Source organism: Pelophylax lessonae, assembly GCF_965119305.1.
Source record: "Pelophylax lessonae genome assembly, chromosome: 12".
In the NCBI taxonomy this organism is placed as follows: Eukaryota; Metazoa; Chordata; class Amphibia; order Anura; family Ranidae; genus Pelophylax; species Pelophylax lessonae.
The window spans coordinates 150,887,738-151,031,916 of record NC_138779.1 but is presented as its reverse complement, the minus strand read 5'-3'; the positions used below and the strand labels follow the sequence as shown (position 1 = coordinate 151,031,916).

Sequence of the window (144,179 nt, the reverse complement as noted above, 5' to 3'; positions counted from 1 at the left end):
CCACAACATCAAACACAAGTTGACCGCACCTTACCACCCGGCTACAAATGGTCAAGCAGAAAGGTTTGTACAGACCTTCAAACGCTATTTCAAAGCTACTGTGGCTACAAGTAAACAACAGTCCCTGTCACCCCAGCAGCTGGACTCCTTCCTTTCTGCTTACAGAACCACACCACATGCAACCACTGGGAAAACTCCAGCTGAACTTCTTTTGGGTCGGCAGCCATGGACTGTTTTGGATATGCTCCGCCCTCAAACGGTCCAGGAACATGTACGGCAGTCCCAAGACAAGAGGGTCGAACACGACGAGATTCCCCGGTTTACAGCCCAGCAAAAGGTATGGGCCCGATCTTATGGCGCTTCCAACACTCGTTGGCTTCCTGCTATCGTCGCAGAGACTTTGGGACCCAAAATGTATCGGGTCTGCCTGGAAGATGGTTCCATTTGCAGAAGGCATGTGGACCAATTGCGTTCTCGTTCTCAGCTGCCCGAATCCCTGACATCGGCTGCACCTCCAGTGTCTCAAGGATCTGCTCCTACCGGATCAGGAGGCATTGAGACTGATGCTTGGGGAGACTCTGAACTTTTGAACTCAGCTCCAACAGAGCCCTCCAGCCCTGGTCCAGAGGTCTGCTCACCCTCTGAGCTAGGGAATCCCCTCTTGGCCCCGCCGGTGTCCATTCCGGCCAGCCCTGCTTCCTCCAGCCCCGAGTCGCTGGGTGCCCGTCCTCAACGACACTGTCGCCCTCCTGACCGGTTTCAAATGCAAGACCGGTTACGAGACTTTCGACGGGCCCGCCGAAAGTGATCCGCTGCCATTTTCCCCCCGGAGCTTCCCTGGAAGTTGTTCTCACATCCGGACGTGGAAGAAACCATGTAAATCTCCTGAGTTGGAGGACTGTATTGGACAATTATGAGTTACTGTTTTATGCCTGTTCTCGTTTTGTTGTTTTTTTTTTGTTTTTTTGTTTTTTTTTTAGGTATGGATGGAAGGTGTTATACCTGAAGGGTTTCACATGTACTGTCACTTTAAGGCTGGCTCCACCCAGGAGTGATGACAAGGGTCAAGGGGCAGAGTGGCCATCTTTAGACACATGTAGAGATGTATTGATATGCAGAGCTGTCCTGTAATGCTGTACAGTGAGTCCTGAATAAACATCCGTTGTTCCAGACCAGAGTCCTGTGTCTCTCACAACACGGAGAATATAACACTACATCCACACTGATCCCATCATATACACCACACATTACATCCACACTGATCCCATCATATACACCACACATTACATCCACACTGATCCCATCATATACACCACACACTACATCCACACTGATCCCATCATATACACCACACACTACATCCACTCTGATCTCATCATATACACCACACATTACATCCACTCTGATCCCATCATATACACCACACATTACATCCACTCTGATCCCATCATATACACCACACATTACATCCACACTGATCCCATCATATGCATCACACACTACATCCACTCTGATCTCATCATATACACCACACACTACATCCACTCTGAACCCATCATATACACCACACATTACATCCACACTGATCCCATCATATACACCACACATTACATCCACACTGATCCCATCATATACACCACACACTACATCCACACTGATCCCATCATATACACCACACATTACATCCACACTGATCCCATCATATACACCACACACTACATCCACACTGATCCCATCATATACACCACACATTACATCCACACTGATCTCATCATATACACCACACACTACATCCACACTGATCCCATCATATACACCACACACTACATCCACACTGATCCCATCATATACATCACACACTACATCCACACTGATCTCATCATATACACCACACACTACATCCACACTGATCCCATCATATACACCACACACTACATCCACACTGATCCCATCATATACACCACACACTACATCCACACTGATCTCATCATATACACCACACACTACATCCACACTGATCCCATCATATACACCACACACTACATCCACACTGATCCCATCATATACACCACACACTACATCCACACCGATCCCATCATATACACCACACACTACATCCACACTGATCCCATCATATACATCACACACTACATCCACACTGATCTCATCATATACACCACACACTACATCCACACTGATCCCATCATATACACCACACACTACATCCACACTGATCCCATCATATACACCACACACTACATCCACACCGATCCCATCATATACACCACACACTACATCCACACTGATCCCATCATATACACCACACACTACATCCACACTGATCCCATCATATACACCACACACTACATCCACACCGATCCCATCATATACACCACACACTACATCCACACTGATCCCATCATATACATCACACACTACATCCACACTGATCCCATCATATACACCACACACTACATCCACACTGATCCCATCATATACACCACACACTACATCCACTCTGATCTCATCATATACACCACACATTACATCCACTCTGATCCCATCATATACACCACACATTACATCCACACTGATCCCATCATATACACCTCACACTACATCCACACTGATCCCATCATATACACCACACATTACATCCACACTGATCTCATCATATACACCACACACTACATCCACACTGATCCCATCATATACACCACACATTACATCCACACTGATCCCATCATATACACCACACACTACATCCACACTGATCCCATCATATACACCACACACTACATCCACACTGATCCCATCATATACACCACACAGTACATCCACTCTGATCCCATCATATACACCACACATTACATCCACACTGATCCCATCATATACACCTCACACTACATCCACACTGATCCCATCATATACACCACACATTACATCCACACTGATCTCATCATATAAACCACACACTACATCCACACTGATCCCATCATATACACCACACACTACATCCACACTGATCCCATCATATACACCACACACTACATCCACACTGATCCCATCATATACACCACACATTACATCCACACTGATCCCATCATATACACCACACACTACATCCACACTGATCCCATCATATACACCACACACTACATCCACTCTGATCCCATCATATACACCACACACTACATCCACACTGATCCCATTATATACACCACACACTACATCCACACTGATCCCATCATATACACCACACATTACATCCACACTGATCCCATCATATACACCACACACTACATCCACACTGATCCCATCATATACACCACACACTACATCCACACTGATCCCATCATATACACCACACACTACATCCACTCTGATCCCATCATATACACCACACATTACATCCACACTGATCCCATCATATACACCACACATTACATCCACACTGATCCCATCATATACACCACACACTACATCCACACTGATCCCATCATATACACCACACACTACATCCACTCTGATCCCATCATATACACCACACACTACATCCACACTGATCCCATCATATACACCACACACTACATCCACACTGATCCCATCATATACACCACACATTACATCCACACTGATCCCATCATATACACCACACACTACATCCACACTGATCCCATCATATAAACCACACACTACATCCACACTGATCCCATCATATACACCACACACTACATCCACACTGATCCCATCATATACACCACACACTACATCCACTCTGATCCCATCATATACACCACACACTACATCCACACTGATCCCATCATATACACCACACACTACATCCACTCTGATCCCATCATATACACCACACACTACATCCACACTGATCCCATCATATACACCACACACTACATCCACACTGATCTCATCATATACACCTCACACTACATCCACACTGATCTCATCATATACACCACACATTACATCCACACTGATCCCATCATATACACCACACATTACATCCACTCTGATCCCATCATATACACCACACATTACATCCACACTGATCTCATCATATACACCACACACTACATCCACACTGATCCCATCATATACACCACACACTACATCCACACTGATCCCATCATATACACCACACACTACATCCACACTGATCCCATCATATACACCACACACTACATCCACACTGATCCCATCATATACACCACACACTACATCCACTCTGATCCCATCATATACACCACACACTACATCCACACTGATCCCATCATATACACCACACACTACATCCACACTGATCCCATCATATACACCACACACTACATCCACACTGATCCCATCATATACACCACACATTATATCCACACTGATCCCATCATATACACCACACATTACATCCACACTGATCCCATTATATACACCACACACTACATCCACAATGATCCCATCATATACACCACACACTACATCCACACTGATCCCATCATATACACCACACACTACATCCACACTGATCCCATCATATACACCACACATTACATCCACTCTGATCCCATCATATACACCACACACTACATCCACACTGATCCCATCATATACACCACACACTACATCCACACTGATCCCATCATATACACCACACACTACATCCACACTGATCCCATCATATACATCACACACTACATCCACACTGATCTCATCATATACACCACACACTACATCCACACTGATCCCATTATATACACCACACACTACATCCACACTGATCCCATCATATACACCACACATTACATCCACACTGATCCCATCATATACATCACACACTACATCCACACTGATCCCATCATATACACCACACATTACATCCACACTGATCCCATCATATACACCACACACTACATCCACACTGATCCCATCATATACACCACACACTACATCCACTCTGATCTCATCATATACACCACACACTACATCCACTCTGATCCCATCATATACACCACACATTACATCCACACTGATCCCATCATATACACCACACACTACATCCACACTGATCCCATCATATACACCACACACTACATCCACACTGATCCCATCATATACACCACACATTACATCCACTCTGATCCCATCATATACACCACACACTACATCCACACTGATCCCATCATATACACCACACACTACATCCACACTGATCCCATCATATACACCACACACTACATCCACACTGATCCCATCATATACACCACACATTACATCCACACTGATCCCATCATATACACCACACACTACATCCACACTGATCCCATCATATACACCACACATTACATCCACACTGATCCCATCATATACACCACACATTACATCCACACTGATCCCATCATATACACCACACATTACATCCACACTGATCCCATCATATACACCACACACTACATCCACACTGATCCTATCATATACACCACACACTACATCCACACTGATCCCATCATATACACTACACATTACATCCACACTGATCCCATCATATACACCACACACTACATCCACTCTGATCCCATCATATACACCACACACTACATCCACACTGATCCCATCATATACACCACACACTACATCCACTCTGATCCCATCATATACACCACACACTACATCCACACTGATCCCATCATATACACCACACACTACATCCACACTGATCCCATTATATACACCACACATTACATCCACACTGATCCCATCATATACACCACACACTACATCCACACTGATCCCATCATATACCCCACACACTACATCCACACTGATCCCATCATATACACCACACACTACATCCACACTGATCCCATCATATACACCACACACTACATCCACACTGATCCCATCATATACACCACACACTACATCCACACTGATCCCATCATATACACCACACATTACATCCACTCTGATCTCATCATATACACCACACACTACATCCACTCTGATCCCATCATATACACCACACATTACATCCACACTGATCCCATCATATACACCACACACTACATCCACACTGATCCCATCATATACACCACACACTACATCCACACTGATCCCATCATATACACCTCACACTACATCCACACTGATCTCATCATATACACCACACACTACATCCACACTGATCCCATCATATACACCACACACTACATCCACACTGATCTCATCATATACACCACACACTACATCCACACTGATCCCATCATATACACCACACACTACATCCACACCGATCCCATCATATACACCACACACTACATCCACACTGATCCCATCATATACATCACACACTACATCCACACTGATCCCATCATATACACCACACACTACATCCACTCTGATCTCATCATATACACCACACATTACATCCACTCTGATCCCATCATATACACCACACATTACATCCACACTGATCCCATCATATACACCTCACACTACATCCACACTGATCCCATCATATACACCACACATTACATCCACACTGATCTCATCATATACACCACACACTACATCCACACTGATCCCATCATATACACCACACACTACATCCACACTGATCCCATCATATACACCACACACTACATCCACACTGATCCCATCATATACACCACACAGTACATCCACTCTGATCCCATCATATACACCTCACACTACATCCACTCTGATCCCATCATATACACCACACATTACATCCACACTGATCTCATCATATACACCACACACTACATCCACACTGATCCCATCATATACACCACACATTACATCCACACTGATCTCATCATATAAACCACACACTACATCCACACTGATCCCATCATATACACCACACACTACATCCACACTGATCCCATCATATACACCACACACTACATCCACACTGATCCCATCATATACACCACACATTACATCCACACTGATCCCATCATATACACCACACACTACATCCACACTGATCCCATCATATACACCACACACTACATCCACTCTGATCCCATCATATACACCACACACTACATCCACACTGATCCCATTATATACACCACACACTACATCCACACTGATCCCATCATATACACCACACATTACATCCACACTGATCCCATCATATACACCACACACTACATCCACACTGATCCCATCATATACACCACACACTACATCCACACTGATCCCATCATATACACCACACACTACATCCACTCTGATCCCATCATATACACCACACATTACATCCACACTGATCCCATCATATACACCACACATTACATCCACACTGATCCCATCATATACACCACACACTACATCCACACTGATCCCATCATATACACCACACACTACATCCACACTGATCCCATCATATACACCACACACTACATCCACTCTGATCCCATCATATACACCACACATTACATCCACACTGATCCCATCATATACACCACACACTACATCCACACTGATCCCATCATATACACCACACACTACATCCACACTGATCCCATTATATACACCACACATTACATCCACACTGATCCCATCATATACACCACACACTACATCCACACTGATCCCATCATATACCCCACACACTACATCCACACTGATCCCATCATATACACCACACACTACATCCACACTGATCCCATCATATACACCACACACTACATCCACACTGATCCCATCATATACACCACACACTACATCCACACTGATCCCATCATATACACCACACATTACATCCACTCTGATCTCATCATATACACCACACACTACATCCACTCTGATCCCATCATATACACCACACATTACATCCACACTGATCCCATCATATACACCACACACTACATCCACACTGATCCCATCATATACACCACACACTACATCCACACTGATCCCATCATATACACCTCACACTACATCCACACTGATCTCATCATATACACCACACACTACATCCACACTGATCCCATCATATACACCACACACTACATCCACACTGATCTCATCATATACACCACACACTACATCCACACTGATCCCATCATATACACCACACACTACATCCACACCGATCCCATCATATACACCACACACTACATCCACACTGATCCCATCATATACATCACACACTACATCCACACTGATCCCATCATATACACCACACACTACATCCACTCTGATCTCATCATATACACCACACATTACATCCACTCTGATCCCATCATATACACCACACATTACATCCACACTGATCCCATCATATACACCTCACACTACATCCACACTGATCCCATCATATACACCACACATTACATCCACACTGATCTCATCATATACACCACACACTACATCCACACTGATCCCATCATATACACCACACACTACATCCACACTGATCCCATCATATACACCACACACTACATCCACACTGATCCCATCATATACACCACACAGTACATCCACTCTGATCCCATCATATACACCTCACACTACATCCACTCTGATCCCATCATATACACCACACATTACATCCACACTGATCTCATCATATACACCACACACTACATCCACACTGATCCCATCATATACACCACACATTACATCCACACTGATCTCATCATATAAACCACACACTACATCCACACTGATCCCATCATATACACCACACACTACATCCACACTGATCCCATCATATACACCACACACTACATCCACACTGATCCCATCATATACACCACACATTACATCCACACTGATCCCATCATATACACCACACACTACATCCACACTGATCCCATCATATACACCACACACTACATCCACTCTGATCCCATCATATACACCACACACTACATCCACACTGATCCCATTATATACACCACACACTACATCCACACTGATCCCATCATATACACCACACATTACATCCACACTGATCCCATCATATACACCACACACTACATCCACACTGATCCCATCATATACACCACACACTACATCCACACTGATCCCATCATATACACCACACACTACATCCACTCTGATCCCATCATATACACCACACATTACATCCACACTGATCCCATCATATACACCACACATTACATCCACACTGATCCCATCATATACACCACACACTACATCCACACTGATCCCATCATATACACCACACACTACATCCACTCTGATCCCATCATATACACCACACACTACATCCACACTGATCCCATTATATACACCACACACTACATCCACACTGATCCCATCATATACACCACACATTACATCCACACTGATCCCATCATATACACCACACACTACATCCACACTGATCCCATCATATAAACCACACACTACATCCACACTGATCCCATCATATACACCACACACTACATCCACACTGATCCCATCATATACACCACACACTACATCCACTCTGATCCCATCATATACACCACACACTACATCCACACTGATCCCATCATATACACCACACACTACATCCACTCTGATCCCATCATATACACCACACACTACATCCACACTGATCCCATCATATACACCACACACTACATCCACACTGATCTCATCATATACACCTCACACTACATCCACACTGATCTCATCATATACACCACACATTACATCCACACTGATCCCATCATATACACCACACATTACATCCACTCTGATCCCATCATATACACCACACATTACATCCACACTGATCTCATCATATACACCACACACTACATCCACACTGATCCCATCATATACACCACACACTACATCCACACTGATCCCATCATATACACCACACACTACATCCACACTGATCCCATCATATACACCACACACTACATCCACACTGATCCCATCATATACACCACACACTACATCCACTCTGATCCCATCATATACACCACACACTACATCCACACTGATCCCATCATATACACCACACACTACATCCACACTGATCCCATCATATACACCACACACTACATCCACACTGATCCCATCATATACACCTCACACTACATCCACACTGATCCCATCATATACACCACACACTACATCCACACTGATCCCATCATATACACCACACATTATATCCACACTGATCCCATCATATACACCACACATTACATCCACACTGATCCCATTATATACACCACACACTACATCCACAATGATCCCATCATATACACCACACACTACATCCACACTGATCCCATCATATACACCACACACTACATCCACACTGATCCCATCATATACACCACACATTACATCCACTCTGATCCCATCATATACACCACACACTACATCCACACTGATCCCATCATATACACCACACACTACATCCACACTGATCCCATCATATACACCACACACTACATCCACACTGATCCCATCATATACATCACACACTACATCCACACTGATCCCATCATATACATCACACACTACATCCACACTGATCCCATCATATACACCACACATTACATCCACACTGATCCCATCATATACACCACACACTACATCCACACTGATCCCATCATATACACCACACACTACATCCACTCTGATCTCATCATATACACCACACACTACATCCACTCTGATCCCATCATATACACCACACATTACATCCACACTGATCCCATCATATACACCACACACTACATCCACACTGATCCCATCATATACACCACACACTACATCCACTCTGATCCCATCATATACACCTCACACTACATCCACACTGATCCCATCATATACACCACACACTACATCCACACTGATCCCATCATATACACCACACATTACATCCACTCTGATCCCATCATATACACCACACACTACATCCACACTGATCCCATCATATACACCACACACTACATCCACACTGATCCCATCATATACACCACACACTACATCCACACTGATCCCATCATATACACCACACATTACATCCACACTGATCCCATCATATACACCACACACTACATCCACACTGATCCCATCATATACACCACACATTACATCCACACTGATCCCATCATATACACCACACATTACATCCACACTGATCCCATCATATACACCACACATTACATCCACACTGATCCCATCATATACACCACACACTACATCCACACTGATCCTATCATATACACCACACACTACATCCACACTGATCCCATCATATACACTACACATTACATCCACACTGATCCCATCATATACACCACACACTACATCCACTCTGATCCCATCATATACACCACACACTACATCCACACTGATCCCATCATATACACCACACACTACATCCACTCTGATCCCATCATATACACCACACATTACATCCACACTGATCCCATCATATACACCACACACTACATCCACACTGATCCCATCATATACACCACACACTACATCCACACTGATCCCATTATATACACCACACATTACATCCACACTGATCCCATCATATACACCACACACTACATCCACACTGATCCCATCATATACCCCACACACTACATCCACACTGATCCCATCATATACACCACACACTACATCCACACTGATCCCATCATATACACCACACACTACATCCACACTGATCCCATCATATACACCACACACTACATCCACACTGATCCCATCATATACACCACACATTACATCCACTCTGATCTCATCATATACACCACACACTACATCCACTCTGATCCCATCATATACACCACACATTACATCCACACTGATCCCATCATATACACCACACACTACATCCACACTGATCCCATCATATACACCACACACTACATCCACACTGATCCCATCATATACACCACACATTACATCCACTCTGATCCCATCATATACACCACACACTACATCCACACTGATCCCATCATATACACCACACACTACATCCACACTGATCCCATCATATACACCACACACTACATCCACACTGATCCCATCATATACACCACACATTACATCCACACTGATCCCATCATATACACCACACACTACATCCACACTGATCCCATCATATACACCACACATTACATCCACACTGATCCCATCATATACACCACACATTACATCCACACTGATCCCATCATATACACCACACATTACATCCACACTGATCCCATCATATACACCACACACTACATCCACACTGATCCTATCATATACACCACACACTACATCCACACTGATCCCATCATATACACCACACACTACATCCACACTGATCCCATCATATACACCACACACTACATCCACTCTGATCCCATCATATACACCACACACTACATCCACACTGATCCCATTATATACACCACACACTACATCCACACTGATCCCATCATATACACCACACATTACATCCACACTGATCCCATCATATACACCACACACTACATCCACTCTGATCCCATCATATACACCACACACTACATCCACACTGATCCCATCATATACACCACACACTACATCCACACTGATCCCATCATATACACCTCACACTACATCCACACTGATCCCATCATATACACCACACACTACATCCACACTGATCCCATCATATACACCACACATTATATCCACACTGATCCCATCATATACACCACACATTACATCCACACTGATCCCATTATATACACCACACACTACATCCACAATGATCCCATCATATACACCACACACTACATCCACACTGATCCCATCATATACACCACACACTACATCCACACTGATCCCATCATATACACCACACATTACATCCACTCTGATCCCATCATATACACCACACACTACATCCACACTGATCCCATCATATACACCACACACTACATCCACACTGATCCCATCATATACACCACACACTACATCCACACTGATCCCATCATATACATCACACACTACATCCACACTGATCCCATCATATACATCACACACTACATCCACACTGATCCCATCATATACACCACACATTACATCCACACTGATCCCATCATATACACCACACACTACATCCACACTGATCCCATCATATACACCACACACTACATCCACTCTGATCTCATCATATACACCACACATTACATCCACTCTGATCCCATCATATACACCACACATTACATCCACACTGATCCCATCATATACACCTCACACTACATCCACACTGATCCCATCATATACACCACACACTACATCCACACTGATCTCATCATATACACCACACACTACATCCACACTGATCCCATCATATACACCACACACTACATCCACACTGATCCCATCATATACACCACACACTACATCCACACTGATCCCATCATATACACCACACATTACATCCACACTGATCCCATCATATACACCACACACTACATCCACACTGATCCCATCATATACACCACACACTACATCCACTCTGATCCCATCATATACACCACACACTACATCCACACTGATCCCATTATATACACCACACACTACATCCACACTGATCCCATCATATACACCACACATTACATCCACACTGATCCCATCATATACACCACACACTACATCCACACTGATCCCATCATATACACCACACACTACATCCACACTGATCCCATCATATACACCACACACTACATCCACACTGATCCCATCATATACACCACACACTACATCCACACTGATCCCATCATATAAACCACACACTACATCCACACTGATCCCATCATATACACCACACACTACATCCACACTGATCCCATCATATACACCACACACTACATCCACTCTGATCCCATCATATACACCACACACTACATCCACACTGATCCCATCATATACACCACACACTACATCCACTCTGATCCCATCATATACACCACACACTACATCCACACTGATCCCATCATATACACCACACACTACATCCACACTGATCTCATCATATACACCTCACACTACATCCACACTGATCTCATCATATACACCACACATTACATCCACACTGATCCCATCATATACACCACACATTACATCCACTCTGATCCCATCATATACACCACACATTACATCCACACTGATCTCATCATATACACCACACACTACATCCACACTGATCCCATCATATACACCACACACTACATCCACACTGATCCCATCATATACACCACACACTACATCCACACTGATCCCATCATATACACCACACACTACATCCACTCTGATCCCATCATATACACCACACACTACATCCACACTGATCCCATCATATACACCACACACTACATCCACACTGATCCCATCATATACACCACACACTACATCCACACTGATCCCATCATATACACCACACACTACATCCACACTGATCCCATCATATACACCACACATTACATCCACACTGATCCCATCATATACACCACACATTACATCCACACTGATCCCATTATATACACCACACACTACATCCACAATGATCCCATCATATACACCACACACTACATCCACACTGATCCCATCATATACACCACACACTACATCCACACTGATCCCATCATATACACCACACATTACATCCACTCTGATCCCATCATATACACCACACACTACATCCACACTGATCCCATCATATACACCACACACTACATCCACACTGATCCCATCATATACACCACACACTACATCCACACTGATCCCATCATATACATCACACACTACATCCACACTGATCCCATCATATACATCACACACTACATCCACACTGATCCCATCATATACACCACACACTACATCCACACTGATCCCATCATATACACCACACACTACATCCACACTGATCCCATCATATACACCACACATTACATCCACACTGATCCCATCATATACACCACACACTACATCCACACTGATCCCATCATATACACCACACACTACATCCACACTGATCCCATCATATACACCACACACTACATCCACACTGATCCCATCATATACACCACACACTACATCCACTCTGATCTCATCATATACACCACACATTACATCCACTCTGATCCCATCATATACACCACACACTACATCCACACTGATCCCATCATATACACCACACACTACATCCACACTGATCCCATCATATACACCTCACACTACATCCACACTGATCCCATCATATACACCACACACTACATCCACACTGATCCCATCATATACACCACACACTACATCCACACTGATCCCATCATATACACCACACATTACATCCACACTGATCCCATCATATACACCACACATTACATCCACACTGATCCCATTATATACACCACACACTACATCCACAATGATCCCATCATATACACCACACACTACATCCACACTGATCCCATCATATACACCACACACTACATCCACACTGATCCCATCATATACACCACACATTACATCCACTCTGATCCCATCATATACACCACACACTACATCCACACTGATCCCATCATATACACCACACACTACATCCACACTGATCCCATCATATACACCACACACTACATCCACACTGATCCCATCATATACATCACACACTACATCCACACTGATCCCATCATATACATCACACACTACATCCACACTGATCCCATCATATACACCACACACTACATCCACACTGATCCCATCATATACACCACACACTACATCCACACTGATCCCATCATATACACCACACATTACATCCACACTGATCCCATCATATACACCACACACTACATCCACACTGATCCCATCATATACACCACACACTACATCCACACTGATCCCATCATATACACCACACACTACATCCACTCTGATCTCATCATATACACCACACATTACATCCACTCTGATCCCATCATATACACCACACACTACATCCACACTGATCCCATCATATACACCACACATTACATCCACACTGATCCCATCATATACACCTCACACTACATCCACACTGATCCCATCATATACACCACACATTACATCCACACTGATCTCATCATATACACCACACACTACATCCACACTGATCCCATCATATACACCACACACTACATCCACTCTGATCCCATCATATACACCACACACTACATCCACACTGATCCCATCATATACACCACACACTACATCCACACTGATCCCATCATATACACCACACATTACATCCACACTGATCCCATCATATACACCTCACACTACATCCACTCTGATGCCATCATATACACCACACACTACATCCACACTGATCCCATCATATACACCACACACTACATCCACACTGATCCCATCATATGCACCACACATTACATCCACACTGATCCCATCATATGCACCACACACTACATCCACACTGATCCCATCATATACACCACACACTACATCCACACTGATCCCATCATATACACCACACATTACATCCACACTGATCCCATTATATACACCACACACTACATCCACAATGATCCCATCATATACACCACACACTACATCCACACTGATCCCATCATATACACCACACATTACATCCACTCTGATCCCATCATATACACCACACATTACATCCACACTGATCCCATCATATACACCACACACTACATCCACACTGATCCCATCATATACACCACACACTACATCCACACTGATCCCATCATATACACCACACACTACATCCACACTGATCCCATCATATACACCACACACTACATCCACACTGATCCCATCATATACACCACACACTACATCCACTCTGATCCCATCATATACACCACACATTACATCCACACTGATCCCATCATATACACCTCACACTACATCCACACTGATCCCATCATATACACCACACATTACATCCACTCTGATCCCATCATATACACCACACATTACATCCACACTGATCCCATCATATACACCACACACTACATCCACACTGATCCCATCATATACACCACACACTACATCCACACTGATCCCATCATATACACCACACACTACATCCACTCTGATCCCATCATATACACCACACACTACATCCACACTGATCCCATCATATACACCACACACTACATCCACACTGATCCCATCATATACACCACACATTACATCCACACTGATCCCATCATATACACCTCACACTACATCCACACTGATCCCATCATATACACCACACATTACATCCACACTGATCTCATCATATACACCACACACTACATCCACACTGATCCCATCATATACACCACACACTACATCCACACTGATCCCATCATATACACCACACACTACATCCACACTGATCCCATCATATACACCACACATTACATCCACACTGATCCCATCATATACATCACACATTACATCCACACTGATCCCATCATATACACCACACACTACATCCACACTGATCCCATCATATACACCACACACTACATCCACTCTGATCCCATCATATACACCACACACTACATCCACACTGATCCCATCATATACACCACACACTACATCCACACTGATCCCATCATATACACCACACACTACATCCACTCTGATCCCATCATATACACCACACACTACATCCACACTGATCCCATCATATACACCACACACTACATCCACACTGATCCCATCATATACACCACACATTACATCCACACTGATCCCATCATATACACCTCACACTACATCCACACTGATCCCATCATATACACCACACATTACATCCACACTGATCCCATCATATACATCACACACTACATCCACTCTGATCCCATCATATACACCTCACACTACATCCACTCTGATCCCATCATATACATCACACACTACATCCACACTGATCCCATCATATACACCACACACTACATCCACACTGATCCCATCATATACACCACACACTACATCCACACTGATCCCATCATATACACCACACATTACATCCACACTGATCCCATCATATACACCACACACTACATCCACACTGATCCCATCATATACACCACACACTACATCCACACTGATCCCATCATATACACCACACACTACATCCACTCTGATCTCATCATATACACCACACATTACATCCACTCTGATCCCATCATATACACCACACACTACATCCACACTGATCCCATCATATACACCACACATTACATCCACACTGATCCCATCATATACACCTCACACTACATCCACACTGATCCCATCATATACACCACACATTACATCCACACTGATCTCATCATATACACCACACACTACATCCACACTGATCCCATCATATACACCACACACTACATCCACTCTGATCCCATCATATACACCACACACTACATCCACACTGATCCCATCATATACACCACACACTACATCCACACTGATCCCATCATATACACCACACATTACATCCACACTGATCCCATCATATACACCTCACACTACATCCACTCTGATGCCATCATATACACCACACACTACATCCACACTGATCCCATCATATACACCACACACTACATCCACACTGATCCCATCATATACACCACACATTACATCCACACTGATCCCATCATATGCACCACACACTACATCCACACTGATCCCATCATATACACCACACACTACATCCACACTGATCCCATCATATACACCACACATTACATCCACACTGATCCCATTATATACACCACACACTACATCCACAATGATCCCATCATATACACCACACACTACATCCACACTGATCCCATCATATACACCACACATTACATCCACTCTGATCCCATCATATACACCACACATTACATCCACACTGATCCCATCATATACACCACACACTACATCCACACTGATCCCATCATATACACCACACACTACATCCACACTGATCCCATCATATACACCACACACTACATCCACACTGATCCCATCATATACACCACACACTACATCCACACTGATCCCATCATATACACCACACACTACATCCACTCTGATCCCATCATATACACCACACATTACATCCACACTGATCCCATCATATACACCTCACACTACATCCACACTGATCCCATCATATACACCACACATTACATCCACTCTGATCCCATCATATACACCACACATTACATCCACACTGATCCCATCATATACACCACACACTACATCCACACTGATCCCATCATATACACCACACACTACATCCACACTGATCCCATCATATACACCACACACTACATCCACTCTGATCCCATCATATACACCACACACTACATCCACACTGATCCCATCATATACACCACACACTACATCCACACTGATCCCATCATATACACCACACATTACATCCACACTGATCCCATCATATACACCTCACACTACATCCACACTGATCCCATCATATACACCACACATTACATCCACACTGATCTCATCATATACACCACACACTACATCCACACTGATCCCATCATATACACCACACACTACATCCACACTGATCCCATCATATACACCACACACTACATCCACACTGATCCCATCATATACACCACACATTACATCCACACTGATCCCATCATATACATCACACATTACATCCACACTGATCCCATCATATACACCACACACTACATCCACACTGATCCCATCATATACACCACACACTACATCCACTCTGATCCCATCATATACACCACACACTACATCCACACTGATCCCATCATATACACCACACACTACATCCACACTGATCCCATCATATACACCACACACTACATCCACTCTGATCCCATCATATACACCACACACTACATCCACACTGATCCCATCATATACACCACACACTACATCCACACTGATCCCATCATATACACCACACATTACATCCACACTGATCCCATCATATACACCACACATTACATCCACACTGATCCCATCATATACATCACACATTACATCCACACTGATCCCATCATATACACCACACACTACATCCACACTGATCCCATCATATACACCACACACTACATCCACTCTGATCCCATCATATACACCACACACTACATCCACACTGATCCCATCATATACACCACACACTACATCCACACTGATCCCATCATATACACCACACACTACATCCACTCTGATCCCATCATATACACCACACACTACATCCACACTGATCCCATCATATACACCACACACTACATCCACACTGATCCCATCATATACACCACACATTACATCCACACTGATCCCATCATATACACCTCACACTACATCCACACTGATCCCATCATATACACCACACATTACATCCACACTGATCCCATCATATACATCACACACTACATCCACTCTGATCCCATCATATACACCTCACACTACATCCACTCTGATCCCATCATATACACCACACACTACATCCACACTGATCCCATCATATGCACCACACATTACATCCACACTAATCCCCCCCCCCCCAAAAAAAAGCAGTGTAAATAAAAACAAGAGCCGGTTTTTGACAAGTCCTTTATTAAAAATGAATAAAGTCCCCTGTCGTAGCTCCAACTTGTCTTCTTCCCCTGGTTCTTCTTCCTCTGGTTCTTCTGCCAGTTCTTCTCCCTCCGCTGCTGATGTCTTCTCCCTTTGCTAGCTCCCACAGTTGGGTCAGCTCCGTTCTCTGCCGGTTCTTCAATAGCCGTGTGGCGTGGCCATCCGGTGACATCACTTGTAGACCCTGCCCTTTGTGACATCACTGCTAAATCAATCAACAGGCGGGGACATCACAAGGGGTGGGTCTTTGCCTGTAGTCACCGGATGGTCTATATAAGAACCAGCAGAGAATGGAGCTGGCACAACTGTGGGAGCTAGCGATGGGAGAAGACATCAGCAGCAGAAGGAGAAAAACCGTCAGAAGAACCAGAGGAAGAAGACATCAGCAGTGGAGGAAGAAGAATCGGCAGATGAACCGGCAGAAGAACCAGAGGAAGAAGACATCAGCAGCGGAGGGAGAAGAACCAGAGAAAGAAGACATTAGCAGCGGAGGGAGAAGAACCGGCAGAAGAACCAGAGGAAGAAGACAGCAGCGGAGGGAGAAGAACCAGAGAAAGAAGACATTAGCAGCGGAGGGAGAAGAACCGGCAGAAGAACCAGAGAAAGAAGACATTAGCAGCGGAGGGAGAAGAACCAGAGGAAGAAGACATCAGCAGCAGAGGGAGAAGAACCGGCAGAAGAACCAGAGAAAGAACACATTAGCAGTGGAGGGAGAAGAACCAGAGGAAGAAGGCATCAGGAGAGGGAGAAGAACTGGAGAAAGAAAACACGATACAACAGGAGACATTTATTTTTAATAAGGGACTTGTCAAAAACCGGCTCTTGTTTTAATTTACACTGCTTTTTTGGGGGGGGTCAATTGGTAGGGGTTCAATGTATCCCATACTCATTCACATGGGGGGGCAAGGGATCTGGCTGGGGCCCCCTTGTTAAAGGTGGCTTCCAGATTCTGATAAGCCCCCTGCCTGCAGACCCCCATAATCGCCACCCAGTAGCTATCCACAGCCCCCGCCCCAAAGCACCCACCAATGTTGAGGGCGCTCGTTTGTCCCCCCCTTTCCTGACCTGCAGGGCTGCATGCTTGGATAAGTGTCTGGTATGGATCATATGGGTGTCCCCACACTGTTTTTTTTTTTTTTTTTGGCGTGGGGTTTTCCCTCAAAATCATTCAGTCCTCACAGTGTGGGTATAAGACAATCAGACAGTATTACCATGGTATGCTCACAATGCGCGCCTCAACATGATGACAGATTGGCCCCTCCACATTACACCAAAGGGTCACATGGCTATATCCCCCCCCCCCCAAGGGAGCCACGTAACCACCTGTGGCGTAATGCATAGGGGAGGGGCCAATCTGTTGTCTCGCTGAGGCGGCCATTGTGAGCATACAGTGGTAATACTTTCTGATTGGCTTATACCCACACTGAAGACTAAATGCTTTTTACAGTTTGGTGCACTCTAAGCATCAGAAAAATGTGAGTGTTTTTATATTTTGTGTTTAATAAACTGTTTGTTTTAAAAGATAAAGCACTATATCTATCTTTCTCTCTTTATGATTTGGGTGTATGGAGAGAATTGTAAGAGAAGGAGGATTCTAATCTCAAGATTGCCAGCAAAGGAGTAAAACAGCATAAAACAGATCCCCAGGGAAGGAAAAAATACCTTTACTTTCCTTAATATGACAGGATCATTCAGATGTAAGGCTTGTCACTTTATGTGCCATAACAAAAAATCTATTATAAGAGGGGATGGATGGGAATTCTTGATCAAGCAGTTCATCTGTTGCAGTATGCAATTTGTGGTTTATGGCCTGGGGTGCCCTTGTGCTTTATACTATAATTAGGCGGACGGTGCGCACAAGGTTTGGGGAACACAGGCGTGTTATTGAGCAAAAACGTAACAATCACAGTGTTCCCTGACACTTTGTCTAAGCACACAATGGTAGCACTCAGGGCCTTGAACACTTCGGGATTGAGGCTATCCCCATGTCCATCCCAGAGGGAGAGAGGTTCTCAAGATTGTGTGCCCGGGAGACTTTTTGGATATTCACTTTGAATACCATGTTTCCTGGAGGGTTATATGAGGAGTTGAAAATCAACACACTCATTTAAGATATGCCATAGGCTTTGTTGGATCCATCTTGTGGCTTCTTTGGGCGACATGTGCAGCCAAGATGATGAACCAAGTGGTACAATATATAATAGAAAATAACTGTATTATTATTTATTTAGCTTATCAAACGTTATGGGTCCCACTCGGGTGTCAGGAGACTTGCCAAAGGAGAGTTGCCCGTAGGTTTGGCATTGCGGCCAATTTCCAATATGACTGCACTCGCACAAATGCCCTCATGCAAAGACGTGTGTGTGCTGGCTCACGCAATGCTGGTCAGATCCTGGCGCCCTCTGGCCTTTAAAAGAGAGACTGCAGCACATGGACATTGCTGACTGGTCTTTAGCTTCCTGTTCCTGTGTGTGTGCTTATGCTTCTGATCATCTGTTACCGACCTGGCCTGCCTTTGTATACCTCTTGTCTCTGCTTCTCTGGGCTTTGCGTTCCCTGTTTCCACCTTCATGGACACCGAGCACCTAGACGCAAGGAGAGCCCTCTCAGCATTTCGGCTTCAGGGCCAGGTACATGACATCAGGGAAGTAGAGAGGGTATAGGTAGTGGGGTACCTATATAGTTATTTGGGATGCTAAGTATCAGTTCCCATTCTTCATCCTATGTGTAAATAATGTGTATTACCCCCCCCCCCCCTTTTTTTTAGTTTATCCATACTGATGACAGATGATAGTCTGTAGTTATTCAATATAATATATTTTTTTATTTATTAAGTGAATTTTAATTTATTTTAATTCTATTCTCACACTTATCTTAATTGATTAGTAATGGCATATGAATTTCATGTTTTACATGCTATTGTTTTATATGTAGTTGTGCTGTATTTGAAGAGGGTTGCCAGTGTCCTACCTAATGATATTGTAAAACCGCTACTCCCAAGCATGGCCGATTTAAGCTTCAGGTTGGGGGTGGAGTTGGTTAGGCTCTATATAAACATTGTTTGCTGGGGTGGGCATGACTTGATAAAGGAGGCCACGCCTCCAAAACCCATTGTCATGGCAACAGGACATGCCTCTGCATCCCCTCCCTCCTCCCTTTTGTATGGCCTTCTTCTTACCGAGCACGACGCTGGCTGGTCCAGGCGCATTCGCAGTGGCATTGGCACACAGAGGACCATTGTCTTGGCATTCAGCTGTCTGCAGACTTTACTGAAGAGCTCCATTACATCCGGACTTTACGGCAGCCATCAAGGAGAGTTGTGGTCACGGGAGACATGTACAGACCTGCTCACGGATATAGAAATACGGGGCAACTTAGGAAACAGTGACCATAGGTCAATTACATTCAGTATTTATCATAGTAATAGGAAACACAAGGGTAATATAAGGACACTGAATTTCAAAAGAGACAATTTCCCAAAACTGCGCTCTCTGGTAGAAAATATCAAATGGGATAGAACCCTGGGAACAAAGAACATGGAGGAAAAATGGGAGTGCTTCAAGAGCATACTCAACAAAGGGATTGGCCAGTGCATTCCAAAGGGAAATACATTTAAAAGAGCAAAACTAAACCCTGGGTGGCTAAACTCCAAAATAAAAATGCATATCAATACTAAAGAAAAGGCCTTCAAAAAATACAAGGCTGAGGGGTCATTGGCAGCATTCAAGCATTACAAAGAGTGTAATAAGAAATGTAAAGACAAAATCAAGGCAGGTAAAATAGAACACGAGAGACATATAGCGGAAGAGAGTAAAAAGAACCCCAAGAAGTTCTTTAAGTATATAAACAGTAAGAAAGCGAGGCCAGAACACATTGGCCCCATAAAAGACGACAAGGGAAATATGGCCGCAGAGGACAGAGAAAAGGCGGACGTGTTAAATAATTTCTTCTCTTCAGTCTTCACAAAAGAATCGGGGGGCTACACGAACCCAGCTTGTAAGGCTAAACCAAATAATACACCGCAGGAAGTACCACCATGGCTAACAGAAGATAGACTTAGAACTAAACTAGAAAAAATTAACATAAATAAATCACCGGGACCGGATGGCTTGCACCCGAGGGTTCTTAAAGAGCTCAGCCAAGTGATTGCCAAACCAATCTATTAACCTTCTACGATGAAGTGAGCTGCCACCTAGATAAAGGTAAGCCTGTGGATGTGGTGTATCTGGACTTTGCAAAGGCCTTTGACACCATTCCCCACAAACACTTACTGTACAAACTAAGGTATGTAGGTATGGACCATAGGGTGAGTACCTGGATAGAGAACTGGCTCCAGGGGAGAGTCCAGAGGGTGGTGATAAATGGGGAGTACTCGGATTGGGCAGGTGTGCAAAGTGGGGTCCCCGAAGGTTCTGTCCTGGGACCAATCTTGTTTAATTTATTCATAAATGATCTAGAGGAGGGGATATCTAGCACAATCTCAGTATTTGCGGATGATACTAAACTAAGCGTGCCACTATCTTCTATGCAGGATGTGGAAATCTTACAAGCGGACCTGAACAAAATAATGGGGTGGGCAACTACATGGCAGATGAGGTTTCATGTTAAAAAATGTAAAGTAATGCACTTGGGCATCAGAAACACAAAAGCAAGCTACTCACTAGGGGGAAACCTCTGGGTTAATCTAAGATGGAAAAGGACCTGGGGGTCCTAGTGGACAACAGGCTTGGCAGTGGCATGCAATGCCAAGCCGCTGCAAGCAAAGCCAACAGAATACTGGCATGTATAAAAAAAGAGGATTCACTCCAGAAATAAAGAGATTATTCTCCCACTCTACAAGACTCTGGTTTGGCCACATCTGGAGTATGCTGTCCAGTTCTGGGCGCCGGTCCTCAGGAAGGATGTGCCTATAACTGGAGAGAGTCCAGAGAAGGGCAACAAAAATAATTAGGGGAATGGAGGGCATCAGCTATGAGGAAAGACTATAAGCATTGAACTTATTCTCTCTGGAGAAGAGACGCTTGAGGGGGGATATGATATCAATGTACAAATACTGTACTGGTGAGGTCCCTAGCATAAGGAACAAACTTTTTAGAGAAAGGGAATACAATAAGACACGTGGCCACTCACTAAAACTAGAGGAAAAACGGTTTAACATTAAAATACGTAAGGGGTTCTTCACTGTCAGAGCAGCAAGGATGTGGAATTCGCTTCCACAAGCAGTCGTATCAGCAGGGAGCATCGATAGTTTAAAAAAACTATTAGATGGGCACCTTAAAGACCACAACATACAGGGGTATACAATGTACTAACACACACACATCATAGGTTGAACTGGATGGACTGATTTTTTTCAACCTCACAAACTATGTAACATGCCAGTTTTAAACGCTACCATGTCAGTACATAGTTAGTGAGTATCACGTACCTGGTGAAGACTGGAATGTTGTGGAGGCCTCTCTTGCTCCTCCTGTCTGACACTCCTGAAGGTGGGAACAGAGAGTGTAAGGCAAGGAGTGGCACGAGTGCCGTAGCAGCTAGCTGGTGGTGTTCACTCCGTAGGTGGGTACAGCTGGTAGTTGCAGTCCTTGGAACAGGGCGCAGTGGCAGCTTGGCACCAAAGCGTGGGAGCAGTAGCCAGCAGAAACCTGGCAGTGAGGTACAGAATCAGCAAGCAAGCAAGTCCAGAAGATAAGCCAAGGTCGATAACAGCCGGGCAGCGCGGTACAAGGTAAGCAGGCAGATCAGATCCGTTTAAGCAAGCCAAGGTCAGGATAGTAAGCAACAGAGCAGGAGCACGGGCAGAGGCAAAGTCCAAAGGCAGGCCGGGTCATACACAGGTGAGAAGTAACAACAGATCAGGTCTCAGAACCACGGGAACAAGCTGAAGACCATTCAGCAACTGCTCACAGTATTAGAGCAGTTTAAATAGGCCACTGGGAGCCAAATGCTAATTGGTGAGTGCAGGTGTGCAATGTGCACGGGTGTGAGCGAAAGTCCGTACTGGCCTTCTGGTGGAGGAAATCCGGTTTACCTTACATTGCCCCCCCCTAATGGGCAGCCTCCGGATGCCCATCTGAGACATCTTCGCAGGATGAGCTTGGAAAAAGTTTTTCACCAGTCTTGGGGCATGAACATTAGCTTCAGGCTCCCACGAGTTTTCCTCAGGACCATAACCTTTCCACTTGATTAAATATTGGGTACCTCCTCTCCCTCTCCTACAATCCACAATGGCCTCAATTTCATACTCCTCTTCATCGTCAATCATGATTGGTGCTGGAGGGTCCGGATTACGGGCAGGAAAGGGATCTGGTACAGCAGGCTTTAGCAGGGACACATGAAAAACTGGGTGAATCTTGTACTTCTCAGGTAGAAAAAGTTCATAAGCTGTCGGATTTATCATTCTTTTTACAGCAAATGGACCGATGTACTTGGGGGCCAATTTCTTGGAAGGACAGGCCATCTTCAAATTAGTGGTTGATAACCAAACCCTGTCCCCTGGCTTGAGATCCAGATCACCCCTTCTCTTTTTATCAAAGTATTTCTTGTTGTCTTGTTGAGCCTTGGCAATAGCTTCCTGCAGAAGTTTATTGTTGCTTTGTAGAAACCTCAGTCGCTCCTGAACCGCTGGAACAGGTGAATCAAAGACAGCATCAGGTAAAAAAGAAGGATTGAATCCGAAGTTCGCAAAGAATGGAGTTTGACCAGTAGCCGAGTGGACAGAATCATTGTAAGCGAACTCTGCTAGAGGAAGGAGCGAAGCCCAATCATCCTGTGAGAAAGAAGAAAAACACCGAAGGTATTGCTCTAGGGTCTGGTTGGTTCGTTCCGTCTGACCATTCGTCTGGGGATGATATGCTGAAGAAAACCATGTCTCAATCTTAAGTGCCTTACAAAGTTCCTTCCAGAATTTGGACGTAAACTGGACTCCTCGGTCAGACGTTATGCTCCGAGGAACCCCATGCAACCGCACTATTTCTTTGACAAATGCTTTTGCAGTCTCTGGAGCAGATGGTGTTCCAATCATTGGTACAAAGTGTGCCATCTTTGATAGCCTATCAATGATCACAAAAATAGAAGTAAAGTTTTCAGATACTGGGAGCTCGACAATAAAGTCCATATTAATCATTTCCCAGGGCTTGGTAGGAATGGGCAAAGGCCTTAATAGGCCCCAAGCTTTAGTCTTGTCTCCTTTGCTTCGGATACAGGTTTCACAAGTCTTCACATAATCCTGGCAATCTGCCCTCAGGCTAGGCCACCAAAAGGACCGTTGTAAAAGTTCCAGAGTCTTGCGCATCCCAAAATGCCCTGCCAAAGGGTGGTCATGGCACAAATTTAAGACTGACTGGCGAAGACTTGAAGGTACAAAAACTTGTTGCTCATGGATGAACAATCCATCCCGTTCTTGCAATTGTGAATCACATGGTGGACCTTCCTCCTCTGATGCTTGTTTGAGCTGTGACACAAAATCTCCTTGCAGTAACAGAAAATTTTGCGAGGATAGGATGGTGTCAGGTTGAGTAGCTTCCTTTTCTTCCAGAAACATACGTGACAGGGCGTCAGGTTTTCCATTCTTAGAACCAGGTCTGTAGGTTATGTGAAATGAGAATCTTGAAAAAAATAAGGCCCACCTGGCCTGACGGGGTCTTAGACGCTTAGCTGTACGGAGATACTCTAAATTTTTGTGATCCGTGAAAATCAGGATTGGATGACTTGCTCCCTCAAGCAGATAACGCCATTCCTCCAGAGCGGACTTGATGGCGAGTAACTCACGGTCTCCCACATCATAATTTCTCTCTGATGGACTGAGTTTTCTTGAGAAGAAAGCCACGGGATGTAGAAGAGACTTAGCGCCTTGTCGCTGAGATACGATAGCACCAACTGCATTTTCCGAGGCATCGACTTCCAGGACATAAGGTAATGCAGGATCAGGATGTTGCAGAATTGGTGCTGATGTAAATAGAGCTTTTAATTTATCAAAGGCAAGTTGCGCTGCTGGAGTCCACTGAAATCGGGTGTTTTGTTTAGTAAGCTGTGTGATGGGGCTGATGATAGCTGAGAAGTTCTTGATAAATTTACGATAAAAGTTAGCAAATCCAACAAATCTCTGGACTCCTTTTCGATCTGCTGGCACTGGCCACTCAAGAATGGCACTAACTTTTTGTGGGTCCATTGCAATGCCTGATGTTGCGATAATAAGCCCCAGAAACTGGATTGTTTCTTTCTCAAATTCACACTTCTCAGCCTTTGCGTATAACCGATGTTCCCGGAGACGGTTGAGGATCTTTTTAACGTGCAGCCGGTGTTCTTCAATGGAAGGGGAGAATATGAGTATGTCATCAAGGTACACAATCATAAAAAGGTCAAGGAAGTCCCTAAAGATATCATTGACGAAATGCTGGAACGTTGCTGGGGCATTACACAGTCCAAAGGGCATGACTAAATACTCAAAATGCCCAAAGCGGGACCGGAAAGCTGTTTTCCATTCATCCCCCTTCCGGATCCTTACTAGGTTATATGCACCTCGAAGGTCAAGCTTTGTGAACACTTTCGCTGTTCTGAACCGCTGAAAAAGTTCTGGAACAAGAGGAAGAGGATATCTGTTTTTAATTGTTATTTTGTTTAGCTCTCTATAGTCCACACAGGGTCTCAGGGTGTGATCCTTCTTTTCAACAAAAAATATTCCAGCCCCTGCAGGGGATGTGGATGGACGGATGAATCCCCTTTCTAGGTTCTCATTAATGTATAGGCGCAATGTCTCAAGCTCAAGTTCTGATAGGGGAAAAATACGTCCAAATGGAATCTCGGCCCCGGGTAACAGTTCAATTGGGCAATCGTACGCCCGATGGGGCGGTAAGGTCTCAGCATTCTTCCTATCAAAAACATCTAAGAAATCATGGTAAGTTAATGGAACATATTGTGAAACTGAAGTCTCTGGTTGCAGTTCCATAAGGGGGGCCGAGGTGGTGACCGTATTAGGAAAACAGTGTTGCTGGCAGTAGGTGGTAGGGAATGAAACAGCTCCAGACTCCCAGTTTATTTGGGGATTGTGTGCCTGCAACCACGGAATGCCCAGGATGATGGGGAACAAAGGTGATGGGATAATGTCCAGGGTTAGGTATTCTGAATGATTAGAGGAGGTTACTGCCAGTAGCGGACACGTTTCTTGTGTGATAGGACCTGACTTGAGATTCGAGCCATCCGCCAAATTAATCTTCAGATGCTGCATTTTAGCTTGCAGTGGAACCTTGTATTGTTCAGCAAATGAATAGTCCATAAAACAACTGCAGGCCCCGGAGTCAATAATGGCTTGAGTTTGGATGCTCCCTCCAGGTAGCTGCAGGGAGAGAGTCAGCGAAAGGTGAGAGGAGATGCTCTTCAGAGGATATCTGGGAGTATCAGAAACAAGGACAGTCTTACGTGGTCTTATCAGGCAGTCACGCAGAAAGTGATCAATGCCCCCACAGTAAAGGCATAAATTGTTCTGCTTGCGTCTAAGTCTTTCCTTGGCTGACAGAGGTGGACGAGAAAGTCCCAACTGAACAGACTCAACCTTGAAAGAGGATGGTGGCGGAGCTGGGGATACAGGTGCTGCTGGTGTCCATGTAGGTGGAATGTTGCCTGATTTTTCTGCCCTCCTCTCTCGGATTCTGCGATCAAGCTGAATAGCAAGCTGGATCAAGTTTGAGAGCGTAGTTGGTGGATCTAGTCTGGCAAGTTCATCTTTAAGAGCCTCTGAAAGACCCAAACGAAACTGGTACTGCAAGGCTGCATCATTCCAGGCAGTGTCAGAACTCCATTTGCGGAACTTAACAACATAGTCCTCCACAGGCTGAAGCCCTTGCTGGAGTTTATGTAGAATAGCTTCTGCTGTGGAGGTCCGTTGGGGATCATCATAGATCTGGGCCATGGCTTCAAAGAAGGAAGAGACTGATGCAAGAACTGGGCTGGCCTTTTCCAGAAGCTGATGAGCCCATGACTGTGGTTCCTCACGCAAGAGAGAAATGACAAAGCCCACTTTAGTAAATTCAAGGGAGAAAGTTCGTGGTTGTAACTCGAAATACAACTGGCAGGCATGACGGAAGGCCCGAAACTTATAGTGATTTCCTGAAAAGCGTTCTGGGGTAGGTACCCGAGGCTCTGGAGGAGGAACCATTACTGTAGATGCAGTAGCTGGAGCAGGAACAGTAGCTGAAGTGCCAGGTACAGAAGCTTGAGATACAACGGGCAGGGAGCGTAAATGACCTTCAATCCGGAAGTAATTCTCCTGGAGTCCGGTCACCACTTGGATTAAGGCCGTGATTTGTTGGCACACCGCTTCAAGCAGAGAGGAGCCTCCTCCAGTCTCAGTCATGGCTGAATGGTACTATCACGTACCTGGTGAAGACTGGAATGTTGTGGAGGCCTCTCTTGCTCCTCCTGTCTGACACTCCTGAAGGTGGGAACAGAGAGTGTAAGGCAAGGAGTGGCACGAGTGCCGTAGCAGCTAGCTGGTGGTGTTCACTCCGTAGGTGGGTACAGCTGGTAGTTGCAGTCCTTGGAACAGGGCGCAGTGGCAGCTTGGCACCAAAGCGTGGGAGCAGTAGCCAGCAGAAACCTGGCAGTGAGGTACAGAATCAGCAAGCAAGCAAGTCCAGAAGATAAGCCAAGGTCGATAACAGCCGGGCAGCGCGGTACAAGGTAAGCAGGCAGATCAGATCCGTTTAAGCAAGCCAAGGTCAGGATAGTAAGCAACAGAGCAGGTGCACGGGCAGAGGCAAAGTCCAAAGGCAGGCCGGGTCATACACAGGTGAGAAGTAACAACAGATCAGGTCTCAGAACCACGGGAACAAGCTGAAGACCATTCAGCAACTGCTCACAGTATTAGAGCAGTTTAAATAGGCCACTGGGAGCCAAATGCTAATTGGTGAGTGCAGGTGTGCAATGTGCACGGGTGTGAGCGAAAGTCCGTACTGGCCTTCTGGTGGAGGAAATCCGGTTTACCTTACAGTGAGGTTGAAAAAAGACATCAGTCCATCCAGTTCAACCTATGATGTGTGTGTGTGTTTGCTTTTAACCGTACATTGTATACCCCTGTATGTTGTGGTCTTTAAGGTGCCCATCTAATAGTTTTTTGAAACTATCAATGCTCCCTGCTGATACGACTGCTTGTGGAAGAGAATTCCACATCCTTACCGCCCTTACAGTGAAGAACCCCTTACGCATTTTAAGGTTAAACCGCCTTTCCTCTAGTTTTGGTGAGTGGCCAAGTGTCTTATTGTATTTCCTTACTCTGAATAGTTTGTTCCTTATGCTAGGGTCGCCAGTACAGTATTTGTACATTGATATCATATCCCCCCTCAAACGTCTCTTCTCTAGAGAGAATAGGTTCAGTGCTTGTAGTCTTTCCTCATAGCTGATGTCCTCCATTCCCCTAATTATTTTTGTTGCCCTTCTCTGGACTCTTTCCAATTCCAGCACATCTTTCCTGAGGACCGGTGCCCAGAACTGGACAGCATACTCCAGATGTGGCCGGACCAGAGTCTTGTAGAGCGGGAGAATAATCTCTTTATTTCTGGAGTGAATCCCCTTTTTTATACATCCCAATATTCTGTTGGCTTTGCTTGCAGCTGCTTGGCATTGCATGCCACTGCCAAGCCTGCTGTCAACCAGTACCCCCAAGTCTTTTTCCATCCTAGACTCCCCCAGAGGTTCCCCCCCTAGTGAGTAGCTTGCTTTCTGGTTTCTGGCCCCCAAGTACATTACTTTACATTTATCAACATTAAACCTCATCTGCCATGTAGTTGCCCACCCCGTTATTTTGTTCAGGTCCGCTTGTAAGGTTTCCACATCCTGCATAGAAGATATTGGCATGCTTAGTTTAGTATCATCCGCAAATACTGAGATTGTACTAGATATCCCCTCCTCTAGATCATTTATGAATAAATTAAACAGGATTGGTCTGGTTCTGTTACTTTGGGATAATCCTTATAATAAATTGGATTATACTAGGGCAGTCGTGCGCTCTCTTTTTTGTTTTGTTTCAGTGTCTATCCATTGCCCGGGGATTACTGGACAGCAGCAACGCTATCTAGTGTTACCAGTTCCAAGAACAAAGAACTTTCTTTATCATACATAACAGGAGACACAGAGCCACATTTGTTACCAAATGGGTTATACGTTATATCTATAGGTGAATGGACACTGGCAACCAATCAGACAGGAAGTCCCTCTATATAACCTCTCCTACACAGGAAGTACCCCAGTTTTTTCGCCAGTGTCTTGGTGATGGTCACAGTGGAGAAGCTCTTCACATTTTTTTATGTTTTTTCAAAGAAGAAAAAAAGATTATGCTAAAATCCCCAATCAAAGATCTCTGAATCTAAGTAGTTAGCACTCAGATCCATTCAAAAGTGTCAAAGACTAAAAGGATGGTACCTGAGCCTCGGGAAAGGAGATACAAGGTTTTGCCTGTAATGTTGTCCTTTTTTAGGCACTGGACCCTGGGATCTAGACCCTTTGTAAAACCAACGCCAAGGGTGCTCCGGCAGGGTGCTCTACAGGTCCAAGGGAGTGGCCCCTCAAAAATAAGGGAACCCAGTCCTTGAAGGTTGGCAAGTGACAGAAACTTACAATGATGGGTGAAGATTGGATTCTTGTTTCAAGACAGAATCCTTCAGCGGGACTGGTAAGTCCACTTTAAAAATATCTGTAAAAATATTTTTAATGCACTGTTCCCGTTAAAAGATAACAGATACAGTGTGCCATGTTGGTCTCTATAAAGAGACAAAAGGTGCATCAGCTGTGTCAAAGCACACCTTGTTTGTTTAAACAATTTTTGCTCTACCTGTGCAAAACAGTAGATGTATCAGCTATGTTAAAGCACACCTTGTTTGTGTAAACATATTGTTTTCACCCTGTGCTGTTCACCTGTAAGGTGTATCAGCTGTAAAAAAAATGCAATTGGTTTGCTTAATCTGCTCTCATCCCATTTAGTTTGGTGTACAGATTTTCGCCTTGGCGCGAAAGCGCCCGCACATTCGTTTCCTTGGAAAACCCCCCGGCAATGAAACTCCTTTAGTGGCGAGTCTGTGGTGAAGGATCATCTGCGCGGGTGCGAGAATATTCGCCATTTAAGCACAAACGTACGCTTGAAGCCAGGAGGGGCGTGTCATGACATGATTGGCGTGTATGTGGATGTCACGTAGCACGCCGTGCATGCGCAGTACAAGTGCAAACAACGCAATTTCTTAAGGAAGTGTTTCCAGCGCGCAAGCCTCTGTCGGAGGCTGGAGGGGACACAGAGCAGCAGCCTGGTTGCGTGAGTCACTGTGAGTGCATGTTTACAGGAACGGTCTGGTTCTGTTACTTTGGGATAATCAGTGCTGTGTGTGAGGAGTGGGGGGGGGGGGGTGGCACAGCTGGAAGGGGCACTGTGGTGCCAACAGGACTTGAAGATCCTATTCATGCTTCCTTACGCTTGTCAGGCATAGTAGCCACATCCAGTGCTTCTGCCGCAGCATACGTCTCCAAGGACGATTTGGCATCGGAGTTGGCCAGCCTTGAGGGTAAGATTGCTGGTATGATTGCAGCATCGCAAGGAGGGAGGAAATGTGATAGATCCCCCCCTAAGTCATTTCAGGATTGGACAGGCGATGCGGAAGAAGTAGCTGTAAATGAGCCTGTAGAAGGTCAAGCTGAGGTTTCCATTTCTGGGGAGTCAGGACCTGAGGAGTCATAATCTGCCTCTCAATCCCAGCGATTATTGATTCAGTCTCTCACTGAAATGGTCTGGGTTGGATACAAATGACCTCCCTTAGAGATGTCTAAAATCTCTTTTTCCTCTCTAGGCTCATTGTGCCCTCCTCATAGCTTTTCCCTTGCATCTGCTCTTGGAGCAGGTAATGTATGCTGATTGGGATCATCCTGATAGGATTTTTGTTCCTCCCAAAAGGTTTTCACTATTGTATCCTAAGAAGGAAAAATTCATGAGAAAATGGAGTATACCTTCTGTGGATGCTGCCATTTCTTCTGTTAGCAAAAGTTTAACTTGTCCTGTGGATAATGCCCAGGTTTTTAAAGAACCAGCTGATAAGAAGTCTGAATCTTTGCTAAAAGCCTGCTTTGCTTTTGCAGGGTCTGTGATACAACCAGCAGTAGCAGCTATAGGTGTTTGTCAGTCTTTAAAAGACCGTATTAAGCAAGTTTCCAGAACGGTTCCTTCTCAAGGAGAGTCTGTGGAAGATTTGAAAGATCTACCTTGCACTTTATGTTTTGCAGTGGATGCTCTTAAGGACTCCATACAACAAATGTCACGGTTTGCTCTTTTTACAGTGCATATATGCAGAATCCTATGGCTAAAATGCTGGTCTGCAGAACTACCACGTAAAAAGTTGCTTCATTGAGTACACGTATTTGATGATGATCTGGATAAATATATCCAAAATATTTTGGGGGGGGGGGAAAGAGTGCGTTGCTGCCTGTTAAAGAGGAAAAGCAAACGTCCTTCTTTTAAGATTACCAGTACTCAGACTCCCAGTGCTTTTAATCCCAGGCAGTTGTGACGGCCCCAGCTGTCTGGATCTAGAGCCAAGCCTTCAAGGGAAGGGCAGAAGAAACCCTGGGCCCAGAGATCTGTCAAGTCTACCTCTAAGCCTACCTTGTGAAGGGGCGCTTCCACTCAATTGGGTGGGGGGAAGGCTGCTATGGTTCTCGAAGGTCTGGGTAGAAATAAGTCAGGACAACTGGGTTATTGCCACTATCTTGCAGAGATACAAACTGAAATTTCAGATGTTCCCGCATCCTCGGTTTGTAAAATCAAACATACCTGCAGATCCTCTAAAAAGAAGATCTCTTTTTCCGGCTCTGGACCATTTAAGGTCCCAAAGAATGATTACAGAGGTTCGGGAGGGCAAAAGATTCATTTTTTTTTACTCAAACCTTTTCGTAGTCCCCAAGCCAAACGGAGACGTGAGACCTATTCTGGATCTCAAAGCTCTGAACCGTTTCTAAACATTCGTACTTTCCGAATGTAGTCAATTCGCTCAGTCATGGCCTCCCTGCAGGGAGAGGAATTTCTAGCATCCATAGACGCCAAGGATGCATACCTTCACGTGCCTATTTTTCAGGTTCCTCAAAGGTTTTTACGCTTTGCTAAAACTGGAGCACACAGAATCTGGTGCAGCTGTGCATAGTAACCAGTCAGATTACAGGTTGTATTGTCAAAGCTTCATTGAACAAGCTGGTTAGAAGCTGATTGGTTACTATGCACAGCTGCACCAGATTCTGTGTGCACCCGCTTTTGTAAATCTCTCCAAATGTTTTGAGGTTTTAAATGCCATTTTATGTAAAATGTTTCATGTTCTTTTTTGCGCGTATGCGCAAGACAAAAAAAAAATGCTGTGGCAGCAAAAGGGTTAAAGTACAACTATAGGCAAAAATTGGGTTTTTGTCTTACCGTAAAATTCTTTTCTCTGATATTCATTGACAGACACAGCTCCAGAATCTTTTTGACCATTGGGTTATGCTGCCCCCTACAGAAGTAGGACACTAGGCAGGAAAAAACTTTACCATGCCTATGGGGCAGTCCCAGGGGGTATACTCCCACTTCCTGCTATAGGCATTCAGTTTAGTTGCAAGCAGTGTCAGAAGAAAAATAACCCAACTCAACAGTAGTGGGTGCTATGTCCGTCAATGAATATCAGAGAAATTAATTTTACGGTAAGACAAAAATCCAATTTTCTCTTTCGTTCATTGACTGAGACAGCTCCAGAATCTTCTTGACCATTGGGACGTCCCAAAGCAGTGTCAAACATGAGGGTGGGAATAAACACAGCAGAAAAGATTCTCAAAAAGCTAAACCTAGCCAACCAGGTAACATGGAGCTCAACCAGGAACAACTGGAGCTCACCTGAAAAAACACCCTCAAAGAGGACTAATCCTCTTAAACAGCAGCCAAAAGCAGCATCCGCAGATGCCAGCACATCTATTGTATAAAATTTTGTGAAAGTGTGCACAAACGACCAAGTGGCCACCTTGCCAACCTGCACCTCTGACGCCTGATGGCAGAAGGCCCAGGAGGCACTAAGCACGAGAATGGAGGAACCTGAACCTTGATGGAATAAGCCTGCACCACCGGCTGTCTTGTCCATTCGGAAATGGTCGCAGCAGACGCGATCAACCCTTTGCAAAATCCATCCGTAAAGACAAATACAGTGCCTTGCGAAAGTATTCGGCCCCCTTGAACTTTGCGACCTTTTGCCACATTTCAGGCTTCAAACATAAAGATATAAAACTGTAATTTTTTTGTGAAGAATCAACAACAAGTGGGACACAATCATAAAGCGGAACTAAATTTATTGGATATTTCAAACTTTAACAAATAAAAAACTGAAAAATTGGGCGTGCAAAATTATTCAGCCCCTTTACTTTCAGTGCAGCAAACTCTCTCCAGAAGTTCAGTGAGGATCTCTGAATGATCCAATGTTGACCTAAATGACTAATGATGATAAATAGAATCCACCTGTGTGTAATCAAGTCTCCGTATAAATGCACCTGCACTGTGATAGTCTCAGAGGTCCGTTTAAAGTGCAGAGTGCATCATGAAGAACAAGGAACACACCAGGCAGGTCCGAGATACTGTTGTGGAGAAGTTTAAAGCCGGATTTGGATACAAAAAGATTTCCCAAGCTTTAAACATCCCAAGGAGCACTGTGCAAGCGATAATGTTGAAATGGAAGGAGTATCAGACCACTGCAAATCTACAAAGACCTGGCCGTCCCTCTAAACTTTCAGCTTATACAAGGAGAAGACTGATCAGAGATGCAGCCAAGAGGCCCATGATCACTCTGGATGAACTGCAGAGATCTACAGCTGAGGTGGGAGACTCTGTCCATAGGACAACAATCAGTGGTATACTGCACAAATCTGGCCTTTATGGAAGAGTGGCAAGAAGAAAGCTATTTCTTAAAGACATCCATAAAAAGTGTTGTTTAAAGTTTGCCACAAGCCACCTGGGAGACACACCAAACATGTGGAAGAAGGTGCTCTGGTCAGATGAAACCAAAATCGAACTTTTTGGCAACAAGGCAAAACGTTATGTTTGGCGTAAAAGCAACACAGCTCATCACCCTGAACACACCATCCCCACTGTCAAACATGGTGGTGGCAGCATCATGGTTTGGGCCTGCTTTTCTTCAGCAGGGACAGGGAAGATGGTTAAAATTGATGGGAAGATGGATGGAGCCAAATACAGGACCATTCTGGAAGAAAACCTGATGGAGTCTGCAAAAGACCTGAGACTGGGACGGAGATTTGTCTTCCAACAAGACAATGATCCAAAACATAAAGCAAAATCTACAATAGAATGGTTCACAAATAAACATATCCAGGTGTTAGAATGGCCAAGTCAAAGTCCAGACCTGAATCCAATCGAGAATCTGTGGAAAGAACTGAAAACTGCTGTTCACAAACGCTCTCCATCCAACCTCACTGAGCTCGAGCTGTTTTGCATGGAGGAATGGGCAAAAATGTCACTCTCTCAATGTGCAAAACTGATAGAGACATACCCCAAGCGACTTACAGCTGTAATCGCAGCAAAAGGTGGCGCTACAAAGTATTAACATAAGGGGGCTGAATACTTTTGCACGCCCAATTTTTCAGTTTTTTATTTGTTAAAAAAAGTTTGAAATATCCAATAAATTTCGTTTCACTTCATGATTGTGTCCCACTTGTTGATTCTTCACAAAAAATTACAGTTTTATATCTTTATGTTTGAAGCCTGAAATGTGGCAAAAGTTCAAGGGGGCCGAATACTTTCGCAAGGCACTGTAGTACGGCTGATTTCCTAAACGACTTGGTTGCCGCAAGGTATACCCTGATCGCCCGACCCACTTCCAGAGAGTACAAGGCAATCTTCTTAGGATGTTCAGGCTTTGGACAAAGGGGAGGCAATTCAGATGGAAACCAGACCCAACTTTAGGAAGGAACGACTGAAAAGGATGATGCACCACTTTATCTCTGTGAACCACCAGTTAAGGTGAATGACAAGACAACACCCTGTGTGCAGCAGTAATAGCCACCAAGAAGGCTACCTTCTTGGACAATGTAAGCAGAAGAAGCTTGCAAATATTTTCGAAAAGCGGGTACTGGAGAACCGACAGCACCATATTGAGATTCCACAGAGGCAACGGAGACTGTACTGTGGAAAACCCCCTAAATAAAGGTGCGAACCAAAGAAAGCGTAGCCAAAGCACGGTAAAAGAAGACAACCAAGGTCAAAAACCTGGCCCTTGATGGTACCCAAGGCCAGGCGCTGCTCAATACCTCGCTGGAAGAATGCCAAAATCCAAGCCACCGAAAGGGAACAGGGATGAACCCCAAGAGACTCAAACCATGCAATGTACGACTTCCAAGCGCCATGGTAAAATCTTCCTAGAGGTAGATTTTCTAGCCTTTTACAACGTGGGAATCACCCCCCCCCAGCCTTCAACATCTGGCTATCAACAGCCAAGCTGTTAAAGCTAGCGACTGTAAAGCAGGATGATTGGCCCTTGGACCAATAAATCTTCTCTGATAGGAAGTCTCCAAGGGGCATCGGCGACTAGCCGTACCATATTGGCGTACCAAGACCAGAAAGGCCAGTCTGGGGCCACTAGGATGACCGGATCCCTTCTGCCTTGATCCTTCGCAGAAGGGATCTGGTCATCCTCGGCAGAAGTTTTAGCGTGGGAAAGGTGTATATCAGAAGATACTGGCCCCGAGGAGACACCAGTGCGTCTGTAACGTCAGTCAGAGGATCCCGAGACCTTGCCATAATTCTTTGTACTTCCTGTTGAGACGAACGGCCAACAGGTCCACCTTCGGGAGTTCCCCACCGGAGACACAGCTGAACCTCAGACTGCCAGCTACCTCCCGAGTCACCAGGACACTTCTTGTGCCCCGTTGGTGATTGACATACGCCACAGCCGTCTGCAGGCCTGGAGGAACCCGCTCTCTGTGACGCGACACAAAAGCCAGCTCACAACCTGAGGAGTAGGGCAAACCTGGGGGTCCTATCGTCCCAGGAAGGGGCCAATGTCCACCACAAAACCCTCAGGGGAGAGGGGGGATAACTACTTACCATGCCGTGGAACCTGGTGGGCACCGCTCCAGACAGATCACCTCACCACCGGAATAGGAGTGCTGTCAGCCAGGAGAAGTGCTGCAACTCAAGCCATGACCAGGTCATATGTGTCCTAGCGAGGCGTTAAACTCGCAGGCCAGCCCCCGTCCAGTGGGGCTATGCCGCGGTCGACCTAGCACGGAGCTGAGGCCTGTGCACGTGTGCTGGCTGGACTGGGGAGACCTTAAGAATCTAGAATATCGAGTTTGTCGCCCAGTCCAGCAGCAGTTGATTGTAGTTCTCACAGGAACGGAAAATAATAAAAGAGCAAAAAAGTTCCATTTAAAAAGGAAAAGATGCTAAAACCAGAGATCCCAACAAGGAACTAGGTCCTTACTCCTGACTAGGCAGAAAAAAACTGAATGCCTATAGCAGGAAGTGGGAGTATACCCCCTGGGACTGTCCCATAGGCATGGTAAAGCTTTTTCCTGCCTAGTGTCCTACTCCTGTAGGGGGCAGCATAACCCAATGGTCAAGATGATTCTGGAGTTGTGTCCATCAACGAACTAAAGAGAAACTTTTTTTCTGACTGAAAACTGAGGGGGTCTAACCCCTATCCACTCCATCCAAAACAGAAAAAAACATTCTGCCTTTAGTTATACTTGAAGCTTACCAGTGAATGTGTTAGGGTTTGCATACACAAGAGTCTTCACCTATTTTCAGAGAAAAGTATTTTCTTAACAAAAAGACAGAGACAAGGGTACCACTGATATTTTTATAACTTCTCTCCATACACACATAACAATGAGGAGGAACGATCCAATTCATTATGCTATATGTAGAAGCAAAAGCTCTGAAGATGCAAAATCTACAACTGAGTCCTAAACCTGTACAGATCCGAGAGGCACAGAGAGCGCTCAATACACTACAAGATAACCTATCTGCAGCTTTTATTGGCCCTTAATCTTCCACCAACCACACCCTTTATTGTTGAGTCATGGCTACATATTGCTGAATGCTTCGGTACTAAACCACTTAGTAACCCATAATGCCCAGCTTCCCAGATGATGATCTGAATTTTCAGGACAGATTAATTTCAGTAACTTCTGCTTTGGTCCCTGACCACAACACATTTTATCAATAAAGGATTCATACAAGCAATACAATTATATTCACGTACATTTCCAAGACTGCTTATGCACTGCGCAATAAGAGGACAGTTACAGAACAAAACTTACCAGATAATAAAATAAACTAGGGGTATTTTCAATTTGGTACAGGCTGCACTTGCAATGACATGATTGAATTGCAGACATTCCCACTTTTACAAGTGACACTTAATGCTAGATTTTCTTTATTAAATCTTTCCACTTCTAGTTTTGTGTATTAGCACCCCTTTCACACCAGGGTTGTCTGCCATACAACCTTTACCTATGTAAACCTTTGCAGGCACCTGAAAGGTGTAATTGTCATAAAAGAGAAACCTATTGAATTGAATAGGGAGTTTGCTGATTCAGGAGGGGAATCCTGAACATCAGCATAATTGTAAACACTACACAAAGGCTTCACAATGGCTGCACAGCCAAATTTGGAAGGGAGTTTTCTCTCTTCCCTAGATTAGCCATGGATATATACAGCCTACATCACTCTATGATTTTTGGTATCCCACCACTGCCAACGTCAAAAATCCATATTCCAATTCTGCAACTCTGACTCCACAGGGGAGGCTTCAATGATGTTAGGTGATCAATAATACAGGAGACAATAAAGGGGGTTTGCAGAGGTTGGATTTGAGCAGGTGTATATACATTGAGCATGTAGATGTACAGCTGAGGCAATTGTAGTTAGCGAGGAGGAGGGGGGGCAGCCAATGATGTAACACTGACAACAGGATGAATGACATGGTGATCAGGCTAGAGTGACTTGTTTTTCTTCCGGGGTTTCCTCCAGCAGTTGCATAATCAGTTCATGAAGTGGCCTGCAGACCTTAGCATAGCCAGTAGCCGTGAGGTGGAGAAAATCGAACATGTCGCTTCTAGAGATAGTGCCATCTGAGTGAACAAAGCCAAAATCTACGTCCAGCAGTTGCACTCCAGGAAGACGTGGGAGCCATGAGCGCAAGAGCTGGTTGACACGTGCATTCTTCTCTCGCAGTGGATTTAGCTTCTCTCCACGTGGCAGTAGTCCCTGTAAGGTAAAAACAAAGGGTCAGGCACAAAGTATTTTGAAAATGTAAAAAAAATATTTTTAATCCATACTTACCTGTAAAATCCATTTCTTGAAGTACATCATGGGACACAAAGCCATAAATCATAACATATGGGTTATATAGCCACCTAGAGGGGAAGGACACTGGCAACCAATCAGAATTGATGACCTACTATATAACCCCTCCCATACAGGAAGTACCTTAGTTTTGTAGAAAGCAATAAAAGACCCCATAGAAGAGGGGAGGGACCTCTGTGTCCAGTGATGTACTTCAAGAAATGGATTTTACAGGTAAGTATGAGTTAAAAATCAATTTTTCTTGAAGTACGTGATGTACACAGAGGGGGGACACAGAGCCATAAATCATAACATATGGGACATCCCAAAGCAATGCAACTTAGGGGAGGGGGACACCAAAGAAAATACCGCCATCTGACCCTTAACAGAAGGATTGCACCGCCGCCCGCAGAACACTGCGGCCAAAAGCAAACTCCTCCTGGGTCCCAACATCCACTCTATAGAAACGAGTGAACGTATGCACCGACGACCAGGTCGCGGCCTTGCAAATCTGAGCCATAGAGGCCTGATAGCGATGAGCCCAAGAGGCACCTACTCCTCTGGTAGAATGTCCCTTTACAGGAAAAGGTGGAACCTTTCCTACTAAACCATACGCCTGGGTAATAACCTGGTTAATCCAACAAGAAATCGTAGATTTAGATGCTGCCAATCCCTTTCTGGGGCCTTCTGGCAGTAGGGAGGGTGGGGGGGCGCTCCTTTTTTTTTTGGCATCACAGTATGTCAGTGGAAGTATCTTTGAGAGGTTTTGACGATTATGAGAGGAGGGTTCTCTTTGTTGTAATGTTTTTTGTGGGGTCCTATTCCCCCCCCCCTTTTTTTTTTCTTTTTTTTGGGAGCTCCTTAGAGGTATAGGGGAGCATCAAAAGGGGAACGTGAGTCACCACGTATCTTTCACAACATAAGAATGGATTTGAATTTATTAAACACCAAACACTAAGAAACTTGTATATACAGGTTAAGGGTAACTTGGGGCTAGAATACCCCACTTAGAGGGGACTGATTGGGTAAGGGGGATTTGTGTTTAGGACAGCACTATTGTAGATACTTTAGGACTAATGGCAAACATTCACATTATTCACAGGACTGGAGGGGGGGGGGGTTCCTTTTTTTTTTTTTTTTTATGTGTTCCCTCCACTTTTCTCTCCCCGCGCGGACTCTTGGTCTGTGACGGGAGGGGTAATTGAGTCAGGAGCTGTGGAAGAAGGAATGAATTCACTATTAAAGTATATTTTTTATTTATGTTTGCTTCGTGGCACTAAGGTGGGCGGTACTGGGAAACTGAAGATGGAGTTTGATATGTTGAACTGTCGTTGATTGGATGTGGTGTAGGGGGGTGGGGTTTTTTTTTTTCTCTTCACCTTCCTCTCCCCCGTAGACTTTGGGTTTGTTATGGGAGAGCTAATTGAGCTGGGGAATGTGGTTTAGGGTTTGAATTCACTATTAAAGCATATTTGTTTATGGTTTTTTTTATATTTTATTTTAGTGCTTCGTTTATTTTGTGGGGCGGGGGGGGGGGAATGAAGGAGGTGGGTGTCGTGTAGATTTCTAAGAATAATGTATATATGTATATAATATGTAATGTATTGAAAAAAACAATAAAAACGTTAATTACAAAAAAAAAAAAAAAAGAAGATGCTGCCAATCCCTTTCTGGGGCCTTCTGGCAGTACAAACAAGCTCTCAGTCTTACGAATCTGAGCTGTTTCCTGTAAATAAAAGTAAGTTCACGCATTACATCAAGAGAATGCAATAACCTTTCCTCCTCTGAGTGAGGATCTGGAAAAAAGAAGGTAGTACAATGTCCTAAATCAAATGAAAGGCGGACACTACCTTAGGCAAAAAATCCGGGTGAGGACGTAAAATCACCCTATCTTGATAAAATATCAAGAATGGCTCTTTACAAGAAAGAGCTGCTGATTCAGATACCCTTCTAGCCGAAGGTATCGCAATCAAAAATACCAGTTTCTTGGTCAAAGAAAACAGGGGAACCTGCTCTAGAGGTTCAAAAGGCTGTTTTTGCAAAACTGCCAACACCAAATTTAAGTCCCAAGGACACAAAGGTGGCTTCACTGGTGGAAGCAAACGCAATATTCCCCCGGATGAAAGTTTGAACCAACGAATGGGAATCGATCGGTTCCCCAAAAAAAAAAAAAACAATAAAGCTGAAAAATGCCCTTTAATCGTGCTCAGGGCTAATTTCATATCTACCCCTGCTTGCAGGAAGGATAGAATTCCCCCGATAATATATGTTCGGGGATGCCATTTCCTGGATCACACCAGGCAATGTAGGATTTCCAGACCCTGTAATAAATATTTCTAGAGACTGGCTTCCTGGTGTTTATCAGGGCCAAATACACCCTGCTCTTCCAAGATTAAGGCTTCAATAGCCAAGCCCTCAAATTTACAGACTGTACAACAGGGGGGAATATCGGACCTTGAGAGAGCAAGTCCGGACACAGTGGAAGAACCCAGGGCCTCGTCACTCCCAACCTCTGGAATTGTGCATACCAAATCCTCCTCGGCCAAGCCAGAGCTACCAGAATTACTGGTTTCCACTCTAGCTGGATCCTGCTATCTTCTGTACCGGAGGAAAGGCATATATCAGGGAATACTACTCCCAAGGAGTCACCAAGGCATCCACTCCGACTGTGAGTGGATCCCTGGTCCTGGACACAAATCTCTCCAATTTTTTGCTGAACCTGGATGCCAACAGATCTACGTCTGGGACCCCCCAGTGTAGACAGATCATCTGAAAATCAAAGGGGTAGGAAAATCCACGCTTATGGAATAAATTAAGGCTGCAGCCTACCTCAAAATACAACCCAAAGGGTTGTATTCAATATATAAATAAGGGGGTAGTGAGGTGAGTGGTGCTGCCTTTCAATAGGTAAGTAAGGGCACTATACACAAACATAATAAGCAGGGTAATCCAAAGCACTTGCGATCGTATTGCTGCCTCCAACACCACAATGAATATATTCAATACATATAAATTAATAAATATTGAAAAGTGCAAACAGTGCAACAAAGTGTTGATTTGTGGTGTGAGCAGTAAATAAATTATTAAAAAAACAAATTGAAAAGGATTAAGAGAGGTGCATGGAAGCCAGCCAGCCCCCAGTCTGATGTACTCACCCTCCAGTCTGCCACCAACCAAGTAGATATGTCTCATGATATAAATACAGAACAGGGGTTTAGTTGACACGCATTTGCAAATGCACGTGTAAGCTGCAGGGCCACTACACGGAACCCTGTTTTACCTGCAGTCCTAACACTTTTAATTTGAGTGTCTCCACACTGGGAGCACATGGCTGCTAATGGATGGATAGGAGGCAGATGGGAGGGAGCAGTATAATTATAATAAATTATAATAAAATATGACGCAGAAAAAAAATATATATAATATAAATATAAAGTGCTCAGTGGGAGGTGACAAACTTGAATAATTAACCACTTAAGCCCCGGAGGATTTTCCTGCTAAAAGACCAGGGGGTATTTTGCGATTCGGCACTGCGTGACTTTAATGGACAATTGCGTGGTCGTGCGACGCTGTACCTTAACGAATTTGACGTCCTTTTTTTCCCACAAACAGAGCTTTCTTTTGGTGGTATTTGATCACCTGTGCGATTTTTTGATCATGCGCTATAAACAAAAAAAGAGCGACAATTTTGCAAAAATAGCAATATTTTTCACATTTTTTTATATGAAATTCCCCAAAAAAAAATGTAAAAATCAAAATTTTTTAACATTTTTGGCCAATTTGTTTTATCCTACCTATGTTTGGTAAAAAAAAAAAATCGCAAAAAGCGTATTTTGATTGGTTTGCGCAAAAGTTATTGCGTTTACTAACAAAGGGAAAGATTTTTGTCATTTTTGTTGTTTTTTTTTTTAACGCGTAATGGCGGCGATCTGCGATTTTTTTTGCGGTACTGCGACATTGCGGCGGACAGATCGGACCCTTGACTGACATTTTTGACACTTTTGGGGTTACCAGTGACATTTCTACAGTAATCAGTGCTATACATATGCACTGTTACTGTAAAAATACACTGGCAGTGAAGGGGTTAACTTTATTTGGGAGGGAGGGGCTGTGTGTGTCCCTAGGGGCATGATTCTTACTGTGATTGGCTGTGGCTCTAGCTGTAAGGACACTGATCAACGGATCTACATAGTAGATCCATGTGATCAGTGTCTTTACAGCGAGGAGAATGACAGGCAGCTTGTTTACACAAGCTGCCTGACATTCTCCCTCTCCCCCGACGATCGCCGAGTGGCCGGCGGACATCGGGTCCGCTGGTCACACGCGCGGGGGGGGGGGTCCGTGACCGCGCGGGAGCGGGAGCGCGCCTCCACGGGCGCACGCTCGCTCCCCAGACCCTCCCAGGCTAGTGACGTTAATTAACGTCACTCTGCCTGGCAGGGGCTGACCGCCGCAGTAAATCTACTTGCAGCGGTCGGCAAGCGGTTAATAATATCCAAAGTGCATCAACAAGTGGTCAATAAATATACCAGCTGATAAGGAAAAAAAAAATCACTGTATGTGAGTGAGCACATACGGAACGGCAAGTTCCAGATCAACCTCCTGATGTGATCTACACTCCGAGCCGCCAGCCAGCCACCGATCCAATGCTACACAGGAAGACAAACTACAAGGTCCATCATGCCTTGCGGAAACGTTTCCGCAAGGCATGATGGACCTTGTAGGTCGATCTGGAACTTGCCCTAAACAAATGATGGGATGCGGATATCACATGAGGCTGTATCGATTATACTGAGTATACTATGTATATGGGAGAGATGATCCATTAGAACCACTGTCTGGCAGAGGGAACCCCTTATTACATCACGCTGGTTACCCATGTAGGGGTATTGAGCTCTAGTGAGTGCGGGCAGAATTGAGAGGGGAGCACTAGTTTCCTCACCTGGCACGCTCCATTTGGATCACCCCGAGATTCCCCCATCAACTTTTTTTGGAATTTACTTCACCAACCAATTACCTTATTGACTTATGCTGTTAACCATATTCATATATTTTTAGTCACTTCATCTCACTCCATTGGCTGCCCCATATTGCAAGTTCTTTGCATATATATATCGGGTTAGGCCGCACTAAGTCACTTTAGATTTAGTTTTCTTTATTTTTGCATTTCATGTAAAGTCATATATTGGATCAATTAGCACTACGTCACTTTATTACATATTTATTGGACACATTCATTTCGTTTAATTCACACGTTTTGTGCTCACCCACATACAGTGATTTTTTTCCTTATCAGCTGGTATATTTATTGACCACTTGTTGATGCACTTTGAATATTATTAATTATTCAAGTTTGTCACCTCCCACTGAGCACTTTATATTTATATTATTTTTTTTTTTTTACTGCGTCATATTTTATAATAATTTATTTACTGCTCACACCACGAATCAACACTTTGTTGCACTGTTTGCACTTTTCAATATTTATTTATTTATAAGTATTGATTATATTCATTGTGGTGTTAGAGGCAGCAATAAGATCACATTACTTTTGTGTATAGTGCCCTTACTTACCTATTGAAAGGCAACGCCACTCACCTCACTACCCCCTTATTTAGATCATCTGAAAAATCCCAGGATGTAAAGACCATTCCCCCGGAAACATCGGTTGACGGCTCAAGAAATCTGCCTGACAGTTCAGGTATGGCGCAACTTCTCTGCCCAAGACAGGATAATATCCACCTCTTTCTGGGCTGATCGACTCCTTGTGCCACCTTGATGGTTGATATAAGCCACGGCCTTGGCGTCCAGAATTTCAGAGCCCGACTGACTGCACAAATTTCCAAAATGTTGATGGGGAGACGACTCTCTACCCATTTTCTCTGGACAGTGGCTTCCTCCAGAACCGCTCCCCAGCCAGAGAGACTGGTATCTGTAGTCACCACTTTCCAGGTCACTGGAAGAAAGGATTTTCCCATCTCCAGATTTCTGGTTAACAACCACCAAATCAAACTATGACATACTCTTGGTAGCAGAGATACGGACCGGTCCAAGGACTGAAATTTTCCGTTCCATTCAGACAAAACGTTGTTCTGCAAGGGTCTGGCATGGAATTGAGCATAGGGAATTGCCTCGAATGTGGACACCATCTTCCCCAGTAACATCACGAAAAAAAGACATATAGACGGATATCTCAGTCCTACTATAAACGAACCTGACCCTTCAGGTCTGAGATCCTTCTTGCTGGCAAGAATATCTTTGCCTGTACCATGTCGACAAGAAGCCCCAGATATTCCAGACGCTGGACTGGCTGTAATGCTGACTTTGCTAAGTTCAGTATCCAACTCAGACGCTTCAAAAAATGTACAGTCTGAAGGATATTTTGGCTTAGAGCCGACGCCAATCGATCTATTAGTAATAGATCATCCAAATATCCTATTCTTGATATCCCTCAGACCTTAGAACAGCCAATACTGGTGCTAAGATCTTTGTGAACACTCTTGGTGCTGTGGCCAACCCGAAGGGCAGGGCCACAAACCGGAAATTATGGTTTTCAATAGCAAAATGAAGGAACCTTGGATGGGTCTGAAATATAAGCACATGAAGATATGCATCCTTGATGTCTATGGATGCTAGAAATTCCTCTCCCTGCAGGGAGGCTACGACTGAACTAATTGATTCCATGTGGAAAGAACGAAAGTTCAGAAACTGATTTAGCGCCTTAAAATCCAAAATAGGTCTCACATCCCCGTTTGGTTTGGGGATTATGAATAGGTTTGAGTAAAAACCCCTAAACCTTTCGTTTTCTGGAACCTCGGTTATCACCCTCTGAGCTCTCAGCTGGTCCAATGCCTGAAAGAGAGATCTTTCTTTTAGGGGATCTGTTGGTATACTTGACCTCACAAACCGAGGATGTTGGAACACCCGAAATTTCAGCTTGTATCCCTGTGAAATGGTGGAGACAACCCAGTTGTCTTGAATTAACTCCACCCATGCCCCTGAGAACTGCAGGAGCCTTCCCCCCACCCAGGCGAGTGGGGGCACCTCTTCACTGAGAAGGCTTAGAGGAAGACTTAGCTGATCTCTGGGCCCAGGGCTTTTTCTGACCTTGCCCCGAAGGCTTGGGTCTGGATGCAGAATGTCTAGGCCATTGCCAATGCCTGGAACTGGAAGCACTGGTATCATGTGTGCTGGGGATCTTAAAGGAAGGACGCCTGCTCTTACTCTTTACAGGTAGCAATGTACTCCCCTCCGAGATCTTTTGGATATACTTATCCAATCATCACCAAAAAGGCATTCTCCCTGAAAGGGGAAGCTAGCCAGTAATTTTTTACATGGTAATTCCGCAGACCAGCTCTTTAAGCAAAGGATTCTGCGCATATGCACTGTCATCAGAGCAAACCGTGAAATTTGCCTTATGGAGTCCGTGAGAGCATCTACTGCGAAACACAAAGTGCGAGGTAGATCTGACAGATCTTCCACAGACTTTCCGTGAGAAGGAACTGTCTTGGCCACTCGTTTTATGCGGTCTTTCAAAGACTGACACACTCCTATGGCTGATACTGCTGGTTGTACTGCAGAGCCTGCAACCGCAAAACAGGCTTTCAATACAGATTCCAACTTTTTATCCGCTGGATCTTTAAAAACCTGGGCATTATCCACAGGAAAGGTTAAATTCTTGTTAACCGAAGAAATGGCTGCATCCACAGTGGGGAATTTTCCATCTCTTAGAAAACTTATCCTCCATAGGATATAACAATGAAAACCTTTTAGGAGGAACAAACATCCTATCCAGATAATCCCAGTAATTATACACTTCTTGCTCCAAGAGTGGATGCATGGGAAATGACCGAGGACTCTGAGCCTAGGGAGGAAAAAGAGGTTTCAGTAGTCTCTAAGGGCGGGAGTTAAAACTCAGCCTGGACCATCCAGCAAGAGACTGAATAAACAATCTCTGGGATTGAGAGGCTGATAGAGATTCCTCTGAATCTGACTCCCCGGAAGTGGAACTTTCAGCTTGACCTTCTATAGGGTCACCCTCAGCTACATCTTCCACATCCTCTGCCCAATCCTGAACTGATTCAGGGGGCGGCTCAGGAGAGGGGGATATAACCAGCTTCTTTCCTCCATGTGGTGCTGCAATCATGTCAGCAATCCTACCCTATAGGTCTGGCTAATGCTGATGCCAAATCATCCTTTGTAACATAGGCTGTGGCAGAAGTACACAAAGTAGCTACTGTGCATGACAATTGTAATGACTAAGATTAGCTAATTGCCTCTGGCTTATCAGGAGGAGTAGACATAGTGGAAACACGACTAGGACCTTCAGGGCCTGACGGTGGCATCATAGTGCCCTTTCAAACTGCGCTCCCTCCAGCCCTTTTTCGGGCAGACATTGGTTTATAGCAAGGCAAACTTAAGGTACTACCTTTAACTACTTACCGACCACTCACAGTTATACTACTGTGGCAGGTCGGCTCCCCTGGGTCCAGTGACGTAGACCTACGTCGCTGGACTCCTAGTTATCTCGGAGGCTCGCTCCCGCTGTGTTTAGGTGTTGTAGATGCAGCGATTGCCGCCTCTCTTCCCTGATCGTCGGAGAAAGTGTGAGAAGATCCGCCTGCTTGTGTAAACAAAGCAGGCGGATCTTCTCTGTGACAGACAGGGAGAGATCACAGGATTCAGCATAGCTGAACCTGCGATCTCTGTGTCTCTCACAGAACCCATCCTCCCCCCACACACATCAGTAAGCATGAGGCATACATTTAACCCCTTGATCACCAACAGTGTTAACCTCTTCCCTGCCAGTGTCAGTATTACAGTAACAGTGCATATTTTTAGCACTGATTACTGTAGTAATGTCACTGGTCCCCCCAAAAGTGTCAAAAATGTCAGTTAGAAGTCCGCAATGTCGCAGTCCCGCAAAAAAATCACAGATCACCGCCATTACTAGTAAAAAAAAAAAAAACAACGACATAAATCTTTCCCGTAGTTAGTAAACGCGATAACTTTTGTGCAAACCAATCAAAATACGTTTATTGCGATTTTTTTTTTAACAAAAACATGTAGTAGAAAACAAATTGGCCTAAAATGTTAAAAAAATTTGATTTGTAAATTTGTTTTTTTTTGGGAATGTTATATATCAGAATGTGAAAAATATTTTTTTTTTTTTTTTTTTTCAAAATTGTCGCTTTTCTTTGTTTATAGCACAAAAATTTAAAATCGCACAAGGTGATCAAATACCACCAAAAGAAAGCTCTATTAGTGGGGAAAAAAGGGTACGTTTGGGTACAGGGTCGCACAACCACGCAATTGTCAGTTAAAATAACGCAGTGCCGAATCGCAAAATATGGTCTGGTCAGGAAGGGGGTAAAAATCTTCCGGTCTTAACGTGGATAAAAATAAGCTCATTGAGAATTTTTTTGTCAAAGACATGTAGCTAAATACATTTTGGCCTAAATATATGACAAAAATTGAATATAATGGATATTTGTTTAACAGTCAAAGTAGAAAATGTAAATTTTTCGCAAAATTTTCACACTTTTTTTTTTTAACCACTTAAGCCCCGGAGGATTTGGCTGTTTAAAGACCAGGGGGTATTTTGCGATTCGGCACTGCGTGACTTTAACGGACAATTGCGCGGTCGTGCGACGCTGTACCTAAACGATGTTTGGTAAAAAAAAAATTGCAAAAAGCGTATTTTTATTGGTTTGCGCAAAAGTTATTGCGTTTACTAACAAAGGGAAAGATTTTTGTCATTTTTGTTGTTTTTTTTTAACGCGTAATGGCGGCGATCTGCGATTTCTTTTGCGATACTGCGACATTGCGGCAGACAGATCGGACCCTTGACTGACATTTTTGACACTTTTGGGGTTACCAGTGACATTTCTACAGTAATCAGTGCTATACATATGCACTGTTACTGTAAAAATACACTGGTAATGAAGGGGTTAACTTTATTTGAGAGGGAGGGGCTGTGTGTGTCCCTAGGGGCGTGATTCTTACTGTGATTGGCTGTGGCTTGAGCTGTAGGGACACTGATCAACGGTTCTACATTGTAGAACCGTGTGATCAGTGTTTTTACACCGCCTGACTTTCTCCCTCTCCCCCGACGATCACCGAGTGACCGGCGGACATCGGGTCCGCCGGTCACACGCGGGGGGGGGGGGGGGGGGGTCCGTGACCGCGCGGGAGCGCGCTCGCTCCCCAGAGCCTCAAAGGCTAGCGACGTAGACTAGACCTACGTCGCTCTGCCTGTGAGGGGCTGACTGCCGCAGTAAATATACTGTGAGCAGTCGGCAAGCGGTTAATATTGCAAAAAATAAAAAACGCAGAGGTGATCAAATACCACCAAAAGAAAGCTCTGTTTGTGGGGGGGGGAAAAGGACGTAAATTTCGTTTGGGTACAGCATTGCATGACCCCGCAATTGTCAGTAAAATTCATGCAGTGCTAAGTTGAGAAAAGTGGCCTGGTCACTGAGCAGCAAAATCTTCCGGTCTTAAAGTGGTTAAAGTGTACTCAAGGTCTTTGCCAAGCTTATACAGCCTAATGCACACAACACTGATTACCTAACATACAGAACCTATTAGTGCCAGTAACATGCTGCTCTGTGTCCCTTTCAGCCTGTGACAGAGGCTAGTGTGTTGGAAAGATTCCTTGCAGAATGTGCCCTTTTATGCATGTGCGGCGTGGTGCGTGGCGTCCACGTGCACGCCAAATTGCGTTAGAACACGCCCACCACGCGGCATATGTCTGTACTCAAATGCGAAGATTCATGTGTGCAAATAGGCCTACGCCATAGAAATGCAATCCAGCACAGGCACACATGCGAATGCTTTTGCGCCAGGGCAAACACAACAAACAAATGGGGGAGAGAGCAGTTTAGGCTGAATCTTGTTTGTCACAGCTGATACCTTTCAGGTAATCAGCTCAGGGTAAGAAACAGTGTAACAATATGGTTTAAACATACTTTGCTTAAACCTGCTACAATGTAAATACAAGCAGAAATACACTTGGCACCAGTCTCACAGTGACCTTCACCTTTTAGACACTGGCAAAAAAACTGAGGTACTTCCTGTATGGGAGGGGTTATATAGGGGGTTCATCAATTCTGATTGGTTGCCAGTGTCCTTCACCTGCAGGTGGCTATATAACCCATATGTTATGATTTATGGCTCTGTGTCCCGTGATGTACGAAAAGAAACGGTTGCATGAAAAGATTATTTTTTTATCTTTCAGATCAGTTTTAGGTCCATTTGTAGACATTCAAGCCCTTACTATTAATTTACTATTCTATGATGATGCCGGCCTATATGTACCAAGGCTGAAAATGATTTATGGAGACCAGAGAATTTAAAGTGTTACTAAACCCACAATGGTAAAATCAGTGAGTATATGCAGTAAAGCATGCTTGTTATACTCACTGTGGAACCTAAGGGTTTAATCCTCTGCATTGTGCATAAAGGCTGTGTGGTCCAGTCTCTCTGATCCTCCTCTTCCTCCATTGTCCCCTAATTATTTCCAGATAATACAGAGCTCGGGGACAAGCTGCACATGCTCAGTTTAGTGTGTATTACTAGAGAGATTTGCTTGGGAGAGTGCATATGATCAGCACAGGGCCAAACAGCACTATCCAGACAGAGGGTCAGGGGGGAATGAAAAGTCCTCCTACAAGCTTTACTAAGAACTGATAAAAGTCAATAAGTCACAAGGCTGCTATATACTGCTGATGATAAAAGGTATTTATCAGTTTCTTTTTACTAAATTATTTGCATTTCCATGTTCTGTGTACTGTGAGAGACCAGATATTGCGAATGCAGGTTCTGGGTTTAGTAACACCTTAAAGCGGTAGTATCCCGCTTTTTGACACTTTTACCTACAGGTAATCCTATAATAAGGCTTACCTGTAGGTACAAATAATATCTCCTAAACCGGCATGGTTTAGGAGATATTTACAGTGCATGCAGCCGCTCTCGCGAGCGGCGCATGCGCTCTGAAGGTCCGGGGGGGACCTTCAATTAATTTGCCGGGAGCTTGCCGGAAAATGTCATCGCGGCTCCGGCCAATCATCGCGCCGGAGCCGTCTCTTCCGGCCAATCACCGAGCCAGGGGCAGCCGAACCCGGAAGAGACGGCGAGGGATCATGGCAGCGCCCGCAGCGATGTCCGGGGGTCCGCGTCGGGGCTTCGTTCTAAGGTAAGTTACACATAATGGGCTAGTATGCGATGCATACTAGCCCATTATGCCTTTGTCTTGCAGGTGTTTTTTTTTTTTTTTCCAAGGGTTTACAACCGCTTTAACTAAGCTCTCAAGAAGTGTCAATTTGAAAAAAAAAACATTGGGGATGTAATTAATACTCCCAAATAACAGCGTAAAAAGGTAAAAAAACAAATGATTTATGCTTTTTCAAAAGTGCAACATATGTTCATACGACCACAGCAGCAACACGATCATGGGGTCCCATACATATACTGTAAATATTGTTTGCAGCTGATGAGAAAAAAGATGTAAGCACAAGTGTCTTTGAGTGGTCAGAAAACTACAATACTGTAGCATTTGCTCAAATCCAACAGAAATCAATATTCAATTAGATCAACATTTGTACTTGTCTCCGTTTTCAGTGTACTCTATAGCTGGCCATACATGATACAAATTTCCTTTACATTTACCAAAATTATATAAAAGGAGGTAAAACCTAAACACTTTAAATTTGTATGCAATCAGACAGACCTTTGCACTATATAGTTGAAGGTAAATCAAAAGGAAATGTAATTAAAAAATCGTATAATGTATGGCTAGCTTAAAGTGTTACCCAGAACACAAAACAGTAAAAAAAAAAAAAAAAGAGTAAAATCAGTCTGTATATCCAATAAAGCATGCTTAGCATGCTTGTCATACTCACTGTGGAACCTAATTGTGTAAAAAGGCTGTTTAATCCAGTCTTCTCTGAGCCTCCCCTTCTTTTACTGTTCCCAATCCATCTGCTGATAGCACAGAGCCCTAGGAGGAACTCTCCACTTGCTCACTTTGGTGTATATTGCTAGAGAGGTTTTTTTTTTTCTTGGGAGGGTGTATGTGATCAGCATAGGGCCAATCAGCACTGTCCAGACAGAGGGTCAGGAGTCATGCAGCCTCAAAATTGTCATATTAACAGGTTATTTCTCTCAGATGGCATGTGCATACCACAAATTACACCACAAAATACATTCTGCTACTCCTCCTTAGTATGACGATACGTCTGTGTGAGATTTTACACTGCCTGGCCACATACAGAGGCCCAACATGCAAGTAGCACCTCCAGGAGTTCTAGGAGCATAAATTACACATATAATTTCCTGACAACCTATCACAATTTTGAAGGGCCTGGAGCACTAGGACAATGGAAACGCCCACAAAATGACCCCATTTTGGACAGAAAACACCCCAACGTATAATCTCTATGAGGCATAATGAGTCTTTGGAACATGTCATTGGACAGAGTGATCACGCGGTAAAGGGGCGCTGTCATTTGCCCTTCACCACGATCCGTGATGCACTGATGGGAATTGATGTGTACTATTGGGCACTGTAGTAGGATTGACAAGCACTGCAGTGGCACTGATGGCACTGTAGAGCACTGTAATAGTGCAGATGAGCACTGTAGTGACACTGCTGGCACTGTAGGGCACAGATGAGCACCGATGTGGCACAGGTGGCAATGATGAGCACTGTAGGGCACAAATGAGCACTGTAGTGGCACAGGTGGACCTGCTGTGGCATTGTAGTAGCACTGATGTTGCACTGTAGGGCATGGTAAAGTACAGTAAAAATCAAGTAGACTTAATGTGCTGCACTTGATCTCTCTCCTCTCCACAGTGTGAGAGGAGAGAGTTAAACCACTGCATCACCCCGGATTGTTTACATTGTGATCGCTCTGTCATTGCAAGGAGTGATCACGTGGTAAAGGGCCGCTGTCATTAGACCTTTACCGCGATCCATGATGCGCCAGATTTGGTGAACCCGGCAAGCATGGACACTTTCGTGTGTGCACTTCAGGGGTGCGCGAGTCCCTGTACGCTCTCCCAGAACTAGCCGACTGCGCTGTAGCCATCATTCAGCTATGGCCCGGCTGGCAAGTGGTTAAAATGGCAGGTTTCTGTAATGTAAAAAAATTTGACAAATATACATTATAGAACTTTTCCACCTTTAATGTGACCTATTAACTGTACAACTTAATTGAAAAACAAACTGAAATCTTTTGGGGTGGGGGGTAAATACAAGAATCTCTCTCTTTCGTTTATTGACGGACACAGTTCTCCATTATTCAGAACCATAGGGACATCCCCAAGCAGTGCCAAACATGAGGGGTGAGACAACAAAAAGATCCCAGGGCTAAACACAATATCCAACCAGGTAGACAGGAGCTCAACAAAAAACAACTGCCCAACCTGAACAATACAACCCCAAAGAGGGAACAGACCCTCTAAGCAGCAGCCTGCAGAACCTTGCGGCCAAAGAAAGCATCCGCAGATACCAACACATCCACTTTGTAGAATTTGGTGAAAGTATGCACTGACGACCAGGTGGCCACCTTGCAAACCTTAGCCACTGACTCCTGATGATGGAAGGCCCAAGAAGCACTAAGTGCCCGAGTAGAGTGCACCGTTACAGGGAAAGGAGGAACCTGACCCCGGAAAGAATAGGCCTGAGTCACCGTCTGTCTGATCCATCTGGAAATGGTTGCAGAAGAAGCGGACAGCCATTTTCTGGGCCCGTCCATGATCACAAACAGGAAGTGTGACCTCCGAAAAGACTCTGTGGCTGCCAAATACACCTGAATGTTTGGGCCTGGGACACAGGGAAGGCAACACAATGAAAAAGTGCGGGGTGTTGGTATTGGCGCTATCACATATAAAGATAAAATGTGTGTGATGTGCGTATTGGTGAAGATAAAATATATATAAAACCATACGTCTTTTTAAAAGTGCATATAGTGCATATAGTGCTTTTAGTAGCCCATGTACTATCGCCACTTTAATTCAAAGTGCTAAGTGCCAATATCCTTAAAAACCATCAACAAAGTGCATAAATTGTGTTCAGTAAAACCATATCATATTGCCAACATAGATACAAAGTGCTGAGTGCTAGTTTGTGCACCTGTGTAGTATTGCACCAAGTGCTCGATTGTGTGCCTTTAAATAATACACATTGCGCCTGTGGATCTCCACCAGGTACAAACAATGCTTACCGCACACTTTATGGCAGATGACTCAGGTTTCTTCAGTTGCTGAAACAGAAAATAGCCTCCATTGCGTAGTATACGGTAACCAAATCAAAGCAAGTTAGCATCCACTCACAGTTAGGGAGTTCACTTTCAGTGTATGGTGTCCGCCAGGCTGCTTCCGCGTTCCACCGGTCCGAACCACCGTTACCGGAAGTGACGTACTGACGTAATAAGCCACGCCCTACGCGTTTCGTCACTACGACACTACGAAGGCAACACAATGTCTACATTCAAATGGAGGCCAGAGACTACCTTAGGAAGGAACACCGGACATGGGTGAAGGACCACCTTATCATTATGAACCACCAAGTAGGGGGTACAACAAGATAACACTGCCAGCTCAGACACCCTGCAAGCAGAGGTGATAGCCCCCAAAAAGGCCACCTTCTGGGACAGCGTAAGCAGGGGAATCTGCCGAATATTTGCAAAGGGAGTCTCTTGAAGAACTGAAAGCACCAAATTCAAATCCTATGACGGTATAGGAGACCGCACCGGTGGAGTCAGATGTCAAACCCATTGAATAAAAGCTTGCACCAGGGAGTGCGTGGCCAGGGGTCGCTGACAGAAGACCGCCAAGGCAGACACCTGGCCCTTGTTGGTACTCAAGGCCAACTTCTGCTCCACACCTCTCCCTGAAGGAAGGTCAAAATCCGAGCCACCAAAAAAGAATGAGGGTGAACACACCGATCGACTCACACCACGAAATGTACGCTTTCCACATGCGATGGTAAATCTTCCTAGAGGTAGACTTCCTAGCCTTCAGCAGTGTTGGAATCACAGATCCAGGCAAGCCTCTCCTTCAGCACCTGGCTTTCCACAGCCAGGCCGTCAAAGCCAGTGACTGTAAAGCGGGATTGAAAATCAGCCCTTGGGATGACAGATCCTCCCTGAGAGGCACACCAGGGACCATCGCACCAGGTCTGCGTAACAAGAGCGGCCAGACCAGCCTGGGGCCACTAGAATGACCAGGATTTCTTCTGCCCACCAGAGGATGTCGGCTGTTTCCAGGGCTGCCAACACACTCTTTGTTCCGCCCTGGTGATTGACATAAGCCACCATCGTGGCACTGTCCAACTGGATCTTTACTGGGAGCCCCCTGAGTCGATCCGTCCAGTAATCCAGGCACAGCCTGATCGCCCAAAATTCAAAGACATCGACCGGTAGTCTGGACTCATCCAGCACCCAACAAACCTGAGCGGAGCTCAGACCCAGGACACCTCCCCACCTGGACAGACTGGCATTCCTGATGACCACTGTCCAATACAAGGGGAGAAAAGTTTATCCCTGCCGAAGAGCAGGAGAGCGACAAAACGTATTGTCCAGAAACCTCAGACACTTGACCCATATTACCAGGATCTTCCCTTGAAGGGAGCTTGTATGGAACTCACTGTAAACAGAACCTCCTCAAAGGCAGATACCAGCAGGCCCAGTACCCGCGTGCAAGCACAGAGGAAGGACCACCTGCTGGACAGCAATGGATGAACCGCAGCATGCAACATCTAGAGATTGTCCAGAGGAAGGAACACTCTGGCTAGAACTGAATCCAGAGTCAGACCCAGATAAACCAATTTTTCTGAATGGAAACAGAGCAGACTTTGGGTAGTTTAAAAGCCAATCAAACTCCTTGGGTCTGTATAGTATTCTCCACGCCATCCATCAAGGCAGCAGGGTACTCCATTCGCAAGAGGAGGTCGTCCAGGTAGCCCAGTACCACAATCCCCTGCTGACATAGCCACACCAGTACCAGGGCCAACGATTTTGTGAAGACCCGAGGAGCTAAGGCGAAACCAAAGGGTAACGCCATAAACTGAAGATGCTCCTCTCCCACAGCAAAAACTGAGGAAATGCTGGAGTCGGGCACATATTGGAATGAACAGGCAAGAATCCTTGATGTCGATAGGAAAAAAATCCCCCTGATGTAGAGATACCACCACTGTGCGAATGGACTCCATTCTGAATTTCTGTACCCGCACAAAGCTATTCAGGGCCTTGAGGTCCAGAATCGGATGTACCTTCTTTGGGACCGTGAACAGGTTTGAATAAAAAACCTTGAGACTGTTCCGATACCGAAACAGGGACAATCACACTCTTAAACAACAGGTCTTCCACCACCCTGTAGAGAGCTAGCAATCGGCCCGGGAACAGACGTACATTGGAAGGAAAGAACATTTCCGGAGGGCAAGAACGACACTCTCTTGTAACCGGACAGTATCACTTGGTGGATCTATTTTTAGTTTATCAAGAAGGTCCAAGGCCTGGAAACCAGCAAAGACATTTCCCCACCCCAGGTATGGGTGAGGGCACACCTTCATGCTGAAAAAGCCTTGTCCTCAAGGCTAGAGAATCCTGCTCTAGGCTTGCCAGACAAGGGCCGATTGGAACCTTCCGAGGGAGGACTTGAATGGTTTTAAACCCTTGTCAGTAGACCCTAAAGGAACAACTTTTTGTGAGCTGAGAAAGATGGGCCGCATCTGTGACAAGGTTCTTTCCCTTTTCCAGATTGTGGAAGAAGGGTACTCTTACCCCCATGAGATTCTTAATGATGTCACCTGGGATAGCGCCAAACGGATGATCGCCTTGAAAAGGCAAATCAGTCAAAGCTTTTTTTAGAAGCCTGGTCCGTAGACCAACACTTGAGCCACAATACACTCCTACAAGCACTATTGCAGCAACAAATAGCTTAGAAATTAGGGGAGCCGTATCCAAAGGGGCATCAGAGACAAACTGCAGCCCCTGAATCAACTGGTCCGCCAGCTCAGCAAAGGCAGGGGAAATCTGCTCACCCTATAGATCCCGGTGCAAAAGTTTAGCCCACTCAGTCACTAAGGCAATGACCAGGACTGGCAACAGCGCCGAACCAGCACTAGAGAACATATTGTGGGCCACAGACTCCGCCTTCCTGTCAGCCGCATCTTTAAAAACCGGAGATTCTTCTACTGAACCATGGTTGCCTTGTTCAACCTGGAGACAGGGGGGTCCATTACTGGTGGGAAAGTCACGTCTTGAGAAGTGACATATGAAAGGGGTACCTCCCAGCAAAGCATTTAGGAATTACAAAGAGGAGTTTTGGACACTCCCAATCTTTATAGACAAACATGTCAAAATAGGAGGGATAAAGAAACACCTTCCCGCGCGAGATGGCTTGTGGGTGCTAAAGGGGACTGGCACCTCTGCCGCAGCCTCAGCTGCATCCTCCATTTTTAAAGTTTCCTGCACAGATGTAATCAGTGCGTCAACTAGCGCCTTCTCATGTGCAGCTACAGGAGTGGAGGAAACATCCTCACTATCTGATAGAACAGGGAGTGTGGCTACAAACCTTGCAGAATGGGTGTCAGGTACCTGTGAGGTAGAGTCCGAAGTGGAGCTTGAGTGCTGAGGATTCAGGTGAAGACGGAGTCAGGGAGGTCGGGCCAGGAATAGATCGGGCAAAGCGGTATACAAACAAAATTCAGAGAGTAGTCAGGTAGGCAGAGGTCATACATAAGCTGGCGGTGAAGTACGGAATCAGCAGGCTGGAGAGGGGTCAAGAATTCAGGCAAAAGTTCATACACGATAATCAGAGTCACAGAGAATACAGCACACCCAGGGAGATAGTCCACACAAAGGGGCACCGAGTAACAGGAAGTGCTGCTATTTAAGGGCTGGTTAAATTGTACATTGTTTGCAGCTGGCAGCAGGTGGGGCTAGTGAGTCCAAAGCAATGCATCAGGCTGGAAAATCACTGCAAAGACTCCAGAGCTTCCCCGTGGCACAACAGGCAAGGCTGCAGCCGCGAAACAGGGAACCTCCCGGTTCAAGGACACCTAGGTACATGACAGGGCCCCTTCTCCAATGGACCCCTCCAAGGGCCTAGCGGGGCTTAACAGGAAAGGAGGCATCAATGTCTCGAACGAAAGTAGGGGCATGCAAATCTTTAGCTGGAACCCAGGAATGGTCTGTGATGGGATGTCCTTTCCAATGAACCAGATATTGTAGGCCACGACCCCGCCTTCTAGAATCCAGAGTCTTCAAACTCATGTTATCCATCAACAAGAACAGGTGGAGGTAGCTGTTGAGTTCTGGAATAACGATTGAAGATTGCCCTTTTAAAAGGAGAGAAACATGGAACACAGGGTGCATCCAGAAAAGAGGAGGTCAATTTCAACAGATAGGAGACTGGTCCGACTCAAGCAATTATTCTAGAAGGAACAATGAATCGAGGGCCCAATTTGGTAGAGGGCTGCTTCAGTCTCACGTATTTGGTAGACAGCCAAACTCTGTCTTCCACCGCATATGAAGGCATATGGCATCTTCGTCTGTTGGAGAAAAGTTCATATCTGCCTGCTGACTTCCGTAGCAATAAGCAAATCTTTTTCTAGTGTACCAAAATATTTCTTACCCGCTGATCTGCTGCTGGTACACCAGAAGAAGGCTGAAGTAGTGGAAAGGTCTGAGGGGGATAGCCTAGGGCTGTGTAGAATGGCATGGTATGAAGGGCACTGTGCCAATGTGAGTTAATGGCGAATTCAGCCAAAGGCAAATACTTAGACCAATTGGAGTGTAATGAGTTGATGTAAAAAGATAGGTTTCAAGGGTCTGGTTCATGCGTTCGGTTTGACTATCTGTTTGCGGGTGATGTGAGGTCGAGAGTGAGAGCGTTACTCCCAGTTTCTTACAAAATGCTCTCCAGAATCAGGAAATGAACTGAGATCTGCGGTCTGAGACCATATTGGTAGGTATATCAAGATGTTTCACAATGTGGGAAAGAAAGAGGGTAGACAGAGCTTCCGCTGTAGGTAATCCAGAGAGTAATACAAAATGAGACATCTAAGAAAAGCAATCCGCTATGACCCATATAGTATTCATGCCATCGGATTTGGGTAACTCTGTATTGAAGTCCATAGTCAAATGGGTATCAGGACAATATCCCCCCAGAAAACATCCCCCTGGACATAATCCCCCGGAACAATATCCCCCCGGAAAACATCCCCCTGAACATAGGGTTAGGGTTAGAGGGGGGATATTGTCTAGGGGGATATTGTCCAGGGAGGATATTGTCAGGGGGGATGTTGTCCAGGGGGGATGTTTCCCGGGGGATATTGTCCGGGGGGGGATATTGTCCTAGAATCAGTCAAATGGGTCCAAGGCTGGCGAAGTGCAGAAAGTGGTTGTAATAGCTAAGCAGGCAATGTGCGAGGAACTTTATTAGCAGCACAAGTTGGACAGGCAGCCACATAGTCTGTAACATCCCTTTTTATGTGAGGCCACCAAATATGACGCTGCAAGGTCTTAAGAGTGATTGTGACACCAGAATGACCGGATAACACTCCATCATGTACCCACTCCATCACGTACCCACAAACAGGCAACCTGGTGGTACCTTCAGCACATGAGGAACACGATTCTGGGTTTCCTGTAACTGCTGGAAAAGAGCTGTAGAGATCTGTGCGACAATCTTGTGAGGTGGAATAATATACTGCTCGGTAGGTTGATATTCTTCAGAAGTAACAAACTGTCTGGAAAGAGCATTGGCCTTCCTGTTCTTATGTCAAGGGCCATAAGAAAGGACAAAAACAGGAGAAGAACAGAGCCCATCGAGCTTGACGTGCATTAAAACGTTTAGCAGTCTTAAGATACAGCAGGTTTTTTCGGTCAGTCAGGATAGAAAAAGGCTTTAAAGCCCCTTCCAGAAGAGGTCGACATTCGGTTAATGCTAGTTTTATAGCCAGTAGTTCTCGATTCCCAACATCGTAATTCATCTCTGCTTTAGAAACGTTTTTAGAAAAAAACGCCACTGGATGAATTTTACTGGTTTTAGGTTGTCTCTGGGACAGCACGGCACCTGCTCCTACCTCAGAGGCATCGACCTCAGCTATGTACTGGAGATCAGGGTTTAGATGCTAAAGAATTGGAGCCTTGCTAACATACCTTTTAAATGCTGGAAAGCTTATTCTGCTTCTGAGGGCCACAGTTTGCAATTGGTGCCTTTCCTAGTCATAGCAGTAAGGGGGCAGCTATGGAGGCAAAACCCTTGATGAAGTGCCTGTAGTAATTTGCGAACCCTAGAAAGCTTTGGAGTCCCTTCAAAGTGGTTGGATTGGGGCCATTGTAAGATAGCAGAAAGTTTATGTGGGTCCATTTGGAAACCAACACTATTTATGATGTATTCAGGAAAAGATATGTGGTGTCGATGAAAACTGCACTTCTCAATCTTTGCATAAAGGTGGTTTTCTCTCAGCAGCTGTAATACTTGCCTTACATGTGAGCAGTGCTCTAGGTGAGTCTTGGAGAAAATTAAAATATCGCCCAAATAATATCACTGCAAAGACTCCAGAGCTTCACGTGGCACAACAGGCAAGGCTGCAGCTGTGAACCTGGGAACCTCACAGTTCAAGGACACCTAGGTACAAGACAATGGGCCACGTCTGCGGCAACAGAGCCAGATCCAGAATCTGATGACACAGATGAGGCAGGGGAGTGTGGGGAGCACTTTTACTAGTCCTATGCCCAAGCGCCAGCTCACCCAAAAAACACCTGAGAGAGGCATCATAGGACCCTTTGTACCTGAGAGAGGCATCATAGCACCCTTTGTACCTGAGAGAGGCATCATAGGACTATTATGCTGCCATAACATACTTTTAGATAGGTTGTCCCAAGACCTTAAAGTCTCAGTTGTGATGGAAGCCAAATCCTTTATTCAGAACCATAGGGTTATATTGCCTCCTACAGGAGAAGGACACTAGGCAGAAAAAAAGACTTGGCTACGTCTATGGGCAGTTCTAGGTGGTATACATCCCCCCTCTCTGCTATAGACCTTCAGTTTTTTTCTGCCTAGTCAGGAGTAAGGACCTAGTTTACCTGCTGGGATCTTTGGGCCTGGCAAATCTTTTCCTTTTAAATGGCATTTTTCCCCTGTTTTTTCTCCTGTGAGATCTACAATTAACTGCTGGGCTGGGCGATGGGCTGAATAATCTAGATCCAGTGGTCCCCCAGTCTGGCCTTCGAGCACACGCAGACGCGCTGGGTCGGCCGTGAGAGGCCCCATCCAGGACCGGGGCGTTCGGCAAGTTAAACGTCTTGCGGAGACACATATGACCGGGCGCCGATAGTCTGCATCAGTGTTACCTTGGCTGACAGCCCCCCACTTCGGTGGTGATGAGGTTCTGTCTTGGGAGTGTTACCTGCACGCTTTTGTTGGACCAGTAAGTACAGGAATCCCTCCTCTCCTTCCCTGGACGTGGTGTGGGTACGCCCTGGGGTGGTCGGTCTCTTTGGGGTTCTCCTCCCGTCTCCCTGGGTGAGGTAGTGAGCTGGCTTTTTGCACCTGCTCTTGGGGGGATTGCTAGGGACGCAGCTGCCTCTGTGTTCCCCTGACCACCTGTTGCACTGTCCCCCCTCCACCCTCTTGATTTTTTCTAGGGGGGGTTGTCCCTTGGGCTCCCTGCTGCAGCTATGGGGCCTAGGGAGCGGGTGAGCTGGCATCCGCTGGTCCACGCTCCACGAGGTTGGACCATGCAGACATTTAGGCTGCAGCCTTGCAGCCTACTGGCTGGGCGCTGTGTTGGGCGGCCCCAGTGAGGGCGGCTGAAGCCGCCGCTCTTTGTTTGGGCAACTGCCCTCCCCTCCGCTGCCTCTGTTGGTCCTGGTCCCTCTCAGACCCGCGCACACACAGCTGGGCATCCACAAATCTAGGCCGCGCGGCCGAGCCAGGCTCATCCATCCAGGCACTACCCGCATTACGGCAGCTGACCCCTTAAGGGGGCCATTTTTGGGGCCTCCATGGAGGGGCTTCAGAGGACGACCCTCTTTTGCAGGGTTCAGTCGATGGCCCCTTTGTGGGCCCTCGGTCAGCGCCCCCTCTAATTTGTTTTATCTGCTAATAATGATTTTAGTGCATTTTTAGCAAAAATATTGATTTGATAAACATTTGCGCAAATATCATGGGACCTTAAAAACCAGTAGCACCTTCTTTTTATTCTACTGGTCATGTGCTTTCAGAAAATATATGGTTTGAGGCGTCTTTTACAAGCTCTACAAGCTCTAAAACCTATAAGTGAAAAATAAAAAAGCAAAGAAAAAAATTGCAAAAATTGTCTGGCCACCGAAGCTAAATTGTTAATTGGCAATTTATAATTCATTTATTTTATCCTCATGCCCATTGAAGTGGAATGCACTAAATCTATGACTTTGCATTTTAGCACTTCTGAGAGCATTGGTTAAAGTCGCATTCCCAGCCCACCAAAAGACATGAAGACTCAAGATTAGGGGGTTATATCAACATCCTATATATATTAGTCTATTTACTCCCCCTTGATCCATAAGTCTTTCCCATGGGCTAAGCTTACAAACCCACAAAATGCTGAAATTGCCTGTATCTCCAAACATCCCATGGTGAGGTGCCGTACCTAACTCGTAATTCTAGTAATGAGCAAAGAGCGTTCTAACTCAGAACATTCCTTAATCTCAAGCAATGTGAGGAGGTCCATTTTAAATGATTCCTATTCTTCTTCCCCGGCGGAAGGTACTGCAATAAGGATTACACTAAGGTATCCCCCTGAAATGGGAAAAGCACTAAAAACAGAAGAATATTCCCCAAAACCAGCAAAAAGAACCCCCAGAAGTGTTACCACGCTGCCAGAAACTATCTCTGCATACAGGAAAGGAAGTGATGTCACCCGCAAGAGGCTGAACAGGAAGCTGACGAAGGGAAAATGGTTGCCAATGCATCTGAATGGGAGGCTCCGGGAAAATGGCCGCCGAACATGTGCAAAGAACATCTTGCCACACACAAGAAGGCGCCAAAAACACTACATAGAGAGCTGCAGAAAGTGCCCACAGTGAGGGCAGAGCTGCTGCCCACACCCAAAATGGCGGACCCACGGTTTTTTGCACCGCCATGTCTGCACCCCCAAACACACTGATAAAGTGGACAGGGATAGGGACCCCCACAGACCGCCCCACGGCGATACATGCGCCAAGAGGCCCCCGCAGAGACCGGGAGGGATGCGAGCCCCGGACTTAGACATGAGGGGAGAGCACAGACATCAGCAGACTGTCATCCCCAAACAGAGGCCCCACACAGAAGTTACTTACCGCTCCAGATGGCGTGGGCACCTCAATATCGCGGGAACCCCCCACCCCAGACGGCGGGGGGGGGGGGCGGCAGCTGAAATAGGATGCGTCGCACGATCAAAAACCGCATGTTGAGGCATCCCGGCGAGGTAGCCACCTCGCAGGCTGTTGCCCCTGAGGACAGGGGCAGGTCGTTTTCTAGGCCAGGGCGCACGCATAGCCCGCTAAACGCTCGATGGCGGGCTGGGATTCCATAAGATCCTCTGTCCTGGAGTACCAGGACGAACAGTCCGATTCCCAGCTCCGCAAACACTGTAGTCTTCCGAAGATCCGACTAACTAAGCGCAGACAAATAAAAAGCTAGTAGTGCAAAGAAAACACTTTTGCAGAAAATAAAAATAATAAAGCAGAAGAAAGGCTGAGACATGTAGCCCCAGCACAGGGAAGCCTATCTTACTCCTAACTAGGCAGAAGACAAACTGAGTTGGGAAGGCTGATAGCAGGGGGGTATTGGACCAAAGGGACAGCCCCCTACAGGTGTGTCTATGTAAATTGCTTTGTTTTAACAAGTCTTATCCCTAGCTTGCTCCTGTGGATAAGAGGTTAATACCCATTGGTGAAGACTGTATGAGTGGGTGGCGACTGTCAGAGGACGTAAGAGAAATATTTTTTTTCCCAGAATTGTCACTCTTTTTTTGTTTATAGCGCAAAAAAAATAAAAAATCGCAGAGGTGATCAAATACCACCAAAAGAAAGCTCTATTTGTGAGGAAAAAAAGGACATCAATTTTATTTAGGTACAGGGTCACACAAATGCGCAATTGTTCGTAAAAATTAATGCAGTGCCGAGTCGCAAAATATGGCCTGGCCATTAAGGGGGCAAATCCCTCCGGTCCAGAACTGGTTAATAGTAATTGTAATGCCTTATATTACCTCCAGTCTTTCAGCCTCCACCTTCTTTGGGTTCAAATGCTGATCTTCCCTGCACAGAGTTTTTAAAGGGATTTTTTTTTTTAAACAACAAACATGTTATACTTACCTGCTCTGTGCAATCGTTTTTCACAGAGCAGCCCTGATTCTTCTCCTATGGGGTCCCCCCACCGACGCTTCTGGGTACTTCTGCCTTCAGAGTGCCCCAATAGTAGGCTGCAAAGTATAGTATAGAGTGCCCCTATCGCAAGGTAAAAAGCTTCTGTCTTTAGAACCACTCACTTCCTGCCCAGGACTACATGTCCCAAGAGGCATTGCTCCTCACACATTCACAAGTTCTCAGGCACTTACTGACATGTATGAACGGTGTACTGAGCTGTATGTGTGCTTCACTGTATTTCCTGATATGTAAACAAATAATGCATTCTGTATGCAAGGGCAACTATTCAGCTGACTAACAATAGTTGACAACTATTTTCATAATCGATTAGTTGTCGATTAATTGATTAGTTATTTCAGCCCTAGTATTTAGCAATAATTGCATTTGCATGTTCTGTGTACTGTGGGAGACCAAGTATAGTGAATGCAGGGTCCTGGTGTGGTAACACTGAGGCCTCTTTTACAGGAGCGGCAAGAAAAGTAAAGTTAAAAAAAAATAAAAAAAATAAAAAGGTGGTTGAGTTTTACTGCTCCCAGACTGCCTAGGCGCAAGTTACATGACCACTGGTCAGACACACCTCCTCTCTTTATGTGCAGTACAAGTGTGCATAAGGACACCTGCAATAACTGTGTGAGGACAGTGGCCGTTTTTCATCTATACCTGCAGAAAGCACTAGAGTGGGAAGCAACCATATTTCCACTAAGAGAAAGAGGTATCTTATGGTGTGGGAATCAAAAAAAACAAAACACACATACTCACCTAGATGGCTGCATCATGGACCAGAGCCACAGCTGTCCTCCATGGGCTCTACACTGAGAACTGAGCGATGAAAGACTGCTGATTACTCTTGTTCTTGAGTCCGCTTTGAGCACAGAGCTGTGACTGTCAGAGGCTGACCCAGCTGCAGGTCAGGCATTTGGGAAGATCCTGACATTATTGTCAGAATCCCTGCACAGCTTGAACCGGCTCTGTGACATCAGCAGACAACAGGCTCTAGCTCGCTGTCAGCTGCATCTGGGTCATGGGAGTGCAGAACTAAGTGCACTCCTGTGACACACAGAAGTATGTACAGAAGAGCTTTGGCCAAACTCCTTTGTAACCTGAAAAGACTTCAGTTGGGGGTTTAGGACCCGTGCTAACAGGCTTTGGGTCTGTGTCAACAGCATCAGTACTATAGGCTTCTAAGTTTGTTTAGACTTCTCAAAGACCCATAGACTTGTATGGAAATGCAAAAACAGTTTGCAGTGAACATAGCTTGTTGAAACAGACCCTTGATGTGGAAGGCCCGGCAATGTCAGGAGGACATCTCTTATTGTTTTTTACTTACTATGACAATTATTTTGGCTTGTGGCTGCAACGTGTTGATGAGTTTTATGATGGCTTCCACACCTCCGGCCACTTCATCTGCTGAATTTTCATGGTTATTGGTGCCAATCCATAAAACAATAACCTATAGAATAAGGACAATTTATTTAAGATGCAAATATGCATTTTCACTTTTTTTATTCCAGACTGAAACAAGAATATATAACATGTTTTCTTACTTTCGGTTTGATATTCTCTAGTTCTCCATTTTGAAGTCTCCAAAGGACATGGCGTGTGGTGTCCCCACCAATGCCGAAATTTAGTGCATGCAGGGGAGAGAACAGTTCCCTCCAAATCTGTGGAAGAAATAGGGAGATTAAATATTAATGTAGAATTACAAAACCTGAAAATATAATATTGATTTTATTGAGGCGCAGAACAGGCAGATTTTGAACTTGTATTTATACTGCATCTACCTACTTTATAACATTAAAATGCATTGTCTAACTTATGGTAAATTACTACACCTTTTTTGACTGTGCCTTCACCTTTCCTGAGGTGGTAATGGGCATGACCACGATATCGTATGCCGGACCGAGGGGTATCACTTGGGTATCACTTACGGCAAGTGGGTGAGAGACGGATCAGTATCGGTTTTCTGTTTATTTTGCAAAACTTTAAATGTACAAAATAAATGTACAAAATATTGGCCGATACCGATTTGAGATGGCCAAAATATCGGTATCGGCAACGAAAAACCGATATCGGTCAATCACTACTTTCCACCCGGCGGACTCTGTTTTGCTCAGCGGGGATCGATCCGCATATCCCCGCTGAGCAGGCGGATGACAGGTCCGCCTCTGCTCTGTGTGAAGTGACAGACCTGTCAGATCCCCACTCTACTCTATGGGAGATCGGATGAAAACAGACCGCCTGCCCGTTTTTATCCAATCCTCCAGGCAGAGGGAAAAAACGGAATTTTTGTAAAATCTTACCTGTAAAATTCCTTTCTCTGAGTCCTCCGACAGTCGCCGCCTCTTCATATTCGTCACATATGGGGTATTAGACTTTGCTCCGAAGGAGTAGCTAGGCAACAGAATATGTTAACATTAAAGCTTTTAACATATCCCACCCTCAAGGGGTGGTCCCCTCAGTCAATACCCTCCTACTTCCTGCAACCATATCTCAGTTTTAGTGGAATAGCAGTAGAGTATACAACCAAACCCCAAAAGAGGGGCGGGGGCGGCGACTGTCGGAGGACTCAGAGAAAGGAATTTTACAGGTAAGATTTTACAAAAATTCAGTTTTCTCTTACGTCCTCCGACAGTCGCCGCCTCTTCATATTCGTCACATATGGGGACGTCCCAAAGCAGTGCAAACATGAGGGGTGGGAAACGCATCCGCGCCGAAAGGCAACGTAGTCTCCGCATCAAAGAAAGGAACCTTACCAAAGGAAGGAACCCAACTGGGCAACAGGAAAAAACAGGTGCTCAACAGGAGCAACAACCCAGGAAAAGACAAATAACCAGGGGATAAAAAACTTATCCCAACAGCCAGTGGTCCCTACAAGGGACCCTAGGGAATCGCCGCACTAAGAACCTTGCGGCCAAAGGAAGCATCCGCCGATGCCTGAACATCTACTTTGTAGAATTTTGTGAAAGTGTGCACGGTCGACCAAGTCGCCGCCTTACACACCTGGGCTACAGAAGCCCCATGACGACAGGCCCAAGACGTACTCAGAGATCTAGTAGAGTGCGCCTTCACAGGCACAGGGGGAACCTTCCCCTGCAAAGCATAGGCCTGTTCAATGGTCTGCCTGATCCATTTGGCGATGGTAGAGGCCGACGCCGCCATGCCCTTCCGAGGACCCTCTGGAAGAACAAACAAGGAATCCGTCTTTCGAAAAGACTCAGTCGATTTAAGGTAAACCCTTATCGCCCGAACAACATCCAAAGAATGTAATCTCACCTCCTTTGGATGTGTAGGCTTCGCGCACAGCGAAGGCAAGACAATATCCTCATTAAGATGGAATTCCGAAACTCGCCAGCTCCGACACTCTGCGAGCCGAAGTGATCGCAACCAAAAAGGCGACCTTTTTGGACAACATAGACAACGAGATCTCCCTGATCTGTTCAAAAGGAGCACGTTGTAACACAGATAGAACGAGATTCAAGTCCCAAGGGGGCAGAGGATCCCTCCTAGGGGGAACCAGATGCCGCACAACCTGAACAAAAGTGCCAACCAAGGAGTTGGAGGCCACGGGACGTTGAAACAGAAAGGCCAGCGCAGACACCTGACCCTTTATCGTAGCCAGCGCCAAACGCTGATCGACACCCGTTTGAAGGAAGGACAGCACTCGGGAAACCGAATATGTGCGGGGAGAAAATCCCCTGTACTCACACCAAGCAAAATAGGCCTTCCAAGTACGGTAATAAACCTTCCCCGAGGAAGACTTCCTCGCGTTGATCAAGGTATGAACGACCTCTGGGGAGAGACCCTTCTCCCTCAGGACCTCGGTCTCAACAGCCAGGCCGTCAAAGCCAGCGACTGTAAAGCAGGATGGTATATTGGACCTTGAGACAGGAAATCGTCTCGAAGAGGCAGACGTCACGGGGCGTCGACCGCCAGATTCACGAGGTCTGCGTACCAGGACCGGCGAGGCCAGTCCGGTGCCACAAGAATCACCGTGCTGCGTTCCGAGTGTAACCTGCGAAGGAACCTGGACAGCAACTGAATCGGTGGAAACGCGTACATCAGCCTGTACTGATGCCACGGGGCCACTAACGCGTCCGACGCGTCTGCCCGAGGGTCGCGCGTCCTTGCCACGAACCTTCTCACCTTGTTGTTGAGACGAGACGCGAACAGGTCCACATCTGGAAGACCCCACTTCGCGCACAACGTCTGGAAGACAGTCGGGTGGAGAGACCATTCCCTCTGATCCAGGGTCTGGCGACTCAGATAGTCCGCCTGCCAGTTCTCCACCCCCGGAATGTGAACCGCCGTTATCGCCGGGACATGAGTCTCGGCCCAAGACAGAATGTCGGCCACTTCTCGAGCCGCTCGGGCACTCCTGGTGCCCCCTTGGTGGTTGATGTAGGCCACCGCCGTGGCATTGTCCGTCTGCACCTGAACCGGGCAGCCCTGCAGCCGGTCCGTCCAGCGATGAAGACAGAGATTTATCGCACGCAATTCCAGAATGTTGATCGGAAGGGAAGACTCCCCCTCCGACCAAGTCCCCTGGGCGGACAGAACGCCCAGAACACCACCCCAGCCCGACAGGCTGGCATCCGTGGTGATTACCGTCCACGAGATAGGACGAAACAACTTGCCCCCGGACACCATCGGGGACTGGAGCCACCACAGAAGGTCTCTTCTGGTGCGATGACTCAACGAGATTTGAAGATCCAGAGATTGAGGTCGCCCGTCCCACATGGACAGGATCTCCGCTTGGAGACCCCGCGTGTGAAACTGGGCGAAGGGAATCGCCTCGAAAGCCGAGACCATCAATCCCAGACATCTCATGCACGTCCGCAGAGACGAGTGCGGAACGTCCCTGAGGGACCTGACTTCCTCCTGAAGAGTTCTGAGTTTGTCTTCCGGCAGGAAGACCTTCGCCTGCACCGAGTCCAGAATCATTCCCAGGTAGGGAAGACGAACCGACGGACTCAGCGTCGACTTGGAAAATTTATCGTCCAACCAAACTCCTGCAGAGTTTGCATCGTGACAGACAGGTCCTCCTCCAGACCCTGGCTGGTCGCAGACCGAACCAGAATGTCGTCCAGATACCCCAGGACAGAAATGCCCTGGGCCCTCAACAATGCCAGAACCGGTGCAAGCACCTTGGTGAAGACCCGCGGAGCCGAGGCGAGACCAAAAGGCAACGCCACGAACTGGTAGTGATCCTCCGCAATGGCAAATCGAAGGTACCTCTGGTGACCCTCGAAAATGGGGATGTGAAGATACGCATCCTTCAAATCGATGGAGGCCATGAATTCCCCCGGAACCAGGGCAGCCACCACCGATCGCAGGGATTCCATGCGGAACCTGCGAACCCGCACAGAGAGGTTCAGAGCCTTCAAGTCCAGAATTGGACGAACCTTGCCCTCCTTTCTGGGCACGGTGAACAGATTGGAATAAAACCCCCGAAATCTGTCCCGATGAGGCACCGGAACTACCACTCCCTGAGCCCTCAGGTCCCGCACCGCCAGGTGCAGGTCCCGTAAACGCTCTGGAGACAGTTGAAGATTTGAGGGAAAAAATCTGCTCTCCGGCCGAGAGAGAAACTCGATCTTGTAACCAGATCGAACGATCTCCTGAACCCATCTGTCCCGAACACGGGCCAACCAGGGCCGAAGAAAACCGAGCAAGCGTCCCCCCACCCCAAAACTGGGTGAGGGCGCCCCTTCAGGCCGCACTGTTATGGGCTGCGGATCCGGATTGACCGGACTTCTGTTTACCAGACCAGGGCTTCTTCTGAGAGCCTTGACCTTTGAACGGTTTGCCCTTGTAGTGCGACCGAAAGGCACAAAAGGACCCCTGAGGGGGCCGAAAATTAGCATGCTTCTTCCCAGAAGCCCCCTTAGCCTTGGGGAAATGGGGCAAGAGAGTGCTCTTACCTCCGGTGATCCCCTTAATCAACACATCCAAGGACTCCCCAAAAAGGCGAGACCCATCATAAGGCAGATTGGCTAAGGTCTTACGTGAAGACTGGTCCACCGACCAACATTTCAACCAAACCAGGCGGCGAGACAACACCGCCACGCTGTGCACACGTGCAGCCAACGGAACTAGGTCCAGGTCCGCATCACACAGATACATGACACCCTGGTGGATTTGATCCACCATATCCAGGGTCGCCGGCGAGGCCGAATCGGCCACTAGGACGCGCCTAAGCATCTGCGTCCAACTTGCGATCGCCTGGGCCGCCATGAGAGAAGCAAACAGAGCCTTAAGCATAGAACCCGTAACCGAATAAGTATGACGGGCAAGAGACTCCAATCTCCTATCCGTGGCATCACGGAACACAGGGGAATCCTCTGCAGGAATCGCAGTGGATTTGTTTAAAACCGCAATAGCGTGATCCACTGGGGGAGGCACACACCACCTTTCATCAGTGGAAGGCGAGAAAGGATAACGCAGCTTGAACCTACTTGGTACAGCAAAAGGTTTGCGCAGATTGCGCCATTGTTCCTTAACAGCGCGCTGAAAATCATCATTGCAGGGAAAAACCTGCGGCGTCCTGCGTTTTCTCTGCGTCCCATAAGCCGCCAAGGCAGCGGGGGGACACACTTCATCCTGCAAACGCAGCGTTTGCTTTATGGAAGCAATCAATTCATCCATGATTGCAAGCTCTTCAGGCGAGCCAGGGGGAGAATTATCAACCCCTTCAACTTCAGCCACCTGAGCAGCAAGGCCAGCCACAATAGTGGCTAAATCCCCCCCTGGGGGGGAAACAGCGGTCCCCTGGCTTTCCACCAAGGCGGTAGGAAATTTGCCCTCCTGAGAATCCATTGCCCCTATAACAAATGCCGGATAATAAAGGGTTAACTGCCCCTTTAATCAAGCGTGGCGAGCGCAGCCCACCGCACCACACACAAGCACAGTGAGACCCCCACAGGGAATAATAAACTTAACACAGGCAATGGATAGCAAGAACAGAAGGATAAAACCTGAGGAGACCCTCGCCGCTGCTGCTGCCTCGATCGGTGTTCCTGGAGAAGAGGAAGTGATGCTGCCAGGGCGCTCTATGAAAGCCTATGGGAGGCTACAAGAAAATGGCCGCCATGCATGTAGAACATGCGGCCGGAGCGAGTGTAGGCAAAATGGCGCCGTTTGGCGCAGAAACCACCGCTCCACAGTACAGTAATGCACACATGTCATCCATGTATAAAAAAACATGTCAGATCGCCGCAGCGATCGCTGTATAATGCCCAAACATGCCACAAAACATGCCCCACAGCACACAGCTTCTCACACTGACAAGGCTGACACACACAGTGTCACACAGCTCCCCCCCCCCTTGCAGCCCACAGCATGCAGCCGAGAGATAGGGAGACAAACAGTGTGAATAGAGGCAGGTTACACAGTCCCAGACTGACACCCCCCCAGACAGACAGGTCCCCACATAAATACACTTACCTCACAGTGGCGTGGGGGACCCGCACAGGCGAACAAGCCGCTGCACATGAGGCAGGGAGAGTCGCATACAAGACGCACAGAATGGGGGTTAAGAAACCGCACAGCGTCCAGTGAGGTAGCCACCTCACCAATCATCCCTGCACCGAACAGGGATGGGTCGTTCACTGTGCCTGGAGCGTTACCTGGCTGAATGCTCGATGGCAGGCTGGGAAGCCACTGACCCACGACCTGCGACCAGGGGGATCAGCCCGAGACCCAGCCCGCATGATCCTCTTCATCCGAAGAACTAACTAACGCTGACAAAAAGAACAGCTAAGTAAAGGTAGAGAGAAAACTCAAACAAAAATCAAAAAAGAAGAAAGAGTCTGGGGCAGAAAGCCCCAGCACAGAGAGAGCCAGCCACTCCTGACAAGCTAGACATTAAAACTGAGATATGGTTGCAGGAAGTAGGAGGGTATTGACTGAGGGGACCACCCCTTGAGGGTGGGATATGTTAAAAGCTTTAATGTTAACATATTCTGTTGCCTAGCTACTCCTTCGGAGCAAAGTCTAATACCCCATATGTGACGAATATGAAGAGGCGGCGACTGTCGGAGGACGTAAGAGAAATAGGGTTTCCATCCGTCTGGATTTCACAAACAGGATTGGATAACAGAGGGTGTCAGCGGAGAAATAAATAGAGTGAATGAATAAATAAATATAAAGTGTTCAAAAACTTGCAAGCTTTTATTTTGAGCCCAACCATTATTGCATATATTATTATATATATTGTCACTATCAAGTATTGCACAATTTTTTTTATTGTTAACCCGTTCAACACCATTTTTGATATACAGTTTTTATTGCATCTATGCTTATATATTATTAATTTGCATATTAATCACTGGACGGAGCAAGTTTTGGCACACTGTATATTTATCTATTCATTCACTCTATTTATTTTGGCACCATATTTAGTGCATATATTATATTTTTTTATACATTTATATATATTGCAATTATTACATTTTGCACTAAATTTTTTTAGTGCACCCATCAACTTTTCTATGTATTAGTTCACGCAACCACAGAATTTTTTTTTGTTATGTTCCCATATTGATTTATGGGATACATTAGAACAGGTTGAGCGCACCTTTTTTTATTTTTATTAATTTCTTCACTCTATTGTTCTTAAAGTTCAGGTGCCCCCTCCCCCTTGCATTTTGAGTTAAGCGCACCCATATACATTTACTCATTTCTCCTCACTTAATGACCAGGTTCCGTTCCAGTGACCAGGTTGTTAAACAAATTGGTTGTTAAACAAGGAGCCACAAGTAATCAATATTTTAAGCATTCCTGACTACTGTACTGTACTGTATTCTGAAAAAAAGTTCTAAACACAACTCAAACTCAACCATTGTTTTAATTTGCATAAGTACAGAACACAAAAAAACAACAAAAGTCCTGTACTGTACAATACAATGATGTACAGTGCCCAAGAGCTGGTCTGAAGTCTGAGCGGTCGTTAAACAGGCAAGTCGTAAAACAAGGAGTGTCTGTATTAATTGTATTGATGCTTTTAAATATTTGTTAAACTGATGTTTTAGAGCCCATTCAGACTAGCGCAACATGACTTTGGGGGGCGACCTGTGAAGTCGGCGCGACTTGCAGAGACTTCACATAATGGAAGTCTATGCAAGTCGCCTCCAGGTCGCCCCTAAGTAGTACAGGACCCTTTTTCTAAGTCGGAGCGACTTGTGTCGCTCTTATTAGAACGGGTCCTGTGCTAATCAATGGACCGCGACGGAGCGCGACTTGTCAGGCTGACAAGTCGCACTAATGTGAATGGGCTCTTACAGTGTGCCTATTTTTGTTTATAAAAATGTAGCAAAAGGGTACCTGTTCCAGAACAGGAAAGGCTGCAAATGTAACAATGTGGTGGGTATGGCAGCACATTTGCGCAGAAAAATGGGTGCTAAGTGGTTAATGCACACATGGAATATTTATTACTGACAGGTTAACGCACATGCTTTTGACGCAGATCACGTACACTGCAGGCATGTTGCTCAGGGGTTAATGTTTAAAGGCCGAAGGACTGATGCGTTAACGTATCTGATCACTGAGAGGTTAATGCACCTATACCTACTGCAGATTGATCAATGAAGGGTTAATATTCATACTCTGTTGGCAGTGGTGGGATTCAAAAATTTTAGTAACCAGTTCCGAATTTCAAGCATGGACGGTGTAATCTTCAGCTGCCATGCTGTTTGTGTGACAGCTGTAGCGGCCAGAGGAAACTCAGCTGCACTGAGGATGAAGTGTCCATGTGAATTGTTGGGGCACCGTTGTTCCCCAGCATGTGCAGGCCCCGTTGCACAATAGTCAGTGTTTGGGGCCTTTTGACTGGGCTCCATCACGTGAATGGCTGGCCGGCTCCACTAAATGGCACAGGTCATCGCATGTGCACGGTCATCCCCTTGTCACGGGGCTATGACGCAGCCACTCATGTCAGGCGTCCCTATGACATCTGACGCTGACGTGCAGCTCATGCACGGGTGCCATGGAGCCAGGGGATAGAGATAGATACTCATCCAGAGGCAGCTCTTTACGGGACTAAACGTCCGGGGGTCTTTATTGACTCCACCCGCCACCAGTCTATCGCCTCATTTCCCTAATGGTTTAGGGGAAGTGGCCTTCGACCACCCCCCCCCCCCCCAAATACATACATATATAAATTAAAAACAAGTAGGTGTGGCGCTGGAATTGAATGAATGAGAAGTTAATAAATTACCATGGGTAAATGAAACTACTTCCTCAAAGTAGTTTCATTTACCTATGGTAACATTTGTGGTGGTTGGGTGGAGAGTACCATGAGGTGGATTTATTAACCTCACATCACTATTTCCTGAGAGGCTGCAGTCTTGGATTCACAGCTCAAGATTGAGTTTTCATTGCCACTCTGAATCCATTTACAAGTTTGGTTGTTTCCACTTCACAAGATATGTTGTATACTGCCCATTGTATTCCTTCATCTGGGGCAGATAGAAGTGGCCAGTGAGACTGTCTTCAAGTTGGCTGCACTCATCCTGCAGGAGGCTCGAGGAGACTACAGCAGTGGTCAGTGAAAAGCTTTGGCACCGGTATACAGTGGATATCATACAGGCTGAGATTGATCTCTGTAATGGGGGTCAAATCATTGTGGTAAGAGGCCAGCTTATGTCTTGGTGGCGGTTCTTCTTGCACACGGTGATTGGAGTTTGAAGTGTCCTTTGGAGCACCCTGTCTTTTTTCCTGTTGAAGTTCGATTATACAGATTTGGACTGTCTGTTGTCAAGGACTTTGTAGTTCTCATTCATTCAATTCCAGCGCCACACCTACTTGTTTTTAATTTTCATGGGGATCTATTATTCTAATTCTTAGATCAACGTGTTGGCAGCTCATTCATATATTTCTTTTGTTTTTGCATTTATTCAGATGTGCGCAGCATACCTTACCTTTTTATTATACATATATATATATTGGGGCCATTCCCATATGGCTCCAGACTGGCAAACATACCTGTCCCAAGACTTACTTATCCGTGCAGTGCATCAGTCACCCACAAATGTAAGTATTTCTATTGAGGATTACTATTATGGACTTTCTCAGCAATTAGTATCCATTTTTCTGAATCCTTATTGCACTATATTGTGCAGCAGACATTAAGTGCTATACTCTCCATCTTTATTGGATGCGGGTCTATGAATGGGCACATTTATACTTTATACTGTATATAATACCCCGCTACTAATATTAGTATTATTTTTTCCACCAAGGATGGTCTTTTTGCTGCCATGTGATCCTTGTGAGCTTCAGTGGGCAAGGTTAAGGTATTGCTTGCCTGGCAGTGTCTCTACCCAATCCATCAGTACATGGGGAAACCCCCCCCCCCAATCCTGCCATTAGCACTCTATCTGTGGTCATCAATATGATAGGCTACATACCACAAATTACCATTCCTTATGTCATTAACCATACACTGTGTGTATCCATTATTTGCCATGTGATCCCTGTTTACTTTGAGGCAGCCAATGATATCCCTCACCTATTTGCCAGGTCTTTTGAAAAAGGCTTTGTGTACATATTATCCTTACTCAGTGCTGTCTTTTCTCAGTTGAAATCGATTTTTTAGCATAAACTTGCTCTTCATTTTGATTTGCTGATGGTGTATAAAAAAAAATGGTTTATATCTACACTGTAGCTAAAAAAAAAATGTCAAAATAGATTATCACTAGATGGAGCTATGAGCCCTCCTACTAATTTTGCTTGCTTCTAGATATATATATATATATATATATATATATATATATATATATATATATATATATATATATATATATATATATATATAGCCTGCATTTATCATATACAGTACTTACTGTTACTAGCAATCTCCTCTCCAGTTCCATCCAGCCATGCTGCAGTGCTAAGACATCACGTGGCGCTGCTAAGCCGTGCTGAAGGAAGTGGGTGGAGGAGGCGTACCAAATCTGAGTAGGCGGAGAGGAGGAGGAAGAAGTGATGTCACTGGTTGCTAGATGCCAAGCGGCTCCACTCTAGCAACCAGTGCTGTGTGTGTAGGCTCCTGCAGCAGAGATGGAAGAGAGAGAGGCCAGCCAGAGCCAGGGGAGTCGGAATCGGATGGTAGCTGAGTCACTGTCTGCTGAACAGTAAGTCTGACTGGAGTGACAGACTGTCAGTGACCCCCCTTCTTTGGCAGCTTGCACCGGTTCGGCGAACTTGGAAAATATTAGTAACAGGTTTGCACGAACCGGTGCGAACCGGCTGAATCCCACCACTGTCTGTGGGTATGAAACTGGTTAGAATGTTCTGTGTACTGGAAGGACATCTCACTGCTAGTTTGGATAGTGGGAAGGGATGTGCGTTTGCGCCATGGCATGCGCGCACACATGTACAGTGGGAAGTAAAGAGAAATTTTACTTTTGCAGAGGTGAAAAATGTCAGAGACTGCTGCTCAACCGATGATCTTTCTGAGTGTTGAATAGCCAGACTGTGTGTCTGGGTTTAGTGTATAATGTTAATGGGCAGGACAAGGGCAGTTTTCATTATGAAATTTGTGTGGTGGGAGTGTGTGACTGCAGACTGAGGAGTCTCTGAAGAAGAAACTAGAGAGTGTGTGCTGGAGGAGGAATACAGGAGAAAGATGTGTGTGTGTGGTGGGATCTCATTGGGGAAAGACCGATCTGTGTGCTGGAGGTGGGATCTCATTGAGGAAAGACCAATCTGTGTGCTGGAGGTGGGATCTCATTGGGGGAAGACCAATCTGTGTGCTGGAGGTGGGATCTCATTGGGGGAAGACCGATCTGTGTGCTGGAGGTGGGATCTCAATATGGAAAGACCGATCTGTGTGCTGGAGGTGGGATCTCATTGGGGAAAGCTGGATCTGTGTCCTGGAGGTGGGATCTCATTGAGGAAAGACTGATCTGTGTGCTGGAGGTGAGATCTCATTGGGGAAAAACCGATCTGTGTGCTGGAGGTGGGATCTCATTGAAGAAAGACTGATCTGTGTGCTGGAGGTGGGATCTCATTGAAGAAAGACCGATCTGTGTGCTGGAGGTGGGATCTCATTGAGGAAAGACCGATCTGTGTGCTGGAGGTGGGATCTCATTGGGGAAAGACCGATCTGTGTGCTGGAGGTGGGATCTCAATGGGGAAAGACCGATCTGTGTGCTGGAGGTGGGATCTCATTGGGGAAAGCTGGATCTGAGTGCTGGAGGTGGGATCTCATTGAGGAAAGACCGATCTGTGTGCTGGAAGTGGGATCTCATTGGGGAAAGACCGATCTGTGTGCTGGAGGTGGGATCTCAATATGGAAAGACTAATCTGTGTGCTGGAGGTGGGATCTCATTGAGGAAAGACCGATCTGTGTGCTGGAGGTGGGATCTCATTGGGGAAAGCTGGATCTGAGTGCTGGAGGTGGGATCTCATTGAGGAAAGACCGATCCTAGTGCTGGAAGTGGGATCTCATTGGGGAAAGACCGATCTGTGTGCTGGAGGTGGGATCTCATTGAGGAAAGACCGATCTGTGTGCTGGAGGTGGGATTTCATTGGGGAAAGACCGATCTGTGTGCCGGAGGTGGGATCTCAATATGGAAAGACTAATCTATGTGCTGGAGGTGGGATCTCATTGAGGAAAGACCGATCTGTGTGCTGGAGGTGGGATCTCATTGGGGAAAGACCGATCTGTGTGCTGGAGGTGGGATCTCAATATGGAAAGACTAATCTGTGTGCTGGAGGTGGGATCTCATTGGGGAAAGACCGATCTGTGTGCTGGAGGTGGGATCTCATTGGGGAAAGACCGATCTGTGTGCTGGGTAGGACAATCCTGGAGAGGGACCAGGAACAGCCTAATTTGTACAGAGACAAAGTAAAAGTTGAACTTAGAAATGATATAATATAATCTATATTTTAAAATTAAACATTTAATACTAGAATAACACATCACTGAGTCTTCTGATAGGAAAGTTTAACTGTAGCTTGCTTTTATACTCTCTATGGTTACTAAAAGTCTGTTTTGAGCTGTAGTAAAGCAAAAAAAGAGGAAGATTCAGTCCTCAGACTTTCAACTGCTTCTGTATTCACTTGTTTAGTCTTTAACAAAATAAAGGAAAAATATTAGAAAAACAAAAAAAAAAACAATATATAAAATGTGGTACATTATAATATGTATTACATATAAATCCTAAAAAATAAAAAGCTTAGCATGTTTTAGAGGCAACCTACTTACAAAAAATAAAAAAAGGAAAAAGAGAAATAAAAAAAAAAAAAAGCATATTACCTCATACTGCTGCATTAACTGCACCATGGAGTCACCTACGAACAAGACATCTGGTTCTTTGTCCTTACAGTCCAATACAAACCTGTTGTGCTGAAATAGTGAAAATAAATTGTTTCAATAAAACTTTTTTTTTTTAGGAAAAATTACATTGCATTGTTCTTATCAAAACAATAAAAAAATTGAAAAACCACAGCTTTTTCATGTATGTTGTTAATGTGTACCTGTCACAAGACAAGTATGTAAGTTTCCATACCCGACCATTTCTTTTAACCACTTCAATACCGGGCACTTTTACCCCCTTCCTGCCCAGACCAATTTTCAGCTTTCAGCGCTGTTGCAATCTGAATGACAATTGCGCTGTCATGCAATACTGTACCCAAGCTAAATTTTTATCAATTTGTTCACACAACTATCACATTCATTTGGTGATATTTAGTCTATGTTATATATTGTATATGTTATATATCTGATAATTCCTGAGGTACTGACTTGAGGCCCAAAAATAACAGAATGGAATGTAGACAGTCCAAGGTATTTAGTAAGAGTAGGAAGAAGCATGGCGAGTTTTTTGAAGTTGTAATTTTTGTCATCATTTTTTTTTTTTTTTTTTTTACATGCAGTTACTAGTACAGTACAGCGTCATCATATTAACCACTTAAGCCCCGGAGGATTTGGCTGCTAAAGGACCAGGGGTTTTTTTGCGATTTTTTACTGCGTGACTTTAACGGACAATTGCGCGGTCGTGCGATGCTGTACCTAAACGAATTTGACGTCCTTTTTTTCCCACAAACAGAGCTTTCTTTTGGTGGTATTTGATCACCTGTGCGATTTTTTGATCACGCGCTATAAAGAAAAAAAGAGCGTAAATTTTGCAAAAATAACAATATTTTTCACATTTTTTTATATGAAATTCCCCAAAAAAAAAAGTAAAAATCAAAATTTTTTAACATTTTTCGGCCAATTTGTTTTATGCTACCTATGTTTGGTAAAAAAAATCGCAAAAAGCGTATTTTGATTGGTTTGCGCAAAAGTTATCGCGTTTACTAACAAAGAGAAAGATTTTTGTCATTTTTGGTGTTTTTTTTTTTAACGCGTAATGGCGGCGATCTGCGATTTTTTTTTCGGTACTGCGACATTGCGGCGGACAGATCGGACCCTTGACTGACATTTTTGACACTTTTGGGGTTACCAGTGACATTACTGCAGTAATCAGTGCTATACATATGCACTGTTACTGCAAAAATGACACTGGCAGGGAAGGGGTTAACTTTATTGGGAAGGGAGGGGTTAAGTGTGTCCTAGGGGCGTGCTTTCTACTGTGTAGGGACATTCCTATTGGTGTAAAAGCAAAGATCAACCGTTCTACATAGTAGAACGGTCAGATCTTTACTTTTACACAGGGAGAACTGACAGGCAGCTTGTTTACACAAGCTGCTCTGTCTTTCTCCCTTCACAGGAGCGATCGCAGTGTGACTGGCGGACATCGAGTCCGCCGGTCACACGCACTGACTTGCCTGTGAACGAGCCGCGGCGGGCGCGCGCCTCGGCGGGCGCGCGCCCGCCCGCGATAGGCTCGCAAGTCAGTGACAGGCGAGTGACGTACCGATACGTCACTCTGCCTGGCCGGGGCTGACTGCCGCAGTATATAGTCGTGCGGCGGTCGGCAACCGGTTAATGGGTGTAGCGGTGATCAGGGACACTGACTGGTAACAGTACGGGGAATTGTGTTAGCTTATAGCAGTGAATTTCATTGCTACAGTACAGTATATGCAAATATTTTACGGAATGAAATCCATTCATTCAGTTTTTGTTGTGATTTGCTGTGATTGGCCACAGCTGATCACATGGCACAGATGAGCTGTGAGTGGCCCAGTCTGTACCATGTGATCACTGTAACTAGGGCTGCACGATTCTAAATAAATGAGAATCACAATTTTTTCGCTTAGAATAAAGATCACCATTCTCTCACTATTCTCGGCGTAACATCATTTTTCACATTATACAAAAAAATTGGACTAACTTTACTGTTTCGTTTTTTTTAAGTTCATTAAAATGTATTTTTTTTTTTCAAAAAACTGCATTCCTAAGACTGCTGTGGAAATACAGTTTGACATTAAATATTACAATGACTGTCATTTTATAATTAGGGGTCTCTGCTATATATATATATATATATATATATATATATATATATATACATACATATATATAAAAAATGTTTGGGGGTTCTAAGTAATTTTCTAGCAAAAAAATGGAATTTTTGTAAAATCTTACCTGTAAAATTCCTTTCTCTGAGTCCTCCGACAGTCGCCGCCCCTTCATATTCGTCACAATAGGGTTATTGACCTTTGCTCCGTAGGAGTGGCTAGACAACAGAATATGTTAATATCAAAGCTTTTAGCCTACCCCACCCCCAGGGGGTGGTCCCCTCAGTCAATACCCTCCTACTTCCTGCATTCCTACCTCAGTTTCAGTAGCATAGCAGTAGAGTACATAAACAAAACCCCAAAAGAGGGGCGGGGGCGGCGACTGTCGGAGGACTCAGAGAAAGGAATTTTACAGGTAAGATTTTACAAAAATTCAGTTTTCTCTTACGTCCTCCGACAGTCGCCGCCCCTTCATATTCGTCACAATAGGGACGTCCCAAAGCAGTGTAGACATGAGGGGTGGGAAAAAAAGCAGCCGCGCCTAAGGCAACGCAATACCCACATCAGAGAAAAGAACCTTACCAAAGGAAGGAAACCAACTGGGCAACATGAAAAAAAACTTGCTCAACAGGAGCAAAAACCCAGGAAAGAGCAAGTAACCTAGGGGTAAAAATACCCCAACAGCCAAGGACCCAAACAAAGGACCCTAAGGCACTGCCGCACTAAGAACTTTACGGCCAAAGGAAGCATCTGCCGATGCCTGAACATCCACCTTGTAGAATTTTGAGAAGGTGTGAACGGACGACCAAGTCGCCGCCTTACACACCTGGGCCACAGAAGCCCGATGATGACAGGCCCAAGACGTACTCAGAGATCTTGTAGAGTGCGCCTTCACAGGCATGGGAGGAACTTTCCCCCTCAAAGCATAGGCTTGTTCAATGACCTGCCTGATCCATTTGGCGATGGTAGAGGCCGACGCCGCCATGCCCTTCCAGGCCCCTCTGGAAGGACAAAGAGAGAATCCGTCTTGCGAAAGGATTCAGTCGATGACAGGTAAACCCTGATCGCCCGAACAACATCCAAGGAATGCAAAGCCACTTCCTTTGGATGTTTAGGCTTTGCGCAAAGCGAAGGCAAGACAATGTCCTCATTGAGGTGAAATTCCGAAATCCTTTTCGGAAGGAAAGACGGGTTAGGACGCAAGACCACCTTATCCAAGTGAACCACTAAATACGGAGATCTGCAGGACAAGGCAGCCAGCTCCGACACCCTGCGAGCCGAGGTGATTGCCACCAAAAAGGCGACCTTCTTGGACAACATAGACAACGAGATCTCCCTGATTTTTTCAAAAGGAGCATGTTGCAACATGGACAGAACAAGGTTCAAGTCCCATGGAGGCAAAGGCTCCCTCCTAGGAGGGACCAGATGCCGCGCCACAGGGCGCTGAAAGAGAACGGCCAGAGCAGAAATCTGACCCTTAATCGTGGCCAACGCCAAACGCTGGTCCACGCCCGAAGAAAAGCCAACACCCTTGATACCGAGTATGAACGAGGGGAATACCCCCTGGACTCACACCAGGCAAAATAGGCCTTCCAAGTACGGTAGTAAACCTTCCCCGAAGAGGACTTTCTAGCCTTAATCAAAGTGTGAATGACCTCAGGGGAGAGACCCCTATCCTTCAGGATCTGGGTTTCAACAGCCAGGCCATCAAAGCCAGCGACTGTAAAGCAGGATGAAATATCGGCCCTTGAGACAGGAGATCGTCTCGAAGAGGCAGACGCCATGGAGCGCCGACCGCCAGATTCACGAGGTCTGCGTACCAAGACCGGCGAGGCCAGTCTGGTGCCACCAGAATCACCGTTTTCGGTTCCGAGGCCAACCTCCGAAGGAACCTGGACAGCAGCTGAATCGGCGGAAAGGCATACATCAGACGATACTGATGCCAGGGTGACACCAACGCGTCTGAGGCGTCTGCCCGAGGATCGCACGTTCTTGCCACGAACCTTTCCACCTTGTTGTTCAGACGAGACGCGAACAGGTCCACATCTGGGGACCTCCACTCCTCGCACAACATCAGAAAGACATCCGGGTGAAGGGACCATTCTCCCTGGTCCAGGGTCTGGCGGCTCAGATAATCCGCCTGCCAGTTTTCCACCCCCGGAATGTGAACAGCAGATATCGCCGGGACGTGCGTCTCGGCCCAAGACAGAATGTCGGCTACTTCCCGAGCCGCTCGGGCACTCCTGGTGCCCCCTTGGTGGTTGATGTAGGCCACCGCTGTGGCATTGTCCGTCTGCACCCGAACCGGACGGCCCTGCAGTCTGTCCGACCAACGCCGAAGGCAGAGATTTATTGCTCGCAATTCCAGAAGGTTGATCGGAAGGGAGGACTCCTCCTCCGACCAAGTTCCCTGGGCGGACAGAACGCCCAGAACACCACTCCAGCCCGACAGGCTGGCATCCGTGGTGATCACCGTCCACGACAAAGGACGAAAGGACTTGCCCCCCGACACCGCCGGGGACTGGAGCCACCACAGAAGGTCCCTTCTGGTGCGATGACTCAACGAAATCTGGAGATCCAGAGATTGTGGTTGTCCGTCCCACCTGGCCAGAATCTCCCTCTGGAGACCCCGCGTGTGAAACTGGGCAAAGGGTATCGCCTCGAAAGCCGAGACCATCAGTCCCAGACACCTCATGCACGTTCGGAGGGACGAGCACTGAACGTCCCTGAGGGACCCGACTTCTTCTTGAAGCTTCCGGAGCTTGTCTTCCGGCAGGAAGACCTTCGCCTGAACAGAGTCCAGGATCATACCCAGGTAAGGAAGACGAACCGACGGACACAGCGTCGACTTTGGAAAATTTATTGTCCAACCGAACTCTTGCAGAGTCTGCATCGTGACGGACAGGTCGTTCACCAGGCCCTGACTGGTTGCAGACCGAACCAGAATGTCGTCCAGATACCCCAGGATCAAGATGCCCTGGGCTCTCAACAAAGCCAGAACCGGCGCAAGCACCTTGGTGACAAACCCGCGGAGCCGAGGTGAGACCAAAGGGCAACGCCACGAATTGGTAGTGATCCTCCGCAATGGCGAATCGAAGGTACTGCTGGTGACCCTCGAAAATGGGGATGTGAAGGTACGCATCCTTCAAGTCGATGGAGGCCATGAATTCCCCTGGAACCAGGGCAGCCACCACCGAGCGCATGGATTCCATGCGGAACTTGCGAACCCGCACAAAGCGGTTCAGAGCTTTCAAGTCCAGAATCGGACGTACCTTGCCCTCCTTTCTGGGCACAGTGAACAGATTTGAACAGAATCCCCGAAATCTGTCCCGATGAGGCACCGGAATCACCACTCCCTGAGCCCGCAGGTCCCGCACCGCCAGGTGCAGATCCTGCAAGTGCTCCGGAGACAGCTGAAGATTTGAGGGAAAAAATCTGCCCGCTGGCCTAGAGAGAGAAACTCGATCTTGTATCCAGATCGAACGATTTCCTGAACCCACCTGTCCCGAACGCGGGCCAGCCAGGGTTGAAGAAAACCGAGCAAACGTCCCCCCACCCCAGGAACTGGGTGAGGGCGTCCCTTCAGGCCGCATTGTTATGGGCAGCGGACCCGGACTGGCCGGACTTCTGCTTACCTGCCCACGGCTTTTTCTGGGAGCCTTGTCCCTTGAAGGGCTTACCCTTATAGTGCGACCGAAAGGCACGAAAAGGACCCCTGAGAGGGTCTAAACGAAGCATTCTTCTTACCGCGAACAAACTTAGACTTGTGAGTCTGGGGCAAAAGAGTGCTCTTACCCCCAGAAACACCCTTGATCAGAGTATCCAAGGATTCGCCAAAAAGGCGAGAACCCGCGTAAGGCAAATTAGCCAAAGTCTTGCGAGAAGATTGGTCAACAGACCAACATTTCAGCCAGATCAGGCGACGGTTCAACACCGCCACACTCTGCAGACGCGCAGCCAAAGGGACCAGATCTAGGTCCGCATCACACAAATACATGACACCCTGATGAATCTGATCCACCATAGCCAATGTCGACGGCGAAGCAGAGTCAGCCACCAGAGTGCGCCTGAGCACCTGCGTCCAATCGGCAATAGCCTGGGCTGCCATAATGGAAGCAAAAATAGGCTTCAGCATAGAGCCCGCAACCGTATAAGAGTGACGGGCCAGAGACTCCAATCTCCTGTCCGTAGGGTCCCGGAACACCGGGGTATCCTCAGCAGGAATCGCAGTGGATTTATTCAAAATCGCCACCGCGTGATCCACCTGAGACGGCACACACCAACGCTCATCAGTAGCTGGTGTAAAAGGATAACGCAGCTTGAACCTACTCGGCACAGCAAAAGGCTTCTTTATGTTGCGCCATTGCTCCTCAACAGCGTGCTGAAATTCCATAGAGCAAGGAAAAACCTGCAACGTTTTGCGTTTTCTCTGCGTCCCATAAGAGGACATCAAAGCAGGAGGACATGGTTCATCCTCCAAATGCAGCGTTTGTTTGATAGAAGCAACCAACTCATCCATGAGTGCAAGCTCTTCAGATGAGCCAGGGGGAGTATTATCAACCCCTTCCACCTCAGCCTCCCCTTCAGACCCCGCAAGGTCTAGAGAAGAACGAGACCCTGAGAAGGGCACTCCAGCCATAGCATCCCCATCGCCCTCTGAATCAGAGGAAATGGACACCCTGGGCCTTTTTGTGGATCGATCAGCCACCAGCATCTGCACCTGAGCAGCAAGGTTAGCCACAATAGTAGCCAGATCAGCCCCTTCGGGGGAAGCAGCAGCAGCCCCCTGGCCCCCTACCAAGGAAGGAGGAAACTTGCTTTCCTGAGAATCCATGCCCCAGTAACTTAGGAAAAAAAGGAGTACTCCCCCTTTAAGGTCGCGGCGATCGCAGCCCACCGCACTCACAAAACACACTGACCCACCGGGCTAGGAATACAAAGGCAAGGAATACAGGAATGGAAGGTAAAACCTGGAGAGGTCACACAGGCTGCTGCTTCAACGATCGCTGTCCTCAGAGCAAAAGGAAGTGATGCGAGACTGACCGCCCCCATAAAGCCTATGTAAGGCTACACAAACATGGCCGCCGGCCGAGGCTGTAGAGGCAGAAACACTGACATGTGGCCCGCGCAATCACCGCCAAAATGGCGGCATTTGGCGCCAAAACGGCACTCTCACCACACAGGATCGGCCACCACAAAACTGTCACAAAAAAATGGCGGACCGCAGCAGCGGTCGCCGCACAGTATGCCCACAACATGTCTCACAATCATGTCCTTCACAGCACACAGCATGTCACACAGCCTGTTACACAGAGCAGAGCAGGAGAGCCCCCCCCCCTTGCAGCCCACAGAGAGCAGCTATACTGACAGGGAGCTGAACATTATGCACAGACATGCAGGGTCCCACAGACTGACACCCAAGACAGACAGGTCCCCACACAGAAATACACTTACCATCAGGATGGCGTGGGGAGCCTGCACAAGCGATCAAACCGCTGCACTAAGGACAGGGAGAGTCGCAGCCAGGACGCAGTGGAATTGCGGTGCGAAACCGCATGGCGTCCAGTGAGGTAGCCACCTCACCGCAGCATCCCCGCAGCGAACAGGGATGGGTCGTTCATATTTGCCAGGGAAACCTAGCTGAACGCTCGATGGCAGGCTGGGAAGCCACTGGCCCTGAACCCCGGATAACCAGGGAGGCCAGTCCGAGACCCAGCACCGCACGATCATCTTCATCAGAAGACCTAACTAGAGCTGAAAATAAACAGCTAAGTAAAGAAAGAGAAAAAAACTCCAAATAAAACCAAAAAGAGAAAAGAAGCTGAGACTGAAAAGCCCCAGCACAGGAAACGTCTAACCTACTCCTGAGCTAGACAAATAAAACTGAGGTAGGAATGCAGGAAGCAGGAGGGTATTGACTGAGGGGACCACCCCCTGGGGGTGGGGTAGGCTAAAAGCTTTGATATTAACATATTCTGTTGTCTAGCCACTCCTACGGAGCAAAGGTCAATAACCCTATTGTGACGAATATGAAGGGGCGGCGACTGTCGGAGGACGTAAGAGAAATACTGATTTTAACTTGTAAGCAGCAATTGTCAGAAAAAGGCTTAGTCTTTAGGTGGTTAAACTGACCTAATCTACAGATGGAAATTCAACCCTTTAGACCCGGTTCACACTACTCCAACTTGGGACGCCACTGGCGCGACCTCAAGTCGCCCCAAGTCGCTTGTCATTACAAATTCAATGTAAATGAATGAGAGCCGTCTTAATATGCACTAATGAAGTCACTCTGACTTCAGAAAAGGCTCCTGTCCTACTTCAAGGCGACCTCTATCCGACTTGTGCACATAGACTTCAATGGGAGTCGCCTCTAAGTCGGATCCTTATCTATTTTCAAGCTACTGTGATCAGACTTTCCAGGAAGAAGAAAAAGATTAGCCAGGCATTCCCCACAGACAAAGTCGCCTATCATTTAAGTCTCTTGAGAGTCTCTTCAAAGTATACCCGCAGTTGATCCAGAGGAAGGAGAAAAAAACCCCAGCAAAGCATGATCCAATTTGCTACAGTAGGGGAAAAAAATTCCTTCCTAATCCCCCGAGAGGCAATCGGATATTCCCTGGATCAACTTAACCTATTAATATTAGTACCCATTTATATTATGTACACCCAGGAAAGAATCCAGGCCTTTTTTAAAGCAATCTAGTGAGCTAGCCAGAACCACCTCTGGAGGGAGTCTATTCCACATTTTCACAGCTCTTACGGTGAAGAAACCTTTCCATATTTGGAGACAAATATCTGTTTTCCTCTAGACCTAAAGAGTGCCCTCTTGTCCTCTGTGTTGACCTACGCCAAGTACAGTCCCATCAGTGGCCACCAGTGCAGCCTATCAGGGCCAATTAGTGCATCATATCAGTGCAGCCCCATCAGTGGCCATCAGTGCAGCCTCATCAGTGGCCATCAGTGCTGCCTCATCAGTGGCCATCAGTGCAGATTATTAGGTCCTATCAGTGCAACATATCATTGCCCATCCGGGCAGCATATCAATGCAGCCCCATCAGTGAAGATTATCAGTGACTCCTTGTGCCCATCAGTGCAACATATCAGTGCTGCCTTATCAGTGCAGCCTCATTAGTGCCCGTCAGTGCAGTTTATCAGTACCTACCATTGCCGCCTCCTAAGTGGCCACCAGAGCAGCATATTAGCGCCCATCAGTGCAGCCTATTAGCGCCCAACAGTGCAGCCTATTAGCGCCCAACAGTGCAGGATATCAGTGCCCATCAGTGTAGCCTATCAGCGCCCGTCAGTGCAGCCCCTTCAGTGTAGCTTATCAGTGCCACCTCATCAGTGGCCATCAGTGCAGCTTTATCAGTGCCCATTAGTACAGCCTTATGTCACTGGATTAGTAAAAATACTCCTTTCTTTTAAGATATTTGGACTTGTGTTTGCTGCCATTAATTGTAATCATAGGATTATTTTACTTATTTGTATAATGACTAGGAAGTCCATAGTCATTATACAAATATGTGGAATAATCAGTAGCAGCAAACACAAGTCCAAATATCTTAGTAATCCTACTAGCCCAGTGACATATTGCGATAGCACATATGAGGTGAGCAGGTCCAAAATATTATTGCAATCATATACAATAAAAAGTCTTAATTGTATATGATGCAATTCAGTATGCGACAAGGATGTTTAAAGAAATGAAATTATATTATTGACATGATGCCTGCCATACCTGGGGGCAGAGAAGGGTAGGCGGAGCATTAGGTTGCAGTGTCACTTATTAGCATTGGCGACCCTCGGGCCAGTTATATAAAGGTGCGGTCGGTGTCCTCACCGGCCAGTATTATCATTCCAGCAGGTAGCAGTGTGACCACTTTATGGGAGTGCCAGACTGATTTGCCTCCGGCCCAACTCGCCCTATAAGACTGGCAGTATTCTAAAAGTGTAGCGCATGCTGCCGAGGACCCTTTTCGTGCGGGGGATGGGAGGAGTCTGTTTCTTTTTTTTTTTTTGTGGGGGATGCAGCTTTTTTGCTGACCCCCTGCAAAGTGCTGCCCTAGGCCTGGGCCTTGTTAGCCTAGGCCAAGATACAGCACTGCCTATAGTCAACTAGTCTTCAGTGTTGTCCCTAGCACACCTATTGATCCAGGGATGCGGCATCCCTTCTTTTTCAGGGTAAATAACACTTAGCAATATTCAATCCACTTTCTGTGAGCCCAGAGCATCAAGGCTCTGCCCCTACTCTGTCACTAATAGGTGAAGTTTACAGATAGCAGTGGCAGAAAAAAAAAAAAAAAAAAAAGGAGGATGAAGAGGGCCTGTGACATAACCAGACCAAAAACAGTGGTGCAGTTGTTATTCAAAAGGGGTAGGGGACAGCTGAGCCTAATGTTTGCTTTAAAACTGAACTCCAAGCTGACCTTCAGTCTTTAACAGTTGTACAGGCTCCTCTTCTTTACTAAAAGACTGACAGGCGGATCTGATCGGATCGCTTGTGTGAAAGGACCCTTAGTCAATAAAAACTACAATTGCTGTTGTATGATTGAATTGAAGTTTGTTTCACTGGCTGTGAAATGGACACTACCGCTTGCATAATCTTACCTCATGATGCCCGGGCTTTGCTCCATTACCCTGTATTCATCAATGATGTCACAAGGTAAATGTAGCACAAACTATGCAAGTGTAGATTGAATAAAATGCTAGCATGTACTCTAGCAGAGGACAAGAAGAATTTAGAAGATTTTTAAACTACCCGAGTTCAGCTTTAATAATTTAGTAGCACAGGATAAACCTTTTTTTGTCACAGCATTTTAATACTCTGGAACCAACGTGTTGAAAATGAAGCATTTGCAAAACAAGTTCGAGGGCAAGTCTTTTTTTCATAAGAAAAGAAAATACCCCAAAAAATCCTCTGTATTACCTGAGAGAGCCACCGGTCATCCCCCTGTACATCCTCAGCAGCATGAGGGACAGCAGCAGAGTTGGTGTCCCCCTGACTCATTATGCAGACAATCTGCCTGTAAAAACAAAGGTTTACATGAGTGATATGTGGTGATTAAAACAAAATACAACACAAATGGGTATATTTAAAAAAATAAAAAAAATTAAAAATACAATCGCAATTTGCCCAGTAAATGTGCATATACATTATTTCCGTGCAAGATAGCAAATGTTATTAGGCTATTTTCTGTGCTAAATCATTTTTTATTTAAACAGGAAAATACTCATTTGGCCACCAGATGGCGCTAAGTATCTTAGGAACTATTAGTCCTGCATTTTACTGAAAGCGCAGTTCCACCCAAAAATTAAGCCACAAGCTGTCACAACCTGGTGCTCACACTTGTGATGCCAGCGCCGGGGAGAGGTGAGGGAGAGGAGCGAGGCTTTGGACGGCCGCATCGCTGGATTGTGGGACAGGTGAGTGTGTTTATTAAAAGTCAGCAGCTATACTTTTTGTAGCTGCTGACTTTTTATAAATCTAAAAAGGAGTAGAACCGCACTTTAATACAACCACTGACTGGAGTTCCTTAGAGCAGCCGTACCGCATTATGGAAGCCTGCTGAAGTGAGACACAAGGTCAGTATTGAGCGCACTGCTCCTAAATTAATGCGATCTCTGTGCGGTGCAAATTTCAGCCATATACTTTGTATGGCTGAATTTGCACCGCATCCGCACTAAACACGCACATGACCCTTTTTTTATCCGTAGCAGAATCGGATCGCATGGTGGTTCCCACTAGTGCGATCCGATTCTGTGCGAACTTGCAGATCGCACTGCGATATGCGATCTTAACTCGGGGTGTCTTTAACTTTTAATTGACACCCCCTGCGTATAGCATATGGCAGTGTAAACTGCCAGAGGTGCGGATGCGATGCGGGAACACGCTGCGTATTCGCAGCGTTCCCGCATCGCAGAACTGTGAACCAGGGCTAAGGCTGGCCATACACTATACAATTTTCTTGTTCAACTTTCCTTTAGATTTACCAAAACCATATAATATAAGTTCAAACCTGAACACTTTCAATTTGTATGCAGTCAGGCAGGCCCTTGCACTACATAGTTGAAGGTAAATCTAAAGGAAACTGAATAAGAAAATTGTATGGTGTATGGCCAGCCTAAGGCCTTGTTCACATGGGCCTACTTAACCACTTCTGGACCGGAATTTTTTTCCCCTTAATGACCAGGCTATATTTTGCGATTCGGCACTGAGTTATTTTAACGGACAATTGCGCGGTCATGCAACGCTGTACCTTTTTTTCCCACAAATAGAGCTTTCTTTTGGTGGTATTTGATTACCTGTGCGATTCTTATTTTTTGCGCTATAAACAAACAATATCGACAATTTTGGAAAAAAAAAAAAAAACACAATATTTTTTATTTTCTGCTATAAAACATTCCCAATAAAAAGATCTAAAAAAAATCAAATTTTTTTATCAGTTTAGGCCAATTTGTATTTTGCTACATATTTTTGGTAAAAAAAAATTCCAAAAAGCGTATTTTAATTGGTTTGTGCAAAAGTTATAGCGTTTACAAACTACGGGATAGATATTTTGGACTTTTTATTTATTTATTTTTTATTAGTAATGGCGGTGATCAGCGATTTTTAGCAGGACTGAGACATTGCGGCGGACAGATCGGACCCCTAACTGACATTTTTTACACTTTTTTGGGGACCAGTGACATCAATACAGTAATCAGTGCTAAATAATATGCACTGTTACTGTATAAATGACACAGGCAGGGAAGGGGTTAACACTGGGGGTGATCAAGGGGTTAAATGTATGCCTACTTGTGCTTACTAACTGTGGGGGGGGGTAGGCTCTGTGACGTGACAGGCAAAGAGGGATCTGTGTCTCAGCTTAGCTGAAAAACACGATCTCTCTCTGCCTGTCTGACAGAAGAGCCGCCTGCTTTGTTTACATAGGCAGGCAGCTCTTCTGTCAGTGTCTCTGAAGATCGCGGGAGGACGTTGGCAATCGAGCCGCTCCTCCCGCAGTCTGACTCCTGCTGTGTCTAATCACAGCGGGAGCACGGCTCCAGCGGTGTGCCGCCGAGAACGCATGCACATGATCACGTAGATCTATGTGATCATGCGCAGCCGAGCCGCCCTGCCGCAGTAAATCTGCGTGGGGCAGTCGGCAAATTGTTAACATTGCTCAGCGCTGGGAGATAACTATAAACATTGTATTGTTTCCTTATTTTAGATCATGGGATGAATTTCGGTCTGTAAATGAGGTCAGTATAAAGTGATTGTTAAGTCTCTTTTTTTCCTCATAACAAACCTGTGTATACCTAACTCCTTTTCTTGGGTCCCTCGATTCTGCTTCTAGCCCCTCCCTCCTGTTGAGTGCCCCTACAGCAAGCAGCAATTCAAACACGGAGCTGCCGTTCGGTCCTGCCCCCCCTCTCTCCTGATTTGCTAACTGACTTTGATTGAAAGCCGCAGGCACCAATGGCTGTGTCTCTGCCAATCAGGAGAGAGAGTCCCAGGACTTGTGGACATCGCTGGACAGAGATGGGGCTTAGGTAAGTATGAGGGGGTGCTGGGGAGGCTGCTGCGCCCAGTGGTTAACTCCTTTAACCACTTAAACACTAAGACTTTTTCTGACACTTGTTGCTTACAAGGTAAAATCAGTATTTTTTGCAAGAAAATTACTTAGAACCTCCAAACATTATATATATATTTTTAGCAGAGACCCTAGAGAATAAAATGACGGTCATTGCAATAGTTTATGTCACACTGTATTTGTGCAGCGGTCTTTCAAACGCACTTTTTTGAGAAACTTTAATGTTTAAAAAAAAAAAAAAAACGGAACAGTAAAGTTAGCCCAATTTTTTTTGTATAATGTGAAAGCTGATGTTACGCCGAGAATCGTGATCTTTATTCTAAGCAAAAAAATGACAATTCTCATTTTATCGAGAATCGTGCAGCTTTAGTACAGTGATAGAGTACATTTTTAGCACTGATCACTGTACTAGTGTCACTGGTTCCCACAAAGTGTTAGTGTAAGATTCCCTACCATACTATCACAGTCCTGCTGATCAGCGCCATTACTACTATAAAAAATAAGTAAATAAAAACTCCAACTATATATACCATAGTTTGTAGACGCTAGAACTTTCACACAAGCCAATCAATATACGCTTATTGGGGTTTATTTTTTTTACCAAAAATATTTAGCAAAATACATGTTGTCTTAAAACTTATGAGGAAATGTTACTTTAAGAGCCCATTCACACTAGCGCGACTTGTCAGAGGTGCTGAAGTCTACTACTGAAGTCGCTCCGACTTCAGAAAAGGGTCCTGTACTACTTTGAGGCGACCTGTGATCCGACTGTCCCATATACTTCAATGGGAGTTGCCTCCTTATCTTAATTGAAGCGACTTGTTATCAGACTTTCCAGGAAGAAGAAAGAGATTAGCCAGGCATTCCCCACACTGCAGCCATGCCTATATGGTGTATATATATATGTAATGGTATATATATTCCATTATCTCTGCTTGGTCTGTGTGAGTGGAACTGGTGGACACAGATAAGTGGCACTGGTGGACACTGATACGTGGCACTGATACGTGGCACTAGTGGACACAGATTCGTGGCAGTGATACGTGGCACTGGTGGACACTGATTCGTGCCACTGATACGTGGCACTGATACGTGGCTCTGGTGGACACTGATTCGTGGCACTGATACGTGGCACTGGTGGACACTGATTAGTGGCACTGGTGGACACCGATACGTGGCACTGGTGGACACTGATACGTGGCACTGGTGGACACTGATACGTGGCACTGGTGGACACTGATTCGCGGCACTGATACGTGGCACTGGTGGACACTGATACGTGGTACTGATATGTGGCACTGGTGGATACTGATCTGTGGCACTGATACATGGCACTGGTGGACACTGATTCGTGGCACTGAGACGTGGCACTGGTGGACACTGATACGTGGCACTGATACGTGGCACTGGTGGACACTGATTTGTGGCAGTGGTGGACACTGATTCGTGGTGGACACTGATTCGTGGCACTGATATGTGGCACTGGTGGACACTGATTCGTGGCACTGATACGTGACACTGGTGGACACTGATTCGTGGCACTGATATGTGGCACTGGTGGACACTGATTCGTGGCTGTAACGTAAATGTCGGATATAGGGTAGCTTTGCATTAGGGAAATATGAAGTGATCTGTAGAAATAGTGAATTGTAGATGTAATGTCATTTTGGGTTAATCACACACATGTCCTGTTAGTGCATTTGAAAGGACACAGCTGGTCTCTCTGGGATAGGGTTGACACCTCGTTGCCAATTAAGGTCCCCCATGCAATTGAACAAAAATTGTCACCTTCCAGGAAGCTTCAAAAGGAGACTGCTAGTCATTTTGGCTGTGGAAATCAGCAGGAGGCGGCCATAGGCTCCAAACAGTCTACAAGCATGGAGTGATACCATCAGATCAAAGGAATGTATTTTATCTCTCATAAAAGTTAAAATATTAGTGGCAGAGAGATGAAAATAATTCTTTCTCGTGGCTCACATATGGGGCTACAAATACATATGAATTTGTGTCTGTGGCATGGGTGGGGTCCTGGAGAATTGCACAAAACCGTTGTATGGCGCCTGATTGCGGCAGGCAAGCAGTGTTTGGTACTGTCGGAATCAGACCGACGCGCTGGTGTCAGAACTCCTATCCCTGGCCCAGCGGCCAGCGCCATTTTGGGCCAATTCAACTCTGGTCAGTTCAGAACACAGGACTTCGGGTGGGCTGAGCTGGGGGAAACCCATTGTGGCTGATTCGTTAAGGGCTAAAGTCCAGCCCACATCAATATTCCAATAAATTGGGAATCTGAGATTTGCACATGGTTCTTCCTTGAAGCCAGTTCTGAACTGGGGAGTTCCTGCACAATTTCTGATATGCTTCTGCCAAAGAGATAACCTTAGGTAAAGTTTATTTCTGTGTTATTCCCTTTTATTTTCATAGCAAATTGCCAATTGTGTGTCTTTTTATCTTTTGTGTATTTTTGGAACTGTTTTTGCTTTGTATATATATTTTTTATGCACTGCCCACTTTTGGGATATTAAATTATAAAATTAATAAGTGACTTCTGTGTACTAAGCTAGGACTCATACCTCTAGAGAGATTTTGTTTGCATTTTAGTGCCTAAAATCGCTTGATATATACGCTACATGCCAATCTGTATGCAATTGCACTGTGTGTTGGCAGATTGCATGCAGATTGTACACCAGACGGAGATCTGCGTGTGTGTGGTGTCCCAGCAGACCAGTCTGTGGACAAACTGTTGGGTGGTAGCAGGCTATCGTTTGTGGTGTGTGGGTGTGGGGACAGTGGGAAGAGTGATTAGCACAGGGGTTCTGGCTTGTAGGATAGCTGGAGGAATCCTAGTAGTGTGTTAATTGCTAGACTGCTCCCCAACCCTTAGAGGACACCTGATTGTATGTAAGATTTGTATCTGCCTGTGTGTGGTCAGCCAGCTGGATTGGAGTGGAGTCTCCCTCTAGTGGTCACCGAAGGCAGTGCAGGCTGTGAAAGTATTGCAGCCAATCTAATTACTCAGTAGGAAGTTTCTTTATTTCCGTTATCCCCTTATCTTCCCCAGTCACGATTCACCGCGTCTCGGTTAGCTAGTCGCCGTGGGCGTGGTCGATTCCTTGACAGTGGCACTGGTGGGCAGTGGCACTGGTGGACACATACGTGGCACTGGTGGACACTTGATACGTGGCACTGGTGGGCAGTGGCACTGGTGGACACATACTTGGCACTGGTGGACACTGATATGTGGCACTGGTGGGCAATGAGGAAATGAGTAAAAAAAAAAAAACAGAAAAGGGGAATTAGGTCACAACACATCATATTCTGATTGGCCAAACACAAAGTCGTCTGTCATATAAGTCACGCAAAATAATTCACAAGTCGCGGTAAAAAGTCGCTCCGACATGGGGCGACTTATGGTCGCGGCAGTGTGAACCGGCTCTTACATTTTTTTTTTTAATGTTATTTATTGGATATGTTTCAGGCCTCATGCACACTGGATGTTTTTACAGCGGCTGTTTTTGGCGTTTTTTTCTACAGCCAGTAAACTCCCCAGCATGTTACCCTATGTGTTCATGCACACATAAGCTTTTATCAGCAGTTTTTGGCAGAGGTATTTTCAGTTAGGAAAAAAACAGAACTAGTGGGTCTGAGGAGGAGTTTTTCAGCTGTAAAAACACTCTAACTCTGAAAAATGCGTCTATTCTGGGCTTATGCCATAAGCTTTTTTGGGAGTAAAGTTTTGCTAGAAAAAAAGCTAAAAACCGGAAGCACTAAAAAACACTAACGCAAAATCACTGCAAAACGCTAAAAAAAAAAAAAATTTTTTTTCAACAGCACCATTCTACAGCTAAAGCTCCTGCTATTCATAGAACGTCCAGTGTGCGTTTATAGAACGTCCAGTGTGCATTTATAGAACGTCCAGTGTGCGTTAGGCCTTACAGCAGAAAGAAAAAAATATTGTTTTTATTTCAAAATGTTTTTTTTTTTTCTTTATAGCTCAAAAATACAATCAAAAGAAAGATCTAGTTGTGTGAAAAAAATTATAGAAATGTAATTTGTGTACAGCCTTGCACGACCACGCAATTGTCAGTTAAAGAAACGCAGTGCCAAAAAGCAAAAATGGCCTGGTCATGAACAGAGTAAATCTTCCAGAGGGCAAGTGGTTAAAGGGATACCAATCCCCCGTTCACACTGAATGCGGATTTGATATTGCACTACTTCAGCGCAATCTCAAAACTGCCAGTCAGTGCGATTTCATCTGTGACTTGCCAACAGCTGTGCGATTTCAAGCACATAAAAACGCCAAATATAGTGCAGGACACTTTTTCAAATTGGTGCAAGTCAGAGTCGCACCGATTCGAACTGATCCATAGGCAAAAAAAAGGGCGACTTGTCATGCGATTTTGAACTCTCAAATCGAATGACAAGTTGCACTGGTTTTTTTCCCTTTAAAAAAAAAAAGAGATGTTATACTTACCTGCTCTGTGCAACAATGTTGCACTAAGCAGTCCTTTACCTCCTGAAGTCCCCCATTGGCCTGTCCTGGATATTGAGAGAACTCAGGTAAGTGTTTATGAATGGGGGTAACGGTCCTGGGCTGGCATCTTCGTCTAAATGCCAGTCTTCGGTCCTCTTCATTGGCCAGTGAGGGATGACATAACTTCTGTATATTCGCAGAGGGCCATCAATCAGCCACTGTAAGCTGGGCTGTGCATGCACAGGGGGGCATCATCCCGACACTGTAAGCTCCATCATCCTGACACTGTAAGCTTAGCTGTGCATGTGCAGGGGGCCATCATCCTGACACTGGAAGCTGAGCTGTGCATGTGCAGGGGGCCATCATCCTGACACTGGAAGCTGAGCTGTGCATGTGCAGGGGGCCATCATCCTGACACTGGAAGCTGAGCTGTGCATGTTCAGGGGGCCATCATCCTGACGCTGGAAGCTGAGCTGTGCATGTGCAGGGGGCCATCATCCTGACACTGGAAGCTGAGCTGTGCAGGGGGCCATCATCCTGACACTGTAAGCTGAGCTGTGCATGTGCAGGGGGCCATCATCCTGACACTGGAAGCTGAGCTGTGCATGTGCAGGGGGCCATCATCCTGACGCTGGAAGCTGAGCTGTGCATGTGCAGGGGGCCATCATCCTGACGCTGGAAGCTGAGCTGTGCATGTGCAGGGGGCCATCATCCTGACACTGGAAGCTGAGCTGTGCAGGGGGCCATCATCCTGACACTGGAAGCTGAGCTGTGCATGTGCAGGGGGCCATCATCCTGACACTGGAAGCTGAGCTGTGCATGTGCAGGGGGGTCATCATCCTGACACTGGAAGCTGAGCTGTGCATGTGCAGGGGGCCATCATCCTGACACTGGAAGCTGAGCTGTGCATGTGCAGGGGGCCATCAGCCTGACACTGAAACCTGGGATGAACCAGGCTGGCTCCACCCAGGAGTGATGACAGGGGTCAAAGGGCAGAGTGGCCATCTTAGAGACATGTAAGAGATGCATTGATATCCCGAGCTGATAACGGGAGGAGACTTAAACGTCCCTTTAATGCCTACAATAGACACTTCATTAGGATCTTCTTCTATTCCTTTACGAATAAGCAAACGCGTAATGCAAGAATTACATAAACATCAACTTGTAGATGCATGGCGCTTAATACACCCTGGAGAAAAAGACTACACATATTTTTCCTCGGTTCATGGGAGCTATACAAGAATAGACTATTTTTTAATTCCTCATAGACAGTTACATGCAATACAAAAAATTGAAATTGGAAGTATAATCTGGTCCGACCATGCCCCAATTACTTTACTTTATTCACTTTCTGATACTTTATCATTTACAAATAGATTTTGGAGATTAAATGAGAGCTTATTACAGACCCCGGAGATCCTCAAAGATATAACAGAAGAAATACAACAATATTTTCAAATAAACTAGTCCCCAGAAGGAGATCCAGGCATACTATGGGAAGCACACAAAACAGTAATCAGGGGTGTATTGATTAAACATGGGGTCCAGGGTTAAAAGAGAACGAGAGAAAAAATTGGCATCGTTGCTCTCTCTACTACATGAGATGGAGATTAAACATAAAAGATCTCCAATAGTTAACAAGGAGATAGAGATGATTTCTGTGCGGAAACAAATTACTGATCTTATAAGTTATAAGGCCAAAGCTTCCTTACAATGGAGCCGTAAAATTGGATATGAATCTGGTAATAAATGTGGGAGACTCCTTGCTAGAGCGATAAAAGATATCAAAGCAGCTACATATATATTCCTCAAATCTTATCTCCTAAAGGAAAAAGCTATCACTACCCAAACAAATCGTTCAGACATTTCGAGACTTCTATTCTGATTTATATAACCTTCCAGATCGATTTTCTTCGGCAGCCCAGATGGAAGACTATATTAAATTATCTCAACTTCCTAAATTATCAGTGGAAATCTGTAAAGAATTAGATTCACCATTAAAATTGACAGAAATTCAAAAAGCTCTGAATGCGATTAAAGCTGGGAAAGCTCCAGGGCCAGATGGCTTTACTCTCCAATACTACAGGGAGTGCAGAATTATTAGGCAAATGAGTATTTTGACCACATCATCCTCTTTATGCATGTTGTCTTACTCCAAGCTGTATAGGCTCGAAAGCCTACTACCAATTAAGCATATTAGGTGATGTGCATCTCTGTAATGAGAAGGGGTGTGGTCTAATGACATCAACACCCTATATCAGGTGTGCATAATTATTAGGCAACTTCCTTTTCTTGGGCAAAATGGGTCAAAAGAAGGACTTGACAGGCTCAGAAAAGTCAAAAATAGTGAGATATCTTGCAGAGGGATGCAGCACTCTTAAAATTGCAAAGCTTCTGAAGCGTGATCATCGAACAATCAAGCATTTCATTCAAAATAGTCAACAGGGTCACAAGAAGCGTGTGGAAAAACCAAGGCGCAAAATAACAGCCCATGAACTGAGAAAAGTCAAGCGTGCAGCTGCCAAGATCCCACTTGCCACCAGTTTGGCCATATTTCAGAGCTGCAACATCACTGGAGTGCCCAAAAGCTCAAGGTGTGCAATACTCAGAGACATGGCCAAGGTAAGAAAGGCTGAAAGACGACCACCACTGAACAAGACACACAAGCTGAAACGTCAAGACTGGGCCAAAAAATATCTCAAGACTGATTTTTCAAAGGTTTTATGGACTGATGAAATGAGAGTCTTGATGGGCCAGATGGATGGGCCCGTGGCTGGATTGGTAAAGGGCAGAGAGCTCCAGTCCGACTCAGACGCTAGCAAGGTGGAGGTGGAGTACTGGTTTGGGCTGGTATCATCAAAGATGAGCTTGTGGGGCCTTTTCGGGTTGAGGATGGAGGCAAGCTCAACTCCCAGTCCTACTGCCAGTTTCTGGAAAACACCTTCTTCAAGCAGTGGTACAGGAAGAAGTCTGCATCCTTCAAGAAAAACATGATTTTCATGCAGGACAATGCTCCATCACACGCGTCCAAGTACTCCACAGCGTGGCTGGCAAGAAAGGGTATAAAAGAAGAAAAGCTAATGACATGGCCTCCTTGTTCACCTGATCTGAACCCCATTGAGAACCTGTGGTCCATCAATGTGAGATTTACAAGGAGGGAAAACAGTACACCTCTCTGAACAGTGTCTGGGAGGCTGTGGTTGCTGCTGCACGCAATGTTGATGGTGAACAGATCAAAACACTGACAGAATCCATGGATGGCAGGCTTTTGAGTGTCCTTGCAAAGAAAGGTGGCTATATTGGTCACTGATTTGTTTTTGTTTTGTTTTTGAATTTCAGAAATGTATATTTGTGAATGTTGAGATGTTATATTGGTTTCACTGGTAAAAAAAAATAATTGAAATGGGTATACTGTATATTTGATTTTTGTTAAGTTGCCTAATAATTATGCACAGTAATAGTCACCTGCACACACAGATATCCCCCTAAAATAGCTAAAACTAAAAACAGACTAAAAACTACTTCCAAAAATAGTCAGCTTTGATATTAATGAGTTTTTTGGGTTAATTGAGAACATGGTTGTTGTTCAATAATAAAATTAATCCTCAAAAATACTAATTTGCCTAATAATTCTGCACTCCCTGTATAGGGTTTTCTTCCCGATTCTGGGACCATATTTACTGAATCTGTTTAATGGTGTAGGATCGAATACTATATTTTGTAGAGATACTTTGAGAGCACACATTGTAGTTATACACAAGGAGGATAAAGACATAATGTTATGCGGGAGTTACAGGCCAATATCATTGCTCAATATAGATTTAAAACTTTTCACTAAGATCTTAGCAACCCGACTGACGCAACATTTACATTCCCTAATTCATTTAGACCATGTAGGATTCATAACAAACAGAGAAGCGAGAGACAACACTACAAAAGCATTGATTATTATAATAATCATAATAATATAATAATTATGATTATTATATGCCGCAGACAAAACCCAATTTCCATGTGTCTTTTTAGGAACTGATGCAGAAAAAGCGTTTGATAGAGTTAACTGGAAATTTATGCTATCTACACTTAAACATATTGGCTTAGGAAAGACTATGTTACAATGGATATCTTCCATATACTCTGCTCCATCAGCCCAAGTTAAGGTTAATGGGATTCTCTCTGAACCTTTTCTGATTAAGAATTGGACGAGACAGGGGGTCCCCTATCACCCATACTCTTTGCTCTTTCCCTGGAACCATTTTTATGTAAAATAAGACAAAATGAAGATGTTGAGGGCATCCCAGTGGGGAAGAAACAATATAAAATTTCTGCCTATGCAGATGATCTTCTTTTTTCAATCGCTAACCCATTGATTTCACTACCAAACCTTATCAGAGAATTTGAACAGTATGGTACCATCTCCAACTTGAAGATAAACTTTACCAAATCAGAAGCCATGGGAATAAACTTACCTAGTAGAACTTTACAGAATTTAAAACAGAACTTTAAATTCAAATGGACAAATAGGGCATTAAGATATTTAGGTACTATTATACCGGTTAATCCTTCTCAAGTTTTTGAACTTAATTTTATCCCTCTTTTAACCGAAACCCGCCTTCAGTTGGAGAAATGGAACACAGGTTTACATGCATGGTTTGGTAGGTGTAATTTGCTAAAGATGACTATACTACCTAGATTTTTATACCTTTTTCAAACACTACCCATTAAGGCAGGGCTTGACAAATTTGCCTGAAATCTAGGAGCCAGCTAAAAAAGTTAGGAGCCAGTTTTTTTTTTTTTAAACTAAGTGCCGGTTCACACTGATGCAGCTGCGGCGATCGCATGTAATATCGGAGCGCACTGCTCCTTCATTACATGCGATCGGCTGTGCGGTGCGAGTTTAGCCATACACTTTGTATGGCTAAATTCGCACCGCACCCGCAGCAAAGACGCTCAGGACCCTTTTTTGCAGCCGCATCAGGATCGGATCGCACAGCGGTTCACACTTGTGCGATCCGATCCTGTGCGAACTGCAAGATCGCACTGCGATATGCGATCAAACTGGGGGTGTCGTTAAGATTACATTGACACCCCCAGCGTATCGCATATGGCAGTGTGAACTGCCAGGGGCGCGCTTGCGATGCGGGAACACGCTGCGAATTCGCAGCCTTCCCGCATCGCATGAGTGTGAATCGGGGCTTACAACCAAGCTTTATTTAATAAAACGTATACTAAATTTACAAATACATACGACTAGAACTCCACTCTCTTCTATAGCGCAATTGGATGGAAACAGACTGTCTGTCTCTTTCCATCCGATGCCATCTGATCCGATCCACGGGATGGATAGAAAATAGAACCACCATCCGTCTGTTTTTGGTGGACAGGATCAGATGGCGGCAGATTACTGCTCCATAGAGGAGACTGAAGGGTCCGATCAGGTTTGCCTGAAAAACTGACAGGCGGACCTAATCAGACAGCCCGTGTGACAGGGGCCTTCGGCTGTGGCACGGCGATGAGGAAAAAAAAAAAAAAGTATATATATATATATATATATATATATATATATATATATATATATAATTTTTTTTTAATAGTAAGAATTGGAAAAAAAAACTTTTTTTTTTTTTAATAATTAAAAAAAAAAAAAAGAAAAAATTATTATTTATTTTTTTACATTTAAAAAATAAATTAATAATAATAACCACACTCCCTGTCCACTTACCTTTAAGCAAAGGTAACTGGACAGAGAGATGAAGCCTTAAAAAACTTCCCTCTCATTTCCTCTTTGGAAGGAGATGGAAAGGCATTAAGAACATGCATTACTCCCGGCCACCACAAGAGGGCGCCAGTTCCCCTAGCCTTTCTCGTCTCACAGAAGAAGGCCGAAAAGCCGGGACCTCAATTTTTGGACAGCGCGGAAGTCCGTGCACTCGAGGAGAAGGTGGGGGGCTCAAAAGGGACAGGACACCTCCTGCAGGGCACCCCAGGCGCCAGGTCGCTAATTCTAGTCGCAAATGCGACCTGGCGCCCGGGTTTGTCGAGCCCTGCATTAAGGTCCCAGCTTATTATTTCAAACAAATAAATTCAATATTTATCAAATTTGTTTGGGCAAATAAGAAACCCCGTCTCTCAAGACAGTTACTAACGCTGTCTAAAAGATCGGAGGAGCGTCTTTACCAGATATACGTAAATATTTTCAAGCTTCACACCTTCAAAGACAAATTGATTGGTGTCGTCATGGAGACTCTAAGCTCTGGGTACAAATTGAGCAGGCACATACACTTATTCCACTTAATAGAGGACTATGGTGCTACGATCAATTACCAACAGAGTTGAAATCACATCAGTTAATTGGTACGACGTTACAAATTTGCTCACAACTATGCTTCCAGAATTCTTTATCTACATATGATTCGCCATTACTCCCAATTTAGGGAACCCAAAATTTCCCATAGGCATGGAGGCACAATCTTTTAGATCTCTCAGTATGACAGGTCATTTCCAAGCCGTACATTTCTTAAGGGAAGATAAATGGCCTTCTCTGGAGACATTAATGAATGAAATGGATGTTTTTAGACTTCCCTTCTGGAACGCACTTCAATTATCACATTTTCTTCGCTCAATCCCTAACCCTCAGAATTATAATCGTCAATTGACCACCTTTGAAAGATACTGCTCAGATACAGGAAATATTTATCACGTGATATCCAAAATATATGATCTGATAAATACACCTGAAAGGCAATATCAATTATCTTATTTTGACAAATGGGAGAGGGAGTTGTCTCGTGCCTTCTCACCGGAGCAGCGTCAGAGTATGATCAACCTTGTCCATAAATCCTCTATATGTACTAAATATCAAGAAAATTTTTTTAAAATTTTGACAAGGTGGTATTACACTCCATATATATTACACAAAATCTCGATTAATAACTCGGATCGATGCTGGTGCTGCTCGGTAGAAGAGGGCACGTTAATCCATATTTTTTGGTCTTGCCCCAAATTGACGGACTTTTGGAAAAAGGTTAGAGTGATCATGCAAAAGTTTACAGAAGTTGAGATTCCGGAAGATCCGGCTTTTTTTCTTCTACAACGAAATAACTCATCAATGAGGAAATATAGAGAATCAGTAATATGTCATCTTGCAAATGCGGTCAGACTCTGTATACCCCTTAACTGGAAAAAACAAACATCTCCAACAATAGCAGGTTGGGTTCGGAAAATAGAGGAAATAAACAAAATGGAGGATTTAGTAATGACAGCTCAACATAAGAGGGAAAAATATATAGAGACGTGGGGAGCATGGAATCTATTTATCTTATCGAGAGAAAGTATAGCACTACTAGATTGAAAAATTGAATGGAAGTATGATGTAAGCGTTGAGTATTTTTCTTTGGGTAGAGGTAACATTTGCCCGCCAGGAAATGGAAGGGATCAATATCCCCCCCCCCCCCCTTTTTCTTTTTTTTTCCCTTTCCCCTCTTTCCTTCCCCTCTGGGTTTTTTTTTTTTTTTGGGGGGGGGGGGGTTTTGAGGGTTGTTTATGTAGGTATAAAAGAAGGAAAATTGGGGTGGGAAGAGCCTGTACTATGTGTAGCTCTATCATGAAGACAAGTTGGCTGTATAGGAATAGAAGTAGAGTACTGCAGATAAATTGGGATAAGAGATTGTGATATATATTTGTATTAAAAATTACGTAAGAACCCTACTTTTTCCTACATTGTTAAATTACATGATTATAATGTATACTTTTGTTGTACAGACTTATCTCAAACCCTTAATAAAAAATGTATAAGTGATATCCCGAGCTGTCCTGTAATGCATGTTGGAGTGTACAGTGAGTACTGAATAAACATCCGTTGTTCCAGATCAGAGTCCTGTGTCTCTCACAACACGGAGAATATAACAGTGGCGACGAGGATGGGATTTACAAGGGAACTATCCGTGTGAGAAAAGAAGAAAAAAACTCTGGATTGTCACCTGGATACAAACACCCACAGAGCCCAGCAGGACAATGTCATTGATCGAGACATTAAGTGAATTTGAAGGAGAACAGACAACCTGGAGTTCCTGGGTGGAGAGACTGGAACAGTATTTTGGTGCAAATGCCATCCCAGGCGACAGGCAAGAAGCAGTATTTCTGACAGTGGTTGGTTCTAGGACATATGACACTCTTAGGGATCTCCTTTTCCCTGAAAAAACAGCAACTAAGAATTTGGCAGAGCTCCTGACACTGTTAGGGAATCACTTCCAGCCGAAACCACTAGAGATTGCAGAAGGATTCTGGTTCTATCAGTGGCAGTAACAGCTGCCGTGCTCACCCTTCGCAGACTAGCCTCAATCCGTTCTTTTGGGGAGTACTTACCGACTGCACTAAGGGATAAGTTTGTCATGGGACTAAATAGTGAGTCTAGCCAAAAGAGACTGTTAACAGAGAAATACCTTACCCTTACAAAGGCAATTGAGACAGCTTCAGTGATGGAAATGGCTGTGAAAGATACAGAGGCTTTGAACCCCCAGAGCAGAAGGGAAGAGGTTAAAGAGGAAATTTTCAGAACAGCAGTCAAGCCAACAGCAGCAAAACTGGAAGTATAGACCCTCACCAAGCCAGGAGTCAGCTTGCTACCATTGTGGGAATACAGACCATGATCACAAAGTCTGCCGGCTTAAGCATCAGCTCTGTCATAATTGTGGTAAGGCAGGCCATCTGAAACTAGTCTGCTGTAGAAAGAAGGTGCGAAATAAACAACCTCTGAACCCCAGAACAAAGGCATATATGGTGGGAAGATATACATCGTCATCTGAATCAGAGGATGAGGAAGTGCTCCACAGATTGGACATACATCATATGCATTCAGCACCCTTAGCAATGACTTTAGAGGTAACCGTGGAAGGAAAGAAACTCAAGATGGATGTAGACCAGTGTTTCTCAACTCCGGTCCTCAGGGCACACTAACAGGCCAGGTCCCAGGTGATATCATTTGCTGCTCAGTGATTGCAGTATTCTAGTCTGCATCTCCCCAAGGTAATACTTAAATTCTGGCCTGTTAGTGTGCCCTGAGGACCGGAGTTGAGAAACACTGATGTAGACACAGGAGCAGCAGTTTCAGTTATCACCTAGAAACAATGGAGAAAACTTCTGATCCGAACAACTGTCCGTCCAACACCAATAAAACTGCAGACATACTCAAAGCAGATACTCCACCCACTGGGGTACGTGAAAGCACAGGTATCCTACAAGTGTCAGACAAAGAGAATGCCATTATATATCCTAGAACATGGGGGACTCCCTCTCTTTGGGAGAGACTGGATTGCTCACTTTGGCATGCCAGACATCGCAATAAACCCCTGCAACACCGTGACCATCCCATCAGGAGATAAAGAGGGATGGGTGCAATCCCTGAAACAGCGATTCCCACAAGTCTTTGATAACCATTTGGGGAAAATAAAGCATGACTGTGTGAGACTCAGGCTGAAACCCAACGCCCAGCCTAGGTTCTTCAAAGCTCGGACGGTACCTTCGCACTCCGAGCAGGTGTGGAAGCTGAACTAAGCCGGCTGGAGGAGCAAGGTGTCATCTCAAAGGTAGAGCACAGCGAGAGGGCATCACCAGTTGTACCAGTAAAGAAAGCGAATGGGGACTTACGCATTTGTGGCGATTTCCGTATGGCACTAAATTCTCAACTGGAGATAGACCAGTATCCCCTACCCAGAGTAGATGACATTTTTGCCTCTCTTGCAGGAGGTCAAACGTTCACCAAGCTTATTTACAGTTTGAGGTCCACCCTTCGTCCCACAAGTTTCTAACCATCAACACTCACAAGGGACTGTATGAATACAATCGGATGGTGTTTGGTGTAGCCTCCGCCCCAGCCATTTGGCAACGCAAAATGGATGAGATTTTGGCAGACATTCCTTTCACACAGTGCCTGTTAGATGACATGCTCATCACGGGCCTGACAGACCAGGAACACAAGCGGAACATGGAGCTTGTGTTGACGAGACTCCAAGAGCAGGGTCTAAAAGTGAACTTATCGAAATGCCAATTCATGGTACCTAAAATGGAGTTTTGTGGCCACCTTGTGGATGCAGTGGGTATACACACCACGGAAGCCAAAGTTGATGCTTTAGTAAAAGCTCCAGCCCCAACCAACGTCCAACAGCTGCGATCATACCTGGGCTTGCTGAACTATTACCACAAATTCCTGCCAGATCTAGCACAATTTTGTTTCCCTTGAACAAGCTTTTGGAGAAACACTCCAGATGGAACTGGTTGGCTGCATGCCAACATGCTTTTGAAGTTTCTGAGCGAAAGCTGTTGGTGTCATGCATGCTCGTACACTATGACCTCAAAAGGCCTCTCACCTTGGCTTGTGATGCCTCACCCTATGGTCTAGGGGCTGTACTATCTCACATTTTACCAGATGGGTCAGAGAAACCTGTGGCATTCGCCTCCAGGTCCTTGACAAAAGCAGAAAGCAATTACTCTCACATTGAAAAAGAGGCTCTAGCGCTCATATGGGCAATTAAGAAGTTTCATCTTTACCTGTATGGTAGGGAATTCACCATACTGACTGATCATAAACCACTCCTTCAGATCTTTAGCCCTGACAAAGGCATCTCCCAGATGACTGCGGCCCGTCTTCGACGCTATGCCCTATTCTTTGGAGCATATAGCTACAAAATCTAGTATCGCAGCCATGATGCCAATGCGGACGCCATGTCCCGTCTGACAAGGACATTAACAGACTCTTCTCCACCAGTCAAGAGTTGTCGTTACACCAGCCTGTCCTTTCTGTCTTCTGGGGAGGTAGCAGCCCATACAGCCAAGGATACCTTCCTTAAGACCATACTCTCCTGGGTACGGTACGGTTGGCCTACAACTGTCACACAGGATTATGAACCTTACTTCTGTAGGCATCTGGAATTAACTGTGGCTGGCAACTGTGTTTTATGGGGAGACCGAGTGATCGTTCCACAGACCCTCCGGAGACACATTCTGGACTTGCTACATACTGGTCATCCCGGGGGCACACGTATGAAACAAAAGGCCCGAGGCTATGTGTGGTGGCCGAACCTAGACTCAGATATCACGACATATGTGAATGCGTGTGCTGGATGTGCACAAACTGCAAGAGACCCTCCTCGAGGGTGCGTCCAGCCCTGGACTTGGCCCACGGTTCCCTGGTTTCGCCTATACTTGGACTTTGCAGGCCCGATCAGAGGACACACCTTTTTGATCATAATTGATGCCCATTCAAAGTGGCCTGAGGTCATTCCTGTTACCCAGCCGATGACTAAGGCGACGATTTCCATACTGTTACATCTCGCTGCTACGTTTGGATACCCCAGAGAAATTGTCACAGACAACGGTGCACAATTCACAAGCCAGGAGTTTCAGAGTTTCCTGACTGCCCACAACATCAAACACAAGTTGACCGCACCTTACTACCCGGCTAAAAATGGTCAAGCAGAAAGGTTTGTACAGACCTTCAAACGCTATTTCAAAGCTACTGTGGCTACAAGTAAACAACAGTCCCTGTCACCCCAGCAGCTGGACTCCTTCCTTTCTGCTTACAGAAACACACCACATGCAACCACTGGGAAAACTCCAGCTGAACTTCTTTTGGGTCGGCAGCCATGGACTGTTTTGGACATGCTCCGCCCTCCAGGAACATGTACAGCAGTCCCAAGACAAGAGGGTCGAATACGACGAGATTCCCCGGGTTTACAGCCCAGCAAAAGGTATGGGCTCGATCTTATGACGCTTCCAACACTCGTTGGCTTCCTGCTATCGTTGCAGAGCCTTTGGGACCCAAAATGTATATGGTCTGCCTGGAAGATGGTTCCATTTGCAGACGGCATGCTGACCAATTGCGTCCTCGTTCTCAGCTGCCCGAATCCCTGACATCGGCTGCACCTCCAGTGTCTCAAGGATCTGCTCCTACCGGATCAGGAGGCATTGAGACTGATGCTTGGGGGACTCTGAACTTTTGAACTCAGCTCCAACAGAGCCCTTCAGCCCTGGTCCAGAGGTCTGTTCACCCTCTGAGCTAGGGGATCCCCTCTTGGCCCCGCCGGTGTCCATTCCAGCCAGCCCTGCTTCCTCCGGCCCCGAGGCCCTGAGTGCCCGTCCTCAACTACGCTGTCGCCCTCCTGACCGGTTTCAGCTGCAAGACGGGTTACGAGACTTTCGACGGGCCCGCCGAAAGTGATCCGCTGCCATGTTCTCCCCGTAGCGTCCCTGGAAGTTGTTCTCACATCCGTACGCGGAAGAAGCCATGTAAATCTCCTGAGTTGGAGGACTGTATGGGACAATTATTAGTTCCTGTTTTATGCCTGTTCTCGTTTTGTTGTGTTTCTTTTTTTTGTTTTTGTTGTTGTTTTTTTTTTTTTTAGGGATGGATGGAAGGTGTTATACCTGAAAGGTTTCACATGTACTTTTACTTTAAGGCTGGCTCCACCCAGGAGTGATGACAGGGGTCAAGGGGCAGAGTGGCCATCTTAGAGACATGTAAGAGATGCATTGATATCCCGAGCTGTCCTGTAATGCATGTTGGAGTGTACAGTGAGTACTGAATAAACATCCGTTGTTCCAGATCAGAGTCCTGTGTCTCTCACAACACGGAGAATATAACACACTGGAACCTGGGATGTGCATGCACAGGGGGTCATCATCCTGACACTGGAAGTTGAGCTGTGCATGCGCAGGGGGCCATCCTCCTGACACTGAAAACTGAGCTGTGCATGTGCAGGGGGCCATCATCCTGACACTGGAAGCTGAGCTGTGCATGTGCAGGGGGCCATCATCCTGACACTGGAAGCTGAGCTGTGCATGTGCAGGGGGCCATCAGCCTGACACTGGAAGCTGAGCTGTGCATGTGCAGGGGGCCATCAGCCTGACGCTGGAAGCTGAGCTGTGCATGTGCAGGGGGCCATCAGCCTGACGCTGGAAGCTGAGCTGTGCATGTGCAGGGGGCCATCAGTCTGACGCTGGAAGCTGAGCTGTGCATGTGCAGGGGGCCATCCTCCTGACACTGGAAGCTGGGATGTGCATGCACAGGGGGCCATCATCCTGACACTGGAAGCTGAGCTGTGCATGTGCAGGGGGGCATCAGCCTGACACTGGAAGCTGAGCTGTGCATGTGCAGGGGGGTCATCATCCTGACACTGGAAGCTGAGCTGTGCATGTGCGGGGGTGGGGAGACATCATCCTGACACTGGAAGCTGAGCTGTGCATGTGCAGGGGGCCATCCTCCTGACACTGGAAGCTGAGCTGAGCTGAGCATGTGCAGGGGGCCATCATCCTGACACTGGAAGCTGCCGCTGTGCATGTGCAGGGGGCCATCATCCTAACACTGGAAGGAGAACACAGGCGCCACTCTAAGTGCAGAATGTTGAGATTTATTAAAAGAACCAAAAGAAAGGTACTCACAAAGGGAGCAGTATAAAAAGCATTATTATGTATGTTGATGATTACAGCCTGCATACCGTGACCGCTCAAGCCATCCTGATCAAAACACCGGAGCGATCATTCACATACATGATGCTTTTTATACTGCTCCCTTTGTGAGTACCTTTCTTTTGGTTCTTTTAATAAATCTCAACATTCTGCACTTAGAGTGGCGCCTGTGTTCTCCTTTCAGTTGGCTCCAAGCATCTTCTACTTGTCACAAGAGCTGCCTACGGAGTGTGTTTCTGGGATTTCATATATTTATGGACCTCTAGATTATGAACTATCCTGTTGAGGATTTTTTTTTTGAATTTTCATCCTTTTGTTTGACCCCCTGCCCAATTATTGAAACTTGCGAGGTCTCCAGTACTCCTCTTTCCCCGTTGTGCGCCAGTTTTTGTTTAACCTTGTATCCTGACACTGGAAGCTGAGCTGTGCATGTGCAGGGGGTGGGGAGACATCATCCTGACACTGGAAGCTGAGTTGTGCATGTGCAGGGGGTGGGGAGACATCATCCTGACACTGGAAGCTGAGCTGTGCATGTGCAGGGGGCCATCATCCTGACGCTGGAAGCTGAGCTGTGCAGGGGGTGTGGAGACAAAGACATCATCAGGAGACATCATCCTGACACTGGAAGCTGAGCTGTGCATGTGCAGGGGGCCATTATCCTTACACTGGAAGCTGAGCTGTGCATGTGCAGGGGAGACATCATCCTGACACTGGAACCTGGGATGTGCATGTGCAGGGGGTGGGGAGACATCATCCTGACACTGGAAGCTGTGCATGTGCAGGGGGTGGGGAGACATCATCCTGACACTGGAAGCTGTGCATGTGCAGGGGGTGGGGAGACATCATCCTGACACTGGAAGCTGAGATGTGCCGGGGGTGGGGAGACATCATCCTGACACTGGAAGCTGAGCTGTGCCGGGGGTGGGGAGACATCATCCTGACACTGGAAGCTGAGCTGTGCAGGGGGTGGGGAGACATCATCCTGACACTGGAAGCTGAGCTGTACATGTGCAGGGGGTGGGGAGACATCATCCTGACACTGGAAGCTGAGCTGTGCAGGGGGTGGGGAGACATCATCCTGACACTGAAAGCTGAGCTGTGCAGGGGGTGGGGAGACATCATCCTGACACTGGAAGCTGAGCTGTGCATGTGCAGGGGGTGGGGAGACATCATCCTGACACTGGAAGCTGGGCTGTGCATGTGCAGGGGGTGGGGAGACATCATCCTGACACTGGAAGATGTGCATGTGCAGGGGGTGGGGAGACATCATCCTGACACTGAAAGCTGAGCTGTGCATGTGCAGGGGGTGGGGAGACATCATCCTGACACTGGAAGCTGAGCTGTGCATGTGCAGGGGGTGGGGAGACATCATCCTGACACTGGAAGCTGGGCTGTGCATGTGCAGGGGGTGGGGAGACATCATCCTGACACTGGAAGATGTGCATGTGCAGGGGGTGGGGAGACATCATCCTGACACTGAAAGCTGAGCTGTGCATGTGCAGGGGGTGGGGAGACATCATCCTGACACTGGAAGCTGAGCTGTGCAGGGGGTGGGGAGACATCATCCTGACACTGGAAGCTGAGCTGTGCAGGGGGTGGGGAGACATCATCCTGACACTGGAAGCTGAGCTGTGCAGGGGGTGGGGAGACATCATCCTGACACTGGAAGCTGAGTTGTGCAGGGGGTGGGGAGACATCATCCTGACACTGGAAGCTGAGCTGTGCAGGGGGTGGGGAGACATCATCCTGACACTGGAAGCTGAGCTGTGCATGTGCAGCTCAGTTCCCAGTCCGGGAGGAGACAGCGATCAGGCAGGTAGGAGCATTTTTTGAAGAAGAGACACCGCGCGTCTCTTTTACAATAAAATCCCGTCTCCTCTCAGCTTTTACAATGGGACTTCAGTTTTGCTTTATTTTAAGGGATACAATCAGATAATAAAAAACACATTGTGACTTTAGAACCACTTTAATGTGGCTTCTGCAGCCCAAGCGGCCAATCACCTGGCTACAATGCGGATATACGTGGCTGGGAATGGGATGAGGACCACGACCACTTTGCCAATGCCACTATAGGGGGGGTCGGTGAGCCTGGGGCCCCCAGAGGAGAGGTGAATACAGCCCCTATATGATGTACAGCACAGGGTGGGGTGCAGGCAGCCATTTTTTATTTTATTTAATGACAGGTTTCCTTCATTCCTGGCTGTGCCTTATCAGCTCAGCCTCCTCTCCATAGATCAGACCTCAGCACCCTCTCCCAGTCACCTCATATCCTCAATGAGGCCTCTGGACAGCACACAGCACTATTACCATGGCAGACCCTCCCAGCCCGGTCCTCCCATCAGCACCACACTACCGCCAATCCCCTGACTTTACTCACTCGGTGCTCCGGTAACTCCGCCCCTTCCGGTCTAAGAGCCCCCGGTGCTGCTCCTGCTGGCGCGACCGTCGCCTTTACGCAACTTCCGTTTGTGTCAGTCACGAAGTGCTGGATAGACCAATGAGAGGCGGCGGAAGTGACGTGTCACTGAGCGCCGGAGGGGACCGGAAGTTCCGTAGGGTGGTGGATAGCGACTATAGCGGGGTGGCTGGCTGTGTCTCAGTAAAGGCGAGGAGCTGCTTATCCCAGCCAGGAGGTGGTTCGTGTTATTCCATGTGACCCTCCCAGGCAGGTCATGTTTTCTACAGTCTCTTGTCAACCGGCCATTCATTTTAACAGAAGTCCTCCTAAGAGATTATATGAGCGGTTAATGCTTCGTTCCAGGCAGGAAGACACAATGAGCCGTGTAGCAGGCTCTCTTCTCCCTCCGCCCCCTTTCCGGGATATTATTATTGGGGACTTATTCTGAGGGTATGGTTTTTTCACGGAACACCGGGCTTTCTTTCCTAGGTGAAGATCTCCTTCTCCTGGACACAGACTCACCCGTCCGAGGAGGGTTCAGGGGCGCACTGTATGTGCAATGATTAGGGGGCATTACCGGAGACAGACAGTCTATGTGAGGTGCAGGGCTGGAATCACTAGGCGGGTCAGTATGCTAATTCCACAAATCAGAGACAAGGTAAGAAGTAGTGATGGGAAGTTCGACTCTTTGAAGTGAATCGGTTCATTTCGAGTCACTCACTGAACCGATTCATTGAATCGAATCTTCGGTTCACTTGCTGAGTCTACTGATAAGCAGTGAACCGAAGCTCCGACTCAACTCTATACAAATGAGCTGAATCAGAGGAGTGACTCATAGGTTCGGCAACTCTCTGGGGATGTTTTTTTTATTTAACTCCTTCTTGGCTCCTCAGAGCTGTCTGAAGCCTATGGTATGTGAGTGTCAGACACAATAAACTTTTTCAGATCAGCCAGCATTATCATGTTCAGGACTTTAGGTGACAGCTGTATACATTTAAACCAGATTCTGTTCATGTGATCTGCATTCTGATGGGCAAACTTCACAGTTAACATTGCCAGCTATCAGATTTGTCCGGTTTTTACAGATTATGCACAGGAATAACGATCAGATTTTACTACTGTGTGTGAGTACTTCGGCCACAGTAATAAAATTAGACTTTTATTCCTGTGCATGCGCTGTAAAAAACGGAGAAATCTGATAGCTGGCAATGTTAACTGTGAAGTTTGCCCATCAGAATGCAGATCACATGAACAGAAATCTGCTTTTGATTTATACAGCTGTATGTGCTGCTGGGGATGAACGGTTCTTTTAATGTACTGAGTTCACAGAGACCGACTCGTAGGATTCGATTCTTTAGACTCAGTAACCGCTGTACTGAACTACTCAGTGAAATGATTCCACTCTTCTCCCTGAACGGCTCACTTGTTTCTGGCCACTTCTTCGGTGTGCTGGCCTTGGAGACGCTGATTGGTTAGAGGGAGGAGCTGAGCTCCTCACTCTAGGATCATATTACCATCAGCCCAGGCCAGCTCTCCTTCACTGAATACTGAACTGTTACATACCGACTCGTTCAGGAAGAAGAACCGAGTCATCCGGTTCGCTGAAAAGAATCGATTCAAAAGAACGATTCGTTCATGAACCGAACAAAACTAGTAAGAAGGAGATGCAGGAATTCCATGCCAGCCGCTGACATCTGTAGCTCCAATCTTAACCGCCTCCTCCCAAGCCTATTCTGACACTTCACTCCTACATGGAAAAATATACTTTTCCTTTGATAGAAAAATTACTTAGAACCCTCAAACATTATATATATAATTTTTTCTTAAGTGGAGACCTTTTGCATAAAATGGCGTGTTGCAATTTTTTATGTCACACTGTATTTGCGCAGCGGTTTTTCGAACGCAGTTTTTGTAAAAAAAACCTTTCATGAATTCAAAAACAAAACAGTAAAGTTAGCCCAGGGCTTGACAAATTTGCCTGAAATCGAGGAGCCAGCTAAAAAAGTTAGGAGCCAGTTTTTTTTTGTTTTTTTTTTTAACAAACACCAAGCTTTATTTCCAAAAGATTATCTCCTATATTTACACTTAAAGCAGAGTTCCGGCCTCAAATACTTTTTTTTTTACCTAAAAATACCCCTATAATACTAATCCATCGCCATTTACAAAACCGCTATTCTCATACTTACAAGGTGTACAGTATTGGATTTTAGTCAAAATCTTACTTTTAAAAACGCTGTCTGGATGTGGGCATCTGAAGCTGCAGTGTAATCTGCTGTGTCCTTCCTGATACCAGGGAGTGTTCTGGGAGTTCTTCCTGATTGCAGCCTCCTGGGAGTGATGACAAACAGCTCCCAGGATGCAATGCAAAGGCGGAAGTGATGTTGGTGGCCGTGGCCACAGAGGGGGGAGAAGGAGGAAGTACAATAAAAAATGCCTTGAAAATAAGGTAAGGGACCCCCGAAAAAAATTGAAAATGCCCAATTGTTGATCAGCATAGCGAGCACTCCAGGAATCACGTTGCAAAATAGGCCGGATCTCCGCTTTAAAGATGACTAGAACCCCACTCTCCTCTATAGGGCAATCGGATGGAAACAGACTGTCTGTTTTTATCCGATGCCATCTGATCCGATCCATGGGATGGATAGAAAATAGAACCACCATCCGTCTGTTTTTGGCGGACAGGATCAGATGGCAGCAGATTACCGCTCCAAAGAGGAGACTGAAGGGTCCGATCAGGTCTGCCTGAAAAACTGGCAGGCGGACCTGATCAGACAGCCCGTCTAAAAAGGGGCCTTTGGCTGTGGCATGGCAATGAGGGGGGAAATAAATAAATATATATATATATATATATATATATATATATATATATATATATATATATATATAATTTTTATTTTTTTTTATATATATATATATAGTAATTGAAAAAAAAATTATTTTTTATCAATTTAAAAAATAACCACACTCCCTGTCCACTTACCTTTAAGCAAAGGTAAGTGGACAGGGAGATGAAGCCTGCAAAAACTTCCCTCTCATCTCCTCTTGAGAAGGAGAAAGGCAGGGGAAACCGAGCCATTAGTGACTGCTTGTCAAACTCCCGGCCAGCACAAGAGGGCGCCAGTTCACTGTTCTCTCACTGAAGAAGGCTGAAAAGCCGCGGCCTCAATTATCGGATGGCACGGTAGCCCGTTCACTCGGGGAGTGGGTGGGGTGGGGAGCAAAAGGGACAGGACACCTCCTGCAGTGCACCCCAGGCGCCAGGTCGTTCCCCCCCCCCCCCCATAGCAAGCTGCTTGTGGGGACACTCACCAGGAAGGGGGGACCCAAGAAGAGGAGGATCCAGGCCACTCTAACATTTTTATTTAAAAAAAAAAAAGACTTTACAATGACTTTAGGTTATTTTTGTATGTGTTGGAGTTTTATCTTAGCATATGCAAAAATTAGACATTGAGCTGCATGTGTTCAGTTCATTGTACGGTGCAAAAGGGTGGGTAATGCTGAAGAGGCGTACTATCTTCTGTATGTACAAACTTACCTGTTAGAACATTTTTGTGTTTAAATTAAAGTTCAACATTTAAAAGACAAGTTCACGTTTAGACTGGATTCACACTAATGGGGTTTTTTTCATGCGTTTTGCTCTTTGCAGAAATTCATTTAATTTTTTTAACATGGGTTCCTATGGAACACATTCGCATCAATGCGTTTTTTGTGCCTCTGCTTTTTTGGAAAGGGTCAGGGACTTTTTTTCCTGCTAAATGCAGCATTTTGCATGTAATAGACTTCAATGGACCTGCATCCAAAATGAAAGTATTGCGCTTTTACCTTGATTTGCGTTTTTAAATCTAACAGCAAATTTTCCAAATAAAAACCACAAATTGCGTTAATATTGTGGTAAAAAAAATAATGAAAAGCACAGCAAAAAACACTTTAGAAATGCTCAAAAGCAACATGCATATTTGTGAATCGCAGGGACAAAAATGCATTTATTTTTTTGTTAAGGACCTGTGAAGCATTGTACCCATGATCAGAAAACTGTGGGTGTAATGCCACAGTCCTGTAGACCAGTGGTCCTCAACCCTGGTCCTCAGGGCCCACTAACAGGCCAGGTTTGCAAGATAACTGAAATACATCCCAGGTGATATAATTTGCTGCTCAGTGATTGCAGTACTCTAGTCTGCATCTCCCCAAGGTAATACTTAAAATCTGGCCTGTTAGTGGGCCCTGAGGACCGGAGTTGAGGACCACTGCTGTAGATTGTCTGTGTAGCTGTCTTCCTGTACCTCCGATATGGGCAAGCTGTTACACTCTGACAAGGAAGCTCAATAAACTACCTAGAGAGCTCAACTGCACACCGGTAGTTGGCTGAGAACTACAAGCAGACAGCCACAAAGTCTGTAGGGACTTGTATTTTTCACAGAACACTGAATGAATGATGTGGCTGGGCAGACGGAGCACCGCATGGCAGCATTTTTTTTGGATTGTGACCAAACGGGGGAGAAGATCCCTTGTTCGCTTTAAAAACCAGAGAAGGGGGGGGGGGTTTGGCCGGTGCATATGTAACATGTTACATCCTGAAAATAGGTAGAACATGTTACAAAAGGTGCAGCGCGAAAACAAAATACATAGGAAGGATGAGATAACTTTTTAAAAAAGTTAATCATATACATAAATGACAGTCCAAAAAAAACTGCACTCCCAGAAGAAGCAGCCAAAAGATCATGCAAGGAGAGAGGGGTGACTGAAAAGATGGACGAGAATACTTCACACCCCAGGTGATACAGAGATCTCCCTACCAAAATGAAAAGACCACCAGATTATAAGCGGTCAAGCAGGCATCTCATCCCATTCAGGGGAAGAAAACTGATTGACTCCAAATCCATTCCCAAAGCATAAAAATCCCCAGAAACAGGACAAACGTCTGCACACGTCCACACACACGCTGCTCCACCCACAGAAAGGCCTTTTTTATGATTTGGGAATGGATTTGGAGTTCTTAATCAGTTTTCTTCCCCTGAATGGGATGAGATGCCTGTTTGTCCGCTTATGATCTGGTGGTCTTTTCATTTTGGTAAGGAGATCTCTGTATCACCTGGGGTGTGAAGTATGCTCATCCATCTTTTCAGTCACCCCCTATCTCCTAGCATGATCTTTTGGCTGCTTCTTCTGAGAGTGCTGTTTTTTTGGACTGTCATTTATGTATATGATGAACTTTTTTAATTGATATTTATACATTTGTTATCTTATCCTTCCTATGTATTTTGTTTTAGCGCTGCACTATTTGTATTCGATTTGTTATTGGAAGCTTGTATTTTTTCCAAATGCTAACTGCTTCCCTCATTAGCGCAGTGTTTTCCTTTTGTCTTATGTTACAAAAGGTGAACATATTCTTTAAAGCAGAATTAAAGTCCGTAATACCTCCACTCCAGCAATGCCACTTTTCTGTCTGGCTTCTTCTGGGTGTCAGTCTTCAGCTGTCTTGAATGAAGTTCAGTCATTCCAGTGGAATATTTAAACTTCTTCCTGTCCATGCTATAGGCGAAAGACAGCTACAGCGTGGACCTTAGCTGCCGGGAGGGCGTCCATGTACGTTGTCCCGTGCATGAGCTGCCTGCACTCTCCCTCTGTGATCAGCGAGTCCATGAGACTCGGCTGATGACAGATCAGAGTAAGGGGCCGGCTCCTTACCACATGATCAGCTGTCAGCCAATGACAGCTGATCACATGACGTAAACAGCAGCCAGCGATTCCCCTCCCCCCCCCCCCACGCTGTCAGTGGGAGGAGAAAATAAAGCCAATCGCCGGCTGCTGTCCGAAGGACATCAGTCCTGAAGAGGAGGAGCATCTGTGCCCACCTGTGCCCCATCATCAGTGCCACCTGTTAGTGCCTTTCAGTGCTGCCCATCGGTGCCACCCACCAGTGTCGCCTTATTAGTGCCCACCAGTGCAGCCTATAAGGGCCCATCAATAAAGGAGAAAAATTACCTGTTTGCAAAATTTTATAACGACCGATAAAAACTTTTTTCTTTTTTTTTCTTTTTCAAAATTTCCATCTTTTTTTTGTTTGTTCAGCAACAAATAAAAACCCCAGTGGTGATTAAATAACACCAAAAGAAGTCTCTATTTGTTTGAAAAAAATGTAATTTGGGTAGTGTTGCGTGACATCACATCCACCCCCACCCCCCGGCAGCTACACAAAAGGTTATGTAGGGAGGTGGTGGAATTAGGCCAGTGCACACAGTAATTGAGACACTCCTGGAACAGTGGGGAAAATCTGAAGAAAAATGCCACATGGGGGACAATCGTTCAATTTTTGTTTAGTGTGTACACAACTTTTGACATCCGATTCAGACTTTCCAAACAGAAATTTCTGAAGGGACAAACTTCAAACTTTTTCATGTAGGAAAACAGAACTAACAATTTTTAAGTAATGTGTAATATGTAATACTGTACGGGAAAAATCAGATATGGAAGACTGCGCATGATCAGAAACCATAAACAACAACAAAAAAAAGCCTTTGTCATTCAAGAACTTTCACACACTTATTACCATCCTCAGTTTCGACCTGCTGTGAAACATCAAGGAAAACTAGACGATTGTTCTTCTGTCTGTCCAATTTTCTTAAGAGTTTGGACTGGGCTTAAGAGGGCTTGTGTGTTTACATGGGGATCGATAAATAGTAATTACAAGTTTCAAACTCGTATCTATAATGTTAAGACCCCCCCTCCTCGAAGTAGTAATTGTAACTCGACTATTTGGGCTCCTAGAAGCAGTGACCCTATTACTAGGCACTCCAAATTAAACTAAAACTAGCATTTAACAGATGTTTGTGTGATTTCAGCTAGTAGTAGTTGGTCATTCATCTGGGCCTGTTCTGTAATGTTGTTCAGGGATGGCAAACTGGCGACCCTCCAGCTGTTGCAGAATTACAAGTCCCATCATGTCTCTGCTTTTGGGAGTCATGTCTGTAATTGTCAGCCTTGCAATGCCTTATGGGACTTGTAGTTCTGCCACAGCTGGAGGGCCGCTAGTTTGACACCTGTGTTGTAGATGTTTTAAAGCTTATCCAAGCTCATGCTTCAGATCTAATGAGTGTCAAGAACATATACCCCCTTATTGTTCTACATACTGATAAGTCACCTTAATTCATTCGCTATGAAGTGTATCAAGGCAGATGACCAAGAATAAGATGGGGAATCAAAATGTTGTGGAGCCACCCTGTTATAACAGAATCCAATCCTATGGTGTGGTAAATGTTTGCAAAAAAGGAGGTGGTGATGTTAAAATGGAATTTTATGTGGAAGACAGATGGTATTAAAGGCCTGACTCCCTATTTAGCGATAGTTCCGGTTTGACATTGATGGCCTCCTGCAAGTCAGTTGTACTTTCTGTCCAAAATGTGTGTCTCACTGTTCTTGATAGAATATCCCTTTTTCCACATTTAAGTTACGGAGATCCATTCATGTTTAACTGCTTCCCACCCAGCCAATATACATGGTCCGGTGAGAGCTTTCCGTGCCTCCCTCAGAACGGGTGCCTGTGTGCAGCCCCATCCTGTGAAGGCTGTGATCTTCTGATACAGCCCATCAAAAATTGGGATATGGGTGCTGTGATTGGCTCTCCCGATCACTTGTCCAAATACAGCCATCATAGAGTGGTGTCTGCTCTATCCACTATGCTTGAGGGGGTGGGATTCTGCAGCTTATGCTTACAATTTTCCGTGTAACGAATAACTTTACACAGAGAACTGTCACAGATCACACAGACTGCAGCTATCCCCACACAGTACACCAAGCACCAATGTACCATCAACATCTGTCCAAGTGTCCATTGAACATCTGTACCAGTGCAAAAAACATCTGTCGGTGTACGTGTCCCATCAACATCTGTCAGTTTCTGCCCATGGGCGATCAAAATCTGTCATAATGTACAAGTGCACAAAAACATCTGTCAGTGTCCCACCAATAAATAAAAAAACAAATCTGCCCCGTACTCGCGTGCAAAGGTGAATGCACATACTTCAACAGAAACACCACGCAATTCTCCTGTAGGCCCCAAAAAAAGGATTTTACTCGAGGTTCTCTGTCCAGGCTGATTCAAATAAATACCTCCTTGCTGTCCTCATAAGACTGGGGAATTCTGAATAACTAGAAACAAATGGAGGGCACACCAGCCTAGTGCATTATCCTTGATAAAAAAAGATTATTATTTAATCAAAGAAACGCTTGATACAGGCATATCAAATTAAAATGTCTGTTGTGTCCACAGTATCACATCACAGATGAAAACGTCCACAGAAACTGGCTGACGCGTTTCAAGGGCCTACCACCTCTTCTGAGCCAACTCAATTGTGTGTTTGCTCTTCAACTTATACCTTTACACTGACAGGATGCAGAGGTGTGGTCCAGCCCCTGACCTGCCCCCAAGGGGTGTACACCATTAGGTTGCCAGACGACTCTCCTCTATCTCCACTCAGTGAATGTATACATAGTTAGGTTGAAAAAAGACACAAGTCCATCTAGCTCAACCAATTAAGGCCAATATACAAGCCAAATAAAATTACATAACATAAGTACATATATGTATGCACATACATTGCTACATGAATGATTTAGCCACTTGACTTCTGAATACATGGCATACTCCAATGTAAGACATTCATAATATTTAAAACTATGTGAAGACCTCAGTGATGATTAGTGCTTGGAGGACCAATGAATAATAAATAAAGGTGTCCCCCAGAAGTAGTGTGACATACCCTTGCTAGGTGGTAGTGGGCCTGACCGGGAAGGTGTTAACACTGTCCAGTCCAAAGAGTGGGCACCTGTAGTGCACAGTAAGATGTCCCTGAAATCTCAGCCAGCTACGATTGCCCAGCTGGCTGGAACGCACGCGAATGTCGAACCAAGAAACGTTGGCTGCGTCTTGCCTTCCAATGACGTCACTTCTGGACCTCGCCAGAGGTCAACCCTGCTCTGGCCAAGTCCGAAAGTGCGCTCTGGCGATGTGTTCCACACCGGAACGTGGAAGTGGCAGCTTAACCACCTCAATACCGGCCCATAGTACATATACGTCCTGAGTTTAAAGCTAAATACCGGTGTTATGGCAGCAGATAGCTGCCATAACCCTGGTATTTTTTTAAACTGCAGGCGATGGGCTTTCCGATAAGGGTGGTCCCAGCGCCGGATTCGCCGCGAGATCACCCTCCGGGATGGCGGAAGGGGTGCCTCCCGCCGCGTCCCGGTCCTTTTCCCCGCTTACCGGACCTGCCGGCAGCGGGGAAAACGATCGGATCCTCACAGACAGGATGTCGAGTGAGGGCAAGCTTGCCCTCACTCGACTCTATTGTCTTGGAGGACCGGAGCGACGGCAAACGTCGTTGCCGAGCAACCGGCTTAAAGGTCCCCTTTTTTTTGTCTTGTTTTTTTTTTTTTCCTTTCTATCTTTATTAGTGTAGTTGTGAGATCTGAGGACTTTTTGACCCCACATCTCACAAAAAAAAGGTCCTGTCATGCTTATTTCTATTACAAGGAATGTTTACATTCCTTGTATTAGAAATAAAAATGATCAATTTTTTTTTTTTTTTTTTTTTTAAAACGGTGTAAAAATAAAAAATAATAAATAGTAAAAAAAAATTAAAGCGCCCTGTCCCCGTTAGCTCGCGTGCAGAAGCGAAAGCACACGGAAACCCCGCCCACATATGTAAACGGTGTTCAAACCACACATGTGAGGTATCGCCGCGATTGTTAGAGCGAGAGCAATAATTTGAGCCCTAGACCTCCTCTGTAACTCTAAGATGGCAACCTGTAGAAATTTTTAAAGTGTCGCCTATGGGGATTTCTAAGTACCAAAGTTCGTCGCCATTCCGTGAGCGTGCGCAATTTTGAAGCATGACATGTTGGGTATCTATTTACTCGGCGTAACATTATCTTTCACAATATGGAAAAAAATTGGGCTAACTTTACTGGATTCTTATTTTTTAATTCAAAAATTGTTTTTTTTCCAAAAAAATTGCGTTTGGAAGACCGCTGCGCAAATACGGTGTGATAAAAAATATTACAATAATCTCCATTTTATTCTCTAGGGTCTCTGCTAAAAAAATATATATAATGTTTGGGGGTTCTAAGTAGTTTTCTAGCAAAAACAACTGATTTTAGCTTGTAAACACCAAGAGTCAAAAATAGGCCTAGTAGGCAAGTGGTTAATTAATAAGCAGAGAAGACCTCTCCTCCCACCACAGCTGTCTTACAGCCCAAACCGATCGCTCCACATAAAGGAGTGACAGTACCTTACATGCCAGGAGTAATGAAATGGGGGGGGGGGAGAAAGGGGGACACCAATTGTATCCATCAAACTAGGGGATAGCACATGTGTCTGTTTCGACACCCCATTCCCCTATCAACACAGCATATATTAAAGGCCCTCATAAGAACTGCAAATACTCCTAAAAACAAAGGCACAAACGTATAGATATTCAGATCTCATACATGTGTGTACACACACGTATATATACACACATACACAGTATCTCACAAACGTGAGTACACCCCTCACATTTTTGTAAATATACCTTTTCATGTGACAACACTGAAGAAATGAAACTTTGCTACAATGTAAAGTAGTGAGTGTACAGCTTGTATAACAGTGTAAATTTGCTGTCTGCTCAAAATAACTCAACACACACAGTCATGAATGTCTAAACCGCTGGCAACAAAAGAGAGTACACACCTAAGTTAAAGTGTCAATATTTTGTGTGGCCACCATTGTTTTCCAGCACTGCCTTAACCCTCTTGGGCATTGAATTTACCAGAGCTTCACAGGTTGCCACTGGAGTCCTCTTCCACTCCTCCATGACAGCATCACAGAGCTGGTGGATGTTAGAGACCTTGCGCGCCTCCACCTTCCATTTGAGGATGCCCCAGAGATGCTCAATAGGGTTTAGGTCTGGAGACATACTTGGCCAGTCCATCACCTTTACTCTCAGCTTCTTTAGCAAGGCGGTGGTCGTCTTGGAGGTGTATTTTTGGGGTCGTTATGTTGGAATACTGCCCTGCAGCCCAGTCTCCAAAGAGAGGGGACCATGCTCTGCTTCAGTATGTCACAGTAAATTCATGGTTTCCTCAATGAACTGTAGCTCCCCAGTGCCGGCAGCACTCATGCAGCCCCAGACCATGACACTCCCACCACCATGCTTGTCTGTAGGCAAGACACACTTGTCTTTGCACGCCTCATCTGGTTCTCGCCACACACGCTTGACACCATCTGAACCAAATAAGTTTATCTTGGTCTCATCAGACCACAAGACATGGTTCCAGTAATCCATGCCCTTAGTCTGCTTGTCTTCAGCAAATGGCAAGCTTTCTTGTGCATCATCTTTAGACAAGGCTTCCTTCTGGGACGACAGCCATGTAGACCAATTTGATGCAGTGTGCGGCATGATCTGAGCACTGACAGGCTGACCCTCCACCCCTTCAACCTCTGCAGCAATGCTGGCAGCATTCATATGTCTATTTTCCAAAAACAACCTCTGGATATGACGCTGAGTACGTGCACTCAACTTCTTTGGTCAACCATGGCGAGGCCTGTTCTGAGTGAAACCTGTTCCCACTCACACCCGAGACCTTGTAACACCAACGAGTCACATGACACTGGGGAGGAAAAATGGCTAATTTGGCCCAATTTGGACATTTTAAATTTAGGGGTGCCAGCAGTATAGACATTATTGGCTGTTGAGTTATTTTGGGGGGACAGCACATCTACACTGTTATACAAGCTGTAAACTCACTACTGTACATTGTAGCAAAGTGTAATTTCTTCTCCACATGAAAAGATATTATAAAATATTTACAAAAATATGAGGGGTGTACTCACTTTTGTGAGATACTGTATGTATAAATAAACACACACACACACAGACATATATATAGATAAAAGCACAACGGAAGTGGCTATTTTTATATAGGCTCCTCCCCATGACCCACATGTACAAGGGACAAATCAGCAGGACTCCAACCTCTATTTGGGCTTCCATGAATGTAGAAATATGCAAAATAAGACAAAAAAGAACAGGGGTAGGGAACCTGTTTCTCCAGACCAACTACCCCTAACTCCACATAGACAAATGCATGGAGATGCAAAATGTACTTAGAGCGGAAAGGCCATTATTGAATGGACCTCAAAGTCCTCATCGAAGCCCTCCGGGGGTCAAGGACCCTAGCGTGAAGATCCAGTAGGATTCTCTCTTGCATAGCTTCTGAAATCTTCTACCAAAGTCCTGGTCCCCGCTTATGGCCTCAATGCCAAAGACTCTGAGGCCAGTAGGGTCCCCATTGTGGCACTGTCTAAAGTCCAGAAGCACCGAGCAATTCTTTCCCTGACTTTCTCCTTATCATACTTGCTTAGTATACTGCATTTGTGTTCCCCAAATATAACTCTTAAGGGGTGTATTGTACGCCTCGCATATAAAAGGCCACATGGGCAGACAAGGCCATATATGACATAGGTGGTGCTTAAGTTGATAAATTGCTTAATCCTGAAAGTGCGACCATCACTCCCCAATATGTCCTTCCTATGCCACATAAAGGGATAGGTCCCACAATTTTTCGCACTGCATTTGTAACTTCCGTTTTAATTGAAAAGTGCGGCCCATGGGCACGAACCACCCTCGTTGTTCCTGAGTGAACGGACCCTGCTTGGTGCTATTTTGCTTCTAAGGTCTCTTGGTTTTCTGAACACAATCTCTGGTTTAGATGGTAAACTCTTACCCAGGACCAGATCCTGTTGCAGTATTTTCCAATTTCGCTGGAGGACATGCTGTATCTCAAACCCTTTTGTGTTTAACCACTTGCCGACTGCCTGCCCTATATATACTGCGGCAGGCTGGCTCAGCTGAGCAAATCCTGTAGCTATATGGCCATCCGTGGGAGCGCTCCTGGGGGCCCAACTAGGCACCAGGGATGCTGATCCACGGGACCGGCGGCACCGATTGCTGCCGGGCACCTGTGATCGCTCCATGCTGATAGAGTAGGACGGTCAGCTGTTGTAAACACAGCTGACCATTGTTCGCTCTGAAATGATCGCAGAGCCCCTGTGATCCTATATGATCACTTCACAGGTCCCTCCCCCTGCAGTTAGAAAACACTCCCCTAGGCTCACAACCCTTTAATCACCCCTAGGTTAACCCCTTCCCTGCCAGTGTCATTATTACAGTAACAGTGCATATTTTTAGCACTGATTACTGTAGTAATGTCACTGGTCCCCCCAAAAATGTCAGGGGTCCGATCTGTCCGCTGCAATGTCGCAGTCCCGCTAAAAAAAGCGGATTGCCGCCATTACTAGTAAAAAAAAATATGCAATAACTTTTGCGCAAACCAATCAAAATACGCTTTTCTCCGCTCACCTTCCAGGACGGCAAACTTATGAGAGATGTTATGCTCCTCCCTATTGGAAACACAATCCAATTCACAGCTGTTAAAAGGCCCCACCATTCCCCTTGCTCCTCAGTTTGATTGTGTTTCCCCACAGCAAGACATTTATTTTTTTCACTGACCTGAAAAAACTTAGCGTTTTGATGGTACCCCTGTGAGCCAGGTTCAGGAATGCCGTTGAGGGCTGCACTCTACCTGTTTGCCTCCTAAGGCTTCTCACAGGTCGACCCCGAAGACACATACCATTGGTCACCAGGGGGGTCCCTCTAGGCCTGTGTCCTGCTATCGAGCAGAAGTCTCCTCTGGTTTTCTGGCGGTTTCACAGGAAGATTCGGAAAGGCCGCCGGAAAAGCGCACTCTGAGCCTCGCTTGAGAACCAGAACCCCTGGTTTAAACATCAACAGACCAAGCTTACGCAGCGCTACCAGGAAGAGGGGATCGATCACGGAGGAGACGCCAGACCCGCATGAAGACGGGAGAGCAGTTTCCCAGGCCCCAATAGCCCAGAAAATTGCAAATAGCAATGAAGCCTGCCGCAAACCCACCGTATGAAAGGGAGGAGGGAAGGTCGGTTCAGGTGGCTACAGGTAAACCCAGACGGAACCAGGTAAGTGCGCGTTTCCTTTGCTGTTCGGGACGGATACCAGTATTAGGCTTAACCCTTGGTAAGTCCCATGTGTTCCCTCAGCGGAGCCTGTAACCAACTTGCTATGGAGCAGGAAGAGTGATCGGGTGTGATTTACTCTTCTCTTGCAGAATCCCCAGATGGGGTATTAAACTGGCTGGTAAGGAGGCCTCAGGTTAATGTGAGGTTAGGAGGATAGTAAAAGCAAGCCCTGGGGCGGTGAAAAAAGAGAAACAACGGCAGTGTATACCTCCTTTTACCTGGGGAGCTTAGAAGCAGTATTTCTGATAGCAGCCAGGTGGATAGTACTCCCTCTCTTAATGAGGTTACTAATATTTTTTTCCTGTAGCCCTGGGAAGAAGTAACCCAGATGCGGCACCTTTAGGCCGGGGAACAAGTAACCCAGAATCTTCGGCCAGACCCATGTCCACAGCTTTCATTCAAATCAGAGAGGCTGTGGTTACTTCAACTTTAGGTTGACAGTCTTGCTATAATTCCTATTGCACAACAATAAGGTAATTCTAGTGAAGGGGGGACACCTGTTGGACACAGTCTCTTACGCCCCGTTTCCACTAGTGCGACTTGTTGTGCGTCTTGACACATGTCAGGTCCCATGACAAGTCAAAACCTATTAATTTCAATTAGGACCGTTCTAACTGCTGCGACTCAAGACGCAGCGACTTAAGAAAAGGTTTTTGCACTTACAGTCTACTCGTGTCACTGAACAAGTTAGACATTCCTAATGCCTCGTACACACGTACCGATCGTCGGCCGACCGATCGGCCGTCTTTTGTCCCCGGGCTGTCGTGTCCGCTGAAAAGTGCAAAAGACTGCACACAAATGTTGTCCGCCGACTACAGCCGACTGCAGAAGTGATGTCATGTGATGGTTAACTTTCCGTGTGTTTTTTCTTCTCTGAGCATGCCCAGTCTTGCAAATCTGCTGTCTGTCGGCCGAATTCTGTATTGACTGGCGAACAATCGGCCGCTCTGGTGTTGGCATACAAAAATTTTAAGGCTTGCACGACAGATTCTGTTCGGCCGAAAGTGCGCTGTCGGGCTGTTGGAAGCATCATACTAACAAGCCGAAAATCGGCCGATCGTTCGGCGACCGAATCTTTTCGCCCGACAATCTGCACGTGTGTACGGGGCATAAGGGGAATATATTAGCCCAGCAACTATGTTCTGGCAAGTATCTCCAACATGGGTTATTTAGTCTCCTCGCTCTTAGGAGCCTGCATTCTACATTTTATCGACATTTGGTGAAGAAACGCATAAAGGGTACCCTTGGAAAACCTTTTTTATGGAATGGCTTGCTATGTTTAACATGCAATGTGTATCCACTAACGAGCTGCAACCTATGGTTTTCATCCTTACACTACAGTTAGATCAGTTGGTGTGTAAGGCTACGTTTCCACTGGTGCAACGCCAAAGTCACACAATTTACTGTGCGACTTGGCAGTGAGATTTTGATGCGCCTTTTTTTTTACTGCAATTTTAATCCAATAGTGCAGTCTCTGACTAGAGGGCGTATCAGGGTAGTGCAGGCACCTTTCCAGAATCGCTGTGACTTTTTTAAGTCGCAGAGAACCAGGGAAGGTTGCATGACAGATCGCACCAGTAGAAACAGAACCTAGGGGGGTTGGGGCTACTGCCCACCCCATAATAAACTAGATGCATTATTTTCTGCAACTCTGGTTGATGATTTTTTGGGTGCAAAAATCTCTATACAACAGCTACATACACTAACCTGTATTTGATGGTTGCTTGTTTAGTCCTTCAGGTGTCTGATTGCCTCCAAGCAAACATTGTCTCCAGCCCTTCCTGAGGCTGATCTTCGTGATCTGCAGGTCTGTGCTCGTTAAGACCTTGGAGGCTGGGAGACTTGGATTCCCACTTGTGGTGGAATAACTACAAAGGTAGGGTAACAGCTACTACTAAAGTGTATACACTCACCTTAGGCCCCTTTCACACACTCCGTCTGTCGGGCGGAGTCCGTTTTTCTCAGCGGGGGATCAATCTGCCGATCCCCCGCTGAGCAGGAGGATGACAGCTGTGTCTCCACGCTGTGTGCGGAGACACAGCTGTCAGTTCCCCATGCATCTCTATGCCGGAAATCGGATGGGAACGGACGGTCGGTCTGTTCTCATCTGATCCGCTGGACGGATGGAAAATGGGTTTTGTCAGCGGACATGTCTCCACTGACATCCGATGCACCATAGGGATGCATGGGGGGACCATTCACATCCGCCAAAAAAGCGGACAGGCGGATCTGAACGGTCCGCCTGTGTGAAAGAGCCCTTATACTTCCATTATATGGAACTACCCGGATTCTCCTCTGGTGGAAGAAGGTTTAGTATCTAGAGTCCAACGGTAACGGTTTTTCTATGAACCTTCCAGGATGGCAGGCCTACTTCCCGCCCTGTTAAAAGGGTGTGTGATAAAAAAAATTTATAATATAGGTGGTAAGTAGGGATGATCGAACGGTTCAGGTTGACCATCGGTTCGACCTGAACATTGGCTGTTCGAAATTCGGCCGAATTCCGAACTTTTTGCGGTAAAAGTTCGGAATTCGGCAACCAGAACCGCCCAAAATGCAATGGGACAGGAACTGGGCTTTAAAAGCCCGTGATTGGACCAGAAACGTCAGGAAAAGCCAATTGAGGGGGCAGGAGTATGCTAGGAATGTGATTGGAGTGACTAGGGGGTCCAGAGGCCAATCAGTAGTGAATACGCCCCCAGTATATAACATAGCCCCGCCAAATCTCTAGCACTGTAATACAGGGGCTGTGGAAGAGAGTGGAAGCAGTTCTGTTACTCCTGCTGCAAAAGTGTCATTTAGCAATTATTAGTGTGAGGAAAGGGATATCTAGTGTAGTTAGGGTACTATATACCACTATAGTTAGATTCAAAAATCTAGTTTCTGTAGGGAAAGTGTTAGGTGTCAGGGTGACCGTAATGTAGTTTAGGGTGAACTGACTCTGACTGCTATGCCAGGGTGACCGAACTCATCCATGTCAGGGTGACCGCCAGAAGAAAAAGATCATTTGTCTTAGAATTATTAATAGAGCATGGTTGTGGCCCCGCTCCTGTCACACCTGGGCGTTTTTGTTTCAGGCGTTTTTGTGGACGTCTTTGGAGGCAGGCATGACATCTGAACTTCTGTGTAGGGGTGTATATATATATATATATATATATATATACACACACACACATATATGTATTTATACACATACACACATATAGGTTTTAAAAGGAGCGGAACCACATCCATGCGCTAATTAAATAATTTTCAGGGATAGGGTTCCGCTCCTTTCACACCTATATGTGTGCATGTGTGTATATATACATATATGTATGTGTGTATATATATATATACCCCTACACAGAAGTTCAGATGTCATGCCTGCCTCCAAAGACGCCCAAAAAATGCCCAATAAACGCCTGAAAAAACACACCTGGGTGTTTTTGTTGCAGGCGTTTTTTGGGCGTCTTTGGAGGCAGGCATGACATCTGAACTTCTGTATAGGGGTATATATATACAGTCAGGTCCATAAATATTGGGACATCAACACAATTCTAATATTTTTGGCTCTATACACCACCCCAATGGATTTGAAATGAAACAAACAAGATGTACTTTAACTGCAGACTTTCAGCTTTAAGTTGATGGTATTTACATCCAAATCAGGTGAAAGGTGTAGGAATTACAACCGTTTGTATATGTGCCTCCCACTTTTTAAGGGACCAAAAGTAATGTGACAATTGGCTGCTCAGCTGTTCCATGGGCAGGTATGTATTATTCCCTCATTTTCCCATTTACAAGGAGCAGATAAAAGGTCCAGAGTTCATTTCAAGTGTGCTATTTGCATTTGGAATCTGTTGCTGTCAACTCTCAATATGAGATCCAAAGAGCTGTCACTATCAGTGAATAAAGCCATCATTAGGCTGAAAAAACAAAACAAACCCATCCGAGAGATAGCAACCTTAGGTGTGGCCAAATCAACTGTTTGGAACATCCTTAAAAAGAAAGAACGCACCGGTGAGCTCAGCAACACCAAAAGACCCGGAAGACCACGGAAAACAACTGTGGTGGATGACCGAAGAGTTCTTTCCCTGGTGAAGAAAACACCTTCACAACAGTTAGCCAGATCAAGAACACTCTCCAGGAGGTAGGTGTATGTGTGTCAAAGTCAACAATCAAGAGAAGACTTCACCAGAGTGAAAACAGAGGGTTCACCACAAGATGTAAACCATTGGTGAGCCTCAAAAACAGGAAGGCCAGATTATAGTTTGCCAAACAACATCTAAAAAAGCCTTCACAGTTCTGGAACAACATCCTATGAACAAATGAGACCAAGATCAACTTGTGCCAGAGTGATGGGAAGAGAAGAGTATGGAGAAGGAAAGGAACTGCTCATGATCCAAAGCATACCACCTCATCAGTGAAGCATGGTGGTGGTAGTGTCATGGCATGGGCATGTATGGCTGCCAATGGAACTGGTTCTCTTGTATTTATTGATGATGTGACTGCTGACAAAACAGCAGGATGAATTCTGAAGTGTTTCGGGCAATATTATCTGCTCATATTCAGCCAAATGCTTCAGAACTCATTGGACGGCGCTTCACAGTGCAGATGGACAATGACCCAAAGCATACTGTGAAAGCAACCAAAGAGTTTTTTAAGGGAAAGAAGTGGAATGTTATGCAATGGCCAAAACAATCACCTGACCGGAATACGATTTGAGCATGCATTTCACTTGCTGAAGACAAAACTGAAGGGAAAATGCCCCAAGAACAAGCAGGAACTGAAGACAGTTGCGGTAGAGGCCTGGCAGAGCATCACCAGGGATGAAACCCAGCGTCTGGTGATGTCTATGCAGTCCAGATTTCAGGCTGTAATCGACTGCAAAGGATTTGCAACCAAGTATTAAAAAGTGAAAGTTTGATTTAGGATTGTAAATCTGTCCCATTACTTTTGGTCTCTTTAAAAAGTGGGAGGCACATATACAAACTGTTGTAATTCCTACACCGTTCACCTGATTTGGATGTAAATACCCTCAAATTAAAGCTGAAAGTCTGCAGTTGAAGCACATCTTGTTTATTTAATTTCAAATCCATTGTGGTGGTGTATAGAGCCAAAAAGATTAGAATTGTGTCAATGTCCCAATATTTATGGACCTGACTGTATATATGTGTGTGTATATATATATATATATATATATAGAGAGATAGATAGATAGATACACATACACACATACAGGTGTGAAAGGAGCAGAACCATGTCCCTGCAAATTTATTTAATTAGCGCATGGATAGGGTTCCGCTCCTTTTAAAACCTGTGTATGTGTATATATACAGTGGGTACGGAAAGTATTCAGACCCCCTTAAATTTTTCACTCTTTGTTATATTGCAGCCATTTGCTAAAATCATTTAAGTTCATTCTTCTTCCTCATGAATGTACACATAGCACCCCATACTGACAGAAAAACACAGAATTGTTTACATTGTTGCAGATTTATTAAAAAAGAAAAACTGAAATATCACATGGTCCTAAGTATTCAGACCCTTTGCTGTGGCACTCATATATTTAACTCAGGTGCTTTCCATTTCTTCTGATCATCCTTGAGATGGTTCTACACCTTCATTTGAGTCCAGCTGTGTTTGATTATACTGATTGTACTTGATTAGGAAAGCCACACACCTGTCTATATAAGACCTTCCAGATCACAATGCATGTCAGAGCAAATTAGAATCATGAGGTCAAAGGAACTGCCTGAAGAGCTCAGAGACAGAATTGTGGCAAGGCACAGATCTGGCCAAGGTTACAAAAAGATTTCTGCTGCACTTAAGTTTCCTAAGAGCACAGTGGCCTCCATAATCCTCAAATGGAAGACGTTTGAGACGACCAGAACCCTTCCTAGAGCTGGCCGTCCGGCCAAACTGAGCTATCGGGGGAGAAGAGCCTTGGTGAGAGAGGTAAAGAGGAACCCAAAGATCACTGTGGCTGAGCTCCAGAGATGCAGTCAGGGGATGGGAGAAAGTTGTAGAAAGTCAACCATCACTGCAGCCCTCCACCAGTCGGGGCTTTATGGCAGAGTGGCCCGACGGAAGCCTCTCCTCAGTGTAAGACACATGAAAGCCCGCATGGAGTTTGCTAAAAAACACCTGAAGGACTCCAAGATGGTGAGAAATAAGATTCTCTGGTCTGATGAGACCAAAATATAACTTTTTGGCCTTAATTCTAAGGGGTATGTGTGGAGAAAACCAGGCACTGCTCATCACCTGTCCAATACAGTCCCAACAGTGAAGCATGGTGGTGGCAGCATCATGCTGTGGGGGTGTTTTGTAGCTGCAGGCACAGGACGACTGGTTGCAATCGAGGGAAAGATGAATGCGGTCAAGTACAGGGATATCCTGGACAAAAACCTTCTCCAGAGTGCTCTGGGCCGAAGGTTTACCTTCCAACAAGACAATGACCCTAAGCACACAGCTAAAATAACGAAGGAGTGGCTTCACAACAACTCCGTGACTGTTCTTGAATGGCCCAGCCAGAGCCCTGACTTAAACCCAATTGAGCATCTCTGGAGAGACCTAAAAATGGCTGTCCACCAACGTTTACCATCCAACCTGACAGAACTGGAGAGGATCTGCAAGGAGGAATGGCAGAGGATCCCCAAATCCAGGTGTGAAAGACTTGTTGCATCTTTCCCAAAAAGACTCCTGGCTGTATTAGATCAAAAGGGGGCTTCTACTAAATACTGAGCAAAGGGTCTGAATACTTAGGACCATGTGATATTTCAGTATTTCTTTTTTTAATAAATCTGCAACAATGTCAACAATTCTGTGTTTTTCTGTCAGTATGGGGTGCTATGTGTACATTCATGAGGAAGAAGAAAGAACCTAAATGATTTTAGCAAATGGCTGCAATATAACAAAGAGTGAAAAATTTAAGGGGGTCTGAATACTTTCCGTACCCACTGTACATATATGTGTGTGTGTGTATATATACCCCTACACAGAAGTTCAGATGTCATGCCTGCCTTCGAAGACGCCCAATAAACACCTGCAACAAAAACGCCCAGATGTTAAAGGAGCGGAACCCCATCCCTGCGCTAATAGAAATTCTAAGAAAAATTATCTTTTTTTTCTGGTTCTGGACATGCTACAGAGCTGAAACTTCACAGATACACTTTTTAGACCCCCCCCCCCCCCCCAGACGCTAAATCCAAAGAAATCTCTTTTTTTTTTTTCAATAAGTTTTTCAATAATTGGTTCTCTATCAAAAACGACAATTTTTAAGAACTTTTTTTTGGTGTGATTAATAGTCCCTGGGGCATGACCCAGAACCCTATGCACTTTTTAGGGGCATTTATTAGGTTTTAGGGCTTCAAAATTGTGTTTTTTTTTCAATAGATGGCCTAATAAATAGTGTTGTAACTTCTTTAAGGGTCCCATTGATTTCAATGGGGTTCTGGAATCCGGACCCGAACTTTCGGGAAGTTCGGGTGTTCTGGTCGAACCGAACTTTTCAAAAGTTCGATTATCCCTAGTGGTAAGTACCTAAGTGATTGTACATCCCTTTTGAATCGGTTGGGGAAACTTCCTTGTTACAACTGAGGAGCAAGGGAAAGGGTGGGGCCTCTTAACAGCTGTGAATTGGATTGTGTTTCCAATAGGGAGGACCATGACATCTCTCATAAGTTTGCCGTCCTGGACAAACAGTTACCGGTCAACTAACGGTAGGTTTTTGTGATATTTTTCGGTATGTAGCAGAATACAAATTGGCCCTAAAAGGATGAAAAAAATTATTTTTAATAATTTTTTTTTTTTTTTTGGGCGGGGAATGTTTATATAGCAGAAAGTGAAAAAAATATTGTTTTTTGTTTTTTTTTTTTTTTTTTCCTTTTTCAGAATTGCCAGTCTTTTTTTGTTGATAGGGCAAAAAATAAAAATCGCACAGCTGATCAAATACCACCAAAAGAAAGCTCTATTTGTGGGGAAAAAAAGGACATCAAATTTATTTAGGTACAGATTTGCACGACCGCGTAATTGTCCATTAAAATAATGCAGTGCCAAATTGCAAAAAATGGCCTGGTCATTAACCACTTTAGACAAGCAAAAAATTTGGGGGAGCATACCCATATATTTCTAAAGCTGGTGCAGCTATGAACCAAGAGACATGTATATTAAAAAAGAATAGCGCACACATGCAAAAGAAATGACCAAATTTGAAGACAATCCATAAATAAAAATGGGGGTTTGGTCCCACCATATGGCCATATAGTGCTCAAGCCCACCACTACGTCAAAGTACCCCATTATCAGTGGGTCCTACACTATCCATGAAAAAGAGATGAATCCAGCCTTTCTAACCCTTGGAGATAATACTCCTTGCTGGGAGAGATGTGCAAATGCACTACAGGGGACTCCTCCTATATCTACTTGATAGTGGACACTAGGGCTGAACGATAGTCGATATGATATCGACTATCGTTCTGTGTCCGTGGGCGATATTCATATCGCCGAGGACACAATATTAGCATAGGCAGGAAGTCGGGACTCGGCGGGGGGAGGACTCACAGTGATTGCGGGGGAGGACTCGCAGTTATTCTTGTAGCAGCCCGACACATCCGTCCTTCACTTCAGCGGTGAGCAGCGCGCCTTGAACAGCTGCACAGCTAACCAATCAGGCGTGCTTGCACGCCTGATTGGTTCGCTGTGCCGCTACTCACGCGTGATTGGTTGGTTCGCTGCTCCATTGAGAAAATGGTCCATTGAGAACTAGCTGAGGACGGAGCCGGAGACTGAACGTGTGGGCTGCAGCAAGGAAGTGGATTGAGTGACTGTATGCTCATGCTGCTGTGTTCTTCTACCGGCTCCTAATCCTCCTACCAACACTGAGTCCCGACCAGAGTAAGAGACTGAACAGTGAACACAATCCACAGACTGTCACAGAGTATCATTAACCCTGGCCTGCCCTGTATCTGCTGCAATTAAAATTTAGAAGGCTGTGCTGCTGCCTGCATGGCATGCTTCATGATCCATCCATTCCCACTGCCCAGCATCAGTTCCTAGAATCCCTACAGTGTCAGTAACATTAACCCTGGCTGTCCCAGACTCCCAGTGCAGTACTATACAATCAGAAGAAGGGCTGCTGCAAAACTCATCCCACTACAGTAACATTAACCCTGGCTGTCCAAGGTGTCCCTTCCCTTGTACAATCAGAAGGCTGCACTACTTCCTAATCCCTACCCTACAGTAACATTAACCCTGTAATGGTACAAGGCTGCAGTGTGCACTGAATCCCTACACAGTAACATTAACTCCGTATGGTCAGAAAGGCTGCACATTCCGCGTGATTGGTTTGCTGTGCCGCTGCTCACGGCGCTCACCGCTCAGTTAACAGCCAACACTTATCACTAATAATGCGCAACGAAGAGGATCTGCCGCAAAAAAATGATTTCGTACCAAAAAGAAAGTCAAAATCAATTATTTGGGAGTATTTCGGGTACAAAAAGGAGGATGTTGACCAAAAAGAGGTACTTTGCCTGCAGTGTCATAAAGTTGTGGCCACAAAACAAGGAAACACTACCAATTTGTCTGAACACTTAAAACGGCACCACAAAGCTCTTTACGATGAATTTAAAGTCAAATCTGGATTTGGTCAAGCTCCAAAACAAACAAGTATTTGTGATGCCTTTGCCACTAAGACACCTTACCAGAAAGGCTCTCAACGTCACAAGGAAATAACAGAGGCAATAACGTTTCATATCGCTAAAGATATGTTGCCATTAAATACCGTCGCCAAAGAGGGATTTAAGAAAATGATCCAAACGCTTGACAGGCGGTATGTTGTACCATCCCGCACATATTTTTCCCAAGTTGCGATAGAAGAACTGTATGAAAAATGCAAATCTAAGGTTGAAGCAGAACTGTCGCACGTGGAATACTATGCAACTACAACAGACTTGTGGTCCAGCAGGACAACGGAGCCCTACATGAGTCTGACGGTCCATTTCATCACAGAGGACTTCGAGCTCAAAAGTCGCTGTTTGCAGATGGCATTTTTCCCGGAAAGTCATACAGCCGAGAATATCGCAGAGGCCCTGAGAGAAGCGGTGTCCGCTTGGGGCTTAGATGAGACACGTCAAGTCTGTATAACAGATAATGCAGCGAACATGCTGAAAGCTGCTGATCTGAACAAGTGGACCAGGCTACAGTGTTTCGGCCACAGACTACATCTTGCAGTTGGTGAGTAATGACCATGATCTATTCTAAACCTTTTTTTTTTTTTTGCTGTTTTACTTAAAGCGGAGTTCCTGCTGAAAAAAAAAAATGTAGATAAAAATACCCCCGGGACAGTCAGGGGCCTCAGGGCTAGTACATTCCACAATGGGATAGCCACCCTCTACTGTCCCAGGTTGCACTTACCTTTTAGAAGAAATACTTACCCTGAAAATTTCTTGTCCAGCGCTGCCATCTCAGGTGTGGGCAGCTGAAGCCGGAGTGTCCCCTTCTGTTTCCTCTTCCATCCTAGAATGCACCTGCACCGGCCTCGATGTCACTTGCGGTGCAGGCTCGTCATCCCTGCACAGCTTTTGGGCATGCCCAGAAGCTGTTTAGCAGGGAATGATGCTCCTGCACCAGAACTGACGTCAGGGCCGATGCAGGCGCATTGACTCCTGGGAGCGATGACGTTCAGCTCCCAGGAAGCAGGAAGTCACGGCGGCAGACGTGCCCACAGAGGGAGGAAGAGGAAGTAAGGTAAGTATACAGTATTTTCTTTAAAAACAAGGTAAAAACAAGCAAGCGGATAGAAAAATAATTTTTTTTAGGGTGGAACTCCACTTTAATAACCTGTCCTGAACCTGACAAAACTTGAAAAATGAATTTGTTGCATGTTGCATGCCTTCAATAATTAAAGTTCACATGTTTTGTTTGTTTTCTCCGCTTAGAAAATGCAGTGAAAAAGGATGGTCGCATTGATCGTGCTGTAGGAGTCTGCAAGAAGCTGGTGAGCCATTTCTCTCACAGCTGGAAGGCCAGCGATGCCCTGGCAAAAGTCCAGAAGGAACTCAATCTTCCATCACATTGCCTCATCTCAGAATGCCAAACAAGATGGGGTTCCAGACAGACGATGATCAGCAGGATATTAGAGCAGCAGCATGCTTTAACTCAGGTCCTGTCTGCAGACAAGAAGCTGCGGCATCTAATTCCAACCTGGCAAGATATAGATGTCCTGGAATCTGTAAGCAAGTCACTGGGCCCAGTGCTGGATTTCACTGATGCGCTTTCAGGGGATGAATATGTAAGTGTCTCCTTTGTAAAGCCAGTTCTGCAGCTCTTCTACACTTCACTACTGGAAATGCGAGAGGAAGACACAGACCTGACCAAGAACAAAGAAGATGATGCTGGACTACCTCAACGAGAAATACGAAGATGAGGATACTCAGAAGCTGCTAGATATGGCATCTTTTTTGGACCCCAGGTTCAAGATGGACTTTATCAGTGCAGACAAGAAGACCCAAGTTAAGGCCAGAGTGGCATCACAGATGATGGAATGCCAGGAGAAAGCAAGCTGCAGCACTGACGTGATGCCCAACGTTACCAGTGAACCCCAGGCAAAGAAAGCAAAGAAGTCATTGGCAAGCTTCTTTAAACAGAGTGAAACTGCAGCAAAGGGCGATTCCTCTCTGACCATAAAGGATGCTTTGGAAGCAGAGTTAAACACCTACCTGCTAACACCTCCAATAGACAAAGAAGAGGATCCACTTGCATGGTGGAAAGTACACAAAATAAGCTTTCCTTGTCTCGCCAGACTTGCCCGCAAATACCTGTGTATTCCTGCGACAAGCTCGCCGTCAGAGAGACTTTTCAGTACTAGTGGCAACATCGTCACTTGCCAACGAACCTGCCTCAAGCCTGCAAAGGTTAATAGACTTGTGTTCTTAGCTAAAAACCTTGAGTAAGCAAAGCATACATAAGCAGCTAGCTATGCATGATTATTCATGATCATGCTAAAAAAACCTCAGTTTAGAAGTTTTGTTTCATTTTGTTTAGGCCTCTTTCACACGGCCGTTCAGTTTTTTTTTCTCCGCTCCAGTGCTTATAAGTTGTTTTATAAAAAATATGTAAAGTTATATGGTGTAAAGCTGCTGTTTTATTTAAAAATGTGTTCTGCTTTTGAGTTTACAAGAAATGTTCTAATTTTGGAATAAAATATTAAGTGATCTTTTTGTCACTTGTAAATGAAGCTTGCTTATTTGTGAAATTATTAATATCAATGGTAAGGTAATTGTTGTCTTTTTAGCCTGGATTGACGGGTCCCTCAATATCGCAATATATATCGTTGAAAAAAAAATATCGCAATATATTTTTTTTCCAATATCGTGCAGGCCTAGTGGACACTGATAGAGTACAGGTGTGTGTGAGGGGTGGGGTGGTCAGACCGAATACATAATAAACAAGCAAAAAATTTGGGGGAGCATACCCATGTATTTCTAAAGCTGGTGCAGCTATGAACCAAGAGACATGTGTATTATTGCTTTTTTATTATGTATTCGGTCTGACCAGACTACTGAGGTTGAGCACCCCACCCCTCACACACTAATGGGGTACTTTGACGTAGTGGTGGGCTTGAGCACTATATGGCCATATGGTGGGACCAAATCCCCATTTTCTCTTACGTCCTCCGACAGTCGCCGCCTCTTCATATTCGTCACATATGGGGTATTAGACTTTGCTCCGAAGGAGTAGCTAGGCAACAGAATATGTTAACAATAAAGCTTTAACATATCCCACCCTCAAGGGGTGGTCCCCTCAGTCAATACCCTCCTACTTCCTGCAACCATATCTCAGTTTTAATGTCTAGCTTGTCAGGAGTGGCTGGCTCTCTCTGTGCTGGGACTTTTTGTCCCAGACTCTTTCTTCTTTTTGATATTTTGTTTGAGTTTTCTCTCTACCTTTACTTAGCTGTTATTTTTGTCAGCATTAGTTAGTTCTTCGGACGAAGAGGATCATGCGGACTGGGTCTCGGGCTGATCCCCCTGGTCGCAGGTCGTGGGTCAGTGGCTTCCCAGTCTGCCATCGAGCGTTCAGCCAGGTAACGCTCCTGGCACAGTGAACGACCCATCCCTGTTCGGTGCAGGGATGATTGGTGAGGTGGCTACCTCACCGGACGCTGTGCGGTTTCTGAACCGCCATTGTGTGCGTCTTGAATTGCGACTCTCCCTGCCTCATGTGCAGCGGCTTGTTCGCCTGTGCGGGTTCCCCACGCCATGTGAGGTAAGTGTATCTATGTGGGGACCTGTCTGTCTGGGGGGGGCCTCAGTCTGGGACTGTGTAACCTGCCTTTATTCACACTGCTTGTCTCCCTATCTCTCGGCTGCATGCTGTGGGCTGCAAGGGGGGGGGGGAGCTGTATGACACTGAGTATGTCAGGCTGGGCAGTGTGAGGAGCTGTGTGCTGTGGGGCATGTTTTTAATGGCATGTTGGGGCATATACAGCGATCGCTGCGGCGATCTAACATGTATCCATATAATGGGATAATATTGTGTGTGATTTTATGCACTGTGGAGCGGCGATTTCGGCGCCAAACGACGCCATTTTACCGGCGCCCGCTCCGGCCGCATGGTTTACATGCACGGCGGCCATTTTCTTGTAGCCTCCATAGGCTTACATAGAGCGCCCTGGCAGCATCACTTCCTCTCTCCTGGAAGCACCGATCGAGGCAGCAGCAGCAGCGGAGTCTCCTCAGGTTTTATCCTTCTATTCCTGTGTTCCATTGCCTGTATTCAGTCTGTATATTCCCTGTGGGGGTCTCATTGTGCCTGAGTGTGGTGCGGTGGGCTGCGCTTGCCGCGCTTGCTGTAAGGGGGCAGTTAACCCTTGGTTGTCTGGCATACAGGGGCAATGGATTCTCGAGAGGGCAAGTTTCCCACAGTATTGGTGGAAAGCCAGGGGACCGCTGTTTCCCCCCCAGGGGGGGATTTAGCCACTATTGTGGCTGGCCTTGCTGCACAGGTGCAAATGCTGGTGGCTGCTCAATCTACTAAACGGCCCAGAGTTGCTCTGTCCTCTGATTCTGAGGGTGAAGGTGATGGGGCTGTTCTGGCGGGGACCCCCCTATCGGGGTCCCGCTCCTCTCTTGATCTAGTGGGGTCTGAGGTAGAGGCTGAAGTTGAGGGGGTTGATAATTCTCCCCCTGGCTCGCCTGAAGAGCTTGCAATCATGGATGAGTTGATTGCTTCCATTAAGCAGACGCTACGTTTGCAGGACGAGGTGTGTCCCCCAGCTGCCTTGGCGGCTTTTGGGACGCAGAGAAAACGCAGGACGCCGCAGGTTTTTCCCTGCAATGCTGATTTTCAGCGCGCTGTTAAGGACCAATGG

General features: G+C 45.5%; 1 protein-coding gene across 1 annotated transcript; it reads right to left on the bottom strand.

The window, feature by feature from the left end:
- Window positions 1-40,521: 40,521 nt before the first annotated feature.
- On the bottom strand, window positions 40,522-115,850 carry PAFAH1B2 (platelet activating factor acetylhydrolase 1b catalytic subunit 2). The gene is made up of 6 exons (XM_082274296.1): window positions 115,718-115,850; window positions 92,762-92,858; window positions 81,689-81,778; window positions 68,973-69,089; window positions 68,756-68,878; window positions 40,522-41,947 (listed from the first exon to the last, which is right to left on the bottom strand). Exons 2-6 carry the CDS (start codon window positions 92,840-92,842, stop codon window positions 41,669-41,671), a joined length of 690 nt encoding a protein of 229 aa, XP_082130422.1. The 5' UTR covers window positions 92,843-92,858; window positions 115,718-115,850; the 3' UTR covers window positions 40,522-41,668.
- Window positions 115,851-144,179: the final 28,329 nt, after the last annotated feature.

Bases quoted from the DNA above. Each gene is read 5' to 3' on its own strand.
- PAFAH1B2 (XM_082274296.1), bottom strand. From the start codon at position 92,842: ATGAGTCAGGGGGACACCAACTCTGCTGCTGTCCCTCATGCTGCTGAG. The intron at 69,090-81,688 runs GTAATATGCTTT...TTTCTTCCACAG, and splicing joins AGTTAATGCAGCAGTATGAG to ATTTGGAGGGAACTGTTCTC. The intron at 68,879-68,972 runs GTAAGAAAACAT...CTTATTCTATAG, and splicing joins TAGAGAATATCAAACCGAAA to GTTATTGTTTTATGGATTGG.